Source organism: Mustela lutreola, chromosome 1, assembly GCF_030435805.1.
Source record: "Mustela lutreola isolate mMusLut2 chromosome 1, mMusLut2.pri, whole genome shotgun sequence".
Classification (NCBI taxonomy): domain Eukaryota; kingdom Metazoa; phylum Chordata; class Mammalia; order Carnivora; family Mustelidae; genus Mustela; species Mustela lutreola.
In genome coordinates, this window is record NC_081290.1 from 99,131,683 (window position 1) to 99,275,861 (window position 144,179).

At 37.7% G+C, this 144,179-nt stretch overlaps 1 protein-coding gene across 2 annotated transcripts; it reads right to left on the minus strand.

The window, feature by feature from the left end:
- Positions 1-20,574: 20,574 nt before the first annotated feature.
- Positions 20,575-107,988, minus strand: ENPEP (glutamyl aminopeptidase). 2 transcript variants are annotated; one of them, XM_059170939.1, is made up of 20 exons: positions 107,095-107,987; positions 95,154-95,295; positions 92,992-93,123; positions 79,910-80,030; positions 77,295-77,449; positions 76,704-76,817; positions 73,675-73,809; positions 71,820-71,885; positions 66,280-66,345; positions 66,000-66,151; positions 55,952-56,031; positions 48,077-48,204; positions 47,893-47,948; positions 40,424-40,574; positions 39,471-39,544; positions 39,261-39,365; positions 39,005-39,175; positions 37,033-37,173; positions 22,872-22,950; positions 20,575-21,862 (listed from the first exon to the last, which is right to left on the minus strand). In XM_059170939.1, exons 1-20 carry the CDS (start codon positions 107,721-107,723, stop codon positions 21,719-21,721), a joined length of 2,841 nt encoding a protein of 946 aa, XP_059026922.1. In that variant the 5' UTR covers positions 107,724-107,987; the 3' UTR covers positions 20,575-21,718. The 2 variants fall into 2 exon arrangements, with proteins under 2 accessions (XP_059026922.1, XP_059026932.1); XM_059170949.1 differs by having other exon boundaries at positions 21,733-21,856; positions 22,865-22,950; positions 107,095-107,988.
- Between the last annotated feature and the right edge of the window lie 36,191 nt (positions 107,989-144,179).

The window sequence follows — 144,179 nt, forward strand, 5'->3', positions numbered from 1 at the left end:
ACAGATGGTGCCTAACTTCTGCACTGTTCGTAGGCATAGGAGTGTGGAAGTGGTGGAAGTGCTGCCTTTCTGCCATGTGTTGGCATGAACTGCAAACCACTGCACAGTCTTATGGCTGCCTTCCTGGAATGCGTCCAGCAAAGGGCAGAAGCATAGTATGACCCTCCCTGGAAGGAACAGCATGGCTATGCTGCCAGAGTCCCTAAAATTTGAAGTTTCAAAACTTAGTCATTCACCTGTGATAAAAAAAGCTCAGACACAGGTAGGGTGACCACAGGTTTCTGATGGAACAATGGGGAGACAAAAAACAATGAGGAGTGATTGACCGCTCTTCTAGGAGGCCTTACTGAAAAGTGTGTGGGGGCATGGAATGGGAATTTTCAGTTCTGGGACTAGAGGGCTGGACACAGCCATGTTCATCCTGCCCATCAGTGCTGAATGCCTTCAGGAGGCAAAATAGCACCACATAATGGAGTCTGGAGCTGCTTATACCAAATCCCACCTCCCTACACCCTGGGGTCATACTTCCACTAGGGTAAGTCCAACAGTGCAACAGGCCCTCCCCCCCAAAAGACCAGCACATACAAACTCTTTTGTACAGTTTACTGATCATAGAAGGCTGCATAGTTTCAGCTCTAGGGCAAAATAGTATCCAGTTTCCCTTGTATTTTTATTAGTTTTTTAAAAATTTATTTTCTTATTTATTTCAATTCTCTTTTTACTAATTTTTAAATTTCTATACATAGAAATTTAAAAATCTATTATATACACACACTTGTATATATATAATATATATAGAAATATATAAATAAAATATATATATATACACACTTTATTTATTTTTGTTTATTTTCATTGTATTTTTTTCTTTATTTGGGATCTAGATTCTTTTAACAAACTAACCAAACACACCCAGGATCTTGTTTTCAGGGTCTTTTTTAAATTGTCGTTATTGTTAGAGGGTTGTTGTTGTTTTTTTTTGTTTTGGGGGTTTCTTCTTTTTCTTTCCTCTTTTTTTTAATGGGTAAAATAATGAGACAGAGAAATTCACCAAAAGAAAGAACAGGAGGTAGTACTCACAGCCCAGAGTTTAATTATAAGGAAGATGTCTGAAACAATATAAAACAATGATTATAAGGATACTAGCTGGGTTTGGAAAAAAGCATAGAAGACCTAGAGTCCCTCATTGCAGAGATAAAAGAACTAAAATCTAGTGAGATTGAAATTAAAAATGCTGTAAATGAGATGCAGTCCCAAGTGGAAACCATAAAAACAGAGAACATTACCAGAAATACCAATCTATAGGTAACATAACACAATGACACTAAATTCATATCTTTCAATAATCATTCTGAAATTAGGGGCTCCTGGATGGCTCAATTGGTTAAGCCACTGCCTTTGGCTCAGCTCATGAGCCCAGAGTCCTGGGATCAAGTCCCGCATCAGGCTCCCAGCTCCGTGGGGAGTCTGCTTCACCTCTGACCTTCTCCCCTCTTACACACTCTTTCTTTCAAATAAATACAGCCTATAAAAAAAAATAATTCTGAATGTAAATGGACTAAATGCTCCAATCAAAAGACATAAACCCTTAGCCAAATTTGAAAAGAAAAAGGACACAAATAGATAAGATCACAAATGAAAGTGTTCTGCCAACACCACAGAAATACAAACAATTATAAGAGAATACTATGAAAAATTATAAGCCAACAAATTGGGCAACCTGGGAGAAATGGCAAATTCCTAGAAACCTATAAACTATCAAAACTGAAACAGGAAGAACATAGAAAATTTGAACAGACCCATAACCAGCAAAAAAATTGAATCTGTAATAAAAAATATCCCAACCAACACAAGTCCAGGGCCGGTTGGCTTCCCAGAAGAATTCTACCAGACATTTAAGAAGAGTTCATATCTAGTGTCCTCTAACTGTTCCAAAAAAGTAGAAATGGAAGGAAAACTTCCAAACTCGTTTTAAGAGGTCAGCATTACCTTGATTCCAAAGCCAGACAAAGACCCCACTAAAAAGGGGAATTATAAACCAATATCCCTGATAAACATGGATGCAAAAGTTCTCAGTAAAATACTGGCAAATCAAATTCAACAGTACATTGAAAGAATTGTTCACCACAGTCAAATGGAGTTTATTCCTGAGCTTCAGGAGTGATTCAACATTCACAAATCAATCAACATGATATATCATTAATAAGAGAAAGGATAGGAACCATATGATCCTGTCAATAGATGCAGAAAAACCATCTGACAAAATACAGCATCCTTTCCTGATAAGAACCCTCAAACAAAGTAGGGATAGATGGAACATATTTCAAAATCATAAAGGCCATGTATGAAAGACCCATAGCGAATATCATCCTTAATGGCAAAAAACTGAGAGCCTTTCCCCTACAGTCAGGAATAAGACAAGGATGTTCACTTTCACCATTACTATTTAACTTGGTACTAGAAGTCTTAGCCTCAACAATCAGATGACAAAAAGAAGTAACAGCATCCAAATTGTTAAGGAAGAAGTCAAACTTTCACTATTTTGCACATGACATGATACTCTATGTAGAAAATCTCTGTGTAGGAAAAAAAAAAGTTGCTAGAACTCATCATGAATTCAGCAGAGTCGTAGGATATAAAATCACTGTGGAGAAATCTGTTGCATTTTTTTTTCTTAAGATTTTATTTATTTTAGAAAGTATGCATGTATATAAGTGGGGGAAGGGCAGAGGGAGAGAGAGAATCCTTAAGCAGACTCACCACGGAGTGCTGAGCCTGATGTAGAGCTCAATCCCAGGACCCTGAGATCAAGACCTGAGCCAAAACTAAGAGTCAGCCACTTAACTGACAATGCCACCCACGTACCTCAAATCTGTTGCATTTCTATACACCAGTGAAGCTGTAGAAAAAAGAAAAAAAAAAAAAAGATCAAAGAATTGGTCCCATTTGCAGTTAACAAAAACCAATAAGATACTTAGGAATAAACCTAACTAAAGAGATGAAAGATCTGTACTCTAAAAACTGTAGACACTTTTAAAATAAACTGAAAATGACACAAAGAAATGGAAAAGCATTTCATGCTTATGGATTGGAATAATAAACATTGTTAAAATTAAAATGTCTATCCTACTGAAAGCAATCTACACATTAAATTCAATCCCATCAATGTACCACCAACATTTTTCACAGAAATAGAACAAACAGTCCTAAAATTTGTATGGAACCACAAAAGACCCTGAGTACCCAAATAAATTCTGAAAAAGAAAAAACTGGAGGCATCACAATTCTGGATTTCAAGCTCTATTACAAAGCTGTCATCATCAAGACAGTATGGAACTGGCACAAAAACAGACACATAAATCAGTGGAACAGAATAGAGAGCCCACACGGGGACCCACAACTATATGGCCAATAAATCTTCATCAAAGCAGTAAAGAATACCCAGTGGAAAAAAGTCTCTTCAACAAATGATGTTGGGGAAACTGGACAGCCACACACAGAAGACTGAAGCTGGACCACTTTCTTACACCATACACAAAAATAAATTCAAAATGTATGAAAGGCCTAATAGTGAGACAGGAAACCCTCAAAATCCTAGAGGAGAACACAGGCAGAAACTTCTTCGACCTCAGCTATAGCAACTTCTTATTGGACACATTGCTGGAAATAAGGGAAACAAAAGCAAAAATGAACTATTGGGACTTCATCAAGATAAAAATCCTCTGCACAGCGAAAGAAACAATCCACAAAACTAAAAAGCCTATGGAGTGGGAGAAGATATTTGCAAATGATGTAGCTGATAAAGGGTATTCAGAATCTGTAAAGAACTTACAAACTCAACATCCAAAAAACAAGTAACCCAGTTAATAAATGGGCAGAAGACATGAATAGACATTTTTCCAAAGAAGACATCCAGATAGCTAACAGACATATGAAAAGGTACTCAACATCACTCATCATCAGGGAAATACAAATCAAAATCATGATGAGATACTACCTCATACCTGTCAGAATGGCTAAAATTAAGAACAAAAGAAACAACATGTTGACAAGGATGTAGAGAAAGGGGAACTCTCTCACATTGTTGGTGGGAATGAAAATTGGTGCAGCCACTCAGGAGAACCGTTTGGGAATTCCTCAAAATGTTAAAAATACCCTATGATCCAGCAATTGTATTACTAGATATTTACCCAAAGAGTACAAAAATATAGATTTGAAGGTATACATGCACCCCAACATTTATAGTAGCACTCTCAACAATAGCCAACTATGGAGAAAGCCCAAATGTCCATCAACTGATGAATGGATAAAAAAGATGTTGTATAGGGCACCTGGATGGTTAAGTGTCTGCCTTTGGCTCTGCTTCTTCCCCTGCCTTTCTCTCTCTCTCTGTCTCTCATGAATAAATAAAATCTTTTTAAAATTTTTTTTTTAATTATTTGTTTGTTAGAGTGAGAGAGCACAGGGAGGTAGAGTGGCAGGCAGAGGCAGAGGGAGAAGCAGCAAGGAGCCCAATGTGGGACTCGATCCCAGGACGCCAGGATCATGACCCAAGCTGAAGGCAGCCACCTAACAGACTAAGCCACTCAGGCATCCCAATAAAATATTTTTTTAAAAAGATACTGCATATACATACAATGGAATACTTCTCAGTTATCAAAAAGAATGAAATCTTGCCATTTGCAATGACATGAATGGAGCTAGAGTGTATATGCTAAGTGAAATAAGACAGTCAGAGAAAGACAAATGCCATATGATTTCATTCATATGTGGAATTTAAGAAAGAAAACAGACGAACATATGGGAAGGGGAAAAGGAAAAAAAGGAGAGAGGGAAGCAAGCCGTAAGTGACTCTTAAAGATAGAGAACCAACTAAAGGTTGATGGAGGGAGGTGGATGGCTAGATGGGTGGTGGGTATTACAGAAGGCACTTGTGATGAGCACTGGGTATTGTATGTAAGTGAAGAATTACTGAATTCTGTTCTAGAAGCCAATATTACACTGTATGTTAACTAAAAATTTTAAAAGGAAAGGAGGGAGGGAGGGAAATAAAGAACCTCATTCTTTTTTTGTAATATTACACTGTACAGATATACCATATTTATTTATTTATTTAGCTTATTTTTTTGAAGTTTTCATTCTAATTATAGTTGTTAAAACTAAAACTAAAAATTTTAAAAGGAAAGGAGGGAGGGAGGGAAAGAAGGGAGGGAAATAAAGAAATTCATTCCTTTTTTTGTAATATTACACTATACAGATATGCCATATTTATTTTCTTTAGCTTATTTTTTGAAGTTTTCATTCTAATTACAGTTGTTAACATACAGTGTTGTATTAGTTTCAGGTGTACAATATAGTGATTCAACACTTCCATACAACACCCTGTGCTCAACACAAGTGCATTCCTTAATTCACTTACTTAACCCATGGGTATACTATATTTTAGATCCATTCATCATTTGGGTTGTTTTCACTTTTTGGCTATTAAGAATAATACTGCTATCAACACTTGTGTACAAGTTTTTGTATGGGCATATGTTTCCATTTCTCTTGGATGTATACCTAGGAGTAAAATTGCTGGGTCGTATAATAACTCTATGTCTAATATTTTGAAGAACTGCCAAACAGCTTTCCAAAGCAGCTGCAACATTTTAACATTCCCACTAGCAATGTATGAAGGTTCCAATTTCTCTATATACTTGCCAACAGTTGTCATTGTCTGTCTTTTTTCTTATTGCCATCCTAGTGGGTGTGAAGTGGTATCTCATTATGGTTTAATTTGCATTCCACTAAAGGCTTAAGATGTTAAATATCTTTTCATATGCTTATTGGATATTTGTATATCTTTAGAGAAGTATCTGTTCAAATCTTTGCCCATTTTTCATTGGGTTATTTGTCTTTTTATTATTGAGTTATAAAAATTCTTTATATATTCTGTATGCCAGTCCCTAATCAGATGTATAATTCACAGATATTTTCTTCTATACTGTAGGTTGTCTTTCACTTTCTTGATAGTATAATTTGCAGCAGAAAATTTTTGAATTTTGATGCAGTCTAACTTATTTTTTCTTTTGTTGCTTGTGCTTTTAGTGTCATATCTAAGAAACCATTGTCTAATCTCAAATCACAAAGATTTACTCCTATGTATTCTTCTAGCAGTTTTGTAGTTTTAGTGCTTAGATGTCTGATGCTTTCTGAGTTAGTTCTTGTGTATGGTGGAAGAGGTCCAACTTCATTGTTTTTGCATGTGTATATCCAATTATCCCAATGTCATTTGCTGAGAAGACTGTTGTTTTCCTATTGAGGTGTCCTGGCACCCTTCTCAAAAATCAAATGACTATAAATGATTTATTTCTGATTGTCAATTTTATTTTATTGACATATTTCTATCCTTACGGAAGTACTGCATTATATTGATACTGTAGCTGTATAGTAAGTTTTAAAATAGAGAAATGTGAGTTCTACTTTGTCTTATTTTGAAGATTCCTTTGGCTATTTTGTGTCTTTCACATTTCCATATGAGATTTATGATCGTGTTGTTATTTCCTACAAAAAAGTAAGCTGTGATTTCATAGAAATCGTGTTGAATTTGTAGATCAATTTGGGGACTATTGCCATTTTAACAATTAAGTCTTCCAATTTATGAGCCTGAGATGTCTTTCCATTTATTTAGATCTTTAATCTTTTTCAACAGTGTTTTATAGTTTTAGGTGTATAAGTGTTAGACTTCTGTTATTAAATTTATTCCTAAGTATGTTTATCCTTTTAGATGGTCTTAGATGGAAATTTAATTTCATTTTCATATTTGTATTGCTAGTATATAAAAATACAGTTAATTTTTTTGTATTGATCTATTCTGCAATCTTGCTGAATTCATTTAATTGTGTGTGTGTGTGTGTGTGTGTGTGTGTGTGGTGTATGTATATCGTAATTTTCTATATAAAAGGTCATGTGATGTAATAATGGACATCATTTTACTTTTTCAATCTGGATGCTTTTCTTTTTCTTTCTTAATTGCTCTTTCTAGAACCTCTACTACAATGTTTAGTAAAGTGTCAAGAGAGAACATTTTGGTCCTGTTACTGATCTCAGGGGGAAAGCATTCAGTCTTTTACCTACAAGTGTGATATTAGTTGCTGGTGTTTCATAGATGTCCTTTATCAGGTGAGGAAGTTCCTTTTAATTACTAGCTTGTTGAACATTTTACATGAAGAGGTACTGGATTTTGTCAAATATTTCTTCTGCATAATATGGGAATGATTGTATTTTGTCTCTTCTGTCAACATGGTATATTATTGATTGATTTTAATAAGTCAGAGCAACCTTACTTTCCTGGATAAATTTCACTTGGCACTGGTCATGATCTTTAAATTTTTTTTTAATGTTGTTAGATTTGGTTCACTAGTAGTTTATTGAGGATCTTTGTGTCTGGATTCAAAAGAGATATTGGTCTGTAGTTTTGGGATCTTTTTTTTTTGTGAACTCTTTGCCTGGTTTTAGCATCAGAGTAATAATGACCTCATAGAATGACTTGAGAAGTGCTCCCTCCTTTTCTATTTTTTTGCAAGAGTTTGTGAAGGATTGGTGCTAATCTTTCTTTAATGTTTGGTAGAATTCACTAGGGAAGGCATCTTATCCTGGCCTCTTTTTTGTGTGTGAAAAGTAGTTTTCCCCCTTAAATGCAGATTCTCAGGCCACACTCTAGACCTACAGAATCAGAATCTGCATTTTTAAAATAATTATTTATTTTAGAGAGAGAGGGAGAAAGAAAGCATGATCAAGAGTCGGGGAAGGGACAGAGAGAGAGAGAGAGAATCTCAAAACAAGCTCCACACTGAGCACGGAGCCCTCATGGGTCTTGATCTCATGACACTGGGATCATGACACCAGCCAAAACCAAGAGTCCAAGGCTCAACTGACTGCCATGAAGGTGCAGCTTCTTTGTGAAGTGTTTTATTACTAATTCAATCTCTTTACTTGTTACAGGTCTATTCGGGTTATCTATTTCTTCTTGAATCAGTTTCGTACTTTGTGTTTTTCTGAGAATTTGTTCATTTCACCTAATTTACCTAATATGTTGACATACAGTTGTGTATAGTGTTCTCTTTAATCCTTTTTATCTCTCTCTAGTTGGTAGTAATGGCCCCTCTTTCGTTCCTGATTTTGGTAATATGAAGGGTCTCACTTTTTTTCTTGGTCAGTCTACAGATTTGTCGATTTTGTTGTTCTTTTCAAGGAACCAGCTCTTTGTTTCATTGATTTCTTCTGTTATTTTCTATTCTTCGTTTTGTCAAAAGTTCAGAAATAGCTGAAGTAAACCAGTGAATCACCAAAGCACCAATTAATTAAAATTTACTGTGCACCCACCAAAAGACAGTTTGCAAACTGGGAGCCCTCAAATCAAAACATGGAATGACTCCCAGGGGTATATTGTTGCAAAGCAGCTTATATAGTGAGAAAACAGTGTCTGTTTATTCTTCACAGTGATTGGTTATAATATTATCATTTCTTCAAATGATGGGGAGCTGGGCAGTCATTACCTCATATCAACTTCATATTGAACAGTTTAAATTTTGCTTATGATTTTCAGAGACATAGGTAAAGAACTGGCCCAGAACAAGTGAATCTTTTCAAATGAGTTGAAGTAATCTTTGTTTGTACAACTTAAATGGTTTTATTGGCTCAGGGAATATTCAAGGCTGTTCTCTGTTTTTGATTTTAACAATTCCCCCCTTTTTGGCCATTTTATCAGCAAGCTAAGGGTATGACCAAGCAGTATAATGTTATTCTCAGTTACTACTGCTGATGTGGTCAGATGAAAAACTACATCCAGTGTTTCTATTAGTTGTGTCATTAGGCTGGAAGACCATGAAGTGATCATTTATGTGGTTGTTGTTGATTTCACCCTTTTGTCTGATCCTAATGGATACCATTTGGCAAGTGAGTGGCCACTGACAGACTTTGAAAAACCTCTAGAGTATAGAACTTGAAATGAGTACACAGAGAACAATAACCAAAGATCGAAAAATTTCCTGAAGCACAGATTTCCAGGAGCCAAGATTTAACCAAATAAATACCCACTCAATTTTAAATAACCAAATAAATAACCAATTAAATCACCACAATTAAATACCCCCTCAAGTGGGTAATATATATATATATTTTTTATTGGCATTTCTATGGAGACAAAAGGAAAACAAAGTTAATAGTTTAAGCAAATTATAAATTCAGTTTCTAAGTTTAGAGAGTGGTCAGTTGAGAAGATTTCTAGGTATCAGTTTCTCTAAGCATCTTCAGATGGGATGGGGTGGCAATCTGACAGATCATCCTGGTTTGCAGTTTGAATTGGCCTGGTGACCTTTCTGATTGCTATTGGTAGCAGGCACGATTTGTCCACACAGGAGCTGTTGTGATAATTTCTCTGAAGGTTATATCAATTTGTCCAACATTAGCTTGCCTGACTTTGAGAAAAGGGCAGCTTTAGTTTTCTGGTGAATTCAAGTGGAAAGACTGGGAGAAAATTGGAAGTGTTAGTTTGGAGAGTGCCAGCCTAATATTGGAGAAAACTAGAAGAATTCAGGATCCAGCCCAGTTTTCCAGGTAGAAAACAAAACCTCAAAGATAATTAACAGCACTAGAATCTGTTATCGATAAAGGTGTATGACTAAAACATAATTTTTCTGTAGTCATTCCCATTTCTGTCAAAGATAACTGTAGTAAGACTGATTTGTTTGCAAAGTAAGTCTAGTTTCAATAAACTTGGACTTATTATTTACTTAAGTGCAACAAGAAGAAGAATAGACTATATAGCTCTTTTAAATCTGCATTGCTTGGTGTTCTTTTTTTTAAAGTATTTTATTTATTTATTTGACAGAGAGAGAGAGAGAGAGAGAGAGAGTGCACAAGCAGGGGGAAAAGCAGGCAGAAGGAGAAGGAGAAGCAGGCTCTGTCCTGAGCAGAGAGCCTGACTCTACTGAGGGGTGGATGCCAGGACACCAGGATCATGACCTGAGCCAAAGGCAAACACTTAACTGCCTAAGCCACCCAGTACCCCTACATTGCAGGAATTTTTATAAGGAATTTCAGATTCAATTTTCAAAAGCCTCCTGAGGCTAGGAAGTCAAGCCAAGGACATGTCCAATTGTGTCTTGTTGCAAGGAGAACAAATTCTTATTGAACTTATGCAAATACATGTGTTGTGGGATCAGGTAATGAGAAAAGGATAAATATTTCAGCCTCCAATGCAAAGGTCCACTTTACTAAATTGCTATAAGTTATACATAGCTTGAAAGAAAGGCGAAAAGGGAATCCTTTAAATCTGGAAAAGAAAACATTAAAGAATTAGTAATGTTTTAAATAAAGTCATAAAAATTATAATTATCTTTATTAGTTCATTCAGTGTTATTGTTTTGTTTGATCTTGGGTTAGCAGCTTTATGAATCAATTGGTTTTCCATTAAAGTTTTAGAAATTCTTACCCAGTGGTGCCTGGGTGGCTCAGTCAGTTAAGCATCTGCCTTCAGCTTAGGTCATGATCTCAGGATCCTGGGATCCAGCCCCACATCAGGCTCCCTGGTCAGCGGGGAGTCTGCCTCCCCCTCTGCCCCTCTCCCTCCCTCCACCTCCTGCTCATGCACTAGCTCATGGGCTCTCTCTCTCTCTCAAGTGAGCAAATAAAAATATCTTAAAAAAAAAAATTGTTGCCCAGGTTCAGGTTACAATCTTCAAGTTATCAGAATCCTGACTTTTAGTGTACCTGTCAGGGTCTTTTCCATGAATCTCTTTGAAGATAAAGCACTTTTGCAGGACCACTTTTGCATAAACATCAGTGTAAAACAATAACTGTAAACAACGAAAGACTTAAAAATGGCCAGTTAAAGATCTGATGAGTTCATATACACATATACACAAAAAGTGATGCAATTGATAAGTAAATTTATTTATTTTTGTGACATACAATACGCTTTAAGATAGTGATTAGAATTATGACTGATAACATTATACCAAGTGGGTAAGGAAGCTGCTAGAAATAATAAAGGTAAAAGAAAGTAACTGTATAAGGAAAGTGGGTAGGCATATGTGAACTGACAAATTTATAAATATATTTCATAATTTCTAAAAGTATATTCTTCCTCATAGTAAATTTTTCATTGTGATACAAAACATGTTTATTAATGGACCCAAATATCTTTTGTATCCCTGAAAAAATTTAAAAGCCAGAAGTAGATAAACTTATGTTTAGCATTTAGTGTTTATCTTATTTGAAATGATTTAGATATGCAGCGAGTATCCATTATTTAATTTAATATAAATTTTTATCTTAGAATAATTTAGAGTAATTTAAATATACTTGTTTTTTAAGGTTTTATTTATTTTTTTAATTTATTTTTTATTTATTTGTAGCATAACAGTATTCATTATTTTTGCACCACACCCAGTGCTCCATGAAATCCATGCCCTCTATAATACCCACCACCTGGTTCCCCAACCTCCCACCCAAATATACTTGTTTTTAACAATTATGCTTGGGTTAGACATTAAACAATTAACCATTAATTTATTTTCCTGTTGACAGATTTTGAAGGTATAGAAGTAGGATGAGCTTATTTGGTTCCTAAACACAGGAAGAAAAAGTTGTATGTTTGCATTACATTTTAATATTGACAACTCTGAACACATGCTTGTTTTTATTAAACCAACAAACTTAAACTACCATTTATTTATCAAAGACAATCCCAGATCATGTGAACTTATAAAACATTTGGGTTAGTTTCTGTGTTTCTGAAAGTATACATGATTTACATAAATGCTTAATTTTCTTTAAGCCAATTAGATAGAGGGCTTTACAAAGTAATTTTGACAATACTATTCAGAAGTAGAAAAATATCATATATCTGTAACATACATACATAGACATATACAAACATACAGATGGACACAGATATCTTACAACTTTTGTTTGAAAAATTTTAGCCATGTCTCATATACAAAACTCAACAGTTGAATCCAAATTATGTTTCTGGCAGATGGACTAAATTAATAAGGTTATGCTCTGATGACCAAAGAACTTTTACTAAAGATTTTTAATTTGAATGCTATAAGGCTCCTTTTAGAGCTGTTTTTTGAAACCACTTTGTCTTTGAGAAGTTTCTGCATACTAATCAAAAAATGCATTCCATTGTCTCTGAGAGGTTTGGAATCCTCTCTTTTAAGGGTGCCCCTTAAGATGGACCTCCCTAAGTTAAAGATTCCCCATAGTTACCTTTACAATTCCAAAAGTTCTCCCATTTTCCAAAAAGACACCAGATCCTGGTCCATAGACTAGGTGGAACCCAACTTTGCCTTTGGATTCCCTAAGACCTTTTAACTAAGAGTGGGTATGTTTTCTAACAGCAACTGTTCTAAAACACATAGAATCACATGTTTTGAACACCCTTTTGAACGAAGTAGGGACTACAAAGAAGCTTCAACAAACAACATATAGGTACGCACAATAAAGTTGGAGAGCTTAAAGCTGCAGAGAGAACAGAGCTCAGAACCAAGAGGGATCCTCAGATTCTGGGATTGGTGAGAAGTCAGTGAAAGCTCAGTGGGCTCTGTGGATACCAGCACCTGTTTGCTCACTGGCTTTGGAGTCATTCAGGATCTTCTCTGGATCCCGCTTCTGATGCCATGAAATGTCCAGAATTCATAAATAGCAGAGTAAAACCAATGAGTTACCAAAGTAGTAATTAGTAAAATGTGCACACATCAAGAAGACAGTTTGTAAACCAGAAGCATTCAAACCAAAACATGGAGTGAGACTCAGGAGCATAGTGGCTTTCATAGTGAGCATGTGGTGACTGTTCATTCTTCACCGTCACTGATTGTATTAGAATTTTCTTAAGTGATAGGGAATTGTTCAGGGGCTACGTCAAATCAACTTTGGGAAGCAACTGACATTTTGCTTTTCATGATTTTCAGAAGCATGTGTAAGAAATGACCCAAGCTCAAGTTAGTCTGGCAAAATAAACTAACGTAAACTGTGTACATCTTAAACTGGTTTTGTTTGCTCAGGAAATTTTTAAGACTGGTCTTCGTTTTCCTAAATTTTTTTTATTTTAACAGTTTCATTTATTACTAATGTAATTTTTACTATTTCCTTTCCTCTAGTGGCTTTAGTTTATTCTTCTTTTTCTAGTTTCTCAAAGTGGAAGTTTAGGTTATTGATTTGAAATCTTTCTTGTCTTTAATATACATGTTCACAGCTATGAATTTCTCTCTGAGAAGTTTTAGTGTGTTGTGTCCTTGCTTTCATTCATCTCAAGATATCTTTTAATTTGTTTTGTGAGTTCTCCTCTGATCCATTGGTTATTTAAGATTGTGCTGTTTAATTTCTGCATACTTATGAATTTCCCAAATTTCCTTTTGTTTTTGATTTTCTGTTGGAGAGCACACTTTGTGTGATTTCGATTCTCCTAAATTTATTGAAGCTTGTTTTCTGTCTTGACACATGGTCAGTCCTGGAGAATGTTGTGGGTGCACTTAGGAAGAATGTGTATTAAATAGTTGTTGGGTGGAATGTTCTATGCATGTCTGTCAAGGGCATTCTTTATTTTTTTTAATTTATTTTTAATTTATTTTCAACATAACAGTATTCATTATTTTTGCACCACACCCAGTGCTCCATGCAATCCATGCCCTCTATAATACCTACCACCTGGTACCCCGACCTCCCACCCCCCGCCCCTTCAAAACCCTCAGATTGTTTTTCAGAGTCCATAGTCTCTCATGGTTCACCCCCCCTTCCAATTCCCCTCAACTCTCTTCTCCTCTCTAACTCAAGGGCATTCTCTTTTAATAATTATCATTTTTGATGTAGGGAAGTAAGTTTTAGACTGAGAAAAATAAAGACAGCAACTCTTCGGTTGAGAATAACACTGACTACGTACATTACATGTATAGATAATTTTAAAAAATATTGTGAGTTATTTTCTAAAAATATGTTGCCCTCATTTCCACTTCTGGACTTTATTCCTTCTTAGATTATAAGGTCACATTCTTTTAATTAGATGAGTGTGTATCATTACACAAAAGGGCAAGATTCAAGAATACAGAGTAAGTCTTTGCAATTGACCACCCTTTTCCTTTTCATAGAAAAGTCACATACTTAAAATTTCAAAAAATAAATTGATAACCTGTCATAAAAATTAAAAATCTCCTTAGGCATTTTAAAACACATAATACAATATGACACATCCTTGAATTACCAAACATATATTTTATAAGCTATGTGCTTTATCCTGCTTCATTAAACAAATTTTTTTCCTTCTTCATGTGGTTTAGCTTCTTCCCTCAGTTATGTGTTCTCAGCTTTCATGCAGGGAGGGGAGGTGGTTCTTTTACTTGATCTCTCCATGGCCTTGGATGTTTAATGATTGATTGTTTTTGTTTTCGTGATAACGAATATAACATTGGTCTCAATTACTAGGGTTATTATTTCATTTTTTCATCTCAGTTTTCAAATGGAGAACAAAATTTCTATTGGAATTTTAGAAAACAAATTAGAAGAGTTCTTCCATTTATATGCTGATATATGATGATAATTATGAGAATATTCTTACTTTTCCTTCTTTTCCAACTAAAGTGTTCCCTTCCTCTCTCTGTCCCTTCCTTGATCCTTTCTTTTCTCTCCCTCCCTCCTTTCCTTCCTTCTTTCCTTTCTTCCTTCTATCCGTAACAGTTGTTGACCCTTTCTATTACTCTTAACAATGAATTTTCCATAACATTCTCAAGCTATATAATTTCTCTTGGGAGAATGTGACGGAACATAGGATTAGGGTTCTTTTCATTGAAAGTGACAGAAACTCAATTTAAACTAGTTTAAATGTAGAGAAAATTTATAGGTTCCTTTTTTTTTTCAAAGCTCTAAGGGATGCCTACATACAGACTGATCCAGGGGCTCAAATAATGTCAGGATTCTGTGTCTTTCCTCTCATTGCTCTGCTATTTCCCCTTGGCTTCTCTCCATGTGGTAGTAAGATGGCCAAGAATGGCCCAGGAATCCTCTATCTCAGTGACCCCAGCAGAAAAGGGACTTCTCCAATATCCATGTATCAGAACCCCAGAATATGTTAATTTGCCCTGCTCTGGTCAAGTGGTCACTCCTGAGCCTCATGGGGATGGGGCACCATGGTGGGAAGGGTGAGAGATGTGGGAAATGAGGACCTGTGATTTTTAGTTCTGTCAAAATCTCATGGAATCCTGATGATGAAAAATGCAATTTAAGAAACAACTTAATCTTACAGTAAAAATACAAGGATCATTTAGAATTAATGATGCAAATTCTTGAATCTGGAAGTAGAAACAATTTTAAGGAGACAAACTTCATAAGCACTTGGTGCTTATGCTGCTATATTTCCACTACCTATTGCAGAGAATATAAAGCCTTCTCATGAACCAGTACTACTGTGTGATTTAGTTTAGTGAGACTCCAAAAAGGGAAGACAACTTTTTTGTAATAGCTTTATTGAGACATAATTCATACACCATTAAATTCAACCTTTTAAAGTAGTATTACAATTCAGTTGTTGTCAGTATTTTTAAATTTGTGCAACCATAATCTTTATTTTATTTTTTAGTTTTAAGAAGGCTTTATACCCAACATGGGGCTTGAACTCACACCTTGAAAGTAAGAGTCGCATATGCTCTACTGAGTGAGCCAGCCAGGTGCCCCACTATAATCACATTTTAGAACATTCTCATCATCTCAAAAATAAAGCATTAGCAACCACTTCCCATATCCTCTTCCTGAGCCCCTGGCAACCACCTAATCTACCTTCTGTCTGTACAGCTTTGTCTATTTAGAACATTTCATAAAAACAGAATTATATAATGTGTGGCTTATTGTGACTAGCTTCTCTCACTTAGCGTAATGTTTTCAAGTTTCATCCATGTTAAAGTATATATCATATTAAAGTATGGTTGTACCGCCCCTTTTTTTTTTTATCCATTCATCAGTTGATGGACATTTAGATCATTTCCACCTTTGGTTATTATGAATGATTCTTTGATTATTCATGTATCTGTTTTTGTGTGGACTTATATTTTCAGTTGTCTTGGGTATATAATAAGTGGTGGCATCATTTGGTAACTCTGTGTTTAACACTTGAGGAATTGAAGAAATAAAGTTTGATGATTTATCAGTGATGATTCTAGTATGCTTATGTATCCCAACCTAAAAGGGAAACACACTGTTCCAGCTTCTTCTCCTTGATTACAAATATGACTCTGTCTCAAATGCTGCCTATCATAATTTCTCCTATATTCTAAAACTCATCAACACTATAACAGACTCTCTGAGAGTCATTCTAGTTCATCAGTCTGTGCCAAGCAAAGGACCCAGCTTGGAGCTTTTTACATGTTAAGGAAGATGGCAGGAAAGGAGCACTGGGTAAAATGGAAACATAAACTCAAACTCTGTAGTTACACTTTGTATCATTCAAAAGTCACTTGAGAAAATATTGTAGATACACCAAGCAGAAAAAGATGAAATACAAGGTATTAGGCCTTACACATCATTAAAAGGGCAGGAGGAATAGAAATCAGAGGGTTAGTGCCAGGTTTCTGGTTTCAAGGTTGCATATCACCGCCATTTTGATCCAGAGATCAGAAACTGCTAGTATCACACAGAAGTGAGGAAACTGTGAGTATCTCATCAGAGCTTCCCTGCACCACAGAGATGGCAAATACACAGGGATATGAGTTCAGAAGCTGTCAGCTCACATGTACACTAGAAACTGCTTTACCTTGAACTCTCCTAGAAAGGAAGAACAGCCTCTCTTCCATTTTCCTTTCAAGTCACATAGAAGTGCATATCATTGGCAGAATTTAAATCATGTGGAAGCCAGAGAAGTGCAATTTTTGGCATCACAGCTTGGCAATACAGGAGGATAGGGACAGAGAAGCTGGGAGAAATGGAGGTGCAGGGACAATAGACAATATCTAGCATGTTGTCAGATACCATTTAAATCAGATGATCTACATTGTCATCAGAAAATAAGCATTTTATTCATGTAAGTGACAAATAGTATTTAAAGGCTTTCCAGTGGAACATCCAGTCAAGGTGGTGTTGTTTGCCGAAGTTAGTCAATGACTTGCCACATTCTCCTCGCCCCATGTGTTTCATCCCACTCCATTAATTCCCTGACTCAATTTTTCTTCCAGTTGTCTTCTGTTTTTTTGTTTATTAAGAAGGCTCCATGCCCTGCATGGAACTCAACTTGGACTTGATCTCATAACCCTGAGATCCAGACCTGAGTTGAGATCAAGAGTTGGACACTTAACAGACTGAACCACCCAGGCACACTGGTTCCAGCTGTCTTCTAAATCTATTCCTGAATCTAGGCCAACCAGTACCTAAAACAAGAACAAGTCTTTCTATATAATAGATTTTTTTTTTTTTTTTTAAGAGTGAAAGAGAGGGAGAGGGTGGGCAGGGGCAGAAGTAGAGGGAGAGAGAATCTTAAGCAGGTTCCACACCCAGCACAGAGGGGCTTGATCTCACAACCCTCAGATCGTGACCTGAGCCGAAATCAAGAGTTGGGCACTTAACTAAGTCACCCAGGTGCCCCTATAATAGATAATTTTTAATATTAGTTATTTGAATGAATATAGGAATGAATGAGTACTTTATTCAGACTTCTCATTATCATTCCTTTCCCCAAACTTCATTTTCCTTTCAATGATCTTTTAATTGCTATGCTTTCCTCACTTATCATTTATTTTGGCTAAATGATGCCCATAGCGTCTATTCACAAGTTTAAGGTCTACGGCCATACCACCCTGAACGCGCCCGATCTCGTCTGATCTCGGAAGCTAAGCAGGGTCGGGCCTGGTTAGTACTTGGATGGGAGACAAGTTTAAGGTTAGGCAGTGATCCTCAACTGGGGAGATTTGGCCTCCTACAGGGCACTTGGCCATGTCTAGAGACATCTGGGAATGGGGGAGACACTACTGGCAAATAGAGAATAAAATCCAGGGATGCTGCTATACATTCTACCATGTATAGGATTATTGGATCTAATGGCAAACATGTGCTCATTTTGGATATTTTTGACTCAAATCAGCATATATCACTTTTACTCCTATTTCACCAACCACAGTAAGTCACATACCCATGCTAGACTTTGGTGGGACGAGATAATGGGATCCTGCCCAGGGAGGGACAGGAACTCTTTGTGAACAGTACCATAGTCAGACATATTGTCTCCCCCTAGTGCCTTCACTTGCTTACGTTCAGTGACTCTTGAACCCAGGTTTACTGTGTTATCCACACTAGTGTCACAAGTGGGGACTAGGAGCCCTAATAATGACAATAAAAGCATCTAATGTTTATTCAGTGATTATTATTTCCCATACATTTAGGCTTTATCTGCATTCTTGCATTTCATTCTCACAGCAACCCATTGAGGTAGTTACTATTTGTATCCCCACTTTATAGATGAAGACACTGAACAACGGAGAGATTAAAGGTACTTGACTACCAAGTAGCTGAAATTCAGATCCAGATCACTCCAATTCATTTTTTTGGTTTTTTATTTTAATTATTTAAATTCAATTAACAGATAGTGTATCATTAGTTTCAGAGGTAGAGCTCGGTGATTTATCAGTTGTATAAAACACCCAGTGCTCATTACATCACATGCCCTCCTTAATGCCTGCCACCCAGTTATCCCATCAATCCCTCCAGTTTTAAGGCACACATTTCTATTCTAATGCTGCCATTAAGAACATAGATTCTGGTAATAAACTGCCTAGGTTCGAAATCCTGGCTGGTGCCTGACACTACTTTATGGCTTGAGCAAGTTCTACAACTTCTCTGTCTCAGTTTCTCCATCTGTAAAATAAGATATTAACAGTATGTACATCATGGGGTTTTTGTAAATATATAGAAATTAAAGTATGTGGAGTCCTAGTGTTTAGGCAGTGTGTGGAGTACTAGTGTTGAGAATAGTGCTTGGCTTAAAAAACAAACCAAAAACCCCCACTTTGTTACTATTATTAGTTAATGTTTTAGAAAGCTCCACTGGTGATTCTATTCCCCTACCTTCAGTTCCCTCCTTAGTCTTGATTTCCTTTGAGAATCACTGTTCTAAATTTTTGTTCCCCCCTTACATTTACCTATTTTTAGACTAACACTTTACCAAGAGAGAGGGTATACAGGAATACCATTGCTTTCAACCTAGCTGTATAGGTCTGCTTCCCAAACCTTACCCACCTGTCACTTTTGCTCATGGTTTATTATTTGAACTCTTAGTTTATATTTATGTGGGTGCAAAGCAATGATCTAGAATACAGGAGGAGACTGCCTAGGTCCAAGGCAATAATACCAGCCCTGTTCCTTGCCACATGACCTTGCTGATCATTTCTTCCAGTTAATTTTTAAAAGTTGATGGCTTACTGCAGTTTACTTTCAGAAACAATATACTAATTTTTTCTCCCCTGTGAAAATCAGGACAAACCAAGCAAGCAGAGTAGTAAATTCTTCTTGGCATGGGTCTGTCCGTTGGTCACCAGCATTTTAAAAACCAGATGCTGTTTGAGAAGGGCATAATGGGCTAGTGAAGTTATTATGACAGAGTATGCACGGCTCTTTTTCACGTGGAGTAAAGAGAACTAAACAATTCATTTTCCATTTTACTGCTTAAAATGGAATGAAACAGAATGACTTAGAGGCAAGTTGGAATTGTCTTATTTACCATCCCCCTCAAACTTATATTTTTCTTTAAAAATGTGTTTATTATATAAAGTAGGAGGGTAATCCATCCCCCTCCTTTTATGTCGACTTGAAACAATGCATAGACTTCAAGTGCTGGCTTTGATTGGGATTAATTTGAAGTTAGGGTGTTAAACCTCATGAGGATAATAGGGCTTTCCTGATGATTTATGGTGTTAATGTGTGTTTTCTTCTGAAGTCATTTAAAATAACATTTTTAAAGTTCTGGACTGGAAATTTCTTTTTCTTTTTCTTTTTTTAGATCTTCCCCTACAACAACTCCCCCCCCCCCTCCCGCCCGCCTGTATTTGAATTTGTCAATATAGCTGTGTAGATTGAGAAGCAATAATTAAGAAATAGCACTAAAAAAGTTTACAGAGCCTGAGAGTATTTAATTAAGGCATAATATACTATAGATAAAGTCAAAGCTAAGATTTTGATTGTTTCCATGTGCTTCAATTAGCATCAAATCAATCTTAAATCATTTTATACTTCTGAAGTGTCCAAATAAATTTAGATTTTCTAGATACAGCTGACTGAAATGTAGTCATTTACCTTCTTTGCTGTCTATTCAGCTTACGTTGTGGATCTACTAGGCATCCAGTGCCATAGTAAACCTATTCTTGCCACCGGCTTCTACAAAATTGATGTCTTTTTTTTTTTTAATTTTTTATTTCTTTTCAGCGTAACAGTATTCATTGTTTTTGCACCACATCCAGTGCTCCATGCAATCCATGCCCTCTCCAATACCCACCACCTGGTTCCCCCAACCTCCCACCCCCGCCCCTTCAAAACCCTCAGATTGTTTTTCAGAGTCCATAGTCTCTAAAATTGATGTCTTTAATCAAATCACAAATATAAATTTGATCAGTGCTATTCTGTGTGGATTAGGATCTAAAGGCTTATACATAAAAGTTATCTATAAGAAGATATATCCTCAGATATGCAGAGTCATGCTGGAGACATACATGGGTTTCCTCATTTTCACACTTAGATTGCTAGGTTAGATCAAAGCTAAATTCTAATTCCATTTAGTTTTATGGAATAATCAGCCTTCTCTCTTTCCTGGCCAGTTTCCAATTATTTAGCCTTTTTTCTCTAAAATCCATGGAGCAAAGTTAAGCACTATCTTTCCTCTAATTTCATAGCATATTTGAAGGAGCTTTGTAGGGAATGGAGCAGGACGACAGAGTACCAAGCATGAAAAAGGCTAGATTCTTGAATTGCTTTTGCCTCATGGTAAGTTATTTGGGGAATGCAGCAGTCATTATTATTCAAGAGTAAAGTGACACTGGAAAACAACATATTTTCTTCAGGTTAACCATTCAGATTTATTTTAAAAAGGAGAAGAGAATGTTTTTGTTGATTTTAGAGTGAAGGCAATAGGCTTTCTTTGGCTAATTCATGCAATCCTTGAGTAAAATTTAAACCTGGGTTACTTTGGTAGGATTTAAAGGAGTAGGACACATGTGAATACAATGATATTAGATATGTGTAATTCTGAATAATAAAATAAAGATTAAGATGGTAATTTTGGTCCCTCAAGTACTGGTATTTAAACTTTAAAAATCAATCAAGAGAGAAGATTAAGTGGTGTTTCTTTGGTACTAAAAATGTAAAGCTAAGACCAAATTGTTCTATTTTCACAGATTTAAGATATAAAGAATGATATTTAAAGACATTAAAATGGCTATTAAATTCTCTTCAGTTTGCAAAGAATCTCCTATGAAGTACACTTAGAAGAAATCCCTGAGTACATTAACTACTGTATTAGTATCTTCCTTCATAAACAAAGAAGAACAATTTGAAAGCTTTGCAAGACAGAAACACACTACTTAGCAAGAGCAATATCTGTGTATAAGACTCCCTCCATAGTGCTTGTAAATTTGGCCAAAATATATGTAATAGGAGAAACAATAGAATCATAAAATTAAAATATGACATTTGGACACATTAACCATCCTTAAGGTAAATCCAAAAACCATTGTCTTATGGTGTTTCTGTTTTGCCTTAACCACTCGATATTGTTCTTCACTGTTTCCAGCACTTGTTCCCTAGGTTTTTCTCCTGCTCCAGCATCTGGATACTTTTTGAAAAAACTCTCCATCTAGAAATGAGAGAGAAATGATTAAGAAAGTCATTTTCAGCCCAATTAGTATTCAAGGCTTTTATTTACAAGCTGGATTTGTCGTCTTCTTCCCTGGAAATTCATTATCATTGCACAACACTGAGTTACATGTCTTGGTGCATCAATTAGACTGAGCCCTTCTCTCATATTGGCAATCATTACCCATGACTTTTGGACTATTGGCAGCATGTCAGGTCCAGAGAGGCTCTGCCATCTTGGGGAAGGAGAGCAGCACACTAATGGCTGCATGCCCCTCTGTGCTTCCGCTGCTTCTCTATTTTCTGTGCATGGTTCCTGGAAAACCCAATGTGTGGAATGTGGGCTTTGCTTAGCCTTTCACTTCAGGAACTGGGACATTTTAATATACTTTCAGCTCCCTTATTAAGGCCTCATAATACCACTGCTGTTAACCTTTGTTCTCTCTTTCATCTTCCTTCCAAAATCCTCCCCCAAACTCAATCATAGTATTATCTGTCACTTCCAAAAATAAGAAAAATTTTGTTCAGAAGAATGTTAACGTTCCAATGCATAATACACAGATAATGAAAATTCATACAACCTCAATTTTCCAACACTAATAAATGCTTTTCCCTCTGGGAACTGAGATATTTGAAACATAAACATCTTTAAATTCCAAAACTATGAATTTTGAAAGGAATCAAATCTTGACTATCTTATTCCAAGTTACATACAAGGAAAGAGGAGACATATGGTCCACACTTTGGTAAGCCAGAAGGTCTCATGAAACCTTCTAAGCCTCTCACGGCCTCAATTTTCTCAACTTTTACACTTTGTTACTTGAATTGTTTTCAGTTTAGAAAAAGTAGGTCTACATTTAATTAGATATAAAACTTATTTCTTTCTCCTTGTCTTCTGAGATCTGAATAGAGAAAATGCCATTTCCATTTGAAAAAAAAAAAAAAAAAAAGGAAAAGAAAAGTTTAACTCTGCTCTTCCTAGACAAGTTTAGAGGGATTTCACTTCATACCTGCCAGAGCTGAAGTTCAGTGTTGAAAGGTTCTGCTATTGTGACAATCCTGCCAAGGTTTCTGTCATTGAGTGTATATCTGAAGAGAAATTTAAGGAAGGAAGAGGGAATATAAGTGCCCAGAATTTTAAATCCTTTTCTGGATGTAGAAATTTCCTTTTGATTTGTGGGGTTTTAAAAATAGTAATTTTCAAAGTAAGTAAAACAGTAAGTAAACACATCTGATTTAAAATTTCTATTCAGGAAAAATTCTTAATACATCTTTCAACCTTTTTGTAGACAGAGCCACACCATCATCCCAGATGTGGTAGACTGCTGGTTGGATTCTCCCAATCTGTTCTTTTATCCTGCACGCATGAGAACCCAGACAAGAGATCACATTCCTCCACCTCCCTCAGGGCGAGGTGCAGATGGGCGGCTCAGTTCTTATCAGAAGAACAGGAACATAAATGCCACATTCAACCTCTGCTTCCTTGCTTGAGTGAAGGAAAATTGCTTGCCTTTTATTCCCTTCCTCCAAGTTCTAGCCACACCGACAGGATAAGGTCCTAGGCCTCGTGGGGCAGAACCCTTTAACAACTTGGGAGTTCTCGCTTCGGGAGACTAGCATGAGTGAGAAATAATTATGTATGTCCTTTAAGCTGCTGCACTTCTGTGCTTCCCATACAGCAAAGCAGCTCTAGTCAACTTTACTTGGTAAATCCTCCATGTATCTTCCCTCAGGTACAGAAATTTGAACATAAGCTATTTATTCTTCTTTCAAAAAGCTTTATGAGCTACTTGCATACTGTATTAGTCTGTATCACCCAATATGATCCATATTAGTCAGGCTACGCAAAGACACTTGAAGCTAAGTGCAAGGATAGGATTTTAGAGATGATACTCTATTCCTGTCCCTCTCATACTTTCTCTCTTATAGAACAAGAATCAGAAATTTCCTTGCAGACCAGAATACAAATAATTGCGATTATTGAAAATCTCATTGCAACCAATCACGGTATGAAAAAAACAACTACAAGAATTATGTATTAGCTTTGAACCACTGGAATGAATGCCAGGGAAGGATAAAAGAAAACACAACACTACATGGAGAGGTAAACAAACATTAGAAGAAATTTTACATTTAAAAATTACAACAAAAGCAGAAGTCATGGAGATAAAAGCTAATAAAGTTTGTGGTATGTATTTTTTAAATGTTTATACTAAAAAGCTTATAAAATTAAGTAAAAATTCATTCTTTTGTTGTGAAGAGAGCAAATATTTTCACTATACAAAGAACACTTACAAACTGGTAAAAAGGAGAAATATGCCAATGTGAAATTATTAAAGAAATGAATCAGCAGTTTGCAAAAGAAACATAAAGAGAAAATGAATCAGTGGGGGGGAAAAACAGGAAATGTTCTAATAAGTAACCATGATTTTCAGTGAACTAGGTCCAGTGCTCACTCTTATCACAGACACCACTGAACTGAAATCCACCATTTCTTTCATCTCTCATGTCTTAACAATCTAATGTAAGCAATTTCCCTTTACTTAATGTCATCAGTCATTATCCCAAATATAATGTGTATGCTGCTTGTCCTCACCCCTCACAGACTCTGAGATCTCTTCCAACTAGCCTTCTGGAATGAACTCTTTCCAGGGAGTATTTCTTCTCATTTGGGGAACATTTATTTTCCCACATCCTTCATAGAAGCAGGTCAGAAATGGAGTTGATGTGCTCATGCTCCCCACTGTGGATTACAGACCAGTATTTCTCTACTCTTTTAAAAAACCTCTGTTCCTTCTAATTATTCCCTCTCACGTAACTTATGATACACTTTAGCACCTGACTCCTAGTCTTCCTCTCTACTCCAAGCTGTGATTTCAAGGCCCGCATTGATGATAAATATAACATCTCAGCTTCTTAGTTTCTTGACATTCTCATTCCCAATGATATTCTCTTTGCTTTGACTGTCAATTCCCATGATCATGCCTTGTGATCATCAATAAGTACACTGTCTCTAAAATTGTTCATTCATGCACCCTTCGTGATAAAATTTACCTTTCAGTTTCCACTGTGACCATTCTCTGACTTCATACGGATTTCTGGCCCATCAACCATCCCTAGCCCTATTCTCCTGGCCACCAGCTCTTCCTTTTCTTGCACTTTTTTCCTTATATAGTTTAGATTCCAGGATCTACCTCTTCCAATAACATTTTTTCCTAAGCCCTAAACTCCCTTACAGTTTAATAACTTGTTTCTAGCAGCAAACACTCTAGCTTTGGATGAAATCAACTGCCCATCTCCTCTGTGTTTGCATCAAGTGGCTCATCAGTCAAAGGAGGTCACCCAACTTTTTCCAAAATGTTTTAGTATAAATTCATGAATATCAATCTTAGATGGACCCTCCCTGTTGACAGTCCTCCTACATTACCCTGGAGAGTTCATTCTCTTAATCCTTGAATTACTTTTTTCAAGTGTTTTCACTCTCTTAAACCTCCAGACATTCTCCTACTTCCCTCCTTCTCCGAAAAAGATGACCTTATCTTCTAATTCACAGAGGAAATACATAGGAACTCCTACATCTTTTAGTTTACAGACATACAAAGATACCTGTTTTTCTTCTGTCATCTGTGCATTGACTTCAACTTCTCCCCACTTCCTTTTTTTTTTTTTTTTTTTTTGTCATGTAACTCAATTTATTATTTCTTTTTTTTTTTTTTTAAATTTTTTATTTTTTATAAACATATATTTTTATCCCCAGGGGTACAGGTCTGTGAATCACCAGGTTTACACACTTCACAGCACTCACCAAATCACATACCCTCCCCAATGTCCATAATCCCACCCCCTTCTCCCAAACCCCCTCCCACCGGCAACCCTCAGTTTGTTTTGTGAGATTAAGAGTCACTTATGGTTTGTCTCCCTCCCAATCCCATCTTGTTTCATTTATTCTTCTTCTACCCACTTAAGCCTCCATGTTGCATCACCACTTCCTCATATCAGGGAGATCATATGATAGTTGTCTTTCTCTGCTTGACTTATTTCGCTAAGCATGATACGCTCTAGTTCCATCCATGTTGTTGCAAATGGCAAGATTTCATTTCTTTTGATGGCTGCATAGTATTCCATTGTGTATATATACCACATCTTCTTGATCCATTCATCTGTTGATGGACATCTAGGTTCTTTCCATAGTTTGGCTATTGTGGACATTGCTGCTATAAACATTCGGGTGCATGTGTCCCTTTGGATCACTACATTTGTATCTTTAGGGTAAATACCCAATAGTGCAATTGCTGGGTCATAGGGCAGTTCTATTTTCAACATTTTGAGGAACCTCCATGCTGTTTTCCAGAGTGGCTGCACCAGCTTGCATTCCCACCAACAGTGTAGGAGGGTTCCACTTTCTCCGCATCCTCGCCAGCATCTGTCATTTCCTGACTTGTTGATTTTAGCCATTCTGACTGGTGTGAGGTGATATCTCATTGTGGTTTTGATTTGTATTTCCCTGATGCCAAGTGATATGGAGCACTTTTTCATGTGTCTGTTGGCCATCGGGATGTCTTCTTTGCAGAAATGTCTGTTCATGTCTTCTGCCCATTTCTTGATTGGATTATTTGTTCTTTGGGTGTTGAGTTTGCTAAGTTCTTTATAGATTCTGGACACTAGTCCTTTATCTGATATGTCGTTTGCAAATATCTTCTCCCATTCTGTCAGTTGTCTTTTGATTTTGTTAACTGTTTTCTTTGCTGTGCAAAAGCTTTTGATCTTGATGAAATCCCAGTAGTTCATTTTTTCCCTTGCTTCCCTTGCCTTTTGCGTTGTTCCTAGGAAGATGTTGCTGCGGCAGAGGTCGAAGAGGTTGCTGCCCGTGTTCTCCTCAAGGATTTTGATGGATTCCTTTCGTACATTGAGATCCTTCATCCATTTTGAGTCTATTTTTGTGTGTGGTGTAAGGAAATGGTCCAATTTCATTTTTCTGCATGTGGCTGTCCAATTTTCCCAGCACCATTTATTGAAAAGGCTGTCTTTTTTCCATTGGACATTCTTTCCTGCTTTGTCGAAGATTAGTTGACCATAGATTTGAGGGTCTATTTCTGGGCTCTCTATTCTGTTCCATTGATCTATGTGTCTGTTTTTGTGCCAGTACCATGCTGTCTTGATGATGACAGCTTTGTAATAGAGCTTGAAGTCCGGAATTGTGATGCCACCAACGTTGGCTTTCTTTTTCAATATCCCTTTGGCTATTCGAGGTCTTTTCTGGTTCCATATAAATTTTAGAATTATTTGTTCCATTTCTTTGAAAAAGATGGATGGTACTTTGATAGGAATTGCATTAAATGTGTAGATTGCTTTAGGTAGCATAGACATTTTCACAATATTTATTCTTCCAATCCAGGAGCATGGAACATTTTTCCATTTCTTTGTGTCTTCCTCAATTTCTTTCATGAGTACTTTATAGTTTTCTGAGTATAGATTCTGTGTCTCTTTGGTTAGGTTTATTCCTAGGTATCTTATGGTTTTGGATGCAATTGTAAATGGGATTGACTCCTTAATATCTCTTTCTTCTGTCTTGCTGTTGGTGTAGAGAAATGCAACTGATTTCTGTGCATTGATTTTATATCCTGACACTTTACTGAATTCCTGTATAAGTTCTAGCAGTTTTGGAGTGGAGTCTTTTGGGTTTTCCACATATAGTATCATATCATCTGCGAAGAGTGATAATTTGACTTCTTCTTTGCCGATTTGGATGCCTTTAATTTCCTTTTGTTGTCTGATTGCTGAGGCTAGGACCTCTAGTACGATGTTGAATAGCAGTGGTGATAATGGACATCCCTGCCGTGTTCCTGACCTTAGCGGAAAAGCTTTCAGTTTTTCTCCATTGAGAATGATATTTGCGGTGGGTTTTTCATAGATGGCTTTGATGATATTGAGGTATGTGCCCTCTATCCTTACACTTTGAAGAGTTTTGATCAGGAAGGGATGTTGTACTTTGTCAAATGCTTTTTCAGCATCTATTGAGAGTATCATATGGTTCTTGTTCTTTCTTTTATTGATGTTTTGTATCACATTGACTGATTTGCGGATGTTGAACCAACCTTGCAGCCCTGGAATAAATCCCACTTGGTCGTGGTGAATAATCTTTTTAATGTACTGTTGAATCCTATTGGCTAGTATTTTGTTGAGTATTTTCGCATCTGTGTTCATCAAGGATATTGGTCTATAGCTCTCTTTTTTGGTGGGATCCTTGTCTGGTTTTGGGATCAAGGTGATGCTGGCCTCATAAAATGAGTTTGGAAGTTTTCCTTCCATTTCTATTTTTTGGAACAGTTTCAGGAGAATAGGAATTAGTTCTTCTTTAAATGTTTGGTAGAATTCCCCCGGGAAGCCGTCTGGCCCTGGGCTTTTGTTTGTTTGGAGATTTTTAATGACTGTTTCAATCTCCTTACTGGTTATGGGTCTGTTCACGCTTTCTACTTCTTCCTGGTTCAGTTGTGGTAGTTTATATGTTTCTAGGAATGCATCCATTTCTTCCAGATTGTCTAATTTATTGCCATAGAGTTGCTCATAGTATGTTCTTATAATAGTTTGTATTTCTTTGGTGTTAGTTGTGATCTCTCCTCTTTCATTCATGATTTTATTTATTTGGGTCCTTTCTCTTTTCTTTTTGATAAGTCGGGCCAGGGGTTTATCAATTTTATTAATTCTTTCAAAGAACCAGCTCCTAGTTTCGTTGATTTGTTCTATTGTTTTTTTGGTTTCTATTTCATTGATTTCTGCTCTGATCTTTATGATTTCTCTTCTCCTGCTGGGCTTAGGGTTTCTTTCTTGTTCTTTCTCCAGCTCCTTTAGGTGTAGGGTTAGGTTGTGTACCTGAGACCTTTCTTGTTTCTTGAGAAAGGCTTGTACCGCTATATATTTTCCTCTCAGGACTGCCTTTGTTGTGTCCCACAGATTTTGAACCGTTGTATTTTCATTATCATTTGTTTCCATGATTTTTTTCAATTCTTCTTTAATTTCCCGGTTGACCCATTCATTCTTTAGAAGGATACTGTTTAGTCTCCATGTATTTGGGTTCTTTCCAAACTTCCTTTTGTGGTTGAGTTCTAGCTTTAGAGCATTGTGGTCTGAAAATATGCAGGGAATGATCCCAATCTTTTGATACCGGTTGAGTCCTGATTTAGGACCGAGGATGTGATCTATTCTGGAGAATGTTCCATGTGCACTAGAGAAGAATGTGTATTCTGTTGCTTTGGGATGAAATATTCTGAATATATCTGTGATGTCCATCTGGTCCATTGTGTCATTTAAGGCCTTTATTTCCTTGCTGATCTTTTGCTTGGATGACCTGTCCATTTCAGTGAGGGGAGTGTTAAAGTCCCCTACTATTATTATATTGTTGTTGATGTGTTTCTTTGATTTTGTTATTAATTGGTTTATATAGTTGGCTGCTCCCACGTTGGGGGCATAGATATTTAAAATTGTTAAATCTTCTTGTTGGACAGACCCTTTGAGTATGATATAGTGTCCTTCCTCATCTCTTATTACAGTCTTTGGCTTAAAATCTAATTGATCTGATATAAGGATTGCCACTCCTGCTTTCTTCTGATGTCCATTAGCATGGTAAATTCTTTTCCACCCCCTCACTTTAAATCTGGAGGTGTCTTCGGGCTTAAAATGTGTTTCTTGGAGGCAACATATAGATGGGTTTTGTTTTTTTATCCATTCTGATACCCTGTGTCTTTTGACAGGGGCATTTAGCCCATTCACATTCAGGGTAACTATTGAGAGATATGAATTTAGGGCCATTGTATTGCCTGTAAGGTGACTGTTACTGTATATGGTCTCTGTTCCTTTCTGATCTACCACTTGTAGGCTCTCTCTTTGCTTAGAGGACCCCTTTCAATATTTCCTGTAGAGCTGGTTTGGTATTTGCAAATTCTTTCAGTTGTTGTTTGTCCTGGAAGCTTTTAATCTCTCCTTCTATTTTCAATGATAGCCTAGCTGGATATAGTATTCTTGGCTGCATGTTTTTCTCGTTTAGTGCTCTGAAAATATCATGCCAGCTCTTTCTGGCCTGCCAGGTCTCTGTGGATAAGTCAGCTGCCAATCTAATATTTTTACCATTGTATGTTACAGACTTCTTTTCCCGGGCTGCTTTCAGGATTTTCTCTTTGTCATTGCCCACTTCCTTTTTTTTAATTAATTAATTTATTTTCAGAAAAACAGTATTCATTATTTTTTCACCACACCCAGTGCTCCATGCAATCTGTGCCCTCTATAATATCCACCACCTGGTACCCCAACCTCCCACCTCCCTGCCACTTCAAACCCCTCAGATTGTTTTTCAGAGTCCATAGTCTCTCATGATTCACCTCCCCTTCCAATTTACCCCAACTCCCTTCTCCTCTCTAACACCCCTTGTCCTCCATGATATTTGTTATGCTCCACAAATAAGTGAAACCATATGATAATTGACTCTCTCTGCTTGACTTATTTCACTCAGCATAATCTCTTCCAGTCCCGTCCATGTTGCTACAAAAGTTGGGTATTCGTCCTTTCTGATGGAGGCATAATACTCCATAGTGTATATGGACCACATCTTCCTTATCCATTCGTCCGTTGAAGGGCATCTTGGTTCTTTCCATAGTTTGGCGACCGTGGCCATTGCTGCTATAAATATTGGGGTACAGATGGCCCTTCTTTTCACTACATCTGCATCTTTGTTCTCCCCACTTTCTTAAAAATTTTATTTTAAAAAAGAATCTTTTCTGTCTTACATATTAAATCTCTCATTCATCATTAGCTCTTTCATCAGCTTTAAAATAAAGTAAACATATTAAAACTATCTTCCATGGGGGCGCCTGGGTGGCTCAGTGGGTTAAAGCCTCTGCCTTTGGCTCAGGTCATGATCCCAGGGTTCTGGGATTGAGCCTTACATTGAGCTCTCTGCTCCGCTGGAAGCCTGCTTCCTCCTCTCATTCTCTGCCTGCCTCTTTGCCTACTTGTGATCTCTGTCAAATAAATAAATAAATAAAAATCTTTAAAAACAAAAACAAAAACAAAACTATCTTCCACAAAGAAAAAAAAAATTATTCTTTTCCTTGATCTGGCATCTCTTAATTTCCTTTATCTCACCTCTTCATTCAGGGTCAAAATTTACAAGACAGTTATCTACATTTCGTATCTTCATTTCCTCTCCACTGATTGGTTAATTAAATTGTTTCAATTTAGGTTCTGTCACCATAGTTCCACTGAAAAACTCTTTCTAGAGTTACTATGCCAGCAAATCTAATGGACGTTTTTCAGTCTTGGATTTACTTAAACCTTAAGTAGCATTTAAGACTATAATTTCCTTGAAACAATCTCCAATTCAGCATTTCAAAAGAAACTCAATGGCATCATAAATAGGAAACTGAATTCATTGTTCTCCTTCTCCTAATCATTTCTACAAATCTAGGCATTATTCTTGTCCCCTCACTTTTATTTCTAATTCACCAAGCTCTAAATGTTCTTACCTCTTCATCTTAATTCTTATATCCAGAGTCCAATCTACCACTATCTTTTTTCTGTGACTGTGCCAATAGCTCTCTAACAGCTTTTCTCAAATTCACTCTGGCCCCCATCTAGGTCTGTGCTTTACCACCAGAGCTTTCTTTTCAAAATAAAATTAGTCATTTCACTTTCTTACTTAAAACCTTTTAGTGACTTTGCACTGTTCTTATAACAACAGCCCAAATCTTAACCTGACCTTGCAAAGGTTGGCCCTTGTCTTTTCTCTTTTCTGATAGAAGGTATTCAGCCAGGAATGTTTCATCTCCTGTTTACCTAAATAACTCCTGCTTTTCCTTTAGAATTCAGCTCAACCATCACTTCCTTAGGGAAGCCCTTAATGTCCAAATGCTCTTGACTTGGCCAGTTTCCCTTTTACACTCTTCCAGTGTGACTAGAACGTCTTCTGTTTGCAGTTATTACAGTTTTAAGTGTACATGCATTTGTGTGATTCCTTAATTAGTATTGGTCTCCATTACCAGATCTTAAACTCCATGAGGACAGAGATCAGGTCTGTTTCTACTATTGTATCTCCAATCCCAAGCACAATGCCTGGTTCATGATAGATGTTATATAATATTTACTGGCTAAAAGGATTATAATTTAAAATGAGATATTAGTTTTTATATACTCAATTAGCAAGGGTATTTCTTTTTTTCTTTCATTTAAATTCTGTTAACAAACAATAACTGTAACTGTTTGTTAACAGAATTTAAATGAAAGAAAAAAAGAAATACCCTTGCTATTTGTTAACAGAATTTAAATGAAAGAAAAAAAGAAATACCCTTGCTAATTGAGGGTATAACTGTATAACTGTATAACTGTTTGTTAACTGTTTGTTAGTTAACAAACAGTTCAGTATTGTTTCAGGTGTAGAATTTCAGTGGTTCATCATTTTATACATAACACCCAGTGCTCATCATAAGAAGTGCCCTCCTTAATACCCATCACTCATCTATCCTATCCATCTCCTAGCTCCCTCTCTCAGCCCTTGGTTTGTTCTCCACAGTTAAGAATCTCTCATGATTTGTTTTCTCCTCTCTCTTTTTCCTTCCTGAATATTCATTGGTTTTGTTACTTAAATTCCACATATGAATGAAATCATATGGTATTTATCTTTCTCTGATTTATTTTGCTTAGCATATTATACTCTAGCTCCACCCAGGTCATTGCAAACAGCAAAATTTCATTCTTTTTGACAGCTAAGTAGTATTCCATTATATATATACACCACCTCTTCTTTATCCATTCAACAGCTGATTGGCTTTTGGGCTCTCTCTGTAGTCTGTTATTATTGATAATGCTGCTATAGACATCAGGGTGCATGTATTCCTTCAAATGTATATTTTTGTATCCTTTGAGTAAATACCTAGTAATGCAATTGCTGGATCATAGGGTAGTTCTATTTTTAGCTTTCTGAGGAACTGTTATACTGTTCTCCAGAGTGGTTGCGCCAGCTTACATTCTCACCAACAGCTCAAGAGAGTTCCCCTTTCTTTGCATCTTGCCAACACCTGTTTTTTCCTGTGTTGTTAGTTTCAGCCATTCTGACAGGTAAGGTGTTATCTCATCATGGTTTTGATTTGTATTTCCTTGATGATGAGTGATGTTGAACACCTTTTCATGTGTGTCTGTTGTCCATCTGTATGTCTTCTTAGAAAAAATGTCTATTCATATCTTCTGCCCATTTCTTAACTGGATTATCTGTTTCTAGAGTGTTGAGTTTGATAAGTTCTTTATAGATTTTGGATATTAGCCCTTCATCAAATGTTATTAAAAATATCCTCTCCCATTCAGTAGACTGCCTTTTAGTTTTGTTGATTGTTTCCTTCACTATGCAGAAGATTTTTATCTTGCTAAGTCCCAATAGTTCATTTTTGCTTTTGTTTCCCTTGTCCCTGGTGACGTGTCTAGTAAGAAACTGCTGTAGCCAAGGCCAAAGAGCTTGTTGCTTGTATTCTTCTCTAGAGTTTTGATGGTTTCCTATCTCACATATGGGTGTTTCATTAGCAAGGATATTTCTAAAGACAGCCCTGAGTATGAGCAAGGGTTGGAAAAATGGTCAAAGTTAACAGTAAATTTTTTTTTTTTTTCTGGGCGGCCATTCTGCAACATTCATCAGACAGTTTGGAACAGTTTTATTATCCAATACACAGAGATTGCTTAAATAAACTAAGATGTATCTACACATTGAAATATGATTGAGCATCAAAAATAACATTGAGGAAGCACCAAAAATAACATTAAAGACATGAAAAGACATCCACAATAAAGGATGATGTGGGGGGAGAAGCAGGTTATAAAACCACATGTATCGTATGATTCCATTTCTATAAATAAAGAGCCATAGAAAAATGTCTCAAGGTAAATAGTAGTGTGAAAAGGGTTATTTCTAGGTAGTGGAATCACAGGTATTTTTTGTATTCCTATTTTTGCTTATCTGTATTTTGTGCAAAAAAAAAAAAAATACCTACCCAGTTTATAATAAGAAAATGGGAGATTTAGAAAAAGAATCACACCAAGTTGCTATAATGATATTCTGTAGATTCAAAGAAAGTCTGTTAATTAGAGGTAAGAAAACAATTTTTCTCAGTGACCGTCTATAATTCTATAATGTTCCTTTTCTGTTTTTCTCATCATGACTACAAATTAAAGGATATTTGAGGGAACTAGCAATGAGTAGATTGGATAAAGACTGAAACTACCTATGTGAATACTAAAAATGTAAGAACAAAAGAGTTTAATCCCAATAAACCAATATCATATAAACTGTAGCATTTAAAGGAAAGTATGTTGTATATTTATATTAATTACTTTTAGAATTAAAATAAGGATTTATCTTAAACATTAAAAAAACATTATATAATAATCATCTTCTTGGACTTAATATTTATGTAAGTATTATTATATTATCCAAAAAAATTATTTCAATGCTCATAAAACTTGTAATTAGATTCTTACTAAACTTTTGTCTATGAGACAGTCTTTAAGTGGTTTCAGTCATGTCCCATTTACTTAATTTTCAACCATAGTCGTAAATTAAAATCAAACCTTAGCACACTACACTGCTGACTTATTGAGCTCATTCACCTTCACAGTTTCATTTGAGACCTTACTGGAATAAACAAAAGCAAAGACTAACTGCAAATGTATCTTTGGAGGGGCGCCTGGGTGGCTTGGTTGGTTGGGCGACCCTTTGGCTCAGGTCATGATCCCGGAGTTCTGGGATGGAGTCCCGCATCAGGCTCCCAACTCCATGGGGAGTCTGCTTCTCTCTCTGACCTTCTCTCCTCTCATGCTCTCTCATCTCTCTCTCTCAAATATAAATAAATAAACATTTTTTTTAAAAAGAAGTATCTTTGGAACTTTTTGATTAAGTCTCGAACTAGAAAGGGCTTTAGTGGTGTGGCCATCAGTTGTCATAAAACAATCACATGACAAAACCATCTACAAAAAAGCAGCTTGTTTATTTTAGGATGACAACAAATTATTTAGGAACCTAGACAGGAAAATCACTCATTCTGAATTCTGGAAAATATTCAGGAATTTGGAAATATTTGTATAAAGCTTGCTCATTTTTGTTTAATTCATCCTATCCAATTTTAGCAGGGAAATTCTATTTATTCAAACTAACCATAATTAATATCAGGTGTTATTTTTGTGTCCAACATGTGGTTGTAGTATAATTTTATGTTTGAGGCTATGTGAAATAATACCTCATGAGAATTAGATCATTAGACTATGAAGAAATATTAAAAGCCTTGGGTGAGGGTTTTGGAACTAGCATTGGAAATAAATATCAATTTATTATTTTTTAAATTCAGGATTACTTCTAATACATTTATTTTAGGGCCAGATGTTTATGACTTCCATGACAAAATAACACCTGTTTTTTCTAGTTATTAATTATTAAGAAGTACAGTAATGAACTAATTTTTTAAATGAAAAATGCCTTATTTGAAATAAATCACACCAGAGCTATTCAAATAAGCCTTGAAAAGTACTTTATACTTAATAAGCAGTAAGGGAATGGCCATTTTATAATGCAAATGGAACATTATTTACTTATCTTTTTACAATAATTCAAAAGTAAGCATTCTTCTTCATCTGCATAGACTTCTTGCATCATGTGCTCAAAAAATGGAAGACTTATGGTCTTTTTGATTAAAACAAAATACTCAGTACTTGTCACTAGGCATATATTAAGCAAATGAAAGGTACTAGCTTGCATGACATGAAGCTTTATCTTCAAGATTTTATTTATTTATTTGTCAGAGAGAGAGGAGCGAGAGTGAGCGCAGGCAGACAGAGTAGCAGGCAGAGGCAGAGGGAGAAGCAGGCTCCCTGCCAAGCAAGGAGCCCGATGTGGGACTCGATCCCAGGACGCCGGGATCATGACCTGGGCCGAAGGCAGCTGCTTAACCAACTGAGCCACCCAGGCGTCCCAAAGCTTTATCTTCAGATAAGAACATGTTCTCAATAGAAAGATTCAGTAATTCTAAGTCATGCATTTCATTGAAACAGTTATAAACAGATGGACAAAGCAACACACACACACACACACACACACACACACGCCAGTCAATTTTTGTAGAGATGGATGAGCAGTTACATGCAATCAATGCAAAAACAGAAAAACCAAGAAAAACCAAAACTTCCTCACAGATAGGCAAAAGCAATGTAGGGTATCTTAGTTGAAATTATAGATACAATCTGGATCTCAGAAGGATGAGAAATGTGCATGAACCTAATGACAGCCTGGTGAATTGTGAAGTAGAAAAGAGAACAGAAAGAAAAGTTATCTTCAGAGTTAGTGTTTCTGATAAGGCAGTCATTATCAATGAGGGAGTGCTGATAGGAAAACAGGAGAGATTAGGAGAGGATAACAGGGCCTGTTCCTCAGTGTGGGAATTACAGACAGTAAAGGTCTTTTTGTCAATGTCTACATGGGATATATAATCTATATTCTATTTTATATTCTGTAAAGAAAGTTTTTAGTGGGAATAACCACTAAATTTAGAGGATTAGGACCAAGAATAGCAACATTTCTTCTAAATGGGGCTGAAGGAATGAGAAATTTGGGAAAGCATCTCTTTAGTTTGATTTGTTCCTCTCTTGTCCTTTCTGTTTCCCATTTTAAAATTGCTATTGCCTAGAGAATGTAGGTCCCTTTAATACCTAAAGTATAATTATCTGGTCAAGGGAGATAAAAGTTTTCATCCATATAAGCTCAGTAAGATAGAAGGCTCCAGTTTGAACCCAAGACCAGAAACTCGCTTAGTTTTCATTAAATCTTGAGAATTAAATACATGCCTGGCGTTATACTAGGTGCTAACACAACAGTTATATTAACCTGTTTTAACCAAACTAAAAATAATGCAATTTAGGCATCTCTCCAGATTTCAGAACTCTGTAGATCAGTTAGAAGAAATAATTTCCAGAAAAGGAATTGGGCCTAAAATTAACTAGTTTATTACTTCCCTGGGAAGGAAAATGCCATGATCCTTTACTTCTAGTAATACGCCATTCTAGATATTATATAGAAAGTACAACAAAGAGAAAAAGAAAGAACTTGTCGATGGTATCAAACAGAGAGAACAAGCCATTATCTGATTATCCCACCTGTCAACTAGATATTCCCAGTTGAGCTGAATCCAATTCCAGGCCATATTCTTCCCATAGCTGTTGTATGAGATATATCGGATAACTGTAAACACGTCCTGAGTTTTAATAAGGTTTGGGTCCTTGAGCAAATCTAAATATCTAAGAAAATACAAACAGAAAAACAATTCAAAATGTTAACTATTGGGCGCTTGGGTGGCTCAGTGGGTTACGCCGCTGCCTTCGGCTCGGGTCATGATCTCAGGGTCCTGGGATCGAGTCCCGCATCGGGCTCTCTGCTTGGCAGGGAGCCTGCTTCCCTTCCTCTCTCTCTGCCTGCCTCTCTGCTTACTTGTGATCTCTCTCTGTCAAATAATTACATAAAATCTTTAAAAAAGAAAAAAAGTTAACTATTAACTTTTTAAAAATTAACTGAATTTATTGTATACAAGCACTTCACCCACTTACCTATTATCCCCTTGAACTTCAAAATTTTAAAAAACCAATAAATTAAGGGAAAGTATTTATACTTTTATTTTCTAAAGAATAACAGTTACATCTTATTTGTTTTTCCCTAAATTGTAAGAAACAACCTTCTAAAGCAATTTATATGGTTAGATTAATTAGCTCTAATTATAGTTTAATGCAAAGAAGTCCAAGATAAATTAAGTGACCAAATTGACAGATTTTTATCAACTGCATGCCATGGCTGTACCTAGAAGGAATATCTTGACATACTCTAGACCATTCAACTTCCAGAAACTGCACTTTAGTGATAGTCCTGAATTTTTGTGTAACTTATCACTCATCCTCTAATTCACAAGAGTCTTGGTAAGACATGTAAGCACTTGCTAATTTTCTCACCAGATAATCAGCACAGTGGCATCAAAATAATGGATCAATATGATATTTTATGGAATGGCAAAATGATCAAGTTCTTGATAGATTATTTTAGAGCCAAGAGCAGAAGAATGGACATCTACCCTAATGCAAGATGGTGAAGGAGTATTGCTGGCTTTGTTTCTGGTAATCCTTACAAATTGGCTATTGCATCATAATTTCCTATTTATATTCTGCCTTGTTCATGACCTATATGTTTCTCAAGGATAGATATCATGCCTTATTCATTTTTCTTCCCACAATTTATATACCTACACATAGAAAGGACATCCTATATGTTGGTTAAGTCAATGCAGTAAATAACTCAGAAACCATAACTAGGCAACAAATGAATTAGGGCAGATGCTAGTTGATTTGGGGCATGTGTGTAGGCAGAAGATTCATAGATGTGCTTCAAGCAGTCTTTCTGAGTGGGAATATAAATATATTTTTTGTGTATGTGTGCATATTGTGGCACATACTCCTTCTCTGATGACAGAAACCAGTTTGTTCTGGGTTTTGGATCAAGGTCTCCTTGATCCTAGGGAAGTAGGTAGGCTCCTACCCCAGCCTCAGAGTATGATGATGGCCCAAATCAGTCAAAGGAATTCAAGTTCATCCTCTCTGGCAAATGACCAAGAGGTAGACCTAGAGTATAACCCAGAATGATCAGGTGTGATTCAGTTCTGGTTATGAGGGGAAGCGAAAATAACTCACCTTAAGCATAAAAGACAAAGCCTTATGAGAAGGAACTCCTTTGTCCTTGCTCTTCTTTCACTAAACATATTTGTGTGAAGACAAACTGTTTGGAGCTCTAGAGGTTATGAGACATCCAACATGTTGAGGATGACAGAAAGAAAAACGCCCCAGGTCCTGAATCACAATGTTGAACCACTGCTCACAACTAGAAACTGCGGACTCCCAGAGTGTTTTCATGTGAGATTACATTTCTTTATTCCACTCTTACATGGATATTTTGTTTCTTGCTGGGAAAATAAGTTTTAATAGATGTTCTTGAAAACGTATCCTACTTTAATTCACATCTTAAAGTGACCATGACACATAAACCATCAAATGCCACTCATATGAATGAAAAAAAAAAAAAAAAACTTACCTTGACAAAAGAGTAACATTCTTCACTGATGCTAATCCGTACAACAGTTTTTCTTTTTCCTGAGCTAATGAAGTTTTCTGGTATTGATCAAGAGTGTAGTTCCATGAAGTCTCATTGCCAGAGTTCTGCATTCCATACCGATATACCAGAAGCCTGAGATTTACAGGAAGCCTAGAAGAAGAAACAACGTTTCAGAGATTTTTATTCTTCATTTCTAAATTTGAGGTCCTCTAGAAATGAGCACATAAACAGTCACCTTACAGTCCCACTTAGCCACTGCTGAAATAATTGGGTAGCATTGTCCAGGGCTTCTTGATCTCCCATTTTGCACGCAAACCCTAACACGGAGGCACGGAGCAACCTTAAAAACAAACACAAAGCGGGGGCTGTGAGCACTTTTTAACATGTTTTAACACATACAAACAAATATTAAATGAAAATTAGTTTTAAAAATGTAAGAAATAACTTTTTAATGTGGCCTCCGTCGTCCTTCCATCCCAGAAGATCTGCAATGGGCTTCACTTGACTTTGAAAGTATTTCTGAAATTAAAGCACCATGTACAATGAGTAATAATTTACTATTTATCAACAGTTCCTCATTTATTATAATCTATAGCCCCCTGTTGTAATCTTCTTCCCTACTAGTTCAGAGAACTTTGGGCCTCTCCTTAGGAAAGAGATGTTTTCAGTTCTTACAACATGGAAAATTTGCTTCAGTTCTGAAGATAAGAACATCCTGGATCATTCTCTAATGTTTTAAAAAATTTGGGGTAAGCTCCTTTTAACCTCTACTTTTTAGTTAACATTTGTAAGAAATGGAGTAATGCCTGACATACTTATTGTGCTAAGAAGATTAATCAAGTATTGATGAAATAAAAATACTGATAACTAATATATATATGCCACCTTTGGGTTTACAAAGGGTGTTTATTTTATATGACCTATACTATCTCTATTGCCGTAGGCAAGGATGGACCGACATTCCTATTGTATGAAGGAAATGAAGACCACAAATATTAAATCGTTTGTCCAGTTATTGTCCAGGAATAAGGAAACAAAATGTTATATATTAGTAAGAATAAATTCATTTTAACATAGATAAATCCATTGAAAATAGGATCTAATTAGTATTTTATCTATTGTAACAAGAGAATATATTGTACTATATTCTTTCTAACACTAAAATATATCGTAAAGTGGTATACTGAACCAGAAATACTGGCACATTTCAAGTTGGAAAAAAAAAGAAATAGTATCTTTTTGGTTGGACTAGTTGTGTCATTGTACTTTCTTTTAATTTCACTTGGCACATGGATATGCTCTTGCTCTTGTATCTCTCAGAAGTTCCTTGACTCAGAAATCTCCTTATTCTGCTCACTGCTATAAATTTACTGTCATAAGATATAGCATTAATATTACCTCAATCACAGGATATAGCTCTTTATCATCTTCAAACATGCTAATAATATAGGTTACAGCTGAAATTGCTCTCTGCCATGGTAAAAAGTCTTCTTCCATTCTGAGATACTTGGTCAGGTTTAGAGCCATCTTATAATCTAGAAGTTGAGCTCTAAGGAAGAGAAAAAAAAACATTAATTAAAAACTATAGACTAAAAACAAAACAAATCAACCATACACTAGTACTCATTTGACTAAAAGTACTAATATGGAAATCATAGAATTCAATGTTAATGAGAATCCTTCTATTAAGCAGTTAAGAAAATGCATTTATTTGGGGGGACACAATCAAAGAAGTTTGTTCACAATAATATCTTAGTGCTTTCATATATTCAATAGTAAAGAGGAAGACAGAACATTAAAAAGTACATTTGAAAAATTGCTGAGGAGAAATTCTGGATAAAACTAAAGCCATTTAGCTATAGTTAATATTGATGGATAGACACAAGCCGATTATAATGTACAAATGTGGGGCACCTGGATGGCTCAGTGGGTTAGGTGTCTGACTCTTGATTTTGGCTCAGGTCATGATCTCAGTGTTGTAGGATCAAGCCCCACATTGGGCTCCAGGCTGAGCAAGGAGTCTACTTGAGATTCTCTCTAAATATATAAATAAATAAATCTTTAAAAAATACTTTATAAGAGGGCCACCTGGGTGGCTCAGTGGGTTAAGCCTCTGCCTTCAGCTCAGGTCATGATCTCAGGGTCCTGGGATTGAGCCTTGCATCAGGCGGGGAGCCTGCTTCCTCCTCTCTCTGCCTGCCTCTCTGCCTACCTGTGATCTCTCTCTTTGTCAAATAAATAAATAAAATCTTTTAAAAAATACTTTATAAGAAAATAATATATATAAATTTCCCATGATAAATATATCTTATTAAAATGACTTACCTTTGATATGAAAAGGAGACATAACAATACTCATGAATTATGAATGCATAAAACATTCCAGTTGAACTAGTTTTTCCCCTTAAAACATTTCCTTTTTCATACTTTCTCCCAATATTGACAAAAAAAATGGATTTTGTTCCTTCACAAAATTTGAAGTTTCTATTGACACTTCAAAGTTTAAAGAATCCAATTTCTTCCTCCTTAAAAGGGATTCCAGAACCTTTTGAAATACTGTTCTCAGAAACCTGTTATGTCTCAAATTTTAGCCTAGGTTTAAAAAAAAACCTGAGATGGGAATTCTGCCTTTTCAAACCCACATTTTGAAAGTTTAAATTAAAGAATAAATTTTGAATTTTTGAATTGGTTATACTGATGCATTGAATGCTACTATGTTTGAAAGTATTTTGTGAATGAAGAATGAATTATATCTTGATTTCTCCCCAAGAGTTTGATTAGAGGTTGAACTAGTAGTATTGGACAGATAGATAAGAATGAGAATTTTGACATCGTTTGATTTTTACTAATGAGATATGATACAGTGCTTGTTTTCAGTGAAGAAAGCTGACTTCTTCTATTTTCTCAGGTCCTGATCTTATTTAGAAAGAATTATATTTAGTAGCATGCAGCCTCCCTTAATAAAAGCTCTATTAAATAATATTAAGAAGTGGAATGTTTTCTTGAGAATGTTTGTTAAGGAAGAAAAATTATAAAATTTTGTGTTGATATTTGAGACTTGAGAATTTTCTAATTTTAGTGATTCCCTGGTGGATAGAACGTTAACTATGTCCAGCTGATGATTTTAAGGTGTTTATGACGAATAATTGTTGTTCTCAGGATCAATTTAGCAAAGAGAATAATGAAAGTTTAGGAAGAATGAGCATTTGGTCAGAAACCAGGTGGTCTGTACATTTCAGGTAGGTGAAAAGATTAAAGGGAATGGGTCTTGGTTACCAGGGCCAGAAGAACTAGCTAATTAGGTAGCAGAAGTAGTAGTAAGAAGGGAATCCAGTTATCCAAAAATCAGAGATTCTGAGGAAATACTGTGTATTCAAATATTGAAAATCAATATCCTATCCTATTGTCTTATTTTTCCAGCAGGCTTGATAACTATACAACAGTTCCATTTTGGTATCTCTTGTTTTCTTTAAGTCTGAGTCATATGGTCAGAACATCAGACTGGGAGTGATTTTTTGCTGGTTATTACAAGGATAAAATTTGAGAGTTTAGCTGAGATATTTTTCATTTCCCACAAATAATGTTACTCTGTAGCTCCTACTGGTCGTATTTGATTCTCCAGAAGAAGAGCAGTATCATTTAGAACTATGATTCTCAAAGTGGAGCATCTATCAACAACACCTGGAAAGTTCATTAAATCACATATTCTGGCCCCTCCCCATCCCCCCACCCAGAGTTTCTGATTTAGCAGTTTTGGAATAGGGCCAAAGAATTTGCATTTCTCATAAGCTCCCTGGGCAGTGTTGATACTGGTGGGACCCCATGTGAAGACCTGGTTTTGAGAACAAAGACATCTATAGTGCCCTTCTCAGATCCGCTTACAGTGCTTGGTTGGCTCACAGCTGCCACCCTCTTCAGAGAAGAGCACTTGGCCAAATATATCCATCTTGCCTAAGAGGGAATGCAATACCTCACCCCAGGCCATTAATTCTCTGATTCAGGAAGGCAACAAGCCAGCCTGCTTCCTTCAAGTTAGACCCACTTTATAGCATAATTCATAGTTTTCTAGTGGAATCTGGCAAAGCTAGACTCCATTTGAGACCATATCATGGCTCAGCTTTTTATCCCCACCCCACCCTCTTTTTCATACTCCCTATCTCATGAGAGCACTCTCTCAATAACCTACATGTACATGAACCTTTTCATATACTGCTTCTAGGGAGCTCAATCTAAGACAGCATTCTTAAGCAACTTTGAGTCTCAAACTCCATTTGTTAAATCCACAGGCATACAGCAGTTCTGAAAGCCAGATATGATAAGAATTTTATTTTATTTTATTTTACTTTAAAGATTTTTGAGGGGTGCCTGGGTGGCTAAGTTGTTTAAGCATCTGATTTTAGCTCAAGTCACGATCCCAGGGTTCTGGGATCGAGTCCCATGTCAGGCTCCCTGCTCAGTGGGAAGTCTGCTTTTCCCCTTCTTTCTGCCCCTCTCCCTTGCTTGTGCTCTTTCTTTCCCTCTCTCTCTCTCTCTCTCTCAAATGAATGAATAAAATCTTTAAAAAAAATTTTTTTTATTTGAGAGAGTGAGTGAGAGAGAGAGAGAGCTGGAGTGGGAAGAGGGAGAGAGAGAAGCAGAATCCCCATTGAGCAGGGAGCCTGATGCGGGGCTCAATCCCAGGACTCTGATCATGACCTGAGCCAAAGACAGATGCTTAACCAACTAAGTCATCCAGGCATCTCAATAATTTTCATTATTTAAAAATCTTCTATCAATCTAGTAAAAGCCCAGCCTGAGGGACTCAAATAATAGAACTGTCCTATCATCTGGAGAAGTTAGAGGCTCTAAGTTAAAGACAGCTCCCACCAGACTTGATGGATAAAAGGACAAATGGGTCTAATGAGAGAATTCTTGCCCTCCTATCTTGGGCTGAGACACCCAGGAAGTTTGGGAGAATCGTATAACTATCGTATAAACCAGGCTTCCCTGGGTGTGACCTGGAAGTACATTCCAGTCCTCAGAGAAGCTGACTTAAGCATAGTGTCTTATCAAACATCGCTCTTCACTGGGACATTAGAAATGGTTTGGAGAAGTGTCTAGGTTGATGCAGCTGACCCCATGTGCTCGTTTCCCAGCAGAGTCTTTGGTGGTGTGGAGAATTTCAAAAAATCCCCATTGTGTCTGATTTCTCAGTGTTCACTTGCCAATTAAATTCATATTTCTGGCTCATAATAGTCTTTTTGCAAAGAACTGGGTCCTTTTGGAGTCTTTCTGATTACCCTACTTTTCCTTTCTCTAAAAGGCAGCATAAGGATGGGGATGGGGGTGCAGGTAGGAGGGTGAAGTTGCTTATCCAGTTCTGTGTTGTGCTCTGGTTACCTCTACAAACACCTGTAAAAACCAGTAAGACCAGTGACCCTAGAGGTCTGTAATCTTGGTGTGGCTGATATTCACTTGGTGGCCTTTATTTGCTAACTTGGTTCTCACCTCAGATATCATTGGAGCCTCTGCTGTGTGAGGCGGGGCTAAAATTCTGCTTGGATCATTAGCTTAGGTGGCCTTTTAAGCTATCCTTTCCTCATCTAGAGACTCCTGCTCCCACCCACGGACCTGTTAGCTAGTGCTCTCTGCTTTGCCTTATGTTATTCCTCGCGCCTCTCCTGGCTTTACCACACAGTGGGCTACAAGAGCACAATCCAAGCTATTGAAAAGGAAAACCCTACTGTAACTGGTGGACAAAAAAGGATTCTTTCTGTCTCTGTTTTGGCAAGGCCCTTTGCTAACCCCCAAACGAGGCTTGTTGGTCTGAGCCCCAAAGATGCAGACCCACCAAAATAGAACTAACATGGTCAGGAGAGATTTTTGTGACCCTTAGTTGATAACCCATCACCAGCCTATTAAAGACGTTGGAGAAGCTAGGGGCAGAAGGAGACATTTTAACAGAGGGCTTCAGGGGATCACGGTCAGGGTGCTGGGAATGCTCTTCTCCCACGGGGGAGAGGAGGATACAGGAGGCTTTTCACCTCACTTCAAGCCTAAGAAAAGGGGTTGTAGTGAAAACACTGGAAGAGTTTTACCTGTGTATCATGGAGTTTGGAGACACAGTGGCCTGGTGTCTGATACCCTGAGAAATCTAAAGGATAAGAAACTACGGGTGACTATGGCTCTAACTTCAGAGTAAAGAGATAAGACTGTGTGGGCTGGCCCAGACATTGTTGGGGGAAAAGATATATGAACACTTCTTTTGGACCAGATGTGGTTCAGAGGTTTTCACTCACCCACCTCAAGGAACTGCAAGAGAAAGTTCTTAGCAATCAAAATGAGTATGGATGGCAAGTACTCCAAGAAAACATCACATAGAAAAGTCAATATTAAACATCTTCAAAGTCCAGAGAGGACCAAATGTAGACAGCATGTCAGGATCTTTCCTTCCCTTCACCTGCTCTCCTTCCCTGCTCTCCTGGCCTTAGCCCTGGAGGAGTCAGAGGCAGCCTGGCAAGTGAGGAGCAGAAGTTCCGTGCAACAAGATGGTGAAGACGTCAAGCACTTTGTTCCCACTGCAGGTGGCTGGCCTGACACCAGTCTGAGCTGGGGACAGGGAGGAACTTTAAATGCAGTTGGTAACTCCGATGGTTTTACGGGACTGGGCTCACACTCAAACTGAGCCTGTCTGGAGGACTCGAAGTGGCTGGGAGAATTTTTATTCCTTGTCTTGAGCAAATGTGCCTATCTGGATATTCATCTGGGGCAGTAAGAGTACTAGCTCCTCAAATCTGGGGACAAGGGAATCAAGAAAATGTTTATATTTAGATGTGCTCTTTTACTCTGCTTAAGAAACATGATAGTTAACATTTCTTTTTGAACACCCAAGTGGTACTGTATAAATTCTTATCCTACCACAGGCGCTTACCTGTTCAACTACATGTTTCTCCTTTTTTCTCCCTAAAGCTTCTGAGTGAACTGCACTTAGCTGTAGCCAACACCGGTGGACTTGACTTCTCTGAGTCCTGTTTCCCTCATGTGTTACAGAAGGAAATTGGGTGATAACTAAATAGCTCTGCTGATAGCTCAGGTATTTTCCAGATCGGTTGCTGTGTGATTCTACATATTTTTTGGTTTTCAAGGGAGTCTCACATTCTTCACTTCCATATCCAAAATTTTATGGGGGCTATGGCCAAGGAGCTGAGCAAATGCAAGAAAATCTTTCAATTGTGCGAATTATTTGCTTTATACGCAGTACCCAAGAGAGACCTGTTCAAAAGGCTTTCATTTCTTAAACCAAGAAGAACTGTCTGCATTGTGTTGTGATGGGAATTAAATTATAAAGATTTTGTAGTTCTGTGTAATTTCTAAGAGCCAAGATGCCAAGCTTTGGAAAAGGTCATGATGCGTTTCTAGGAGAGTTTGCCCTCTAAAGAATTCTTAATTGTTCTATTGTATTTTAAAATGTTGATTATCTTCTTTTACCACTTAAGTTCCCAGGCCTCTGCAGTGTCTGGTACAGTCAAGTGGTATACTTTATAAAGCACTTGCTATGGGCCAGACATTATTTGGGGTGCTTTATGTGCATTATTTCATTTGTTTCTTACAAAAGAAATTTTATAAGGTCTTATAATTTTATAAGTCTTATAAAGTCATCTCCATTTTACTCATAAGGAAATCGAGTCAGAGATTGGTTAAGAAATTTACTCAGGTTATACAGAACCAAGATCTGAATTGTTTCAGAGCCTGTTTTGTAACCCTATCCATTCCTTCCTTAAAAAATGTCAAGAAGGTTTTCTGACTTCCAGTATCTCATCTAGGAAGTCTGTAGTAAATAGTTCTCCCATGCCTTTAGTGCTGGTATACTATCTTTTGGACATGTGTTCGGCTCATATTTAATGAGCTTCTGTCATGGGCCAGTCACAGTTAGGAACTGGGAATAAAATGCACAGGAACACGATCTGGGTGCCTACCCTCACATAACTGACGGTTTGGTAGGTAAGATAGACAGTTAATAAGAAATGACAGCATAACATTATGGCTAAACACAAGGGCCCGCAAAAGGGACACCCAATCCAAAGAAAGGGGCGTGAAGGCTTTTTGAAGAAGTAGCAGCTCATTCTCAGTACACTGCATGTATCTAGGAGGAGGCTACTACAAAGCCAGAAAAACCTACTGTTTGTGTCCCTAGCTCCTATAGAAGTACCAGAAATTCAACAAAAATCTGTTGAATTAGTGGTGTCAGACTACTTAAAAACAAACAAAAAAAAACAACCCCCAAAATCTCAAAGATAGTATGGTTACTACTCCTTCATTCCCCTAATCAATGTTGATTTTTTTTTTTTCTAAGTGTAGGTCACCTTCAGGCCATGAAAACAAAACAAAAAAAAAATCCAGTTTCTTAGGCGGTACCTTAATTCTGATCAATCCTAGAGTACCATGTCTCATTCTTCTTACCCTGATGGCCTGAACAAGAATTGACAACTCTAGCCATAAACTCATACAGTGGGCTTAGGCTCATAGAAGTAAGTTAGTGAAACACATTGTTGTTTCATTAAATCGAATTATGAAGGTGCACTTCTGAACATTTGCAAATGTCACTCCTAATTAGCTCAAGGACTTTGATACAGATGAACCCTGCTCAAAGTCAGTATGGTAGGTGAGCTTTTGTGTGTCTGCTAACAGCAAATTGCAGTAGTTTGGCTATGATGTTTATGCGAGTTTTATAAAAAAGAGAGTTAAGGAAGACAATAATGTTATAAATAGTGACTTTGGCTATTTTAAACTATAATTAATACTTAAACTTTATGGCAATTCATCAAGAAAATAGATTTATGAAAAAATCCACAGTATTTTAAATAGCCCAATCTCATTCCAAAACTCACCTTGCCAAGGCAAAAGCATCGTCAATAAGACTTGCACGGTCAGCAGAAGAAAAGTCCTGAAAAGAAGAAGAAAAAGAGGTAAGTAGCACAATTCCTAAACCAAAGCATGTTGAGAAAGTTAATATCATGAAGATTCTGTTCTTAGAGCAAAAATAAAACAATTCATGACTACTGCTAGTCTTACCGTGTGGTTGCTGGAGAGATGGGTAGCTATCCCTTCCCAAGTTGGTACTTCATAATTTACACGATAAAACCCAATATGATCTGGGTTTATTTTGAGAAAAGCATTTCCAGCAGGATTCAAAGTGATTCCTGTGGTAGTAAATAAACACTAATGAGAAACATGTTTGCATATACTGTAAACACAGAGAAATTAGGCCCAGAGGGTCAGAAGAAAAGAAAAGAAAATAAATATCAACTGAAGGAGTCAAGTTTGATTTGGATCCAAAGCCCCAAAGCCTAATTCTTATTTAGTTGCCTAATTTTAGAATGTCACTGTAGCACATGAGCTGAAGAAGAATAACCAATGTAAATAAGTGTCCTGTGATTTGTGACTTATACTCCTTACTGGTAGAAGCTTGCCAAATGAGTGAAATAATTCTGTGCTTTTCAATCCTCCAACAGAAGAAAACAATGCCAAAAGACAAAGAGGTCCTTGCTTTTGGGGGTAGTCCATACAATGCTAACCATGATGGATTAATTACACAAAGAGTACTCATTGGGCAGCCTGGGGAGGGGATAAAAATGTAAACATCTAAAAGAATACTTTATTAAAATCAACATTCAAATTGATGGCATTGCCTATTGCCTAGCAAAATAATGATTTGAGATCAGTAATGCTTTTAAAATGTCAAGAAGGCCTGCAGTGGAACTGAAATCCAAATACAGCATTCTCGATTTTGTAATCCGTGTCATACTGGCTCTTCTCATTTTATTTATCTTTGTGAAGTCTTCTCTTTCCTTATTTCAATTGATTACATCAATGCTTTTCATCAAAGGATTTGCCAAATTAACTCTCTTTCTAAAGTAGCACCCAGTATTTACACAGGGCTCTAGCATATAGATTTGTAGAGGCTCAACATTGAAGGAACAGAGACTTATGTTGTTTTTTTTTTTAAAGATTTTATTTATTTATTTCACAGAGAGTGATCACAAGTAGATCACAAGTAGACAGAGAGGCAGAGAGGCAGGCAGAGAGAGAGAGAGAGAAGCAGGCTCCCTGCTGAGCAGAGAACCTGATGTGGGACTCGATCCCAGGACCCCGAGATCATGACCCGAGCCGAAGGCAGCGGCTTAACCCACTGAGCCACCCAGGCACTTATGTTTGAGGTTAAAAAAAAATTCACGTAAAATAGTAACTGTGCTCTGACATGACCAGTTTTCATTAGTTAGCATTGTTTCTGTACTTTTTAATTCATACACTCTTTTGTTTGCAAGGACAATATACACTTTAAATAATTGTGCAGGAATACTGCATCTATTGAGAAATTTCAAATAGTTTAATGTAGTGGTGCTGTAAAGATGAGATCCTGGAAAATGGAAGATGAGGCTCGAAATAGAGTCTAGAGCTCTGGAGTACAAGAACCACGTGCCATGAGAAGGAATCCGTCTCCTGAAAGATGGTCAGATAGAAAAGATCTTTAAGCAGGGAAATAACATGCTCAGTGTGCTTTCTAGAGAGATAATTTTGATGGTGGTACGAGAGATATATTGGAAGGAGATTTTAAAGTCTCCCATAATCATCCAAGGCAAGAGGGAAGAAGGGCTTACTCCAATGTGGGGGTAATGAAAAAAAGAAAAAAGGTGATGTTTTCAAGACACATCACGGGTAAAATCGACAGTTGGCTTTCTTACTTGAGTGGACGGTCAGAGGAGGGGGAAATGGCTCGGATGATCGGATAAGTAATGATGCTGCCATTACAGAATAGAGGCAGATGAGTTAGTTTGGGAGGGAAGAAGATTTAAACTTTGGAAGTGTTCACAAGGTTTGGAAGACATCCAGAACACAGTAGTTTTTCATAATATATGAGTAAGCTCTCCAACAAGACAATACCTTTTTTTTTTTTTTTTTTTTTTAGGAATGTTCAGAGTAGGTGCTTGACAAATTATAAACCTTTACCTCATTCACGCAGTACTTATCTTTCTTTGTCATTCTCCCATGGACAAGTTGTTGAAAGGAAGCTAATCTTTTGGCAACTATGCGCTTTGAATGTTTGTATCTGGAGGAGAGCCTCTTGCTAAGCACAGACCCATACGTTAATAAGAAAAAGAGCATGAACTTTTGAGTCTGACAGATCTAGGACAAAACCCTCGCTCTGTGACTAACTAGCTGTGTGATCTTGGCCAAATCACTTGACCTCTCTCTGTCCCTGTTCACCATAAGGGAAATAGGGATAAAAATCCCTCACAGGGCTGTTGTGAAGATTAAATAAGATAACATCGGTAAAGTGTTGGTCACACAGTTATTTGTCCAACAGATGGTAGCTATCCTCATTATTATGAAAGGGGATATGCCGCAGTTCTATAAATAGTGAGGCGAATATAAATAACATTGAGAAGTTCCTGGCAATCCATCTAAATACTGCAGTATTTCAGTGTGCTTTATATATACCTAGTTAAGCCTGTCTAGAGTTACTGTGATTTTTCTCACTTTATAGATGAGGAAGCTGAGATCCAGGAAGTCAGTAATTATGGACTTTCCAAGTTCATGCTACTTTCCCAACAGTTGTTAACAGCAACATACTGTTGGGTTGTTTAGCTACACAGTGAGGGACATAGGACAAGAACACTGGTGCCCACTCCTGGCAGCACATGGGAGTCCGCGCGTATTAGGTTTCCTTTCATTGCTCCACTTACTATTGTTTCTCTAATCATAATGGTCCTATGTGTTCTTTACAGTTCCAAATATGTATTTGGAAAATACAAAAAAGTATAATGAAGAATAAAAAAATTATGATTATGACACACTGAAAGCTCAGGTGATGGTTAGCTTTTTTTAGCAATAAAGTATTTTTGGGGTGAGGTACGTCTATTGTTTATTAGACATCATCGCACACTTAACAGACTATAGTATAGAGTAAACATAATTTTTACACTATGCACTGGGGAGCCAAAAAATTCTTTGACTTACTTTATTGCCATATTCACTCTGTTGTGGTAGCCTAGAAGCAAACCCACAGTATCTCTTTGGTATGCCTGTATTCTGTTTTATATAAATAATCATTAAAAAACTTTAGACAACTAGACAGCTCTTGTGATAGCTTGATAATTCTAGAGAAAGAAGTATTTTTCTTTAGTGATGTAGATGCTTTGTTGCGTTGATCCTTTAAGCAAGTTATTTTTCAGTTTAAAATTAGTTTATATCTTATTAAGTTTTATGAATCATTTGCTAACAAAACAGTTGAAAAATACAAGAGTAGTATTTTTTTTTTTTTTTACCAATGACACACTCTTTGTACTTGGGGAGCTAAAAATTTCTAGTAGGTTGCACTATCAGAATTTAGGATCAAGGAAGAAAATTTTAATCTCTAAAAATAAGTCTGACATGATCTATTGTAAAATGAATTGATTATACATTTGTGATAATGTTTTCAACAAATTATTTAAGGAACTATTTAAGAAATAGTAATCATTATGTTAGTAACAATTACAGAGTCCCTCCTAAGTATCAGCAAGTTGCCTAGAGAATTTCCCTAAAAAGAAAGGTATTGATAAACAGGAATCTGGAAAAATGCAACCTGGCTACCTGGTGATGGTTTTGGTGATTGGGAAGAAATAATTGCAAAGAAGAGTTTAGATAGTGAAGGTCTGTTAGAGTGTCTCAGTCTGCAGAGGGAAGGGGATGCACAGTTGAGCTCGTACATGTATTCCAGATTTTTTAACAGATTTCCTCCTGTAGAGAACAATGTATGTGTTAGTTATTTACTGCACTATTCTCTCTTCCTCCCTGGGTATATAGCTAGACTATATTTATTAGCCTCCCTTGCAGTTAGGTAGCAACATGGGATTGACAACTGGACACAAAGTGTGGGCAGAAGTAATAGATGCACTTCTCGACCTGCACCCTTCTTTATCTTCCCCTGTCTTCTGGTCAGATGCAAAGATCCAGCAGAGGAATTTGAGGTCTAGGAAGCACTGGAGCCATAAGAAGGAGGAAGACAGGATTTCTAAGTTACTATTTGGCAGTGAACTACCTGGGAAAGATGGCAGGTCAGGAATACCTCCATTGGACTTTTGCATGAATGAAAAACTTTCATTACATCAAAATAGCCTCTAAATGCAATAATTAGACTCCCCTGGTTATTGCAGTATATGAAGCTATCACAGCTTGATGAAATCTCTGAAATAATGGATCTACCTTAACTGTCTCTTTACTCTTATTAAGTAAACTTTCTTCCTGGAAGGAGATACCTAATTAGCTGACATGAGTATTCTGGTTCACCTTGGCCAGTATATTTTTATTTATATAAATTAACAAATTAGCATTCTTATATGTTTGCTTTGTGTGAATAAATCTTCCAAGCCTTGGTTGACCAGGGCTGAATTGATGAAACTGAGCTTCTGAATCTGCAAAACTGAATTCATAATGATCCAATCAAAATTCAAACATCCCATGAGGCTCAGCTTGAAAGAATGAAGAAAGTCTCTCTTTCTCTTTGTTATTAAATTAAAAAACATATGCCCATAATTATTTTGACATGAAACATTTAAATATAACTACCATGAGATTCTAGTAATATTCTATTTATGTGTAGTCAGAATTTGGTTATCTAAATCATCCAGAATGTATCCTTAGATCTGCAAGAGTCATCGAAAGTCTATACAATTTCCTATGGCCTAGGCCTTCTCCTAGACCCTATACATTTAAGAATATCTATTTTAAAATACTGTGTTTTAGTAAGATTAGTTATCTGACATCACGTGATAACCTTCAAGTCTTCTAAATGTTAGAAAGCCACAGATTAAAAAGCAAAAAAGGCTATATACTACTAAATGTAAATACACTGATAAAGAACAGCTGGTACTAAAGATAGAGGCACAATTAAAGTATCTAAGACATTCTCCAACAGCACCTCAGTCTGTGGGCAAACAAGCCTCCATTAAGCAAGGACTTACTAAACTCTTAGTAAGTCTTAAGATGTGCACAGAACCTGACCTGCCATCAAGGAGTATGATGTAAAGGTCATATCTCCAAGGAGTTTGTCATTTACTTAAAAAAGAAAAGAGAGAGCAAATGAAGATTAAATAACTATGTGATACTCAAAATATAAAGTAGTAATACTAGGAATAAAGTAGGATTGATTAAGCCAATAGCACAAAATATACTGTAAACAGTGAGAAGAGAGATGACACAGGGCAGGCTGGAATAGCCGGAGAAGGAAGGGTCTGTGATAGAGATCCTCTTCTTTTGTTCTAAATGACATGTTTAATTTTTTTAATGTTTAAAACATCATGTGCAACACAAATGTAAAGAAACGGCCTTGGGGGAAGTCCCAACATTGCCTGGGAAATTTCTGACTGATGAATCATCAAAGAAACCAAGAAGAGGGAGGTAGGGCTGGTAACCTGAGCTGACTGCCCATTCAGTGCACTTGGGATGTGTTTGTCATCTGTGCTCTGAGCTGAGAGCTGAAGATGTCCCCAGACAGGAAACAGGAACTTATTGCATAGCCTAAAAATGGAGCAGGCACTTTGAAGTAGGAAGAGATGTCTAGTTTGCTTCTGGCTCAGTGAGCCGTCATGATTCTGAAGTTTCAGATAAAGACAGGTCTGTCATCAAAACTCTGTGAACATTGCAGCCTCTTCATTCTTTCACTCATTCATTCAATAAACAATTACTGGGTAACAGCTGACGACATAGAACCACCACAACCAAAATAAATAAGCTCCATTTCCTTAAGAAATATTCTATGTGGGAGGGGAAAGACAACTAAGCCCATAGTTAGAGCCAAAAAAATGTGTTCAATATAAAGACAAAGGGATGCAGTTGCTGGCAGAGCCTTCTGCCCTCACTTTCCTACTAGTATTCTCTGTCCAGAACAGAGTTCTTAACCACACCTGGTCAAGCCGATCATCCATTTAAATACTACCTTTTCCCTCTAGCCCTCAGCCTAGACATGCTTTTCTTTATTAACCTTTCCTGAACCCCTGAATCTGGGCTGGTCTTTCTTCAGCGAGCCCTCTTGGCTCTTAGCATACCAGGCACTCATGACTCTCATTTGCCTACTGACTTGTCCGTCTGTGCCCTCACTAGACAGTAAGTACCAAGAGGGTAAGGGATTTTTTTCTCCCTCAGCATTATCTCCATGTCTACCCCTGTGTCTGGCTCTTGGGAAGAAGTTAGCTCTTGGTAAATACTTCCCTGAAAGAACTAATTAACTGATTGATTGACTGATTGATTAATAAGGATTAAATTTATTATTCAAATATTCCCTCTTATAAGTACCTAACAGCAAAAGTGAACCAAAAAACCTACTGAATTCACAGAAAAATCTGTACAGAAATGTTTATAGCACCATTAACAGCCAAAAAGTAGAAATAATCCAAATGCTCATCAACTGATAAATAGATGAATGGGAGGTGGAAATCGATATGATATAAGTATAATTTATCAGTAAAAAGGAAAGAAGTACCGATACATGCCACCACATGGACGAACCTTGAAAACATTACCCTAAGTGAAAGAAAACACTCATAAAGTACCACACATATCATTCTAATTATATGAAATGTCCCAAATAGGCAAATGTATGCAGACAGAAAGTAGCAGCTGCTTAAGGCTGGGGGTGTGGGAGATAGAGGGAGTGATAGCTAAAGCATGGGGTTTCTTTTTGAGGTGATTAAAATGCTTTAAATTTGACTATGGTGATGGTAACACATATCTGCAAATGTAATAAAAACCACTGGATTCTACACTTTAAATGGGTGAATTGCATAATGCGTGACTTTTATCTCAATAAAAAAATCAACCCTCTAGGTATAGGATAAAAATTTACTTGCTAGGGAAAATCATACCTAATTAATATTTTAGAATATTTTACAGGAGCAAATAGGCATATGTAAATAAAGGATAAATGATTTACCTTATTTTTATCCCTAAGAAGCCACAGGTGAAAAGCACATGCCAACCGCTTTTCTGAAACCAACGCTGCGTGGGATGGGGTGAGAAGAGTATCATTTGTCTTAGAAAAAAGTGATTTGGAAACCTAAAACAAGTACAGTGGTAAAAGTGTAAAAAGGAGGAATCTTCTGGGACGGATGCTAAAACCTGCCCTATTATTTCTGTCAGTAATCTGGAGGAAAGAACATGTGATAAGGCCTCCTTGTTTTAATATTAACAAAATTTTTTCAAGAAAGGAAAAGACAAACCAAGGGAGATAGAATACAGAAATATATTAACAGTTGATTTAAGTGAGCAGAGCAGTCACAGCTGAGTTTTAACACAGGCACAAGCCAAGTAATTCATTTAGGGAGATGGATGGATGGATGGATGGATGGATGGATGGAAATATGTATAGATAGTGCCTTGAGCTACTGGGGACAATTTACAACTTAGAAAAGATAATTTGGAATCATTCAAGATTCTAATGTCAAACTGAATTGGAAAAATGATAGGTCTAATTTAATGTCAGCATTTTAAGAAACCAGGCTTGTCACGTAACATTTTAAGAAATTCCATGATTTACTTCTGTGATACAAAGAAAAAAAAAAAGTAGAAGAAAGAAAAAAAGGAAAGGAGGGAAGAAATGAAGAAGGGGAAAAGAAAAAGAGAAAACTTACACATCTATCATCCAATGGTTGGGTGTGTGACCCTTCTTTGGATATGGTATTTGTTAATTGTGTCAGTCATGGTAAATCATTAAAAAGAGTATCTCAAGGTAGAAAATTTCCCCTTGTAGATAAGGGCTTGAATTCATTTGAAGATTACTTAAGAGGTCTCTTTTAGCTTTAATGTATATCATAAGTTCCAGCTTCAGTGTTGTTTCTTTACACTTTACATTAGTTTAATGTGGTACATTAATTCAAAAGAAGAAATAATAAATCAATTGATGACATTTACCTCCTGTTTCTGACCTGTTGTAGAATGTAATACTTGATACATTATCTTCAGTCCATTTAACTGGAATATTCCATGTGTAACTAAAATTTTTTAAGAGAAAAATTTAACTTTTATTAGTAAAAAACAAAAAAAAATTTCCAAAGTAAAAATACTTAAAAAGCAATAGACAAGCATGTTTTCCTCATAAATGATCATCCAGTATATAGGATACAGTTAATAGTTAATATAATACCCTTTAGTGATAAAAATAGGCCATATAACTACTTTCAATTTCTATAATTCTCAAAAATTTGGAACTTTGTATCAACAAACCAGCTAGGCATGAAAATTATTTCAATGAAATGCCTTGGGACTTTCAAAAAAGATGCCTCATAAATGTAAGACGTTACATGATAACATTGAGCTTTCACACACATACTTGCACATATTCTAATATGCTTAGTTTCTGTCAAGGAACACAAACCATTTTTCAAATTCAGAAGACAATCTTAAAATACCGTGCAGGGGATAACCCATTTTAGGAATTATGTCAAGACTTAAATTACACCACCACCATCCATCCCTTAAAGATTCTCATGTTCTTTCCCTATCCCCTGTTTTGCAGCATGTGAGTCAGGTGTGCTGCAAAGGAAAAAATCATCAGATAAGCATGTTTCGCATTTGTTTGTAATTGTTTTGTTTTTTGTTTTTTGTTTTTTGTTTTTTTTTAGTGTTCTCATTAGCTACTTAGTATTTTCTTGTGGAGCAGGGAGAGGTGGTTAGCTTTGTACTTTGGTACAATATATACTTAATATTTTAGTCTTGAAACCTCATGAAAGAGGTCTTAAATTGTTTTGACTGTTCTCATATCATGTACTATCAATCAGAAAATACAAGAGACCTAGAAAGAAGATGAATCCGTGTTTAGATTCAGGTTTCAATTCAAAGTTTGCCTTGTTTTTTTGTCATCTGTGATCATTCAAGCCCCCAACAGAGAATGGGGGATGATATTTCTCCTTTTCAAGATATAATAAAAATTTATGTAATTCAGGGAGAATACATTTTTTTAAAAGATTTATTTATTTATTTCAGAAAGAGAGAGTGCACGCTTGAGTGGAGAGAGGGGCAGAGGGAGAGGGAGACAAGCAGACTCCCGGCTGAACAAGGAGCCTGCTGCTGGCTCAATCCCGGGACCCTGAGATCAGGACCTGAGCCAAAATCAAGAGTCAGAAGCTCAACCGACTGAGCCCCATGGGGAGAACACATTTTGCCATCTACACAAAAGACGTAATCCTTTGTTTTTTAACTGGATTGAAATGTTTTATAAGATTGAGTTAGTAGATTTCTTTGAGGATTGTATTGCTGATGGAATGATTTTGGCTCTAAATTCTATAAAACCAATATATACATTGTTTCTTGGGTCATGTTGCAAGCATTGTCAGTGATCCAGTCTTATCCCCTTGAATCTCTTTGTCATTTTTCTAAACTCCAAACTCCAGTGTGCTCTCCTTGAGGACAGCTAATCTGGGTCTCTCAGTCAGAGGACTGCCCTCTAGCTGCCCAAGCAAGGAAAGCCAGAAGTTCCTTAGCTTTTACATTCTTGGATGCACCCCTTAAAGGCCAATGATGGAAGGGCAGGAGAATCTTCCTTGCCCCATTTGTCAGGAGCACTCTACAGTACTGTCTCCAGAGCCTCCCCCTGGACAGGTACCCTCCACAGCCCCAGCTCGCTCGACTGGACTCAATATTGCACTCTGCTGCCTGATACCCCACATCCCAGTCCCCTTAAAAACACTTCCTGGTGAGTAGCTTTCACCTGAATCATCACTTCAGAATCCGCTTTTAGGGAAGCTGACCTAAGAGTGATCCTTTGCAGCTTCTCAACGGACAAACAAGCACTTTTAAAGGTCCTATCCTACCTATATATTTCACTCTTTCACTGTTCTTTTGCTTTGGTAATGGCACATAAACTAACATTTCTTCCCTTCTCTACATTCCTCCAATGCTGACCTGACTGAAAGGACAGAGCACGCAAATGTCTGGATGTCCTCTGTGCACAGCCAGGATTTCATATTTTGACCATTCCCCCGTAAAACACGGTCTCTGGGACTACACTCTGCCTAAAAGTGGACATAAGATATACTACTAAGTTATGTTTAAAAAAAAATATTCTCTGAAGTCTGAAGGGATCGTAAGACTAAAAGGATCAAGGGTTGCAGCTATATAATTTCCTAAGTTTAGAATGCCTTATAGGATCTAATCTAATGTGAGTAAAATAATAGATTTGAGTACAAAATATCAATAAATGGAAATTACATAAATGGAGCGAGAGAGTCTTGTATATGTTACCTAAAATTTAGGAGGACCAGATTTCATTTTTAAAGGCAGAATCCAGTTTTTTGTATCTAACACTCCAATGAACTCTGGTGGTATTAAATATGGTTAACATAATTTTCACTAAAGAAATTGACTTTGATTGTCCCCAAAATAACTCGCCTACTCTCCTTTTCCCCTGTCTACATTGAGTGGATTCCTGAAGACATGTCCCTGATAGGGAATTCCCCCCAATGGAGACAAGAAAATTTTTTTTAAGTATTTATTTATTTGAGAGAGAGAGTGAGAGAAAATATGAGAGGGAGAAGGTCAGAGGGAGTAGTAGACTCCCTACAGAGCTGGGAGCCCAATGACTCAATCCCAGGACTCCAGAATCATGACCTGAGCCAAAGGCAGTCGCTTAATCAACTGAGCTAACCAGGCACCCAAAATTTGTTTATTTCTACCAGATGGTTGAGACCACACTGTTGAAACAATAACTTACAACACGTGTGGGCCATTTGCATTGTACAAAGTTTGTGGTCTGTAAGAATTCCCTAATCTTGGAATATTTAAGCAGTGAGAAGAAGGAGGAGGCCATTGAGTTCATAGTACAACTTAATCAACCACATTTCCCACCAGACAGAAATATACCTAGAGAGAGAGTGGGTTAACATTAGGGTTGGAGAAAGGGCTAATTCCTTTCTGGGGTCATTAGGGCATGTGTTATGATCTAGGTTTTCAATCAAGTAAAAAATCATGAAGGATCACTTTTGATATAATGTTTTCTCTCTTATTTGTTCAGGAGCTGCTCTAGATTTTTAACAGATGTTCTCAACAGGATAGCACATGTTTTCTGGGCTTATTTTTCTATGCATATATAACTTTTTTTTAATAAAAATGGAGCAAATAGATTGACTTTATGGTAAGTGATCATTAAAAATCATGTATTGAGGGGCGCCTGGGTGGCTCAGTGGGTTAAGCCTCTGCCTTCGGCTCAGGTCATGATCCCAGCATCATGGGATGGAGCCCCGTATCAGACTCCCTGCTTGGCAGAAAGCCTGCTTCTCCCTCTCTCACTCCCCGTGCCTGTATTCCCTCTCTCACTATGTCTCTCTCTGTCAAATAAATAAAAATTTTTAAAAAATCATGTATTGAATCTAAATAAAATAAAAATGGTATCTGAAGATAAAAACTAAAGAAAATGCTAGAGGAAAAGTATAAATGTTATATAGTTCCATGTTCTAAATCTTGATGAGTACAATTTAAAGATTTGTTATAACTTAAAAAGTGAAGACCTGATAATTTTCATTTGCTTGGTAATAAATTTTTTTATTTGTGTGAAGGGGAATGCATAACCAAGAAGTAGTTTAAAAAATGCAATCCCACCAGTTTAAAAATAGTGTTTGGTATGTCTTTGGTTTAACAAATCAGTGGATACATATGACAGAAGGGAAAAATTACTATGAAGATTTAAGTTTGTTTCTCAGAGAAATATTTTTAATTTTAATATCTAGAGGCTACTAAATAGCAGTATTAAATATGGCCAATCTAATCTGCTAGAACATAAAACAGTAACTATAAAATAAACAGTTTATAGTTAATAGAATGATCACACAAATTATTATATGGATTTTTTTAATTCTCACCCAAGATCGAGGGTTTCAGTTCATTCATATATTATGAAGAGGAAAGAATGAAAACAAAGCTCTTCTATCATAATCTTTCCTTTCCAAAATAAAGAGAAGATAAGTATTAGAGGCACTCCCTGACTGATCTCATTTGGTGTAGGAACTCAAATTTCCTTTGTTTTGGCATGAACTATTAATTTTCAATATTTGCATACAGCAAGATACCCAGTTCATATGAAGGTCATTTGCTGTGGGGGAGCTGAGTGTCTGATGTTTCCAGAAGAGGTTGTAACAAGGGGAGCACCCTGGCTTTTTTGACGTTCTTCCTGCTCAGGTACCAACCAGTATCTTGAAAGTAGCTAATTTAATAATTCTGAGTGCTCTCCATTCTCTGATGTCTTGGACAGGAAGTTTGAATTCTGGTAGTTTGAATCATTGGAAACACCCGAGTGTGCTATTAGTGTGACTTAATTTTCAAAGCCCCGAATCGGAAGCTTGAATCATTGGAAACACCCGAGTGTGCTATTAGTGTGACTTAATTTTCAAAGCCCCGAATCGGAAGCCGGGAAACAGGTTGTGTTACTCACCATATAGAGTACATATGACAACGTTCTCTAAAGAACTTTCTCTAATAATTTGGCTATGGCCACTATAGAACAAGATGAGAACGATTTTCTAAAGTGAGATATTTATCTGCAAATTCATTCAGTGCAGTTCCCTGCATATCGTTTGTTTTTTAGCGAGAAATTTGAGCTCAACCTCATCTTTGGAACACCTGCCACACCCCTTCAGCTCAGGGCCACTCTCCTCCTCTCCTTAGGCAGACCCCATCCTCTGTCTCACCTCTTGCGTGAGTCATTCACTACAGTTACCATAGTAACTGGCCTCCCTGCTCCCACTCTTGCCCCTCCTCTCACCTCCTCTCTCTAATGCAGCCAGAGGAGAACTTGGAAAAATGTAAAGGTGAGCCTGCCAAGTCTCTCTTTGAAGTCCTCGAATTTGCACACTATTGTGCAAAATCGTGAACACGGTGTGCACGCCCAGCCCCTGCTTCCTCTCTCACTGCTGGGCCCGTGCGTCTCTGCTGTTCAGCTTCTCACAGCCAGAATGCCTGTGTTCAAACCAAAGTGCCATCACCTACAGTCTGTGTAACCTTGAATCAATTATTTCATCATTTCCAGTTACTTCTCCATTTCCACACCTGTTATAATAAAATGCTCCAAAGTGCTTACAGTTTGCCAGCTACTTAGTAAATCCTCAGTAAGTTGCATATTTTATGGGTACTGCTATTTTTTAAACTCTGGAGCCTTCATACATGTAGTTTCTGTTTTGAACACCACCGCCGCCGCCATGGTGGTCCCTTCGTATCAATCTACTCAGCTTACATCTCACTTCTTTAAGAAAGAACGCCTTCCTTGGCCTACCCTCCTCAAGCTCACCCCCAACACGCCCATTAACCAGGCTCAGTGTATCAATGGGCACATACGGGGGGAGAGCGTAATCATTGTGAAACTCCCCAAGGAAAGCTTGTTTCACAAGAGAGAAATATTTTTGAGTTTTAATATCTGAAGTCTCCAGCAGTATTAAATTTGGCCAATCTTAATTTGCCAAACAAAACAGTAACTCTAAAAGAACCAGCTTATAGATATTCTGGGAAACCTTTGTCATACCCTATAATTGTCCTTCCTTTTCTTATCTTAATTGCTACCAAATAATTGGTCTTGTGATGATACACACACATACACACACACACACACACACACACAATATAATAAGATCACTGAAACTATTAGTAAGGAGATAAAGAGGGCAAAGGGCCTTTTCACTGGAAATTGGGCGGTAGAGATTAGATATCACTGGAAGTGGCCATGGGTGCCAAAGTCTCTCTACCAAACCAAGTATTCAGAAGTTGAAAGAAAAGACCATTAAAACTGGCATGGGTGATGGGTATTAGTTGAACCTATTGTGGGAATCATTTCACAATATACCTAAATCAAATCATCATGTTGTATGCCTTAAACTTATACATGATGCTTGTCAATTATTTCTCAATAAAACTGGAAAAAAAAATTGGCAAGGGTGAAACTGAAACATTACCCGGGGGACTAGTGCCACACATCCTATGTTGTTCCCATTTAGCCAGGATCCTGTGTAGATGGAGGCTCATCTGTGTAATGGGGGGCTGAGATGATACCTCCAAAGTGGTTTACCCAGGTTTTTGTGGCCAGCCCCATACCAGAGGTCCTGAGATCCTGATTTCCTTCTCTTCTGTTGGCAGTGATTGGCACCCCAGAAATGCATACAAAATTAACTAGTCATACAGAAATGGATATAATATTGAGACTTTCTGTACAAACTATATTCACACTAAGTGTGATCAGTTGAAATCGTGGACTGTGTTGCACGTGTTTCATCAGCTTTTACAATATTCGAAACATTTTTACAAATCTGGCAAATTATGCAACTAATGAATCATTCAACACTATTGCAAACAGCAATGATGTACTATGTGTTGGCTAATTGAACTTAAATTTTTTAAAAAAGGAAAAAATTCTGGCAAATTAGAGGGAAATGACATTGTATTTATAATTTTAACTGAAATTCTTAAGATTCCTTAACTCAGTAGTCATATTTAAATGTCTAGAGAAGTCTGAGTTTGTAAAATTAAAGGTTTGATTCTCAATATGCTAAAAATGCCCAAGAAGTTGATATAATCCATAAATTTTAATTTGTTAGATTCATAAAAACATTTTTATTAATTAAAAAAACTTTTTAATCAATTTTTTAAAAACATTAAAAAATATTTTAAAATTCAGTTTATAAATCTGTATCTTTAGCTGTTTGTATTTTGAAATTCTAAATGGGATTTAATAAAATTTTAAGTGGTGATGTTTAGAAGTTTCTTATAAATGATATTAGCAAGACAATTTGAGTGATTGAGCTTATAATTGCTGTTTAAATAATCAGAATTTCATTTGTGCAATTTATAAATAGAAACATCTCATCAAAAACTAGGAAGACTGGGGTACCTGGGTGGCTCAGGTGGTTAGGCATCTGTCTTTGGCTCAGGTCACAATCTCCAGGTCCTGGGATTGAGGCCCATGTCTGGGTTCCCAGCTCAGCAGGGAATCTGCTTCTCTCTCTCCCTCTGCGTCTTCCCCTGCTTGCACTCCCTCTCTCTCTCTCTCAAATAAATAAATAAAATCTTAAAAAAAAAAAAAAAAAAAAACTGGAAAGACTGCTATTGAAAAGCCAGTCTCCTTTTGCACCCTTCCTACAGGCCAGCTCCTCTCTTAGAAGCATCATATTTTAAAAAAATACTTGTGGATTCAATTCCCCTGATGGCTAATTCTGTAACTCTAAATGTTTTTATTTTATTTTATTTTTTTGCCCCAGATAGGATCTGTTAACTCATCCATGAGATGGGGTGATTTAGTTTTCTTATACTAATTTCTTTTCCATTCTCCCATTAACAGTCAAAATTTAAGAAAGCAAAATTATTATTACTTTTCTATAGGTTATAATTATTCCTTTCAATTATGTACTCAAGCTATCATTTCCTGTCTCATAAATTTTAGTATTGCTCTTCTCTCCTAACTGTAAAACAGGAGATTTTATCCCTATTTTACAGGGAGGAGAAACTGTAGGCTATCCTGTGGAGTGCTGGTAAATACTTAACAGTGGGCTCTGGGCGGGGGGCGGGTGGAACCGAACACAGTATTTGCTGGTTTCCATGAACTCACCATATGATCGATTTCAAACTGCCAGCATGAGGCTGGGAGGTGGGATGAGGGTCAGCCCAGCACACCACTGAGTTAGTACCAGCCCGACCTTCCACCTCCCCTCCCTCTTCCACCTCCTTTCTTCCGCCAGCTTTTTTTCTTCTTACAGTGTTAAGACTGCTTCTATTTGCAATCGTCTCTGCCTCTGTAACAGAATTTTACCTTATTCATCCCTGATTATACAAGTTAAAAGCCAGTAAGCAACGCTTATGAAATCATACTCTTGTATACATATTGCTGGCCAGGAAGTGTGCTGGAGTTCCATTTCCTTTTCTACCGGCTGATTCCATGGGCCCCTGAGTCATTTCAATAAAAATGTACCCTAACTCCCTAACATAGGGGTCAAATGGACTCCTTTTTCTTGTATTTAGCAATGGCATAAAATTATTCTACCTGGTTTATATTTTTGGATCACGATTTTTACATACAGCCTTAATTTGTTTTCTCTGATTTTCTCCTTTATAGTTGACTTAACTGATGGGCCTTCACTAGCTCCTCAGGTTTTTTCATTCTCTCAACCCTACTTGCTTTTTGCTGACCATCACCTACCTGAGCCCACTCATCGGGCTCATACGCATGGCACTGGGAGCCCCCTGGCTCACTAAAGGCCAATATTTTCTCTCATGGTTTTCCTTGGTTGGATGCATTGTTTCCTGGGTCCATGTCTTCCTCTTTTTTTTTTTTTTTTTTTTTTTATTTACCCATATTTTTCCTCTTTCTTCTCCCGTAGTCACTTCTAAGAAGTGCTGTGTGGAAAGCATTTTCTGGGGCTCTGTGACTGAAAACATCTTTGCTGTGCTTTTACATTTGGTTTAGTTTGAGTAGGGAAGTGGAGGCTGAAAATATTTTTTCTTCAACTATTTTGGATGACTGTAACATTTCTGAAGGTGTAGCTAAGTGTATATATATATATATATATATATATATATGTATGTATTTTCCTTTTTTGTACTGTGTAGTCTATGGGGCCTTTTATTCAGAATCCCTGTGTCCTTTATCATTTCTTTGATATGATCTGCCTCTCAGGTTTCTCTGCTTTCTCTTTTGAGAGACATCTCTTAGTTGAGTACTGGACATTGCCTATTTATCTTCTTTCACATTTGTCAGTTCTATGTGTTTGCCCTCTAATTTGAGACAGTTCCCCAAATTTATTTCTACTTGGTCAAATAATTATTTGATAACCAAAAATTTAAACTTCCAGAGCAATTCTGTATTTTAAGTTTGTTTTTTCCAAAGAAATTCTGCTCATTGTAAATGGGTGTTAATAGCTTCTTTGATCTCCAAAATTATTTCATAAATTTATTTTCTATTTCTCCAATTGGTTTTTTTGTTTATTCAAGTAGGATTTTACCTTTTACATTTTTAGGATTTTACCCTTTATATTTTTTAATATGTCATGTGATCTTAATGGTCCACCCATATTTCAGAAAGAAGGACTAAATTAATTACTTTTGGTATCTTGTAGTTAACCCCTCTGCTGTTGAGAGGTGAGGTGTATTTTTGAAACAGACTCTTCCTCTGAATAGGAAGTCTGACTGGGAGCTCTGTGTATGTATAAGGGGAGCTGGCAGCTCTAGCCCATCCATCCCACAAATGCCATGAGGAGGAAAGCTTTACTCTGGGCATCCTAACCAAGTGAAAATCCTTAGCTCTCCTCCACTGTTTTAGTCAATTTATTTAGGGGGAGGGAAAGAGCCTTTGGATTTTGCCTTGGGTCATTGCCAGACTTCTGGCAGACCTCTGAGAGCTCTCAACAGGGAAGGATAGCAGTAGATGAAGGGGAAATGGAATGGGGGTGTGTCTAACTGGCACAATTGTCCTGAGTCTAGACTTCAAATTAATTGCCCTGTTTTCAGCCTCACTTCTCACTCCCACGCTCCACTCTTCATGCTGACAGTGAGCCCAGAGCCTGCCCAGGGAGAGGGAAGCTACTTCTACTTCTACCGCAAGTCCCTTTTTATCTGGCTGCATCTACCTTTATTTGTTTTCTACCAATATTTCTCCTTCTGGCCTATCTTCTAGAATTCTATGATGTATCTTGCCCCTCCTCTTTTCTTTCCTTTATGAGTTTATTTCTTTTAGCACTTCTGGTTTTTTTTTTTTTTTTTTTTTTTTTTTTTTTTCAGTGATTTCTGGGAAGGACAGGACCTGGATGCATGTGCTCAGTCCACCATTTTGAAGTTGAAGACCATGGAGATATCTTTGAATGCTTTTGCTTCCTAAAGACACTGTGCTTTTATATTATCACACATAAATCATATACTGAAGAGCATGATCCAACCAAACAGCCAGCATTCCCATCAAATTTCTGCTTTTTTCTTGAAATGCTTTATAGATCCTTACCCAAGATCTGAATGTGGCTCAGAAGGATTAGCTTTTGAGTCCAACAGAAAGCGTTTCTGTGTGATGTTCCTCATATCTTTGACATTAAGTACAGGATAGCCCATCTGTTTGGTCCACGTATCCATTACTTCTTTCACTGGTAGATTACTTGCCTGATATTTAAGGAACATAAGGAATAATTAGTAAATTAGAGGAATAAAATGTAGAATAGTCAGATAAAGAAATGACTGATAAATCATTTGTTAATCAGACAAAGAAACAATTGGAATACATTCCTTACCTCTTCAAGTGCTCCCCAAAAATCTTCAGTTTTTGCATTGCTGAACTTGTATTTTGACAAGTAAATCTGTACGTGAAAGAGAACAAGTATTTTAGAAGTCAGCGTAGGGGGCACCTGGGTGACTCAGTGAAGCATATGCCTTCTGCTCAGGTCATCATCTCAGCGTCTGGGGATCAAGCCCCTTGTTGGGCTCTCTGCTCAGTGGAGAGTCTGCTTCTCCCTCTCACTCACACACTCTCTCATTCTCAAATAAATAAATTTTTAAAAAATTTTAAAAAGAAGTCAATGTATGCTTTCCTCATACTTCTACCACATGAGCTGAATCCTTAGATATATCTCATTCTAATGTACAAGATGGCAAGTGTACCTAAAATAAAATGATACATTTTATGAAAATATTTTGTAACCTATGAAAACATTATACAAATAATGTATTTGTAAAGCACAAACATTTTTTCCTTATTAATGATATAGCTTGTTCTTTTTAAAATCTAATGGAATTGTGGAAAGGAGAAGAAAGGTTTAATTTTTTTCAGAAGAAATAGAAGATACTTAAGGTCAGTCAAGTGTTCAGCAAACAGTCAACAATCCACACATTTGTCATCCAATATGAAGAGAGATCTGTAATTCTACGATCTTCACTTAGTGTTGTTAACCACTGTAGCCCTACTGACTACATACTCCACCTTCTTCTGCAGTGGTGTTTTCTCATCTCAGACCCTACATGACCCCCATCACACATGAGCAAGGCAATTTGCAAAGATAAAACAGGCAAGCTTGGCTCTAAGGCAGGGCTCAGCAAACTTTTTCTGTAGAAAGCTGCATTGTAAAGATATAAGTTTGGGGGGCTTTATAGTGTCTGTCGTATCTACTCAACTCTGCCTCTGTAACACAAAATTAACCATAGATGATATGTAAATGAATGACCATAGCTGTCTTCCAATAAAACATTTATGCACTCTGGTATCTGAATTTCATATAACTTTCAGGTGTCATGAAATATTCTTCTTTTGAATTTCCAATCTTTCAAAATTGTAAAAGCAATTTTATTTGCAGACCTTACAAAAAATGGGTGTTGGGCCAGATTTGGCCTGCAGGTAGCAGTCAATATCTCTGTATATCAATATCACAATCTCTCTTTCTCTCCCTCTCTCTCTCTCTCTGTGTATATATATATATATATATATATATATATATATATATATACACAATATCTCAGATATAATGTGGTGTGTCCCTAAAGAAAATTCCCAGTTTTCCCCTACTCTCATAACTGTGGTTCTCCAGGAAACCGTCCAAAGTTCCTGCCATATTACGCCTTTGTTGTTCTCAAGAATTGTTCCTTTAAAATATGGACATCTTTGATAGAAATGAACCTTCTTAAGTGTTCCTTGAGCTTCAAAGAAAATAACCAGTGGTTGACTTTGCACCAGACATCTTCACTCTAAGTTGCTATAATTTTCAGGAGTCACTGTGCCTTAGTCACATTAGCTTCTAAATTCTTTTCTTTTCAGGCACAGAGAGATAAAACAGTATTAACAGTACTGCTCCAAGAAGCCTGGATGAGGGTTGAGACCAGTTTGCAAAGCAGCCTTCGTATTTGTTCTTTCAATGAGTTCACTGCTCAGCACTACCACTGGAGGGCAGGCAGAGGAAAGGAGACGACATGAAAGGCACATACTCAATATTCAATTTTAGGTATTTGTTCCAGAGCTTGCACAAATCATTTATTCTAAATAAAATAATGGAATACTTAATAACAGTAATAATTACTTATAACCATAACTACCCGTTAATGATTCTTTCTAGTAAGTAGTGGCATCTTAATATTAATGTAGAGAAGTTTACTTGTATACTCACAATGTCTTGAGCTTACAAAGTGCAATCTGGGAACGAGAAGGAATTTTAAATATTATCTAAGCAACTATCACATTTTTAGGGGTGTAGGAAACTGGCGCCTAGAGGGGTGAAGAGAGTTTCCTGTGGTAACCTTGAACGAATTCCGACTCCTGGACCAGTCTCTGCGGGTTTCAGTGGCGATGTTATTATTATTGCTTTTTAAACTGTAGTTTCTTGCTTCTCCTGAAGTACAGGCTACATGGACATTTATATAAACAATATATTAAAAGACATCAATTTTATTTTGTCTAGATTAGTGCACTTCGGAATAGTCTCTATTAAGAAATTTCTTTCTTTACTTCGAATGATCACAATCATTTGAATGATTGCTCAAAATTTTATGGTGACCTAGGTCCCCCCAATAATAGTCCCTCATTAATTGGTATTGGGATGGTAAGCACAAAAGGAAAGGAGCCTTGTTTCTGTTACTAGTGTCCCAGGAAGGGAAAGGCCCATATTCCAGCTAAGCTATTCCTGTCCTATCAGGGATACTGCTGATACTAGGAGAAGAAGAAAGGATGGATATGTTTCTCAGCTTGATTTTATGACCGTGTACTATTATGAATGCCCCATTTTCTAGTATGATTTTTTAAAGATTTTATTTATGTATTTGAGAGAGAGATCACAAGTAGGCAGAGAGGCAAGCGGTGGGGGTGGGAGTGGAGCAGGCTCCCTGCTGAGCTGAGAACGGGATATGAGGTTTGATCCCAGGACCCTGAGACCATGACCTGAGTTGAAGGCAGAGGCTTAATCCACTGAGCCACCCAGGCACCCTCTAGAATGATTTTTTTTATGCACAAGCACAGCCCTAAAGATTTTCCAGGTGATGGTTTTGCCCTGTCTTTCTGCACTCTGCACCTGCTTTGTTGTCTGAGATGGAGTTTGGGGGAAGGGGATGAGCATGAAAGAGAACAGAGCTGGCCATCTCCAGATTTTCTGCCACACCAAGTTCACTCATGAAGAGTCACTTTGGACAGAAAGTTAGTATTTGCAAGGGAAATTTTTTGAATGGTGTCACAGATTGTGGGACTTAGAGGCAGCAATCATAACATGATGATAACTCAAGGAGAGATACTATTCGGATACTTGAATGAAGGAAAGGAATGTTCCAGTTGGTTTGAGAGCAATTAAGTGTGGCCTATACTATTTTCAGATATGAGCTAGTGATTGAAGATTGTAGGGGGAAAGAGAGGGTTTTAGTGGGTGTTTTTTTTGTTGTTGTTGTTGTTTTGGTAAATTTATTTACTATATTTTCATGCCACTATGATGGCATGAAAAACATTAATACCTGTTCATTCTAGTTCAGTTTCTAGCTTCATCTGTAGTCATAGGATGGAGGAAGACAGTTTTCACTTGAGAAATATTAGTTTTAGACCATTAGTGGCTTTTTAATTAATTATACCATAGATATTGAGCTAACAGAAATACGGGAGTATTTCTGAGTTATTAGCATAGCTATTCACTTTTAAGGACTCTGTTGGTACATCTCTAGAAGTTACCACAAAAATCATTTAATCTGAAGTCAGTTTTGAAGATTCTAAGAATGTGTTACTGATCAGTTTCATTTATAATGAACACTATGCAAATGGAATTTTCAAAAAAGAATTGTTTTTGGTTTTTTCTATATTTTATAACATTTATTATAGATCATTCATTCAATCCAGAAACACTTTTTGGATTGCCTAACATGCATATTGCATTCTACTAGATACTGGAATATAATGCAAAGATATAGAAGACCGAGTTCCTCACTGAAGGTGCTCACTGTAAGAGAAGATATGATGAAATATGTGTTTCAGTTTGAGGGGAAAGTTACAAGATGTTCTAATGTGCACAAAGAACAAGCACATAGCTTTTCCCTTTCTGCCAGTGTCCACACAGAATTTTTGATTAATGGACAAAAGGATTAAAATGTATGGATGTACTTGAATATTTCCCAAGTCCTGGTCTTATTTCTTACTTTCATAGTCACCTAGAAATTTCAGCATTGGGTAGGAAGGGACTGTTTCCATTTGGGGGGAGCCCAAAGAGTGCTGGATGACACATAAGAAGACTTGAAGGAATGGGGAGTAGGCATTGTCCTGGGGAATCACACTGAAAAGAAGTACTAGCATTCTTTGGGAAAGTTGGCGAGGTGCTGTTCTGACCTGTTTTCTGCTTTCTGGACCGGCTGCCATCACCACTGCTCTGCCAGACTACCTGGGGCATCACAGCAGAGAGGATGGAGATGGAAGGGAAGAAGTAGGAAGACTATTCCATCTCTAGGCTGCAATGGCGCCAACCTGCAGACAGGACCTCTGCTGGGACAGATTGTAGCAACACTGACAATAATAAACAAGGAATTTTGGAACACACACAAAAATTAAATTTTTAAAAAAGAAAAATGTCAAAAGGACTTGAATGCACCTTTTCCAGTGTACTAAAAAAAAATCTTGAGGCTTCTAGTGTTCCCATTTACATTTGAAAAATAAATTAGAATTTTAATATGCAAAAAAAATTTAAAAATAAAAAAAAATACTCCTTTAGTGTAAAAAAAAAAAAAAAAAAAACCGAGTGACTTGGCTTAGGTTTTGCTAGAAAAATGAAATTGAAACTGAAATATCCCCTGGAGTAATCAGCTTAAGTGGGATGTGTGAAATGCTTTTGAAAATTTATTATCATTTCTGTTTCTAAAAGGAAGCAGGCCCTCTTTATTCACTGTTGACTCCATCATAATAGGAATGTGTATATTTGCCATTTTTTAAAATCCAACAAGGAAGAAGTCCTTTTACAAACTGGAAGGGAAGACTTTTATACATATGTTTAAGTTCTTATATCATGTCGCCATGGACTGAATTGTGTTCCCTGAAATTCAGACATTGAAGTTCTAATCTCCAATATGATGGTGTTTGCAGCGTCTGGTTTAGATGAAGTCATGAGGGTAGGATCCTCATGGGGATTGATGTCTCTCTGATCAGAGACACCAGATAGCTCTGTCTCTTGCTCACTCCAGGACAGAGCAAAGAGGCAGCCATCTGCAAGGCAGGGAGACAGCCCTCTCCAACACGCGAATCTATGGGGATGTGGTCATAGACTTCTCAGCCCCCAGAACCATGAGTAAATACATTTCCTTTGTTTAAATGACCAGGCTGATGGTATTTATTATGGCAGACTTAGCTAATATGTGTGTAAAGAGTATCTAAAATAATCCATTCAACTTCTCCATGAAATTTCTGCTAAATGGTAATTAAAGAGACGTTGTAGGCACTTAGCTGGGTGTGAAGTCACCTTCTCATGTTTTGCTATTCAATCTCTCCTAAGGAGAGAAAAAGTAAAAAGGGGGTTGTCCTTAATTAACCACATCTTGTCATCCATCAGCCACTAATCAGTGTAGCTTACATTTAATACTATTAAAAGTAGTGGGATGCCTGGGTGGCTCAGTTGGTTAAGCAGCTGCCTTTGGCTCAGGTCATGATCCTGGCGTCCTGGGATCGAGTCCCACATCGGGCTCCTTGCTCCACGGGGAGCCTGCTTCTCCCTCTGACTCTGCCTTCCACTCTGTCTGCCTGTGCTCGCTCTCACTCTCTCTCTCTCTTATAAATAAATAAAATCTTTTAAAAAAATTGTGATAAAAAAATACTATTAAAAGTAATAAATCACACCTGACATCCTTTTTGAAATTTCTCTGGTGTCATCCAGTCTTCAAGCATTCTCAGAATGGACGCTCCCTGTGGTAGAAAAGAATGGCAGGTTGAACTAGTAAAGGATAGGCAGGAAACAAACACCAGGGATTGCAATTGTGACCAGTATTGCAATATCTTATTTGTGAGATTATGTCTTCAAGATGACCCTACTTAATCACTTGGCCATAACTCCATAGTTTTAGGATAAAAAATGTGACTTGGCACATCCCCTATATCTCCAACTCTAAAATAACTAAAAGGTAAAGAGAAATTGATACAGTGGACATCATTTCAGTGACTTAAGGTTTAAATAATTACTGCACTTCACCAGATGAACCAGCAGATGGGGCTTTTCTAATGAAAGAGAAACGTTAGAACACTTAGAAAACTCCTCTATTTTTCAGGGACTAAGGAAAGTAATTCCATGATAAAATTCTGCTTACTTCTTAAAGTACATTTCAATACTTCGAAAAGATTACATTTAGTGGAAATAGTTAGTTGAGGAATTATCTGGTCAAATAGTTTAATATAGTTAAATATATCATTAATGTTAAAATCCTCTTCAAAAGTAGTTTATCTCATTTGGTTTTATTTTATCTGAGGAATCTGAGGAAATCCTCTGCTTTCAACTTTCTCTGCATATGTTATAAGATTAATACTAAAATTCACTATCTATACACTTTTAAATCAATTTTCAAGTAACTCACCAGAAAAACATGTGCTTCCCTAGTAAGGGAGCAATTTTTACTGTCATTTAAGTACACATTATTTTTGTACCTACTAGAAGGCTAAAGACTTAGAACATTTATTTATTTATGGCCTAATATCTTAAAACCATGGAATATCTCTGACTCAAAGAAACTGATTTAATAAAATATAAATGTGCCCCTGTGAGTTATTATAACATACCATAAGTGGATTAGAAATGTCCATTTTAACAGAGGAAAGAATTATTGGTAATGTGAGACAAAAATGAATTAAGGAAGCCTAAAAAGATGCCATGGGAATAATGACACAGAAAGCCAAAAATATGATGTTATAACTTTGAAATGGTAAGACATAGAAAGCTTTTTTCAATCAAGCCATTTTATCTAGTATTCACTTTAATAATTATATTTTTTTAAATAAAAAACTTTAGGTATTACCCAGAATAACAAAATAGATTCATTTTCATCGGCCTTTGAGTCACCCAGCATAGTGGGTAAGCCATGAGCAGCAAAAGGGAAATGACTAAATTATACTGCATGCAAGCATGAAGTTGTTTAGAGGAGGAGCTGTAGGAAAAGCTGTGGGAGAAAGTGGGTCATTGTAGATCTACAGTAGCTTTGCAGAACATGTTCATGGATAAAAATGCCCCATCTACAACATGCTCATAAAGTCATCTTTATATCATATAAAAATGATTAAAAGTCGTTTCTTCAAACTGAGTTGGGTTTAACTTCTTACTGCCTTCCCTAAAGGATTCTATTAGAAAAGGTATCCACGTATATGGCACCAAAGACCACACAGCAGAAGATTAGCTGTCCTTTAAAAAGTCAAATAAAATAATTTTAAACTTGAAGCTTGAAATGTAAATGTTCAGTTAGAATCAAAGAGGTTATAAACAAAAGTGAAAGGAGAAGTTTTTAAAAATCTGATTCAAAATCCTGTGACAATGACCAGCATTGATCAGTTTGACTGAAAAGTACAAACTGTTGAATATTCAGCAACCAGAATAAGCTCTACACTGTTTCCTAGAGCCCATTAGCACAGTCTCACCATTCTTTCCATTTTGAGCATTTACTGAAAGTCACTAAACAGGAAGATGTTCACAACAATGTCCTATTTTCCCTACCTTGCTATAGGATATTCCATCAAAAACAGATGTTATTTCAGCAGGAGTTGTCACGGTGACAACAATTGGGTGTGAAGACATCAAAGAATCATCCTCTTGCACAGGTAATACATCTTCAAGTAACATCTGGTCTCTCTGAAAGGACAGAATGAACCAAAAAAAAGACAGCACTTCCTTTATACTAGCTCACATTTCAAAATATCATTTATATATCACTTGGGGGAAAATAAATATAAATGACTCAAATTACTTAAGACAAGGATTAGGTGTTTAAATTAATCATATTTTACCCTTATTGATCTATACTGATTCCATTCTCTCTTTCTACTGTAATTCCTTTGACTTCAGCCCTATATGATGGGACAAGAAGACAGAGGTATCTGTGAATTCTGTTTCTGCTACTTCTGCCTAACTTTAACACACATGCCACATTTCTGTAACCGCGCAATGGGAATGGTATCACCTCACAGATTTGCTCTCAGAATTAAGACAGGATACATGTTGACCAAAAATTGGTGTTCAGGATTTTTTTTGTCAACCAATTATTAGAATTTGGGTGAGTCATACTTAATCAAAGAAAATATTAATTCTTACTTTAGTTCTAATAATCGTCTTCTCATCCCAATGCTATGTTTTCTCAGCAAAATAAATGGTTGAGAGGTCTAGCCCTATAGTCAGACTTTCATGGTTTATAGCTCAATTTTTTCATTTTCTAGGTATGTAAGTTTAAGGTCTCTAACCCATCAAAGAGGGACGATAGTGGCTTATGCTTTTTAGAATTGTTAGAGAATTCAATGATAATGCATGCTATGCATTTGGCATAGTAACTGGCAGAGTGAAACCTAACACATTAGCTGCTATTATTATTTTGATTTTTAATCAATTAGATTCTGAAATCTCATTCTGTTAAATCACTATTTAAAAAAATCAAGATTTATGGTCTTACTTAATTAAAAACATTCCCCAAAGAAGAGTGAGCTATATTTACATTTTCCAATTTTGCAATTTCCATTTATAATAGGCAAGGCACTATTTTCAAGTGATGATCACCAGTCAAGGTAATTTTCACTTGGATTTTAAATTTTGTTAAACCTAAGAGGCTTAAGTTAAGTAGAAAGAATTCAGTTCTCAGTGTCAGGAAATCTGACAATGGTTTTGGTTGTGTTACCAATTGTCTATTTGAGACTGGAAAGTTTTATTCCCTTTCTGGGCATCAGCTTTTTCACCATGAAATGAGACTCCACTGTTGTGGTACTTATCAGGCTTTCCCACAATCTGTCTGTATTTATCTCTTCCCCTCCACCCACCAGAACCTTAACTGGGAACTCCTTGAAGGCAAGAAATATGTTTTCTTCTGTTTGGGATCCTCTGTAGTGTTCACTGAACACAGAAGACTTAATAAATGTATGAAGAAATGGTTGGATGGACGAATGGATGGAAGAATGATTGGGAAGGACGATGTGATTAAATTTAATTTAAGAACTGCATACTTGGGGTGCCTGGGTGGCTCAGTCAGTTAAGCATCTGACTCTTGATTTCAGCTATGGTCATGGTCTCAGGGTCGTGGAATCAAGCCCTTTGTTGGGCTCTGTGCTCAAGAAGATATTCTCTCTCTCTCCTTCTCCCTTGCCCCTCCCCACTGCTCGCTCTCTTTCTCTCTCTCTCTCAAATAAATACATAAATCTTTAAAAAAAGAACTTCATACTAAATTCTTCTGAAATTTAATTGGTGTTTTGAAATACTGAATTAGAATATTAAAATGGTAAATATCTTATATATAATACAACAATATTAAAATGTTATAATTTCTTATAATATCTTGCAATAAGAAGGGCCTCAAGTTACTTTATAGAAAATAAGGAACAATATAATATTTCATTTATACAGTTTAATTTCAACAAGTTACAAAATCAACAATTTTCAACATATATGAGTGATTCTCAGCGAGGGAAAAGTTTTCCCCCAAGAGTCAGCTGGAAATACCTGGACACATTTTTGGTTTTACAACTGGGGAGGGAGAGTTGCTTGCATCTAGCATATATGGGCCAAGAATAAACCTTAATTTCCTAAAATGCACAGGACAACCCCCACAATTGTAAACCACTCTCAAATTATCTGGCACAAAATGTCAAAATTTCCATGGTTGACAAATCCTGATGTAGATTAAAGTTTTAAGCAGGAATCATTGTAAATTAAGTTTCTTACTTTTTAAAGTAGGTTATAGGAAGGGGCCAAGGGGGTTTTAGGCATATAAGGGTGTGTTTTTGTTTTTTCCAGTGGAGGGCAGTAGTCTCTACATTACGAGTCCTGTAATTCCTACTTTTACACAGCAACACACTTCTACTTCCACATATACAAACAGATAAGAGCACTTACACCATCTAAATATCGAAAAAACAGATTAAGCTTTTCAGCAAAAAAAAAAAAAAAAAAAATCTTTAGGGTTCATAGATGTCTTTGTTCCAGTCCCCTCGGGGACACAAGGTAGGATGATACAGTAATTACACGTATTTTTTGGAGCTTTTAAGCTTACAGGATAGAGAACAATGTTCTTCTTTCATAGAGGAGAGAACTGACTCAGGATATGTCACTTGCTCAAGGTCACGTCCCCTATAACACTCAGTTTATGCTCTTCTCTCTTTATCACACTATTCCAACAACCTTTGTAAGGTAAGTACTTTGCAAAATTAGACTTCGATTTTTCAAAGGATTAACACTGCAGAACTTAAATACAGAGCTGTGTTGTCTGAGCTCACTATTTTGTTTTCCTGCTTTGACACATGTTATTGAGAGACTCTGTCCAGGACATCCTCAGATTGGGGTGGTCAGTTGCCTTCCAAGGCCTGAGCATTGGCCCTCAGCAAGGTATAGTTCAGTGGAACGAACTGACTCCACTCTGTACTCACAAGGAAATTCCCAGTTCACCACTGCACCAGGCCCCTGACCCAGGAACACTGTTATGGTGTAAAGGTTTCAGTCGCTTTGCATTAGGCCATTAGACATTGAGAGCTTATGTGTTTCGAGCTCACCATTTGCCATTCTTTTTCTACTTGGTTTACTCCGAGGAACTCAAAGAAGGAAGCAAATCCTTCATTTAGCCACAAGTCTTCCCACCATTCCATGGTCACAGTATTTCCAAACCACTGAAATTATAAGCAATAAAGAGACAGTTAAATTATTATGCTTGTGGTAGAGAGGCCTAGAAAATTGCAATACGTTTATTTTTCCATGTAAATGTCACTGGATAGAGAAGTGGCAGGCATTATACTTAATTACCATTTGTTCCCTGCTTGCCTTTTTTTTTTCTATTTCTCCCCATTTTTAAATGATCTTAAATTCTCCTTAGTTTATTGCCTTTATTTAGGTATTATTACTGGGCCTATTTAAAGTCAAACTGAAGTCCAGTGTGTATTTACTAAAGGCAAAACAATGTGTCTTAAAAGGTTTCAATGTGTCTTAAAAGGTTTTCATGGTAAGATATTTGCTAGCACTAAGAAGACAGGCAAGATTTTCTGATTGGCTATTTTTTATTTGCTAAGTTATTATTAATCTCAATCATTCCTACGGTCGTAAGCCACTTTTAAAATTAAACAAGCTAATTTGATACGAAGATTCTATACCTGATGCACAAGTTCATGGGCAACCACACTGGCCACCCTCTGCTGGTTTGATGAGGCTGATTCCTGGGGGTCATAAAGCAGGTTTGTTTCTCTGTAAGTGATGAGACCCCAGTTCTCCATGGCCCCAGTGCCAAAATCTGGAATAGCGATTTTATCTATGGAGAAAGAAACAATTCTGTGAGAAATACTTCTTTGAATTTGTTTATAACATTTCTTACTAAATTAAGTTCTGTGCACAAATGCTTTTTTAAAAGGCTAAAAATAATTTCTTAGAGTAAAAAACAATCATCTATTTGTATGAACTTTTCAGCCTTCATGCACTCAGACTTTCCATGGAACTTTTCTTGTTAGCCCCAGATATCAATGTGTCTTTTAGTTTTCAAAGGATACTAATGGCAATACTCTTTTCAGTTCTCTATAATTTTACGTCTTTTGTTTCTCTCTGTACTTCTTTTTTATTGGCTGTTTTTTTTTTTTTTAAGAGTTTTACTTAGGTAACAGAAAGCATCTGTTTTTGAGGATAAGCTGTGAGGAATAAGGAAGTGACGTTTTCAAATGAAGACTTAGAGGCACACAGTTTCCCAGTGCACAGAAATATATTTCTATCCAAGGATGCAGAATATTAAAGAATATAAAATTCACTTTTCCTCTATTTCTGTACAATTTGAGATCAACCCAATTCTCTACTGGTTACCACCCATTTGCATGCATTAAATAAGTTGGATCAACATGAAATAGAGTATGTTCTTTCTAAACTCTCTTCCAGACCTAAAATATTGAATACTACCAGGAATTTCTATTCTTTATTTTTGCTTGGGCCTATAATCTTTGATAAAACATCGGACAGGAAGAGGCAGTGCCTGTCAGTTCTGTGTTAAGTCCCAAACATAAAATGTTGAGTTTGATTAGTGGACAAAATACAGATTCTTCAGCTAATGAACTATGATAAAAATGTAATTTCTTTATTATTATACATAATTTTTTGAAAGTAGGCTTTACGCCCAGTGTGGAGCTCAGTGCAGGGCTGGAACTCACAAGCCTGATACCAAGGCCCAAGCTGAGATCATGAATCAGATGCATAACCAACTGAGCCCCTTAGGCACCCCATATTATTACTTATAGTTTAAATGAGGCATGTAAATAAAAATAAATTAAATTTTTATCTAATAGACAAGCAAAGGTCCTTTCTGGTTACCATAAAGATTCTTAAAGCTTTTTATAAAAGAACAAAAAAGTGGATAGATCTTAAACAAAAGTCAAGATTACAGCAGTGGTTTCCTTTCTGAGTTATTTTCATTCTTAGTTTCGGTTATTTTGTCACAAGAATCCCACTTAAAAGGCGGAGAAGTATTCCCTGCAAGGGCCATTATTTTCTATAATATTATGGAGTGTAATTTTTACCTAATCCTTGAAAGCATGGACTTCTTTGTGACCTCATTTCTCTAGTGAGTATTGACATTATAATTAACTCCATTGTATTTACTAAGTGGGGAGTGTAATAAATGCAGAAGTCAACTGTACAGAAAGTCTAAGACAGAGTCAACTCAGTAAGGATTGAAAATGCATTTAAAAGTATAAAGAAGAAGGTGTATGGGGGAAATAGAAAAGGGGAACAGAGAAATAAATTTGTGAGAGTTCCACTGCCTACTTTATCCTGGGTGGTTCAAGTAAGATAAAGAGAAAAGAGACTTTTAAATTAATGTGCTTTACATTTTATTAAATATTATTCTGACGATGAACAGTTGCTTCTCTTCCCATCTCTTTCTCTAATATTTGGGAGCTGATGCCATTGAAGAGAAAAATGGAGCATCTGCAAAGTGGCCCAGAGCCATAGCTACCTCCACATAGAGAATCTGGCATTCCCAGTCACTTCGCATTGATAGTTGATTAAAGTAGAGGCATAAACAGAAATAAAGAAATCAATTTTGGGTTGATTTCTTCCTTGCCATCTTCATTTTATCCCTACAAATATCTATATTGGTGGTTCATTTAAAGTTTTTGTTAATACCACTCAAAATTACTAATAAAGCACTTCTACTTTGGGTAGCAGTATCATATCTACACCATTTTGATTATAGCCCAAATTTTATTTTAAAAGGAAAACATGCTCCCCCCACTTAGGAAAAAAATATTTGTGGAAGGAGTATCAGTGTTTCATTTTAACTGCTGGAGAATCTAGAATTAATCTTGTACAGTGGAAAGACTAGAAGCACATGGGGCTCCTATAGCATCATTTATCCTTACCAGTTATCAACTCATTGATGGTAGGGAGGCAATGCAAGCTATACAAAGGGTCATGATTTTGAAATCAAGGAATCTAGGTTGCTATTTCGGGCTCCATTATTATCGACACCTGCAGTTTTGCACATTACTTTAGTCTTTATTTGCAAGTAAAATTCTATGCATTTATCAGGTACGACTAAAGTAAATATGGACATTATTCTTGGAGGAATCCAAAGTGCATCTTTCAGCATCTAGTAAATAGACACATATTTTGGCATATAATAAAGAGACTAAGGGGTGACTATTAACTAAGAATGAGAAAACTTGAAATGATTTGACTTAAGTAAAAACAAAGGCATATTAAATATAAGAAAATAAAAAATGAGTCTCACCTAATTTAGGAAGAGCATAATGCATAGCAAAGTATTCTTCAAAATAATCAAACACAATTTTAGTTACATGTGCAGCATACTCAGCTGTGTGCTTTTGCTGTGGCTGGACGTATATAGTGAGCTATTAAACAAAACACAAAAATTTAGTGAAAACTTTTATTTGATAAAACACAGAAACTATGATATAATGGAAAGAAGGTAAGCTTTGGAGTCAGGTAAGGACTTATTTGAATCCGAGTTTTGGACAAATGATTTCACATCTCTGAGACTCATGTGGAAAGCAATACTGTATAACTCTTTGAGCGATTTCAATAACTAGAAATAATGTAAGATACAATGGTTGTTTCCAATTTATTTTTAAAATGTTATTACTTTTTTCCATTTAGAACATATATTCTTCATATCTATGTGTCTACCCATCTTTCTATCAATATCTATCTATCTATGTATCTGTGTTATTTATCTTTGAAGAAATGAATCATATGATTTTTCTCATCTAAAGAGTTCTTTGGTATATTTTTCCCACTGTACTCATCTATCCATTACTACCAAATTACCCTTTTGATATTTTAACTATTTTACTTTCAGAGTCTAAAATACAGTAATTTAAAATTATCTGAGAGGGAGCCATCAATCCTCTAAGTCTCTAAGATATTATTTTGTGTCCCTATGACATGATTTATAAAGTATAGACTTTTTGTCCCCTGGTTTCAGCATATATGACCCAGCATAGCCAACATGATATTGAAGGAAAAAAACAAAGTTGGAGGACTGATACTACCTGACTTAAAGACTTACTATAAAGCTACACTAATCAAGACAATGCAATGTTAGCAAAAGAATAGACAAGTAAATCAATACAACACAATGGTTGAAAAAGAAGTCTTTAAAAAACAAAAAATTTGTGAGAGGGCACCTGGGTGACTCAGTCAGTTAGGCATCTTCTTTGGGCTCAGGTCATGATCCCAGGATCCTGGGATAGAGCCTGCTTCTCCCTTTCCCCCCATTCATGCTCTCGATCACTCTCTCTGTCTCTCAAAGTAATAAAATCCTAAAAAAAAAGTTTATGAGGAATTCAAAGGAAGCATACTTGTTGAACTTAAGACCTGATTCAAAACCCTCAAGTAAAGCAAAATATTCTTATTTGGTAAACACAAGCCCATCTACCTGAGACACATAACTCATCATTTAAAAAAGGAAAAGAGGAAAGAAATTATGCCTACTTTCTTCCTGTATTATTTCAAAAGCATTGCTAGTTTTGGTGTTCTCTAAGGCACACATCTTGAACCATCTTTTCTTAGATGTGAAAAACAGCAGAAAGATCCAAGAATTTAAAGGCCAACTACTGAAAGAGCATCCCTGAAATTACCAGAGCTAGTTCACTGTTCCCACATCCACTGGGTAGCTGACATTCTTTCTTTAATTGCAAAAGTAAAGATGTGTTCATCTTCATCTCCAAAAGCAACACAACTCACTCAACTACCATCCCAACAGTCTTTGAGCTTTGTCTTGGGTTTGGGTTTGGTTTTGGTTTTTTCAGTTACCGGGATAGGTGATACATTCTCTCACTATTCTCATTCTCCTTATGAACAGTGACTTGAATTTTCCAAGAAGCTGAGTGAAACTAAGGATCCAGTTTGTGGCCACTGTATGGAGCAAAGGTAATTGCCCCCTATGAAATCAAGACCATTGTGTTCAACCAGGACAGCCGCAACACACACTGAGATTCTCAGAAACTTTTATCTGTGAATTAGAATGTAAAAATCCCCTTGGAATTTCTATCACATCTGTTCTCTACCATTGAGAAACTTGAGGCAGGTCAGTTCCTTTTGACCTACTCCACTGTTATCCACTTACTTACTTTTGTGCCACACATAATGTTTGGAGAATCAAAGGGTTGAGAAAGAAGGAGAAAGAGGAAGAAGTAATAACAATGAGTCCCTAGATTCACTGCTGTGAGTGAAGAGAAGGAAGAGGTAAGAGTAGGAACCCCAGATGAACATCTGGAAGGAGAAAGGCTCTGTTCTTTGTGCCGAATCTTCTTTCCCATGCTAGTGGATTGGCTCCCTTCACACAGAATGCTTCTGAGACAACATAATCTGGTTTTTCTCACTCTCCATATTTCTGTGGTTGGATTGATGTTAATGTAAATTCAATCAGAATGAAAGTAGCCCCTTCCTCTTTTGTTTCTGAGAAACGCCAGCATGAAAGTATGTTCTGTCTTTACAGTCTGGCCAGTCTGAAGATCACCTGTGATCTGTGACCTTTATTTTGAAGGGTCATCAATCATATTTTCTGACTATTGCTCTGATTCACTGAGCTATGCACTCAAGAATATATAAATTCAGTCATTAATCTTGTAACATAATCAGAAGAAGTTTATCTAGTGTGTGTCCTATCTGCCATATGTAACAAACATTCTTACTCTAAAGACTCTACCAACATGCTTAATACCGTGCACTCTCTGAAGCTTCAAAATCCTTTACGTGGCATCCATTTAATAGCAGATCAACTTTGATGTTCAGATTTGGTGATTTAAGCATCCTCTGCAGCTGCCAGCACTCCTCCTCTGCTACGTGTTTCCTACTCTCTGACCTCATCTTCAGCGGATGGTCCATCCGCATCTTCCTCTCCTTTCTATGGGCTTTAGTAAAGTTAGCTAGATTTCATCATCGGCTAAGCCACAGTGCCTTTGTCCATGACAAAGCTTAGGAAACTACCCCTGAATTGTCATCACTTTGTAATAATTGTCATTTTTCGAGTTTACAAGCTTGTTGCACTAAGATGACATTTTTTTTTTTTAATTTGCAGGTATGTGTTTATTTTTTTTTATTTTGGGTTTTATTTTTTTTTAATTTTTTATTTTTTATAAACATATAAGATGACTTTTTAAAGCCTATGACTGGCAATATTGAAACAGCATGGAGTGAGGAGAGAGATATGCACATACACTCTTTCTTCTTCCTGCCTTCTAAAAGAGACATACATCCTTTATTATTCAAGGGTTCTGTTAAAGGTCAAATACGAAGTTTACATTTAAGCTTTATAATCCTATATAGAAGTATCAAGTTTGTAAGCCTTCAAAAACCTATATTTGGTTTTTAGAGATAATATGTTTCCTAAGTAAATCAAATTACCTAGATATACCACTGTTGGATACTACTAGTCATATCTTATAATACAGAATCTATGGAGCTGGTGTCAGATCTCAGGTCTACACTTTCCAATGTATATACTCAGCTGATTATTCCTTTGGGAGGTGTGATATATCTATATACTTTATCATCATCATTATTGTTGTTACTTTTCTATTATCATATGGGAACTGCCTGTAAAGAAGACTTCCACAGTTCTTCATATTGTCCCTTTCACTCAAGCAATTTCAGGAATTTGAGAGATGGAATTTCTGTCCACGAAAAGTAGGAACCTGACTGGTTGTGGTCACTTCCTTTATGTGTCATCATTATGATTAATCATTAGTCCTACTGAGCATTTAAAATTTTCAGGTAATGTGATAAACGCATTCTGTGCAAAGTCTTACTCTACACATCAATTCTACAAATCTGGCATATTCACAGTAATACGATATAATTTTTTGCCTCACTGTTAAGTTCCACTATTCTAGTTTCCACAATTAGAAAGTCCAAAGAGTTCTGAAAATAAAAAGCTTTTTATATGTTCAGAGCACACTAATTTGGCAGTCTTGTTTGACCTGAACAAATAGTAGTTTTTTAATCATCTTTTTATCATCATCTCACTACAAGAATATGCCTATTTTTGTAAATAATGACTCTCTGATTGTAAGGTGTTGCCCCAGATGCTGCTGTGGGTACTCAAGAATATGCAATAGTTGGGATGCCTGGATGGCTCAGTGGGTTAAGCCTCTGCCTTGAGCTCAGGTCATGATCTCAGGGTCCTGGGATTGAGCCCTGCATCAGGCTCTCTGCTCAGCAGGGAGCCTGCTTCTACCTGTTACTCTGCCTGCCTCTCTGCCTACTGTCCAACTGAGCCACAAGGTGCCCCTAGCCATCCAGTTTTAGGTAAGAACTGTATACCTCTATTTCATATTTTAGAGCTTGAAGCGTTTTAAAAATAAACTTCCTCATTGTGTACATGAGAAACATGAAGACTAAGGCAAAACTGATAGTAGTCTTCAGTCCAAAGTTGGGTTTTTACTGTATCATCCTGTCTCCTCTCCCTCCTCTAAGAGTGAAAACTGCCTTTCCCTGGCTGCAAATTCGAATTCACCTCAGCCCCTGGCTCACGGAGTGACAAAGAGCATTAAATAAGCTAGTGCATAAAGTAGGGCTTGACATGTTAAGAGTTTTATGCATCCCATTGAGAACACTGGTATCACTGCTGATAAGATATTGAATGATTAATTTCTGTAATTTTCTTTGTCTGCCCTTCCTTATAGGTGAGTGATAACCCCATTACCAGTAGGGACATTAGGACGATACCAGGGGGAAAAAAGTAAAAGTGTTTGACTGCCAAAATAGGCTTTTCCTGCCCACACAATAAATTTGAAAGCCAAAACCTTTAGATTTGCCAAAGACTGGTTAGAAGTGCTTTGGGATTTAAAAGCAGAGGGCCAAGAAAAAAAGCAACCTGCAGAATTTATGCTGTAACAATAGACTGGAAAGAGAACAGAGGGAGGCCCATCTCTCCCTCAAAAAACTATGCTAGAATTACCTGCACCAGGAGAAAGGTAGTGAGGCTAAGGAGTCAAGACTGTGGAAGGACGCATCAGGGTCAGAGGTGAAGGCCCTGAACACAGAAAGTCCCTATGAACAGAGAGGCATCGGCCTGAACAGACTGCCAGCCACCACTATCACCACCGCCCTGGTCAGAAGCCAAGCCAATGCCTGCAGGGTTCCCACAGCCGCCTGAGAGCGCGATAGGTCAGCTGTGCCCCCGCTCCACGTCCTACTGTCCTTGTGGACTGCTCCATCCAGGTTTGCCCAGGAATGGACAAGGAATATGTCTATTGCTTATCTGTGTACATCTCTTGTCCCAGCATAATTCATAGCACCATCTCTATTATTTATATTTTACCTATTAAATATACTTGACCAATTGGCAACGGCCTGCCTTTCCGCCGTCGATCATTTCGCAGGTTTAACACCTGTTCACCTCTTGAGGTTTTATAGTCTTACCTGAACTGCTCCAGGTAGGGACACCACTATATAAGGCCCAGGATCTCCACAGGGCCTCTAAACACAGGGAGAGATCTTTGGCATTGTAAGAGATGATATGACCAGCAAAGACCCGAAAACCCACTTGGGTGACACTGGACAGCAGTGACCACCTGTTGCACATGGCAACTGAACCACAGGTATCTTAGCATCTTCGGTTCCCATCCGGCCTTAACCTCCTCCCCGTGCACACGGCCAGGGTTCAAAAAGGCTACCAAAATAATCTGACTGGTTGTTTCGTTACCACTGCCTGCGTAGCCAGGCTGAGCAATAGAAAATAATTCCACTTCGTTTATAAGACCAGAAACGCGCCCTACAGGTACAGGGCTGGTGGTACTTAGATATGCCACCCGTGTGTTGAATCGCGAAGCCTGTATTCCTCCGCATGTTCTTCCGGCGGCGGGCAGCGTTGTGGCGGAGGGATACTTGACAGAAAGCAGGAGTGGTACACCGAGGGTTTTTCAAGTTTTGTTTGAGGCTGCCTGATCCCAGCAATGTGGTCTATTCTTCCTAAGTTTGAGCTTGCCCATTCCCCACAGAAAAATCATCATAAATATGCAAAACCGTGGCTCCAGGGGTGGGGGACTGAGGACTATTTTTCTGCCTTGGCTTTGCAGGTTCAAAAGTGGCCAGAACTCTGGCTTTGGAACTCAGCTGCTGGGAGGTGCTGTTTGAGAAACAACCTAGCACCTTCACCTGGGTTCCCCTAAGGGTTTGTGAGAAGCTTACTTTTCATTTGAGTCAAAACTGAAGTTGTTTGAGGCTTTATGATAATCATTAGTGCAGTATAATTTTTTTTTAGGACAAAAACCAAATTTTAAAACGTCTAACTTACCTCATAGACTTTTATAGTACTTTTAATTCATATTATATTTACACTTTTGCAAATTTAAATCAAGAATACGAATCATTATCGATCCTCTATGGCTTCCTGAAATGAATACATTCTTTTGGGGAAGATTAAGAGCCATGAAATTAGAATAGCCCTTCCAATAGAGAAATGAATTCTTTTTAAAAAGCTCATAAAAACATATTAAGATTAAAGTCATTCTGAAAGCTTCACAAAACCATAGCAAAAATGTCCTTTTAAATAATAAGGTAAACCTACATCAAAAATAGCTCTGGGGCAGTAGAAAATTGTCATTAGAATGTAACAAGAATGGAGGTGGGCAAGATCCACTGATGAATAAGAAAATTAGTGGTCAAAGTTTAAGGAGAAATACGATAGGTATATAACCTTTAGTTATCTCGCCCTGTAAATATTTATTCATTACTAAGGCTAAAATATATCTCCATAAATTTTCTGATAGTCGTTCCTTCAGGAAGTGGGGCTTAATCCCTTTCCTCTTGGGAATGGGCTGTACTTAGTGATCACTTATAAGAGATAGAATACAGAAAAAAAAAATAGTAATGTATACTACAGAAGCCTAGCAGACATCACCTTAACCAAGTGATCAAAATTAGCCTTGCCAGTACTAAGTTGTGTTCATAGCACCTACCCCCTGACGTGATCTAATGAAAAGGGTACCTTAGCTCTGTGTTATTTTTCCTTCAAATCCGAAATCCCACGCAAATCATGAGAAAACATCAGATAAACTCAACTTGAGGGACATTGTACAAAATATCTGACCTTCAAAAGTATTCAGATCATTAAAAATGTGGAAGGACTGAGAAAATGCCATAGACTGGACAAAATTAAGGAGACATCATGACTAAGCACAATGTGGTATCATCTATTAGACCCTGGAACAAAAAAAGCAATTAGTGGGAAAACTGGTGAAATTCAAAGAAAGTCTATAGTCTAGTTCATAGTTTTGCACAAACCTAATTTCTTAGTTTTGATGAATGGATGATAAATGGTTTTGTGAGATGTTAGCTGTGGCATAAACTGAGTGAAAGTGGCATAGGGACTCTGTTGTATCTTTGCAATCCCTAATTCTAAAACTACCTCAAAATAAGAAATTTAAAAACATATCTGAGTATAAAACAATGAAACTTATTTCTAATGACTATTTCCATGTGAGGGAATGCATAAATGAAAATCCCTGGCAAAAAAACTCCTAAAACTTCTCTAAAATATAAAGCTTATTAAAACAAACACCATACACCTGTTTCCTGCCCTTAACCAATCTTTCCAATCCAGACAAATAATGGACTTAGCCAGAAGGAAGTAAGAAGGTACAGACAAGTAGGAAGGATTCACTCAAATGTGTAATTCCAGTGCAACTATTCAGGAATGATCCTGTAACTTTCTGGAAGCAGGCACACTATAATCTCTCTTACTGAGTTAATCAAATCAATATGGTTATAGTATAAACCTAAATAATGGGTAAAACTAGCACTCCCTTAGTGAGCAGTCCCCCTCAACTTCTTCCCTCATTCATGAAAGAAGAGACTAGAGTTGAAATAATCTCCAAAAAGGTAACTTTTTGCATATGCTTCTTTACAAAAGACAGAGGTCAAATGCCCAAAGAAACCCAAGACCTAATTAGAACTTACTGTTTCTCAGGAACAGGATCGCCCTTACCATGTAACTTGTTTTTAATTTGATTCCTGGTAGATTAGCGCAAAACTAAAAATTCTGGCTAAGTTACTAAAGTCATAGGTCAAATGTACTTCTTAAAGCTAATAACTTAAAATGATTTTATACACGGTAACATGGGTGATTTTCCTTGTTTTCTATCCACTGTTTTTTTTAAAGATTTTATTTGTTCATTTGACAGACAGAGATCACAAGTAGACAGAGAGGCAGGCAGAGAGAGAGAGAGAGGGAAGCAGGCTCCCTGCTGAGCAGAGAGCCCGATGCGGGACTCGATTACAGGACCCTGAGATCATGACCTGAGCCGAAGACAGCGGCTTAACCCAATGAGCCACCCAGGCATCCTTCTATCCACTTTTTTGGTCCAAATTTTCAATAATGTATGTGTATTTAACCCATAATTTTTAAAATTTAAAAATACATTCATACATTCATAATCCATGTTGTTCTGGATTTGAAAATGGAATGCAATATAGCCCAGTGGAAAACTCTGAACTAACCTGTCAGGTTAATGACATTTTTATCAAGGACATTGTTTCCCATAATTTGACTCCTATAAAAATAATACAGCGCATTTTGTTGATAATTCAGGAGTTAATTCACTTAAGTGAAAAAGTCATATAATCTCCACATTTTGTACTGAACATGTTTTTTTTTAAGTTTTGTTTTTCTAAATAGAATTCAGTGATTTCATTTATTTTATTTTTTCATTCCCATAACTTATTTATTTTATAAATGGGAGTTTGTACCTTCTGACCCCCTTCACCCATTATACCCACCTTCCACCCCCCTGCCTCTGGCAACCACCAACATGTTCTCTGTATCTATGAGCTTATTTTTTCAGTTTATTTTTATTTTTGTTTTGTTTGTTTTTTAGCTTCCACATGTAAGTGAAATCACACTGTATTTGTCTTTCTCTTTCTGACTTACTTCACTTAGCACTGAAGATGCACTTATGTTGTCACAAATGGCAAGATTTCATTCATTAATCACAGAATAATATTCCTCTGTGTGTGTGTATGTGTGTGTGTAATTATCCATTTGTCCATTAATGGACACTTAAGTTGTTTCCATATCTTGGCTGCTGTCAATAATACTGGAATGAACATAGGACCATATATATCTTTTTGAGTTTGTGTTTTCATTTTCTTTGGATAAATACCTAAAGACTTTATTTACTTTAAAACCCTTAAACAATCAACTAAACCTGAAAAAGGCCTCAGAAGTTTTCTTACCAACAGAGTTTAAAATCTCTTTCCATCAAGGGCTGGCCTCAGTTGTCGCTAAATTACTTTGAGTAACCCTTCAAGTTATTCTGGGTTTTTTTGGACTGAATCAAAATGTAATGCAAATAATATTTAAAAAAAAAAGAAATATACAGAGTTAAAAGTCTTTGGAGCTACCTTCCAAACTCAGTTACCTTTCTTCTTCTTCTTTTTTTTAAGTTACCTTTCTTCTTAACAATATTTTGGGATCAGTTCTCTGATCTGATTTTTTCTCATGAGGAACAAGGATATTTTAAGAATACGGAATGGTTCAACTACTAATAAAAACAATGCAGTCTCCAGTAAACAAGAAGAACGTAGGTCTGGATTCTTGTTTGCTGATATAAAGGAATTACTGCTAGAATGGCGAACACCTCCAAGAGAATTTAATCAGGGTACTACTGATTCTTGATCACACTGTATAATCTGATTATGAATAGCAAATGATTGCTGTACCAGAATAATACTGTCAGAAGTAAAGTGGATAAGAATGGTCTTTGGGGGTACCTCAGTGGCGCATTTGGGTAAGTGTCTGATTCTGGCTCAGGCCTTGATCTCAGGGTCCTGGGATCAAGCCCCACATAGACACCCCACTGGGTGATGAGTCTGCTTGTTCCTCTCCCTCTCTTGTCCTTTCCCCCACTGTGCAAGCTCTCGCTCTCTCTCTCTTTCAAATAAATAAGTAAAATCTCTAAAAAAAAAAAAAAAAAAAAAAAAAGAATGGCCTTTGGGCTTATTAAATTTCTACTAAAAGCATTGTATTACCCAAAAACTACCTAGTTTGTTTGTTTGTTTGTTTTAACTGAAATAGAAACACAGGGACTTTGGGTCAAGATGCTACAGTAACCTGAAGATCTGATGTACCCCCATATACAGGAATGACAGGTGCAATGTAAAAATGAAAAACCCACAAGACACATTAGGACTTTAAACAAAATCTCCACGGACTTGATAAAAATATAAAGCAATGGGCAGAACTCAAGGTACAGGTCAACTGATAATTGGTAACATGTTCCTGAGGGTCAGGGCCAGGTAGGTTATGCCTTGGAAATCATGTATCTAAACTCTGGCTACTGATTTCTCATTGTTTTCTCACAGCTTTCTGTTCTATTTTATGGTGATCATACCTTCCTGAATCTCCAAGAGCAATAATTGAAGACTGTATGTGTGAGAAAGTTTCATTTTTTACAGGTTTTTTTGGGGGGGAGGGATTCTCTTTACTTTCCCCAGTTATTACTATTTGCCCCCACTGTGTTTTTCTGTTTATTTGTCTTGGGTTTTCTCTTTTATGTTTCCTCATACACCTGTTGATCTGAAGTTGTCTGTTCAGCTCTAAGAACGCAGCAGAGTTGGTTTGCGTTCCCGCCGCTGTCACATTTAGGTAGACTTACGTAGTTTGGTTTCCCGGTAATTCTTTCTGGAGTGGGAAACTGCACTGGGGCATTTGTGCTTGCGTGCTGTTAGATTTCAATTTAGAGGGAGTGGGTAGGAAAAGCCAGGCGGGGACCTTCTCAAATGCCAATGAGGTGAAATTTACCACAAGCTGACATTCACACTAGATGTCTTAAGATTTCTTACAAGGTTCTGTTCACCTTTTGTAGAAAACAGCCTACCAGGTTTTGCAGGAGGGCAAAATCTGGTTGCATGTCTTCTGTAGACAGGGTGGGAGGAAAAGCACCCACTTTGCTAAGCTCCATGCTCACTTTCACTGCTTTCTTCTGACCCAGAGTCTCTTGGAAGTGTCCAAGGAGATTATGGCTTTCTGTTCCTCTCTTACCAAATAGGTGACCAGAAAGCAATGTATTATGACAATATTCATTTCCCACCCAGATGGTGAAAACGTCACCAAATTTACGACCAAATGTTATATGCTCAGCTCTGATATTTAAGAAATATTTACCACTTCAAGGCCATCGGGATCTTCTGCCAAATTATATTTTCCATTATATCATCCAAATCCTCTATATAAAATCCATCACTAGATGGTCCAGGCTCTAATGACTCAACCAGTCAGTGTTACCACCTTACAGATAAGTGTCCTTGGTCAGAGGACCAGGTGATAGAGTCACACTGGAAATGCAAACATACTGTCACTGTGGGAAATAATACCAAGAAGCCTGACATTTTGCTGATTGCTTGGTTGCATGGTCTTCATTTAGGAAATTACGTCATCATTAATGAATTGTTTAAGCTTTTTGCTTTGCCTTGACATTTCTACCCAAAATTTAAAAACTTGCCCCAAACATAATCATCATGTTTAAAAATTGGTGTGAAAACATTGCACACAATGAAAGACATTCGTGCAACTCAACTGCAGGGGATGAAGAAAGCACCTCCAGTCAAAAATTCTATGACTGCTGTGAGACAGAAGAGAAAAGAAGCTGGACTAATGCTTTCCCCTCTACGGGAAGAGCACCAGCGGTGACGTGCACAGCACAGAAAAACCATTTCGTTTTTCCAGTGGCATTTCTGTTTTACACCTAATATTATCTATTAGCCTCCAACAGCGCTCTTTACCATGACTGAAGGTCACATCAAAGCAACGCATGTGGTAAGGGATGACTGATACACAGTGCCTTTGAGAAGGTCTCAGGACATTCCCCCATTTGCTACAATCTGGACACACTATAGACAGCATGCTGGCAATCACAATTGACTTCTACTGCTTAACCTTAAGGTAAATTCCCGCGGGAGGTAGTTTCATCCCTTCCTTGCAGTGATTGGTAAAGAGGTAAACATATTTTTAGAATATCATATTTCAGAAGGTATAGCAGGGCACGATATTTGGAAAGATTTGGAGTCTCCACCACTTGCCACGTGGGTGATTTTGAGCAAATTACTTAAACATATTAAATTTCACTTCTCTCATCTGTAAAATAGGAATGATGATGGTTTTTTCCTTAAAAAGTTATATTGCTAAGAGTATGAGGTTTTATATATGTAGTATGTTGCACAGAGGTGAACTAACCAAAAGACAGATTGAGCAAGTGTTTAGGGCAGAAGCAAAATGGGAGACTCCAAAATGAGAAGACTAATTAGGTAAAAGTATTTGCATTTTCAAAAGAAAATTATTGAATTGGTCATCTTAATTTATTTTATTTTATTGTATTTTCAAGATTTCATTTATTTATTTATTTATAAAATTTTTTAAAGATTTTTTATTTATTTGACAGAGAGAGAGAGAGAGAGAGGTCACAAGTAGGCAGAGAGGCAGGCAGAGAGAGAGAAGGAAGCAGGATCCCTGCTGAGCAGAGAGCCCGATGCGGGACTTGATCCCAGGACCCTGGGATCATGACCCGAGCTGAAGGCAGAGGCTTTAACCCACTGAGCCACTAACCCACTAAGCCACTCAGGTGCTCCAAGATTTTATTTATTTTTTGAGAGAGAGAGAGAGAGAGCACATGTGCACATGCCAGAGAGCACAAGTGGGGTGGAGGAGCAAGTGGAAGAGAAGGGGCAGAGGGAGAAGCAGACTCCCTGCTATGTGGGGCTCAATTCCAGGACCCTGAGATCAGGACCCGAGTTGAAGGCAGACACTTAACCAACTGAGCCACCCAGGCATCCTGGTCATCTTGATTTTAAAAAGCTTTTTTATCTCTCACACTTTAAAAAATATTTTTTGACAATTTGTTGTTGTCTTATTTTGAATTACATGTAGGAATGGCATTACAGACTCTGAAGGGTACTCATCTTCCTACAGTCTCCTCTTGCCTCGCTGGTCTCCAACCATGACCCACCCAAACACACATACTCAACCACTTCACTAAATTGGGCACACTCAAATAATTTAATATATTTGTGCTGATGTACTTGGGAGCTTTCTTTGTTTTTAATAGTGAATTTTCTTTTCAAAATAATCTCAAACTAGTCATTCCTATGCTGGTCATGTTTGTTTACTTTTCACACATGTCCTTTTGGCTTACAGTGTTCTGGATTATTCAGCGTATCTATCATCAGGCTCACGGATCCCGAGAACTAATGGGCTTTCCCCGTCTGTTATGTGAGGAGAAAAACTGTTCAAAAACCAGACAATTAACCACAAATGCATAGGTAGGAAATCTTAAAAAGTATAATGGGACTCACAGGTATTCCCCGCTTTGACAGTCTCTCAACACGGTCAAACTGATGTACAGCAAAGCACACCAGGTAAGTGCTCATAGGGACGGACTTCCTGAAAGTTGTTCTAGTCCATCTATTGTCCATCGACTCTTCTTTCTATTGAAAACAAAAGATCACCTTTTGTTGATCAAAAGATCAATCACGTACTCAACAAACAAATTATTTCTCCAAATCTGGCTTTTCAGTCTGTCTGTCAGAGCTTAGGGATAACATTTCTTCTTACTCCTGAATGGTGATAAAAGAAAAAGACCGAAGGAAAAGGCATTTATTTTTAGTCCTGTGAAAGAGTGATTCGGCTGTGTGCTATATGAGGTTTCCCAAGGAAGTACAGAACTTTGACTGTGATGCAGGAGTTTGTCTTTCTGCATTAATACATGATCCTGACCATAATCCTGACCAAAATTTGAGGGGAGACCAGCTCCATCAATGAAGAAAAGGCTCATGCTCCCAGGGAGCAAGGGAGGGCAGTCACTGTGCCAGCCATAGCAGGATGGTGGGTTCTCTTTTCCATCGCTGGGATCTCCATCAAAGACCCAAGGTATCATCATCACTAAAGTCACCGCCTTGGTTACCACGGACAGAGAAAAGGATTTCATTCCTTGATGTCACTACTGATTCCACCTGTCCAGTTTGCTGTCCATGCCAGCACTGCCTTCCTTGCCGCCAATCACCAGTCCAACTCTATCCATGGATACTTGCCCAACTCCTGCTACTATTGTTTCAATACTTCCGTGGGCCCTGCAGCCACATAATAAGTCCCCACTGGGGGAAGCTGGGAAGCCTTCTTTGGGAATTACGTGAGGAAGGCTGGACTAGAATCAGTGCTCTTTGACAAGTAAGCCTGTGAGGGCAAGTGCTGGGAGAGAAGCGTGCAAGCGTCAGCAAAGTTACTCTACAGTAAGAACTGGCAGTGTCAATTTTGATCTCCTAATGACCTAGAATATTCTCCTTCTACCAGGACTACTGTCTGGAATGAGTGATGGGGGAGGAAATACACTCTGCGAAACGCAAAGGTCATCTGGGAGGTCTAAAGCAGAGGCTGGGAAGGTTTGCATCCTCTCTCCTCCCCTCCGCCCTCCTCCTTCCAGATGGAACATTCAAAGGGCCTTTTACCCTGACCCAGTCTTCTAGATTAGTGGGTCAGACTTGAAGTTTATCCTCTCCTCTTTCTTCTCCAGTCAAAACTCAATGGGTTGGGTGACCAACACCAGAAGAAAACAAACTGATAAACGAATTCACATTGGGAGGTGCAGATAGCTGCCAATGATTTACTTTTTAACCCTCTCAAAGCTTTGGTTTGCTTTATTTGGTTCTTGCTTTTTGGAGGAATATTTACCATTAAAAGGGATTAATGTCAATGATGACATTTCAGACAGCAGATCAGAAAGACGGGAGATACAACTTAGGCAAAGTGTTTTTCTGGTATTAGGTAGATGACATTGTATCTAAAGATGAGCCCAACCTTTTTACATGTCAATATATGTGCATTTATTATAGATATAAGGTACAATAACCCTCATCTTTAGGTAAAGACACTTCAGTTGGCTGCATTACTCATTCTGTGATTGAGGGTAATAGGAGAAAAAGCCTTATGACAGCAATTATATAGACAGAAATTGCTGGACCCTATTTTTTGTTAACGTTTCATGAGCAGTACTCGTTTACTAGAAAATCTATGGGCATGGGTTGTCCTGGACTTGGATTCTGTCCTCCAATAGGTTTTTGCAGTAGCTCTATCTTAAACACTGGGCTTATATTCAAATGAAAAGCAGGAAGAATGACCAGGTCCAGGAATATTTTAAAGCCTCTCATTCATTGAGTTGGTTATTAGTCTGTCAGAACTAGGGGATTCATTCAGTTAAGCACAGCCCATCTGAGGAGTGTCTACTATATTTATTCTTGTTTGGAGCCCAACCATGGCTTTTTGACCTATGATATGCGAGGTTAAAGATTTTTAGAAATCAAAGAAGGGAGATTGCCAAAGTGCGTTTTCAGGCCTCTACATTAACTGTGAGAGCACATTTAATTTTAGAATTCAGTGGGTTCTTTCATAGCAAAAGAAGATAACTTACCTGATACTATAAATAGACAATCTGCATGAACAAAAAAATATATAAAGGGCTTACCTCCACTGGCATATTTGAAACTGCCTGATATTCTTTGGGGTGGATAATGGATATTGTGTAAGTTGCCTTTTTGTTGGGCTCATCAAAACAAGGGAAGGATTTTCTGGCATCTGTTGGTTCGTGATCAGTGGCCGCTATGCTCCTTAGAAACAAACACACAAACAAAATACATGTCACCTCTTCTGACAGCCCCTGTGTTTCTATTCCTATACAAAAAGTCAACTGTGTGATTACAACTGCATATAATTATAACCACTATGTGATTATACTGCATTTCTTAAAATGACCTTCCATCCAGAAAACAATCAAATAGTTGTCACGGTCTTTTTGGAATTTTCAGGTTAACAAAGAAATGAATGTCTGGAAACTGCTTGCAATCTTTTGTATGACTCATTTACTATTTTGGTGCCATAATTAAAAATCTGTGAAACGTAGATAAACAAAAATAAGTCCAATTAGGAGCTATCACTCTTTCCACCCGAAAGCCATTGAGCAACAAGTAGATAAGCGCAAAGCCAAACTCAAGGACTTGTTTCTAATTGTCCTTGTGAAAGGGAACAGCTGTGTCCTGTCACAGAGCAGAGGAGTGTCTTCCAGAATCCCCAGCTCTTGTCCCTCATGACACATTCTTTCTTATTTATGTTGCACCAGCGACAAACTCCAATTTCATTTCCATGCAAACGAAAAGCTCTGAGTAATCTCCCAGGTGTAACAACCTTTGGCCAGACTAAAAACCTGCTTTTGAAAAGAGACAGCATTTTTTTTTTAATGGCTCTAACTAGACAAACGCCCATGTAAATTAACATGTTGATGTTTAATGTTTCCAACATTTCAAAGTGGAAATATTCTTTTCTGAGTAACTGCTCAGAAAAATAAAAGAACATATATTTTTACACTTGATTATATCACTGTAAGCTGTTGTCTATCTGCTCATTAGAAGAGTAAGCAAAGTAAAAATTAGGGAAGAAAGAAGGTGTTTGCAACAGCAAACAAAGAAAGCAATGTTGACATGTTCATTAACAATCTGAATGAGGAAAATATTTTGTCCTTCGGGTATATGAGAAAGAATACCGAGCTAAATCATTAGATCTTTCCTTAGTCCAATTCTTACTGAAACCTTTCCTCCCATACCCCTCCCCCGCCCTAACACCACACACACAAACACATTTGCCAGGCATTATCCTACGGGCTGAAGAAATAACAAAGACTAAATAAACACTTCAGGAGAGTGATGAGAGATATATGGAAAATAAAACAGGGGAAGCGACAGAGAAGAACCTAGGAAAAATTGTGAGCACCATTAGGTAAAAGATTCAGGCACAATCTCTAGGAGTAGGTAATGCTTTGCTGAGATTTGAATGATAAGAAAAAAAACATACAGGGTAAGCATAAGAAAAATGTATTCTAACAGAGAACAGCAAAGGCCCAGTTGCTAGAATGGAAAAGAAAATATGGTTGAAGACCTGAAAGGTGTCCAGCGTGGCTGAAGTCCAGTGAACCAGAGGGACTGGGGCCACAGGAGAGTTTAGCTGGTCAGCAGGGGCCATGGTAAGCGTCTGTATTTCATTTTGGTTCAAGAATGTATTATATACATTAATTTATCTGGGAAATAATATGCCATAGGTCAACATCCATCTATAAGAACTTAAAATATTTTTTAATTTCTTAAAAAACAAAACTCCCTAGATATAAAAATTACTTGCTAAAAGCTCAGCCAAGAAACCTAATCTGTAAAAATTAAAACCAGAAAAGTGGTTGACTTTTGGGAGACAATTGACTGAGGGAAGGAACTTGCTGGGATGACTGAAAAAACATCTATATCTTATAAGGGTTGTGGGTAACTAAGATGTATGCATTTGTCAAAATTCATTGAATTGTGTCCATTAGATTTGTGTGTTTAACATATATAAATTCTACCAAAAAAACATTGTAAATGAACATTAAGTTGTAGCAAGTAAGTGGTACTTTGCAGTGGTATAGTTAGCAATTCAGAAACAACCTTTTCTGTATTCTAGGCTTGAGCAAATGAAAAAAAAAAATGAAGATAATGGGGAAAGAGTTACAACCCTGTAAAAGGGAAAGACTAGAATGTACCCTTGGTATTGAATTATAATTGTGGGTTTGGTGTAAATGCAACGATTTTTCATGTAGATATAGGTAGATGGCTATAAAAATCCAAACTGAGACATATATTTCCTAGTTCTGTCTGCTGAGCAGAACTAGCAGCACTGACAAGCTTGTAGCAAATGAGCACATCGAATTCCCAGATGATGATTTCTAAATACCACTCTCTACTAAAAGGAACCAGACTCCTTAGAGGAATGGCCAATTCCAGTGATGAGTCAGGAAAAGTCCAAAGATGATCCTGGAACATCTTGCTTTACCCCAAAGGAAGGAAGTTATCAAAGAATCATAGGAACAAGTCAAAGGACACAGAAGCCTGCTCGAGTGGACTAGGTCAAATCTGGGGAAATTAGAATGTCAAAATAAATAATAAAATTATAACCCACTGACTAAAATAAGAAGCCATGAATCCTTGTTCTGTTATGTATATTGGGGGGTGGGGGGAGGAAAGGAAAGCTGGTGGGTATTTTTTCCTTTTTTTTTTTTTTTTAAACAGTAGATTGCCTATTAGTGATTTTAGGAGGAATGGTGGCTTTAGAAAAATCATTAGTGGATACCAAAACAAGAGGGTGACAGTTTGATGAAGAAAGGAGTATCTGAGTGGTTTCAAAGAATGTCTCTAAAAATTACTTAAAACGAGAAAAACTGTAACTTTGCAGTGGAGAAAATGTCAGGCACCATCTGAAGCAAATGATCAATGACAGCATCACTAATCACAGAACAAACCAACGTCATCTGCCTCCTGATAGGATTTCCTGAGAGGGACCCGGCACCACTTCTGTGACATTTCGGACAAAAACTGCTTAACTTGCATTTTTAAATCATGAGGAAAGTCAGATAAACTAAAATTGAGGAGCATTCTCAAAATAACTGGCCTGTACTTTTCAAAAATATCAGGGCTGTGAAAGGCAAAGATAGGCTAAGGGACTGTTGCAGTTTGCAGGAATCTAAAAAAGGCATAACCTGAAGTGCAATGCTTGAATCCAGGCTGGATCCTGGACTGAGAAAAAACAGCTCAGAAGGGCATTTTCGGGTTAATTGATGATATTTGATTATAACTGTGGATTAGATAATTATATGATTATCAATGTTAAATTTTGTGATTCTGATAACTGCACCGGGCTTACGTTGGAGAATGTCCCTGTACTTAAGAAATACATACAGAATGTTCAGATGTAAAGGGAAATCATGTGTCCAATACTCTAAAGGGAGAAAGAGACAAAGAGACAGAGGCCTGGGGTGCGAGGGGAAGTGGGACAAAATGTTAACAATTGGTGAATCTGAGTAAAATGTTTCTAGGAGTTCTTTGTACTATTCTTGTAATTTTTCTGTAAGTTTGAAATTCTTTCAAGATAACTGATCCAGAAGAGCCTCGAGAATTTATTCTTCCGTAGAGTCATTACTGATTAGTTTTTGTGATGATAACAGCTTAGTCGGTTAAGTTTCTAACACCGTGCAGATTGTAGAGAATCTCAAACACATAGGATACAAAGAAACCTGCATGCTTTCCCAGGGTACTAAGGTTTTACAACAAGCTCCAGCAAGCTCCAGCCTGATGTTTAGTCAGCTGCCTTTTCTTCTGAATTCTTCTGGCTTCTGGTTTCTTCCAGAGGCAGAAGAAAAGGAAAAATCACTCTCTGCAAGACTGTTTCAGTTTAGTCACACTTCGGAAATAAGCCAGCTAACTAATTTGGGAATAGGAGTGTGTGTGTGTGTGTGTGTGTGTGTGTGTGTGTGTGTGTGTTTGCACGCGCACGCATACATACAAGTCAGAGAGGTTGAGAGAGAGGGTGGAGGGTCAGGGTGAGGAGGGAGTGGAGTCCACTTTCCAAAGCAAGAGCCACTGGTAGGTTTCCAGATGCTCTGTTTCAGTCTCTGCTCTGTGCTAAAGTTCATACCCCCAAGTACCCAACAGAGAGAACTTTCAATGGTTCCTCACCTTAGCTCTTTAAAAAGAGGTTGTGCTTGATTGTACACAAAAATTGCCTCCCTAAATTAAAGTATCTTGGAAACTGTCTTTATGCAACAGAACGGTGTTGGTGTTGTGTCTGTGTCATGGGTTTGGTCCATCTTGGTGGTCCTGTCAGTGAACGTTAATCACACCAAGTCCTGCTCAATTACAGTGATTGATGTAGGTAAAGTTCCATTCAACATATGTTATCAGAAGGGTTATCACATATGTACTGTTGTTTTTGTTTGTTTGTTTTTAAGAGTGCAGAGCCAATATGATTTGAGGGGGAAAGAGGGGAAAACCCTCTTCTTTTTTCATTTTTAAAGATTTTATTCATTTATCTGAGAGAGATACTACACCAGGGGGAGGGGGTTGGCAAAGAGGCAGAGGGAGAAGCAGACTCTCCACTGAGCAGGAAGTCCAATGTGGGGTTCCGCCCTGGAATCCCCCCCAGAGATCATGATCTGAGCTAAAATCAAGAGTCAGATGCTTAAACAACTGAGCCACCCAGATGCCCTAGGGAAAACCCTCTTTTTAGAGTAAAAATCCCTAGATTCCAAACCTACTTCAGCTCTTTAAAATGTGATCTTGTGCCAGTCACAAAACATACTGATTCTTAGTGTCCTGATCTATCAAACCTGGTTACCAGAGTACATCTGGCCTCTTCCCAGGGCTATGTGGGGGTGAGAAGGGGTAGACCGCACCTAGGAATATATTTGAAATTCCCTTCACATTTACATGCTAGGATTAGGATACATCTCATCAGTTTTCTTTGACTTCAGAAGGCTAACTATGCTTTCTGTGAATGCATGTTCCACCATGAACAGACTCCAAAATTCATCCATTAAACAGGAGTAGCTGTACTGTAACAAAAGCACTCAGTGTGTAAATACCATTGGCAATATAATAACATCTTTCAATGGTAACTTGTGATTTTTTTCTCACAAACTCCTGTATAACTCAAAAGCCCCTATTTCTATATCCTAAATTCCACCCAAAGTTACTGAAGTTTTCCAAACATTTACAAATTTTCAAACAAAGTATATGAGATGCAAAACAACTTTAGAACATAACTTCTTTGGGGAGGTTTTATTTGGCAATTAAAACGTCTTTCTTTTTAGAATTGGATGCGTTGTGCTGCAAAGTAATGGGAAAAGCCTGGCTGAGAGCACAGCATGTTCAGGAACGACTCCTGAGCATGTCCTGAATAATTATAATCCCAGGCAAATGTGCTGAGCTCAACCATTTTTCCATAGGGGCCTCCCTATGTCATGTTAATAAGTCACTTACTAAACCCAGTACATTGAAAATACAATTCTGTGTAGCTTATTAATTTACAAAAAGAAATCCCTCTGACTTCTCTGAGCACATCAATTCAAGGTGACTTTAGAGAAAGCTGGAGAAAGAGGAGGTGAGGATGCGAGTCACAGACCAAGTTCACTCTGAGTCAACTTTAAAAAGAATTACTTGATTACCTCATAAATCATCTGGTGCACTGTTTCCAGTGAAGACTCTCGGGCTATGTTCAGCAATTTAGTAACTTAAGCCAGCAAAAGAAAGGGCAAGGTCTGGGTGAAAACCTTAAACAAAGGCCATCTGATGGAGGGGAGGCACCCACAATTGCTAAGAATCTGTGCAGATAAGTAAAGGGTTCCAGAATTAAGCAGGGGAGCTGACTGATGCAAGAAAACCCATCTAGATTATTCAGACTCCAATTTATTTTTTTAAGGATATATTTACTTGACAGAGACAGAGAGAGAAAGAAAACATGTGTGTGTGAACAAGGGGGAGGGGGAGGGAAAGGGAGAAGCAGACTCCCCACTGAGCGGGGAGCCCAGTGCCGAGCTGAAACCAAGAGTCAGATGCTTAACTGACTGAGCCACCCAGGTGCCCCCAGACTCTAGCATATTTCTGTGGTGGTTTGGATGAACCATTTAATTATTGAAATTTATTTTCCAGTTGATTTTTTTTTCAATATAAAAGGCGTTCAAGGTCAAGTTAAATTTCCTTTTTTTCCTTGCTTCCAAAATAAAAGAAATTACCAAGCTTCCAGCAACAAGTTGTAACAAGACAAAAAAAAAAAAATCTATTCTTAAACTGATAACTCAACATATCAATCTGAGAATATAATGAATAAACTGACATACAACTCAAACGTCAAGCTCAAATCCACCAATGAGTATACAGATCCCTACATGTGAACATTAACCAAGATCATCTCACTGGTTTCCCTCCTGCCGTGCTACCACTTGACTCCTAATCTTTCTCATAAGCCCTAATCTTGTGCTTCAGACTTATTTATCCAAATGCCTACCGGACGTGTCTTCCTGGATGCCTGACAGGCATCTGACAACAAACTCATGATCTTCCCTCCTAAACTTGGTTCTTCTCTTCTATTTCCAGGATCAGGTAACTGTGTGAGCTATCAGATCCGATATCTGGGCCATTCTATGTCCATAACTAACACACCCCTTTCCCACAGTCAGTTAATCTGCAAATCCTGACCATGTTGCTTCCTATTTTCTCCATTGCGTCCTCTTCTGACTGCTCTGAAATCACCGTCCTACCTGATCCCATCTTCTCTCTCCGGGATCACTGCAGAATCTCCCATATACCCACACGTGGATTTAGCTCTTTCCTTCACCATCCACCTAACTAGTCACCAGTTAATTTCTCCTACAAGCCTGCCATTGGCTATCCTTTCTTTCTTTTCCCTGACAGGTTTTCCAGAGTTATATTTAGTTAGCCTCTTCATATAAACCTCTTCTACAAATGAATTTCTTATCCTCACTCTATTTTTTGGATTTAGTGCCTTTCCTTTTTACCTGCTTTTATGTTCTTACTTGCCTTTGCCTTTTGCAACTCCCCTATTGTATCAGAATTTGGCTTCAATCCTAGCAATGCTGTAAACGCCCAGAAAACCCAAACTAGAAAACATCTGTCCTTCTTATAAATTCCTATAATTCCTCTTGATTCCAGTGATTCTCAGTTCTTAAAATATGAAGGCTGCTTCCCAAAGTTAAAAAAAAAAAAAAAGATTTTATCAATTCCTCTTCCATTAAAGGAGATGGGGAGAAAAGGAACCAAGGAAAAAATGTCCATCCTGACTGAGTGGGAAGATAGAGAGGTTATTGGTGGAAATTGGGCTCCTCAATGGGAAAAGGGCTGGGACTCTGTAGCATACCCCAGCATGTACCAGAGGACATTAATCATGGGAGAGCCTGTATGTGAAAATGTTTCTCTACATTCATTCAGCAATATTTAAGTACTCACTGTTCTAGCTAGTGAGCAAGAGAGGGACAGCCCAACTCCCAACCATGGAAGATTCCACAGTCTTGTATGGTTGGGAAACTGCATACCCCAGAGATTCATGGTAGCCTCTAGAGGTTCAGAATGGATATTACATAAAAGTCTCTCAGAAGTCCCATCATTAAAAAAAAATAAAATAGAAAGAAAGAAAAAGAAAAAAAGAAAGGAAGAAAGAAACATTTTTTATTTAATATTTTTGCCCAAATGAATTTGGCCACAGAATCCCTCCCCTGCTTTTTTTTTTTTTTTTTTTTTTCCTGGCAATAGCTATTAATATCCTATAACTGGAACTCTGTGGAATAGTAAGTTGGAAAATGCTGTGTAAGGGTAGTCCAAACACTGAGAAGGAAATGCTGGCCCTTGAAGAGAAGAAAATCGTATTCACTTTGGAGATGTGAGGAGAGGGGAACTCTGCTTGGGAAGAGAGCAACTGGAAATACTACAGAACACAGTGAGAGTGTGGAGTATATTGGTGGGCAGAAAAACACTCCAAAACTTCCAGTCCTTTTAAAAGTGGCTTCTTCTGATCATAAGGAAAAGACCAGAGTAGGGAAAGTAACTTCTAAGCTTCTCAGACTTTCTAATCCTAAGCCTCAGTACAACTCTGTTCCCAACAAGACAATATGGCTGTCATTGCCAGGGAGCTCTAACCTGGCCCTACCTTCTTCTCCAACTCCCCTCTTGCCTCTAAGTTTTGAGGACAAGAAGCCCAGAGAGTTGACTCCTCCTTTGAAGTTCAAGGTCAAGTCCTGGTTGTATTTGCAGAAATCAAATACTTTTGGTTACTACTGAGCACACTCATGTTTAGTTTGTGTTGTGTTTGCAACGGTAACATCCCGATGCTAATAGGCAACTATGAATGTTCGGCCCTGGAGTTGAATTTTACAATAAGACAGAAGTGTCAGAAAATATACTTTGACTGCACGCTTAAAAATGTATTGCTATGATGACATTTTAAATTGTATCAGCATCAAATAGTATGCAGCTCACCATGTAATAGGAAAGAAAAGTGCTGCTCCCAGTGAATTCACTCTTGCATCCTTACGTGGGCACTGGGGATGAGAACCCCCACAGCCCTGCACTGTCAAAAATGTTACTTATGGGCTTGCAAAAAAAAAAGAAAGAAGAAGAACAATGGACTCTCCTTATACGCTTAAAATATTTCATAACAAGAAAAACAAAAAGCGTTCCATTTAGCCTAAATGAGGTTACCGAGTATGTGCAGAACTGTTTCAAAACCACATGTACAGGGCAGCACTAACCATGTGCTGGGTAACCTGAGAGCCTCAACTGCTACCAAGGACAGCTGCTGAGCTCAGGGTGACCAGTCCTCCAGGAGAACCCACCTGAGCCCGCCTCCCTCAGGAGTCTTGCTGTAACTCGGTATTTGTTGGCCAGCCATTAGCACTGCCACGTTTCAGATCACCTCTCAAGTATATGTATTTTATGGTAAAATTTATTGGTACAGTAAAATAATTCAGAGTCAAGTGAATACTATATATTTAAGTGTATAATGCTTTCTTAAACGTGTAAAGTCCATAAGAGAAATTTACTAATGAAATCTTCTTCCATATTTTTCAGTCTTCCTGTAGTGTATAGAATTTTTATACTTTGGTGGCTTTACTCAGATGAAGTGTCTACTGTCTCAACCTAAGGAACAATTTTAAAGACTTTGCAACAATCACTTGAAAGTTTTGACTTGTCTTCAGTTCAACTAATGAATTTTTAGAATCTCTTGAAGGTGGATATTTTTCCTCATATTATGCCTTTCCCTCCCAAATTGGGAATGCTTAAAAAACTCATTAAATCCTTAGTGAAGCTCAGAGAAATGGGCACTTTTATTCATTATTTGTGGAAATGTAATTTGGGATATATTTTTGAAAGTCAGTTTGGAGACACACATAGGTGCATGCACATATTATACATATGTGTATACCTGTATACATAAACACAATTGCATGCATCCACATGTATGCAGTTTGGGCCAATGCCCTAGGAATTTTCCTATAGAATTATTGGAAAATGTTATACATATTTTTATAAGAATGTTGTTATATTTTCCTAAGTGTTTATAAAAAAAGTAAAAAAGTAGGAGACACTTAAATGTCCAAATTTAATAGAAAAGTGGAATAAAGTACATTATATTCATATGATAGACTATCATGTATCCATTAAATCATCTACCCAACCATGTTAAAGTGTTGATATATCGTAAAAACATGTTATACGATACAATGTCCAACACAATGCCATCTTCATCTGTATTCAGAAAAAATACTGGAAGAATATTTACCTAAATATTAATAATGATTATACTTCAGGGATACAATTTTCCCTGTTTTCCAAGTTTTCTGGAGTGAATGTGTGCTATTTATGAAGTAAACAAAATAAATGTTATAAGTTTCTTGATATATTTGTACTCTTTGACCCAGCAATTCTATTTTATTGAATATAACCTAACATGAGGAAGTAAACAGATGTATACTTAAAGGTTTATTCCAACTATGTTCTTTTCTGATGCCTTTATTCTAATAAATCCTGAAAGCAATTTAAATATCGAGTATTAGGAAATAGGTCTTTAAAAATTAACAGTGCATCCACACAGAGCCTTTTAAAATCAGATTCTTGAAAATGTGGCAGAATGAGAGGAAATCCTTATATGAAGTCAAAAAGGTATATAGACAAATACGTAGACATTGTATAATTATAATTTGATTGCCTAAAAAAGTACTTAATAACATGTAACCGAAGTTACCATTGGATGTGAAGTTTCTCTTTATAGTTTCTTTTGATTTTCCTTCTTTATAACTTTCCATGCTTTTATTATTTTTAATTTTTATAAACACAAAAAAGTATGTCAACAATAAAGAAGATTGTTTTATTGCTAGTGATATTAAGATAGAGATACAGTATATGAGCCTGTTCCCTTCAAATATTTTTTTAGACTATCATGTCTATTCAGTTTGTTAGTGTATCCTACAGTAATATAGGGGTACTTAAACATTTCATTTTAGTCCCTGGGTCTCTCTGGCAAACAATGGGAAGAATTTTGACCAAAAGCTTTACTTTGCTCTGTAAGATGCTTAAAACAACATAGGGAAGGGATATTCAGTGAGCTGGCCCCAGACTCATATTGCTAAACTGTGATACTAAGATTTCTTCTGTCTCTCTCTCTCAGTCTCTCTCTCTCTCTCTCTCTTTTTTTTTTTTTTAACAGATTGTATTTATTTGACAGAGAGACGGTAAGAGAGAGAACACAGGCAGGGAGAAAGGGAGAAGGAGAAGTAGGCTTCCGGCTGAACAGGGAGCCTGATACAGAGCTGGATTCTAGGATCCTGGGATCATGACCTGAGCCAACAGCAGATGCTTCATGACTGAGCCACCCAGGCGCCCAAACACTAAGATTCTTAATGATTTGCCTGTCAAGAATCCACAAGCAAAGGTCAAAGCACTTTCAAGTTCACTGATAGCTCAGTGTAGCCTTCCTTCCGGATGCAAGACCCACACCCACAGAGTGAAGTTTTTTTTTTTTTTTTTAATTCATTGAGAGAATTTATGCCTTAACATAGTTCTACTAATAGCAACTGATAGATTGTCAAGGCAAGTAACCATCTTTGCTAGACACAGAAATGCAAAAAGACATATATTTACTTGATATATTGTTTATGTTGCAAAAGGCTTAGCATTACCGTTGCATATTGTGTGATGGACAGTAAGCCCAAAGAGTTATCCATACGCTGCCACTAACGTGTGAACTCAATGAGTGTTTATTAAAAGCTTATGTGTGGGTCATTGTTCTGGCTGTACAAGATAAAGGCAGACTTCTGCCTTCCTTCCTAGATAAAGACACAAAGACAATTCTATGGATTTTGCATACCCTTTCAACATCCCTTCTCCACTAAAAGACTCAAAATTACAATGGACATTTACTGACTTTCTCTTAAATTTAGTGTAAATTTTTTTTAAAGATTTTATTTATTCATTTGACAGACAGGGATCACAAGTAGGCAGAAAGAGAGAGAGAGAGAGAGAGAGAATGAGAGAAGCAGGCTCCCTGCTGAGCAGAGAGGCCAATGTGGGGCTTGATCCCAGGACCCTGAGAACAGGACCTGAGCTAAAGGCAGAGGCTTTAACCTACTGAGCCACCCAGATGCCCTAGTGTAATGTATTTTTTTAAAGTTCACTTTTAAATCATTGTCATATAATGGCGGACCATGGCAGCGAAATTTACTAAACACATGTATTTTAAAAACCGGAGGTAGTTTCTGTTAAGTAGTGTCAGCGTTCTGACAGGATGTAGTACATTATGATTTTTCCTGATGAAATTAAAGACTTACGCTGATTCTTTGGACTCCATGAAGCTCACTCTGTACATTCAGGTTTTCTGATAGGCTTTGAAAATACCACAGGGCAAAGAGTTTTTGTCCCCCAGGCAGACAGGCAGAATTGAAACCAGGTTTAGATAACAGACCCCAAAACAATTAAAAGGTGGAAAGGGAAAGAAATGGAAAGCAAATATGTGAGCTGAGGGTAAATAAAACAGAAATGAATATTTACTTGATCTGTCCGTTCTCCTCATACGTCGTTCTGTAAAATCCCACGAGCGAGCCGTTCAGCCAGCCAGCGAACTTCAAGGTCAGGAGGTAGGCATCCTCGCCACTGCCCGGCGCAAGCTCTTCTTCTGCCTCCATCACCACATACTCCTGCTTTTTGTACTCGAAGCACCGCCTGACTGGCACCTGCTCCCCGGAGGACCTCTTCAGCTCCGGGAGCTGGGTGATCCTGGTCTCCCGCAGGTGCAGCCACAGGTACCGGGTGGGGCTGGTCACGTTGATGGAGATGGTCACGCTGCCTGTGTACGTGTCCTCCTCAAGCAGGGGCTTCACCTCCAAGTCGTAGTGCACTGGGTTGATGTAGTCCGGCAGCCTGAAGTTTTTCCAGTCTCCACTTTCGTCTTCTCTGGCAGGGCAGACCCCTTGGTCCTCCGGCGGGCTCTCCGGGGAAGGCGCTTCAGAGGGAACCGGAGCTGGGCCCTGCCCGGCATCCCCCGTGGAGCTGCTGCACCTGGTCAAGCCCACGGAAAGTCCTACTATTAATCCCACCGCCACCACCACCACACAGATTATGGCCACATGTTTCGTTTTAATGCAGTACCTCTTAGCGTCTTCTTCCTCCGCAAAGTTCATTTTTGTCTCCAAAGTCAAATATTACGCATAAAAGGATGTTAAAGTTACCTAACTAATGAAAGTCAGCTGACTTCCTTTTCAAATTGCGAGGAATTCCCTGGCTTGGCAGCCTGTTTTTGTTTTTTTCCCACACCCCACTCTGGCTCCCTGCCTCTTTCCTCTCCGTTCCCGTTCCCCACCCGCCACTCAAGGAGGGACGCGGAAACAAGGGGGTGGGATAAGGGCTCCAGAGGGGAGGCTGAGCTGGAGGAAGAGGACTGACCAGGAGACTGTCGCAGCTCCTTATAAACCACGCATCCCCACCCCTCCCCTCCTCCTCAGGAGTGAGTTAAACATAAAATAGGGCTTAGCTTATCAGGGAGCGGGAGGGTGAGACTTTGCCAAAGCCCTGTCAGCAGCTTTCAGGGAGAGAGCATTCCGGGGAAGAAGTGTGCTTGCCATAGAAAAACTCAACCTTTGCCACTGGGTCTGAGGCTCCTTCCTGTTGTGCGCACAGTCTCTCTCTCTTAATTAACCACAGGGCTTCTTAGATTTCAGCCTTTTCATCAGGTAGCTAGCCAAGGAAGCCAAGTATTTTCTTTTCGGTTTTTCTCCCCTCCCATTACATAAACATTCAGACTCTGTCTTTACCAAAGTCATACCCTGGGCTTGGACACGCAAAGGGATACATAAAAATTCAAGGACCACTGAGGTAGTCCGTGAATATTTGTTGAGTTGCTGGATTAGCAAAGCAATGCCAAGTGACTCTGAATCCGTTCAGTCTGGATGGAAGAGGGAGGGAACGTGAAATTAGCCAAAGTGGTCCTGGAGCTGAAGAGCATTAAAAAAAAAAAAAAAAAAAAAAAAGTAGGCAGAAAGGGAAAGGATTGAAAGGACAGAACACAAGGAAGATAAATAACTACACTGGGGTAGATAAACTCATCTCTGCAGTTGGCCTCCGAGTGAGATTGGCTTCCTTAGACTTTGATGTGTAGATCATGTTTGCAGCAGATGCCAGATGTGGAAAGCTGGCCTGTTGGGAGATCTATTCTCTGTGTAAATCTGGTTGCCTCTGAATGACAAGGGCAAGACAGAAATCACAGCAGTGACTTGAATGTTCATGAGTAGCTAAGGTGTAAACCCCAGGCCATCTCTAACAGTAATGATTCAATAATAATTATCAAAAAATTTGAGAGCTTTCTATGTGCCAGGCACTGTGCTAAGTACATTATAGAAGTTTTTAGTTCAGTCTTCCCAACCACTCTGTAAGGTTGGTACTGTTTTGATGCCCATCTTAGACATGGGAAGACTGACATTTACAGAGGCTAAGGCACTTGAACAAGGTCACGCAGTCAGCAAATAGCAGAATCGGAGTTTGTGCCCAAGTCATCTGAGTCCAATGTCCATATAACTACTGACAATGCCTCCATTCTCTGCAGAGGAGAAATATTGAAGGGTTAAGTAGTTATAAAAATCTTTGTCAGTATTTCCTAAAGTACATTTCATGGGTATTGATAGATATACTTGCTGACCAGGCAATGCTGGGTTAGGTAAAATTAAGAATGTTCTTTTATTACCATCCATTCCTTCAGAGCCTCCAGATGGTAATGTATATTGTGAATCTCCAGACAGGATAGACTATTGAATAATTTTTACATTGAGTTGATGAGAGACCATTTTTGATGAGGTAACTTTTGTGAGACTTGTGTTCTATGGAACACTCAGAAATGCTACCTTAAAGTATTCTGAATTACCAGTTAAACAAACAGGGAGGGAGGGCAGGGACTAAAGAGTTAAAAGCAAAAGAGTCCATTTTGCTCTGTACATTTCCATTGTTCTCGCTGAAAAGAGTAGTAAGAAAAATAGAATTGAAGGGAAGTGGGATATACTTCTCTCGATTACAATAGGTTCACTTATACTTGCTAATTTCACATTCTGAAGCAAGAAATCCTAGACTTTTTAAAATCATAGCATGTTTAGTTTTGGCGAATCAAATTCCTGAGCTTGAGTCCTTTAGAAAGCCGCTCTTTATTGGAACGATCACCTGGCGTTTCACTAAATGAAAGGGAAAATGTGGATCATAGTTATCTCAACATAATGACTAAAATGAAAAGTATTTGGAAAAATGTACATAAAGCTGTGTTAAACTGAAAGAATTTCTAAAATAATCTCAGTTAGGACAAACACACCTGAAACTCTTAAATTCAACCTCAACTAGAAAAGACAGCAATGTTACCACCAGCCCTATGCTTGTGGCTAGACTGAAAATGTCATTTTAAAATGTGGAATTTTATTTGTTAATATTAATGTGATAATAAAAAGAATTCAAACCAAACAGCCAATGTTAATAAATAAAATTTGGAAAATTATAATTCTTTCCTCTGAAAGAAATAACATTCCCGAAGAAGAAGAATGGATCTCTTGGAATTTTTGTGGGAGATAAACTCTAAAATCATCATTGCTAGTATAATTCATTCAGACCCTTTATAAAATAAAAGACTAGACCTTTGGGATAGAGTGCACTTAAAGGGGATTAAGAATGGTCAACTGCTACAAAATATCTCCCTTCTTCTGCCAAAAATTCCACTATAAAATAATCCATTATTTAAATGTGACCATTTTGATAGAAATAAAATACCTTAAATTCATGTAGTGAATGTAGTATGTAATATGTGTAGTATGTAGTATGTGAGTATACACACATGCACACATCTATGTAAATTTTGAATCTAAGTCCCAGCTCTAAGCACAGCGTCTTAGTCCCAACCCATAGGGCTACACCCAGTGAAGGGCACTACATCTTATCAGTATCAGTATGATGGGGCTCAGCTGACCTTGTAGAGGTAAATCGGCCAGCCAGATAAGTGGGTGTAGCAGAGCCCACGTGTGCATTAAAAACATCTAGGATCAACATACTAGTGTTTACTAAATATTAAGCCCCTAGCTTTCATAATTTGATGACACTGCATTCCATGACAGCAGTACTTGCTGTCCTTCCTCTCATTGACACTGAAATATTGAGTCTGTGGCAGGAGGCACTTGATCTTGAAAGCCAAATCTAATCCACAGCAAAGGTCAAGGCAGTCACTGATGGAGGACAGAGAAAGAAAGAGAGAGAGAGAGAGAGAGAGAATCTATTTCTACAAGGAGACCAATGAACTATTGTAGGCACTCACCCAGATTCAACAGTTTACATTGGCTAATCCTGTGTTGAAAAGTCTACATTAGATATAACTAAGTTGAAAAGGCTACCTCTGGTCAGTTTGCACTTAGTAGGTTCAAGACTGTGGAATGAACGCAAAGCCGTACTTTATAGATCCTAGACCACACTCTGACTGTCCAGAGCTTTTGACAATGTGTGTTGTTATTTTGTACCCAAGGAGCAAAGTCTAATATCTATTCTGCCTATGACATAAATGTTCATTGACTACTTATTGAATAAACAAATGAATGGATAAATAGAAAGGAGGGAAAAGAACACCAAAAATCCAGACTAGGAGGGGTTCATGGGCATAATATACCAAAAATGCTGAGATAAACTCAGTTCAAATTTCAAGAGTGACTGGAAAAGATTCCCTGGAGATGAGGACCTGGAAATCATACCTGATCCTGAGGAGGTAAGAGACTTCTTGGTTAATTCCTTCCCAAAGCAGGTAGATTGATGTAAGAGACATACCGTAATACTGAATACACAATGTGGACGTCTCTTTTTCACTTGGAGTTTTAATTTAAAGCTTTTCTGTTAGGTCCCAAGAATGACATTTATCCCAGAGGCTACTGAGCCTTCCATGGACATGGGGTGCTGCCAGTTCACCTGGAGAACTAGGAATATCTCCAAAAATGTCAGTAATTAATGCAATAGTGTGACTATTTGACTCTTTACTCCTATCAGTTGATCAGAGCTGAATTCCATGGTTCAACAAAATAACGAACAATAATGGCAAGCTCTAGTCATCACAGAAGAAGCAGAATCTGCAAATCAGGCTGTTTACTATGGGGAACAAGGAGGATGGGAACCCGTTTGTCTTCAGTTTGCTACAGGGTTGCCATTATCAATCACATCAGTTTGATAAACCCGATGGTCAATCCAGGTATTTCCGAACTGTAAAGGTTTAGCTGGAATTGGAAAAGATGAGCACCATAGCATTTGGCTCGGCAGACCAGTGAGATTAAATACATACTGGCAACATTGGGTGTGATCTTGGTCAATTATATCTTATTTCCTATTTTTCATCCTTTATTTGGGCTCGGCAAATGTTTTAAATGGTTCAGCTGGTTTCAAGATTAAGTGATCTCAACAAACTTTTTCCAAGAGCTGAAAAAAACTGCAGATATCAGGACAGAAAATCTTTAGCACACCACATCTAAGTTTTGTTAGTTGTTCATAATGAATTTGTCCAAAGACTAACACAATGTGAAGAGCTACACAGCAGGGAAGATGAGGAAGAAAAGAGTGAGAAAGAGGTCAAGAAGCAAAGAAGAAGGGTTTTCAAAGAAGGTGATGAAAAGAAACCTCCAAAACATATCTAAATATAATTCAACAAAAAATAAAAGTCAATGAAACAATCAGTTTATGCCTTCTCTATTCTTTATTGTTTCCAGACTGACTTGAGAGTCCTTCTGCAGGGCTTTCTGGGGTACAAAGATTGTCTTCATGATTTCCCTCACCCACATCACCCATGTGCACAAGGGTTTCGTTAGTCACAGGCAACAATCATGTTTCTTTTTTTAAAAACAGATTTATTTGTTTATTATTTGAGAGATGGGGGAAGGGGCAGGGGGAAAGGGAGAGAATCCTCAAGCAGACTCCCTGCTGAGCACGGAGCCAGAATGGGGACTCAATCTCAGGATCTTGAGATCATGACCTGAGCTGAAATCCAGAGTCAGAAACTCAAGCAACTGAGCCACCCAGACACTCCAACAATCATATTTCTGTTATCCATTTGGATTACCCTGGAAAAAAAGTCAGTTCACTTTACCTACCTCTCAAAAAGTGTCTGGGCCACTATTCAGCCGTTCATTTTTAAAGTCATTCAACAAATTAATATTGACTCAATAAACACTTAAGTCTTAACAAAAATTTACTGGACAAGGAATTCTAAGATAAACTTTAAAATGTGGACATTCATTAAAAATGGTAGTAAATACTCTTAAATACATGTATGTAAACACTTTGTTCTTAGAATGTAGAGGTTTCAAAAATATTCAGAAAAGCAAAGAAAACAAAACAAAAGGATTTATTGTTTCTATAATTTTAAACTGCTTTCATATTATATTCATATAATATCACTAATACATTGGGAGACTGTCGGAGGATAGAGAAACAGCAGGAGAAAAATAATAGTGATAACATAGTCCAGATTTCTGTTGCTCTCAGAATTTCAAAATTGTTTTTATAAATTTTCTCAGTGCACTAAACAGTAGCTCTAGATTCTGAGTTTTTAAACTTCCTAATGTGCTGAATTCACTCAACATTTTTTTCTTCAGTCTTTGTTGTGTCAAAATTCTTGGCAATGTTTTCTCTCTTTTGTTTCTCCTATCTGCAAAAGTGTCCAAAAATAACATTGGGATAGGGAAAATAACTCACCTGACATTCTTTTATTTCTTTTATTTTATAAAAGGTCTGAATGAATTATACTAGCAATGATGATTTCAGAGTTTATCTCCCACAAAAATTATATGAGATCTATTTTTTTTCTTTGGGAATAGTATTTCTTTCAGAGAAAAAAACTATAATTTTCCAATTTTTATTTATTAATACTGGCTTTTAGTTTGAAAGTTTTTTTTTATTACCACATTAATCTTAACAAATGAAATGTATCCTTAACTGTTGTTTTCTTTGGAGGGTTATAAAGGCTTTAACTGTATTGAAAGGATCAAAGTCATCCATCTGAGTTACAGGAATGTTGTTTCTACTGTTGGTGTTCTCTTTTCTTGACATCTCTTCTGGGTTTTGTTTATCACATTTTTAGTATGCTTTTTTGTTTTACACTTTGCTTTCACTCACACCATTGCCCAGAACTCGTCCCATGACTCCTCTTGAAAGCAAAGAGACAGGCAGACAGCAACAGCTCTACCGTTCAGGAGCAGGGGACCTGTCTTTGGTGGTCAGCTAGCCATGCCTGCCCCACCCTGGCCTCCCTTCATTATAGGATTTATTTTGCTGGGCCAGTGCAGTAGCTCAGAAAAAAGTCCATACATAGAAGAAAAATGCTGTGCCACCTGCTGTTGCCATTTTTATAAAAACCTAAGATCATGTCCAAGGCAAAGTGCCTTCTAGCTTCACATACTTGTAAAGATTATTCAGCCACATGCTGATAGTTTATGCTCATTTCTTATCACTGCTTGCTCTGAGTATGTATTTTAACTTGATTTTTGTTCTGAACAGGCCTGTACCATGAGGAGGATATATTTTTATTTTATTTTCCAAGGATCATTTGGTTGCACTTCAGAATACTCTAGAAACAAATGTAAGGAAAAGTAATTGCATTCAGGTGGAAAGAAAGAAGAAGAAAATGGAATGACACAGAACCAACCTCCATGGTACATACTTGCTGCCAGATGTCTTTTATTTGCTGTCTTTTTAATGCATCCGGCAATTCTATGAGTTAGTTATTATGAGCCCCAGCTGCTACTTACCACATCATGCTGCCTCCAAATCCAACAAAAAGAATTTAGTACTATTTATGGGTTCATCCAGACTCCTCCTTGAATAACTTTGTATCTTGCTTACATTATAGACTGTGTAGATCCTGCAACTAGCCTAGGCAACAAACCACAATATTGTTTCAAAGAAAAATGTGCTACAAGGTCCAACATGGAAGACATGCCTATTTATCGTCAAGCCTATCAGGTGGTTGGGAGAACCCCCTGCTCAACGTGCCCTGAACTGAGGTGGATGTGGATCTTGCACGACTTTGTGCCCTCTGCTGCCCTGAGGGTGCTCCTCTGGCCCGGCAGTGCTGAGAAATCAGATTTGAGATCTAGGTAGTACATGTACTGCCTTGCTTATTAGTTAAATGACCACAATTATCAGAATAGTGAAAGAATAAAAAAGAAGCTTGAGAAGTGTCCTGCCCAAATGCTGTTTAATGCAAACTAATTGTTACTCTATTTTTCAAGTGAGTCATAGATTTCAGGAGCTCAGTGAGTTATCACCACAGATGATTTTATTAAAGGCTATTTTGTTCTGTTGATGATGGATGGGTTCACGAGTCTCAGCTACAGCGTTATAGACGTGGAGTAAGTATACTCACCCCCATATCAAGAATCGGCCATGCTGCTTTCCTGGCATAACTCTGGCTGTATGTTCAAGTTCCCATCCGATCTGTGATTGTAGTCATAACACCTAACATTCTATCCTGCATCTCTCTGAAGGTCAGCGGTGTTCATTTGCCCAAATGCTTATAAAATTGTTTGCGTATTAAGTGTGTGTCATTTGGCAGAGAAGCCCGTACTTGTTTTGTTGCCTTCCTTTAGCAACCGAAACTCAAAACTCCCAACTCCAGTGCAGTGGTGTCCGCAGGGGCTCCTGGGTGGCTCAGTTGGTTAAGCTTTAGTTCAGGTCACGATCTGGGTCCTGGAGCAGAGCCCCTCACTCCCTGCTGGGTGGGGAGCTTCCTCCTCCCTGTGCCCCTCCCCCCTGCTCATACTTTCACTCTCAAATAAACAAATAAAATCATTAAAAAAAAAAAAACAAAACAGTGTCAGCACATGGCAATAAGACATACGGAGACTTAACTAACAGTTTTATCAATTCGACTCATGTAGACACTCAAATCTGATAATTAAGGACAAAATGACATTTGAGGTCCAAGCTAATTGTGGCTTATTGGCAGTGACTGGCTAGTTGTTCGTGAAGCATATATCCCTTTCCTTCTGGGTTCACAGTGCGGCAACACTTCTCAGTCTTCTTTACTGTGGAAATGTAATTCTATTTTAGCTAATAGACTTCTCTTCAGACCTGGTGCATAAATACCACCTGTGTGGTTCCACACTCTCTTCCTTGGCCTGCCAGCTACATGTTGACATCCATGGAAATCTGGAAAATCATATACTGGAAATGAAGAGTCACAAGAGGCAAGATGTCTCAGCCTCCCAACAACCACATACCACTTCCCATCTCCACACTACGAATGGAGTCTTACCTGAATAAGAAATTAAATTCAATTCCTTTAGCTATCAAAAGTTGAAGGAATTACCCTCCACCATGATTTTAGCTAGTTTCCATTATCCAACAGATTAGTTTTATTTAATTGTGGATTTTCTACTTCAGGCTGGTAGTTGTCAACCATGGACAATTTTGCCCTCCCCTCTGGGCTTATCTGGAAATATCTGGCAACATCTCTGAATGTCAAGCCTCAGGGAGGGAAAGTGAGAGGATTGACATTAGGCTCTAGTGGGAAGGGGCCCTGGATCAGGCTAAAGAGCCTACAAAGCATAGGACAGCCTCCTCGTGCATTATCTAATGCAACAATCTTGGGTGCTGAGGCTGAGCACCTGCTTTGTGCTATGGCTGTTTTCCAGAGGTCATTTTATTTGCACTTCAGAATACTCCAGAAACAAATGTAAGGAAAAGTATATTTATGGCAAACATAAATACTCTAGAAACAAATGTAAGGAAAAGCGTATTTATGGCAAACATAAATATAATTAAATATTAGATTAACTTCCTTATATGCTTTATATATGCTGTCTTTGATTAGTTTATGCTCTTTTTGGTGCTACAATACACTGATGGCTGTGGTGACTGAGTGTCATTTGTGAAAGCTTTATAATCTCTACATTTGCTTTTCCGCCGCCACAGCCTCCTCCCCCGACACCACACTCTTTTTTGACCACCAGTGTTTCTTGCTGTGTCTCCAGCAAGGCTCACAATACCTGACCTAGAGCGGGTGTTTATTAAGTATGTGGTGAATGAAGACTGAATGAATATAAACAAAAGGGCAGAGCAAAAAAGAACGAACCTTTCCTTGCCTTCAACTGTCCTCTTCCCTCAGCTCCAATGACATTCCGTTGCCTTGGTTCTTCTCTCCGCATTCTGTCTTCTTAATGTCTTCTCCTCTTTTCCTCTAAATGTAGTTCCTCCGCATGTCAGACAGTTTCCCTTCTCTCTCTCCCCGCCTTGAATAACTTAACGATGACATCTACCCAGAAAACCCCCAAATTTCATCACCCATCCAAATTTTCTCCTGAGATTCAAGGTCAAAATGATGCCAGTCTGTGTCCACCAGCATATCCCACCATCACCTGCAATTCAGGTTTGTCTGAAGCAGAGTATCATCCGTCTCCCACAAGAACATGGTATCTCCTCACCCCTTTCCATGTTTTATTTTTAAATTTGAGAATTACAGTTCTTTATGGCATCAGCCAAGACTCGTCCCTCCCCTTCACACATTGCTGGGTGGATGGTAAGTGCTTGACCATCTCAGCCTCTCTTACCTGTTTGCCATTTTCCTGTTTCAGATTTTTAAAATCCAGAGCAGCACTGATTAATAGAAGTAAAATGTGAGCCATATATGTAACTTCCAATTTTCTAGTAGCTACATTAAAAAATGAAAAAGAAACAGGTGAAACTAATTTTAGTCATATACTTTATTTAAATATAAACAAAACATTGTCATTTTATAAAACAAAACATTGTCATTATAAAAATGTACTCAATAGAAAAATTAATAAAATATTTTACATTTTGTCCATACTATCAAAATTTAGTGTATTTTATGCTTACAACGCATCTCAATTTGGACTGACCACATTCCAGGTGCTCTACACTTAGCAAGGGGTTACTCTAGTGGACGGCATAGCTCTAGATCTTCAGGATTTTATCTCTCGCTTGTTTGTGGTCACAGTATTTGGTGTAATGTCTGCACACAAATGTGTTTGACTAAAGAAACTAACTTTACTTTCATGGAATTAGCTTATCTGTATTCCAAAGTGCTGCAGAATGTGTGTTGCACACTGTCTTCCACTTACTCATTTGCTGTTTTGAGTTGTTTTTACTGACTTGACATATTTATGCCTTTTCCCCCATATAATATATTGAGGTTAGGGTCATTCGCTATGTTTTTCAGTCTCTTTGTATTCTCCAAACTATACCTCATGGTGCCAAATTCATAGAAGATGTACACATAGAACGAGTAGATAAAATGATAATCACAAAAAAAATTAAAGTTAAGGAAAAACAAATTTCCTTTTTAAATTATAAATTTAAGGGCATGTGGGTGGCTCAGTCAATTACACGTGTGACTCCTGATTTTGGCTCAGGTTATGATCTCAGGGTTGTGGGGTGGAGTCTGCATAAGATTCTCTCTCTTCCTCTCTCTCTCCCTCTAATCCCGCCCCCGCCCCCAAAATTATAAATTTAAAAATTGGACTAAGTCTATATAACAACATTTTACCACTTTTTCACTCTAAAATACTAACCAATTTTTATTGTAATGTTGTATTTGAGTGTTTTAATAACAAATACAGACATCGTAAGAAAAAAGAAAATGGACAAAATGTAATCTCTGTTTATATATGTTAAGTGATAAAGGCGGACAAAAGAATGACATGTATAACATGAAATACCTGCTGTAAAAATATACACATAAATAAAAGCCCAGGACACATAAATCAAAGTGTTAAAAAAAAAAAATCATTTTCTTTGATTTTCCCATATAAGATTCTGGGAAAATTCTTTTGCAGTTTTTTGTGTTGTTTTTCTTATTTTGTTTTGTGCATTTTCCTGAAACTATGTTATTTAGTATTTAGTGAAAGATAAACACACCCATATTAGCATACTGGCTCTAGTCCTTCATGAAAAAACCTAGATGTTTATTAGCATCTCTTACTTCCCTGGGCTCCTCTAAATCTTGATCCGATAAGTTAAGCAAACTCAGAAAAGACATTATACTGTCTCTAGAAAATACAAATCCATTTCCTGTTATTATTCCATATTACTGTTTTAACAAGATAAGATTAATTATTTATCTGGGTTCCTTCTTTCTGCATCTTGCCATAAATCATATTTTTGATTACCAATCTTTAATTTGTTCTGAGATATCTTTTCTTGTGCTATCCATTCCCTCCCATTCTTCTCTCCCACGTGACCCCCTTCCCAGTCAACCCTACCATGCCCTGCCCCGCCCTGCCATGCCCCTCCCCACCCATCTATCCTGGGCCGTCCTTTGGGCATTACTTACTGTCACTCCTTCCCTTGGAGCTTGTTTTTACAACATGGGTTACAGAACAGTCAAATAAGAAACATACCCAATTCAGCTTTTATTAAAGATGCGTGATATGCAGACACATATGCCAATAGAGCAAATGTTTTAAATCAGATTTTATTTTATTTATTTTTTAGTAAAGAAACTTTTCTTTATAAAGTTTACTTTTCCCAATACACATACACAGCAACCATAGTCATCTTCTAAAAATGTAAATCGTGTTACTTCTTGCTTAAAACTCTCAATGGCCTCCCAATCCAATTGAAACAATTTGAAAGTCTTTTCTACAGCCTGCAAGTACCTCAAGTTGTCTTTTCTTCTTATCCCCTGGGTTCCATTCACTTGAACTTTCTTTCTGTTCCTTGAACATTCCAGAGTCCCCTCTCTGGGCTATTCCCTTAAAACACATTTTCCCAACTCTTGCAAGACTGTCTTCTTCTCTCCGCTCACGCCCCATCTCAAATATCACTTTCTCAGGGGCCCTTAGTTTTTTTTTATTACTGCTTTCCTCCCTTCTCCCTTGCACTTTATATACCATTACACGATTGCATAGTTTTCGTAACCTTCTCTGCACCTGAAGTCATGTCTCTTAGTTACTCTATAAGACTGTAGGCTCCACCAAGTGGAACTTCTTGTGGTATCCCCTTTGCTAGAAGTGTGTCAAGTACATACGAGGCACAAAATAAATATCTCTTGCTTGGGAATCTGAACAAAAACTGGCTTTGAATAATACACAATGCCTATGCCTTCTTTTCTCCCCAAACTGGCTACAAGATCTGCTACTCAGGACATAGGAGCACACTTTCCATCTTTAATTAGAGAAAGTCCTTTCTACAGGTTTCTTCAGCTTCTCAAACTGTTAGCGTCTTTTCAAGGTAGCAAACAAAAGCACAATTGTCCTGGTTACACTTTCTGCCTTTTACCAGTTCCTGGAGAGACTTTCTACTAGTGTCTATAATGGAAAATCAATAGGAATCAATGAATCTTAGTGTTGTCCTTTGGTCTTCAAAGATGAAAGTATGGTGCTATCTCATAGGGCTTGGGCTCCCAGTTGAATTGCCACTTATCTATCACACCCATGCCCTAACCTTGAATTTCTGCAAAGCTGGTCAGTAGGACCTGGTATGAGATTGTTCTAGAACTTAGATCAAAATGAAAGTTATGAGCATGGTTTCATTAGCATCAAAGCCTAACCAAAATTTCTAACTTGTCCTATGATTTTATTCAACCATAACTTATTTAAAAATCAATGCAAAATTGTTATTCATAAAAACATGGCAATTTAGAGCTGCAAAGCAATTTTAGATATAATCTAGTTTACAGATAAGGAACTATGACTTAGGGTGAGATTAAGTAACCTTCCAAAGGTCTCTAAGCCAGATGAGGGAAGAGCCACATTTAGACACCCAGCCCAAGGCTCTTCCCACTGTTTATTAGTTATAAGATTAACTACTTTGTAATATTTAATAATTCCTTTTCTGTCATAGCGCCTGGCACATAAGAAGGCAATCAACAAATTTGGTAATACATGAATGCACAGTTAACATGATGGTTTGTTTTATTTTGTTTTTAAATTTTTTTAATTTTTTTATAAACATGTATTATTAACCTCAGGGATACAGGTCTGTGAATCGCCAGGTTTACACACTTCACAGCACCAGAACATGACGTTTTTAAAAACATTTTTGGGGTCTCCTGGGTGGCTGAGTGGGTTAAAGCCTCTGCCTTCAGCTCGGGTCATGATCGCAGGGTTCTGGGATGGAGCCCCGCATTGGGCTCTCTGCTCAGCGGGGAGCCTGCTTCCTCCTCTCTCTCTGCCTGCCTCTCTGCCTACTTGTGATCTCTGTCAAATAGATAAATAAAATCTTTAAAACAAAACAAAACAAAACAAAAAACAACCATTTTTGAGTTTAGGAATTGACTTCAATTTGGAATAGTGGTTATAATGTCTTGGTGCTTTTCATTTATCTCTGTCTTCTGAGGATATAAACCATAAGCTGATTGTTATATACAATATATTTTTTAATTTATTCATTTATTTTAATTTAAATTTTAGGTAGTTAATATACGGTGCAATATTGGTTTCTGGAGTAGAATTCAGTGATTCATTACTTGGGAACGATACCCAGTGCTCATCACAATTGCATTCCTTAATACCCATCACCCAACTAGCCCATCCCGACCCACCTTCCATCAACCCTAAGTTTGTTCTCTATCATTAAGAGTGCCTTATGGCTTGTTCCCCTCTCCCCTTTTTTTCCTTTTCCACTTTCCCATATGTCCATGTGTTTTCTTTCTTTCTTTTTTAAAAAATATTTTATTTATTTATTTATTTGAAAGAGAGATCACAAGTAGGCAGAGAGGCAGGCAAAGAGAGAGGGAGAAACAGGCTCCCCACCAAACAAAGAGTCTGATGTGAGGCTTGATCCCAGGACCCTGAGATTTTGACCTGAGCTGAAGGCAGAGGATTAACCCATTGAGCCAGCCAGGTGCCCCATGTGTTTTCTTTCTTAAATTCCACACATGAGTGAGATCGTATAGTATTTGTCTTTCTCTGACTCACTTATTTCACTTAGCATAATACATTCTAGCTCCATCCACGTCATTGCAAATGGCAAGATTTCATTCATTTTAATGGCTGAGTCATATATAAAGATATAGATATATATCTATATATATATAGATAGATAGATAGATAGATATCTTCTATATCCATTCATCAGTTGATGGACATTTGGGCTCTCTCCATAGTATGGCTATTGTTGATAATGCTGCTATAGATATCAGGGTGTATATATCCATTCAAATCTGTATTTTTGTATTCTTTGGGCAAATACCTAGTAGTGTGATTGCTGGGTCCTAGGGTAGCTCTATTTTTATCTTTTTAGGAACCTCCACACTATTCTCCAGAGTGGCTGTACCAGCCTGCATTCCCACCAGCAGTGCAAGAGAATTCCCTTTTTTCTGCATCCTCACCAATACCTGTTTTTTCTTGTGCTGTTAATTTTAGCCATTCTGGCAGGTATGAGGTGATATCTCATTGTGGTTTTGATTTATATTTCCCTGATGCTGAGTGATATTGAGGATCTTTTCATGTGTCAGCCATATGGATGTCTTCTTTGGAAAAGTATCTCTTCATGTCTTCTGCCCATTTCTTAAATGGGTTATTTGTTTTTTGGGTGTTGAGTTTGATAAGTTCTTTGTAGATCTTGGATACCAACCCTTTATCAAATATGTCCTTTGCAAATATCTTCTCTCATTCTATAGACTGCCTTTTAGTTTTGCTGATTGTTCCTTTGTTGTGCAGAAGCTTTTTATCTTGATGAAGTCCCAGTACTTCCTTTTTGCTTTTGTTTCCCTTGCTACAGCTGAGGTCAGAAGTTTCCGCCCGTGTTCTCTTCTAGGATTTTGATGGTTTCCTGTCTCACATTAAGATCCTTCATCCATTTTGAATTTATTTTTGTGTGTGGTGTAAGAAAGTGGTACAGTTTCATTCTTCTGCATGTGGTTGTCCAGTTTTCCCAACACCATTTGTATATACAATAATTTAAGCAATATTAATTTATATGATTATCTGGATCTCACATCCTTACCTCTGCCTGATGAACATACTCTAGAACGTGTATCCACCTTGGTATTCATAACGCAATTTATATGATTCCACTTCTGATATGAATAATGTTCTGATATACAGTAATTTTATTTCATTTACTTACTGCTAGTTATTTCTAAAAGGAAAATAAAGTACGATGGTATTGCTGGATTCAATTATCAATACCTTTTACATAGAAATGGTTTTAAACTATTCGGCACTAGAATAATAAAAACAAAGTTTTGACATTATATCTTTGAATGTTCTCTTCATGCACTCACACTATTTGAAAAGTTACATGTCAGATTCTTAGCATGATGAGAAAAAAGTTCAATTTGACATTAAACGTCATATGTTGTAAGAAGTGGGAAATGAAGTAAAAAGACTTCCTGAAGTTTTAATCTGAAGAGTAATTATAATGCTGATGATAATTTTATGGAATATAATGCCAACCTTTGTCCAAGATGTTTTGAAATTATGTTTTATATCTTTAGTGACACAATCGAACCAAGTCCAGAAACGGTCTCATAATCCAATCACTTAGAAGCTAGTGAGGGGATGACTCTATTCTGCTCCATTTAGAATGCACCCCTGACCTCCTCACTCCTCACCAGCTGTATGCACCCTTCTCCAACTTGCCCCAATTCACCTTTGCACAAAGCATTGTCTTTTCCTCCTTCAACAGTTTAATTATATTTTTCCAGTTTCATGAGTCTTCACTTCCCTAGCTCTATTTAGCATTCCTCTTGGTATACGCAGATCACATTTGCTCTTCCATATCCAGTGGGGAGAGAGGAATAAGCAGCATACTTTCTCCGCTTCATTGGCAAGGGTTCTGCCTTCAGCAGTTTTCTGAGCCTCCAGTCTATGAAATAGTCTTACAGACGGCAGAAAAATGATGCTACCAGTCTTGCATGAACATACACAGCGGTACTGGAACAGCTTTGTCTCTTGTTCATCAGTCATGTTCACTGACTCGGGTAATGATCAAAATGATGGGTGATTCCTCGCACTATTTCATATTCAATGAAAAGGCATCCACCTTATGAAAGAAGTCTCTCTCTCCCAGCCTTGGTGAGGTCAGAGTCCGGAAGCAGTTTTGTGGGACTGCCACATTAGGATTCAGCTGTCTCTAGGATGTAATGAATTAGAGTTTCAACAGTGAGAAATGCAGAATTTCATAATTGCTGCCATTTTCCCTTTCTTGAAACTTTCCTTTACCCGAGAAGGTGACCCTGTAAAATGCAAGTTCTATGAAAATAAGTAAGAATGAATCTTGCAGGGGAAAAAAGAAGATTCAAAACATATTCAGAATTTGTTCACTGAAACCCTCACAAACTCAGCCTTTAAGTCCCACTTTTTCCATAAAGCCTATTGAAGCCATTCCATCTAGTGACTGCTCACCATTCTGAACTGAAAAAGACTATTATTTTCTCTATCACTTATCTGTAATCTTTTGACATTTCTTCTGTTGACACTTGATATTGTTATTGACCTCTCCTTACCTTGTGCTACTTTTTTTAAAAAAATATTTTATTTATTTATTTGAGAAAGAGAAAGAGAATGAGAGTGAGCGAGCATGAGAAGGGGAAGGTCAGAGGGAGAAGCAGACCGCCCCCCCCCCCACCACCCGGCCCCAGGGATCCATGACCTGAGCCAAACTCAGTCGCTCAACCAACTGAACCACCCAGGCGCCCCCTTGTGCTACTTCTAATAAATACATGACTTACTCCCTTTTAGATCACAGGTACTTCCATGTCACACACTTCTGTATTTCATGCAGCATCTAAAGCAGCCATTTTTGTGAAGTTCTTTCAAAATTTAAAGATGATTTTAACTGCATGTGGGTAAGCATAGGTTCTGGCAAAAAATGACGTCTGCTTTAGAGGTGCCAGAAACCACAGTCTCCATAAGAACTCAGGTGGAGGGCAGGCATTACTTAGATCAGTACTTCCTCGTACATTGGAGGGAGAATAACCTCTCTTTCTCTGATGGTCTTACAACTCTCCTCTGGAGAGTCACCCAGGCTTCATGAAAGCACTGCTGGGCTGCTTTATATCCACATGAAATATGGATCGTAGGATAAATCTGGCAAACATGACCCCATAATTTCAGCAGGGGCCTGCTTGTTTGCTTCATCCCACTCCCGTGGTACCTCACACTATATTCCCTTTTGTATTGCACCCCAGATCCACAACTAAGAAGCCAGACTATGCTAAATTCCAGAGCAGACAGCTCTGCTATGTTTTAAATATTCTACCAAGCGTTCACCTTTCCATGGGTTAAGTTCTTGAAAGGAGGTGGTAACAATTTTAATCTTTCGTGGGCAAAAACTTTGCAAAGATGATGTTGGGATCTTCAGTTCAGAGTTAGGACAGACTTGTATAAGAATCCCAAGCACTAATGGACATCAGAAGAAAGCAGGAGTGGCAATCCTTATATCAGATCAATTAGATTTTAAGCCAAAGACTGTAATAAGAGATGAGGAAGGACACTATATCATACTCAAAGGGTCTGTCCAACAAGAAGATTTAACAATTTTAAATATCTATGCCCCCAACGTGGGAGCAGCCAACTATATAAACCAATTAATAACAAAATCAAAGAAACACATAAACAACAATACAATAATAGTAGGGGACTTTAATATTCCCCTCACTGAAATGGACAGGTCATCCAAGCAAAAGATCAGCAAGGAAATAAAGGCCTTAAATGACACACTGGACCAGATGGACATCACAGATATATTCAGAATATTTCATCCCAAAGCATCAGAATACACATTCTTCTCTAGTGCACATGGAACATTCTCCAGAATAGATCACATCCTCGGTCCTAAATCAGGACTCAACCGGTATCAAAAGATTGGGATCATTCCCTGCATATTTTCAGACCACAATGCTCTAAAGCTAGAACTCAACCACAAAAGGAAGTTTGGAAAGAACCCAAATACATGGAGACTAAACAGTATCCTTCTAAAGAATGAATGGGTCAACCGGGAAATTAAAGAAGAATTGAAAAAAATCATGGAAACAAATGATAATGAAAATACAACGGTTCAAAATCTGTGGGACACAACAAAGGCAGTCCTGAGAGGAAAATATATAGCGGTACAAGCCTTTCTCAAGAAACAAGAAAGGTCTCAGGTACACAACCTAACCCTACACCTAAAGGAGCTGGAGAAAGAACAAGAAAGAAACCCTAAGCCCAGCAGGAGAAGAGAAATCATAAAGATCAGAGCAGAAATCAATGAAATAGAAACCAAAAAAACAATAGAACAAATCAACGAAACTAGGAGCTGGTTCTTTGAAAGAATTAATAAAATTGATAAACCCCTGGCCCGACTTATCAAAAAGAAAAGAGAAAGGACCCAAATAAATAAAATCATGAATGAAAGAGGAGAGATCACAACTAACACCAAGGAAATACAAACTATTATAAGAACATACTATGAGCAACTCTACGGCAATAAATTTGACAATCTGGAAGAAATGGATGCATTCCTAGAAACATATAAACTACCACAACTGAACCATGAAGAAATAGAAAGCCTGAACAGACCCATAACCAGTAAGGAGATTGAAACAGTCATTAAAAATCTCCAAACAAACAAAAGCCCAGGGCCAGACGGCTTCCCGGGGGAATTCTACCAAACATTTAAAGAAGAACTAATTCCTATTCTCCTGAAACTGTTCCAAAAAATAGAAATGGAAGGAAAACTTCCAAACTCATTTTATGAGGCCAGCATCACCTTGATCCCAAAACCAGACAAGGATCCCACCAAAAAAGAGAGCTATAGACCGATATCCTTGATGAACACAGATGCGAAAATACTCAACAAAATACTAGCCAATCGGATTCAACAGTACATTAAAAAGATTATTCACCACGACCAAGTGGGATTTATTCCAGGGCTGCAAGGTTGGTTCAACATCCGCAAATCAGTCAATGTGATACAACACATCAATAAAAGTAAGAACAAGAACCATATGATACTCTCAATAGATGCTGAAAAAGCATTTGACAAAGTACAACATCCCTTCCTGATCAAAACTCTTCAAAGTGTAGGGATAGAGGGCACATACCTCAATATCATCAAAGCCATCTATGAAAAACCCACCGCAAATATCATTCTCAATGGAGAAAAACTGAAAGCTTTTCCGCTAAGGTCAGGAACACGGCAGGGATGTCCATTATCACCACTGCTATTCAACATCGTACTAGAGGTCCTAGCCTCAGCAATCAGACAACAAAAGGAAATTAAAGGCATCCAAATCAGCAAAGAAGAAGTCAAATTATCACTCTTCGCAGATGATATGATACTATATGTGGAAAACCCAAAAGACTCCACTCCAAAACTGCTAGAACTTATACAGGAATTCAGTAAAGTGTCAGGATATAAAATCAATGCACAGAAATCAGTTGCATTTCTCTACACCAACAGCAAGACAGAAGAAAGAGATATTAAGGAGTCAATCCCATTTACAATTGCATCCAAAACCATAAGATACCTAGGAATAAACCTAACCAAAGAGACACAGAATCTATACTCAGAAAACTATAAAGTACTCATGAAAGAAATTGAGGAAGACACAAAGAAATGGAAAAATGTTCCATGCTCCTGGATTGGAAGAATAAATATTGTGAAAATGTCTATGCTACCTAAAGCAATCTACACATTTAATGCAATTCCTATCAAAGTACCATCCATCTTTTTCAAAGAAATGGAACAAATAATTCTAAAATTTATATGGAACCAGAAAAGACCTCGAATAGCCAAAGGGATATTGAAAAAGAAAGCCAACGTTGGTGGCATCACAATTCCGGACTTCAAGCTCTATTACAAAGCTGTCATCATCAAGACAGCATGGTACTGGCACAAAAACAGACACATAGATCAATGGAACAGAATAGAGAGCCCAGAAATAGACCCTCAACTCTATGGTCAACTAATCTTCGACAAAGCAGGAAAGAATGTCCAATGGAAAAAAGACAGCCTTTTCAATAAATGGTGCTGGGAAAATTGGACAGCCACATGCAGAAAAATGAAATTGGACCATTTCCTTACACCACACACAAAAATAGACTCAAAATGGATGAAGGACCTCAATGTACGAAAGGAATCCATCAAAATCCTTGAGGAGAACACGGGCAGCAACCTCTTCGACCTCTGCCGCAGCAACATCTTCCTAGGAACAACGCAAAAGGCAAGGGAAGCAAGGGAAAAAATGAACTACTGGGATTTCATCAAGATCAAAAGCTTTTGCACAGCAAAGGAAACAGTTAACAAAATCAAAAGACAACTGACAGAATGGGAGAAGATATTTGCAAACGACATATCAGATAAAGGACTAGTGTCCAGAATCTATAAAGAACTTAGCAAACTCAACACCCAAAGAACAAATAATCCAATCAAGAAATGGGCAGAAGACATGAACAGACATTTCTGCAAAGAAGACATCCAGATGGCCAACAGACACATGAAAAAGTGCTCCATATCACTCGGCATCAGGGAAATACAAATCAAAACCACAATGAGATATCACCTCACACCAGTCAGAATGGCTAAAATCAACAAGTCAGGAAATGACAGATGCTGGCGAGGATGCGGAGAAAGGGGAACCCTCCTACACTGTTGGTGGGAATGCAAGCTGGTGCAGCCACTCTGGAAAACAGCATGGAGGTTCCTCAAAATGTTGAAAATAGAACTGCCCTATGACCCAGCAATTGCACTATTGGGTATTTACCCTAAAGATACAAATGTAGTGATCCAAAGGGACACATGCACCCGAATGTTTATAGCAGCAATGTCCACAATAGCCAAACTATGGAAAGAACCTAGATGTCCATCAACAGATGAATGGATCAAGAAGATGTGGTATATATACACAATGGAATACTATGCAGCCATCAAAAGAAATGAAATCTTGCCATTTGCAACAACATGGATGGAACTAGAGCGTATCATGCTTAGCGAAATAAGTCAAGCAGAGAAAGACAACTATCATATGATCTCCCTGATATGAGGAAGTGGTGATGCAACATGGAGGCTTAAGTGGGTAGAAGAATAAATGAAACAAGATGGGATTGGGAGGGAGACAAACCATAAGTGACTCTTAATCTCACAAAACAAACTGAGGGTTGCCGGGGGGAGGGGGTTGGGGAGAAGGGCGTGGGATTATGGACATTGGGGAGGGTATGTGATTTGGTGAGTGCTGTGAAGTGTGTAAACCTGGTGATTCACAGACCTGGGGATAAAAATATATGTATATAAAAAATATATGTTTATAAAAAATAAAAAATTAAAAAAAAAAAAAAAAAAAAATAAATTTAAAGAAATAATAAAATGGAATATTATTCAGCCATAAAAAAGAATGAAATCTCACCATTTGCAACTACATGGATGGAGCTAGAGAGTATAATGCTGAGTGAAATAAGTCAGTCAGAGAAAGAGAGATACCATATGATTTCACTTGTATGTGGAATTTAAGAAACAAACAAAAAAAATGAGCAAAGGAAAAAAAGAGAGAACCAAACCAAGAAACGGACTCTTAACTCTAGAGAGCAAATTGATGGTTACCAGAGGGGAGGCAAGTAGGGGGATGGGCAGAATAAATGATGGGGTTTAAGAAAGGCACTTGCTGTGATGAGAACCAGGTGTTGTATGGAAGTGCTGAATCACTATATTGTACACATGAAACTAATATAACACTGTATGTTAGTTATATTAGAATTTAAAATAAATAAAATTAAATAAAATAAGAACTTCTCTGAAAATAGATACTGCTGCAATCCTACACGCTCTGGTCGAAAACACCAAAATCTCTCACTGGAATATTGCAAAAACTCCCAAGTGGTCTCTCTGCCCTCACTGCAGCTCCCCCTCCAATCTGTGTCCATCCCTCTCACTGGTCAGGTCGGGTCACTGTCTATGACTCGGGGTGGATCCTCCATCTCATTCTAAATAAAAGCCGAAGTCCTTATTAATACAGTCCTATCAGATCTGTTCCCTTATTACCTCTGAGATGGTATTTGTTAGGCAAAACAGTATAGTTTAGCGGTCAAGAATGGACTTCAGAAACCAGACTCCATGGATTCCAATCTACTGCTAGTATATGCTAGTTATGTAAATTTGGGCAAGTTATATAACCTCCCTGGGCTCCAGTTTTATCGTCATTAATATGGAATTGGTGCAGTTCCATACCAGGGCATGGAACTGTGGGGAAGATTCAATGAGATAATACATGTGAAGTATTCGGAACAATGACTGGCACATAGTAAGCCATCAATAAAAGATAAATATTGTAACTGACATATCTAGTATATGGTAGGTGCTTAGTTTAAGGGTAGTTGTAATTATCATCAAATTTAAGATGTAACCATCTGAGAGCCTCAGAGAATGAGTGGGTTTAAGAGGTGGAGAATGCAGTTGTCTCAGAAATCAGAATCACCAAAAAACCAAGTTTGCATTCCATCAGGGGAATGTGTAGCTAGGCTGACCATCTCTGATTCAAGTACATGTGTGCAGCTTAGCTAATAATATCAGACTCCAAACAGCTGATTAAGCATAATATGATTGAAGGATAAATGACAGCAACAGGATAATGGGTCCAAGCTGTGGTCACAAGGTTGGTCTAAGTTAGAAGGCTTATTTCATCTGTCAGGGGGTGCAGATCATAATTACCCAGAGAGGAGCACAGAGGCCTTCGGATTGAGTCTCCTGAGCAGTCTTGTCACAGCTGAGTGAGGGGGCAGGCACAGGATATTATTAACTGTCCCACAAGTGAATGCCCATAAAAGCAAAGTTGTCCTGCTCAGCAAATTCCATTGCAGACATAACCAGCAACAGAAGAGTAGTTTTTGGAAGCAAAGGAGCTATTAAACACATGATTCCTAAACAATGAGACAAAGTCAGTACCTCCCCTTCATTCAACTACTTCCCCTCTGATGCTGAGATTGTGGATTTGGGGGGGTTGGTATAAATAATAAGTATTCTTTTTTTTTTTTTTTTAACTTATTTGAGAGAGAGAGAGAGTGTGTGTGTGAGTGCGGGGAGAGGCTGGGGGAGAGAGAGAATCCTGAAACCGACTACCCGCTAAGCATGGAGACTGAGGTCCATGAGACTCTGAGACCTTGTGACCTGAGACCTTGACCTGAGCCAAAATCAAAAGCAGGATGTTTAACTGAATGAGCCACCTAGGCACCCCTATAGTTACACCTACTATATCTAAGTCATTAGATAATCTAAAGGAATTATAGGCCTTTTATTATTCTATAATTGTACTTATAAAATAATAGCTAAATAATGGACAAAGCTAAGGATTTTTTACAGTTGTTATTACATTAATATGATGTAGTTTTTGCTAATCTTTATCTTCTATTTTTCCAGATTATTTAATCGTGAAGATATTTTCAGTCTGAGAGTATTTCTATTACTATTATTGATTATGGATATTTAATATTTAATATTGCCAATTTTTGATAGTTTTGGATTTTATGATCATTATATTTTGTCTTATCTCTACTATGTTGTCTTATTTTTTCTCTTTTTATTCCTTTGTTAGATTAAGTTGCTTTTTACTTTACTCATAAACATAGTTTAATAACATAAAGATTTTACATATTTAACAACATAATATATATAATATATTAACATATTTTTATATATTAAATCCTATATATATTTTAATAATATATAAATTTTAAATAAATATAGATAAACATAAAATATTCACTATATGCTTTTGGTGGTTAACCTTGCTTACATAACATTCTAATTTGATTGTTGTCAAAGTAATACTTTCACATAAGTTAAAAAAAAAAAAGTAATGATGCTCAGAATCTCATCTAGAAAATCACAAGTTCTCTATAATTTTTCTCCACAGGTTTTACCACAGCATGTCTCCTGAGATGAGAGGTGTGGAGAGTGAGTTTCCAGCCAGACTGTCTCAGGAACTAGGCTTCTGGGCTCCTGGTTTCTCCTGGTGTGGCTGCCTCCAGGAGAAAGTTCTCCTTAGCCTCTAGTGCATTCCATACCTGGTTCCTTCCTGGAGCAGGAAACAGGGTTTGTCTTACTCACCTATTCCTGCCTGAACTGGTTATTGTGATGTGATGAACACACAACCTACCCAGATTTATGAGGAAGAAACACACAGAGCCATGAGGGAGAAAAGAATAAGCCCTTGGCCACATATCACACGAATCTCTATATAAAATGCTATCCAGGTAAATGTCCAGCCTCACTGCCCCAGGGCTCCCCTCTCCTTTCTGAGGAGGGAATTTGGGGGAATCAATCTTGCCCCCAGGGCAAGATGTAAACTCTAGTTCAAGTAAACTCCGGCATCAGTGAATCTTAGAGATAGACCATCTCGGCAACCTCTTTTTGACTACACGGTCTACTTTGTTCTCTCACATCCCATAACTTACTGTGTGTCTGCTTTCTTGGAGACAAGAGCCCCGACTTGGATGACACCTCCCACTTGTTCTTCGTTAAGATGGCAGGCCTGCCACTAATCGCCAAAGAGGGCTGTCTCGTCTCTTTGTGGCAATGTCTGAATGTAGCCATTCCTAGATACCATGAGGCTGTATTCCAGCCATCAATGTGACACTGCATTTCTTTCTGCTGGGTTTTTCTGATGTTGACATTTTGCATAGACATCCACCATTAGACCCTTGATCTCTCTTCCCAGGTGGACTTCTTTCTACAACCCTCAGCCCTTCCCTCCAGCTCTGCTCCCAGGGGTAGATAGGGCTCTGGGTCTGGCACCTGCCATTGGGCTGATCAAGTAGCAGGCATTTTCATGTGCTTTCTCACATTTTCTACACACAACCCTGGGACATGGGGGTCCAAATTCGTGTAACTGTCCTCATTGTAGATTTCAGAAAACTGAGACTTAGAGAGGCTAAGTTTCTTGCCTGCCTGAAGCCAAGAATTAATGGAAGTCTGTTCTCAAAACCAGATCCATACAGTAGAATATTCTTCATCTATAAAAAGGTATGAAATGCTGAGACATCCTACACTGCGGCTGCAAGTGGAAAATGGTACACTAAGTGAAAAAAGCCATGCACAAAAGGTCCCATATTATAATGTTCCATTCATATGAAGTATCCATTATAAGTAAGTCCACAGAGACAGAAAAGATGGTCAGCTGCCAGGAACTCATCATTCCTTTTGGGTGATGAAAATGCTTTGGAATTATATACAAGTGGTGGTTGTACACCATGCTGACTGCACTAAATACAATGGACCTGCTCACTCTAAAATGCTTAATGTTATGTTACATGAATTTCACCTCAGTGAAGAAAGAAAAAGCAGGGAAGAGGAGTCAAGATGGCGGAGAAGTAGCAGGCTGAGACTACTTCAGCTAGCAGGAGATCAGCTAGATAGCTTATCTAAAGATTGCAAACACCTACAAATCCAACGGGAGATTGAAGAGAAGAAGAACAGAAATTCTACAAACAGAAAATCAACCACTTTCTGAAAGATAGGACTGGTGGAGAAGTGAATCCAAAGCGATGGGAAGATAGACCCCGGGGGAGGGGCCGGCTCCCGGCAAGCGGCGGAGCAACGGAGCACAAAAATCGGGACTTTTAAAAGTCTGTTCTGCTGAGGGACATCGCTCCAGAGGCTAAACCGGGGTGAAGCTCACGCGGGGTCAATGTGGCCTCAGGTCCCGCAGGGTCACAGAAGGATCGGGGGTGTCTGAGTGTCGCAGAGCTTGCAGGTATTAGAATGGGGAAGCCGGCTACAGAGACAGAGCCAAGGAGTGAGCTCCCAGCTCGGGGTTTACCTTGAACCAGTCACAGGCTCGGTGAGCTCGGAGCGCGGCTGGAGGCCAGGCAGACAGGAGTAACTGGGCGCTGTTCTCTGAGGGCGCACTGAGGAGTGGGGCCCCAGGATCTTGTCTCCTTTGGGCCGCAGACTTGGAGGCCGCCATTTTCATTCCCGTCCTCCAGAACTCTATGGAAGGCACGCAGGGGACGAAAGCTCCCAAAAGCCAACCCGAGCGGATTACTTACCCGGGCCCCTGGTAAGGGCAGTACAATTCCGCCTGGGGCAAAGACGCTTGTGAATCACTACACCAGGCCCCTCCCCCAGAAGATCAACAAGAAATCCTGCCAGGACCAAGTTCACCTACCAAGGAGTGCGGTTTTGATACCACAGAGAGCAGCAGAATTCCAGAGGAGGAGAAAGCAAAGCATGGAACTCATGGCTTTCTCCCCATGATTCTTTAGTCTTGCAGTTAATTTAATTTCTTCTTCTTTTTCAATTTTTTTTCTCTTGTTCTGCTAATTTTTTTTAACTTTTACCCTTTTCTTTTTTAACGTTTTTTTAACTAGTTTATCTAACATATATATTTTTTCTTTTTTATATTTTTATTTATTTTTTTCTTTTTTTAATTGTTTCTTTTCTTTTCTTTCTTTCTGAACCGCTTTTTACCCCCTTTCTCCCCCCTCACAATTTGGGATCTCTTCTGATTTGGTTAAAGCATATTTTCCTGGAGTTGTTGCCACCTTTTTAGTATTTTACTTGCTCCTTCATATACTCTTATCTGGACAAAATGACAAGGCAGAAAAATTCACCACAAAATAAAAAAGAACAAGAGGCAGTACCGAAGGCTAGGGACCTAATCAATACAGACATTGGTGATATGTCAGATCTAGAGTTCAGAATGATGATTCTCAAGGTTCTAGCCAGGCTCGAAAAAGGCAAGGAAGATATTAGAGAAACCCTCTCAGGAGATAGAAAGCCCTTTCTGGAGAAATAAAAGAACTAAAATCTAACCAAGTTGAAATCAAAAAAGCTATTAATGAGGTGCAATCAAAAATGGAGGCTCTCACTGCTAGGATAAATGAGGCAGAAGAAAGAATTAGCAATATAGAAGATCAAATGACAGAGAATAAAGAAGCTGAGCAAAAGAGGGACAAACAGCTACTGGACCACGAGGGGAGAATTCAAGAGATAAGTGATACCATAAGATGAAACAACATTAGAATAATTGGGATTCCAGACAAAGAAGAAAGAGAGAGGGGAGCTGAAGGTATATTGGAGAGGATTATTGGAGATAATTTCCCCAATATGGTAAAGGGAACAAGCATCAAAATCCAGTAGGTGCAGAGAACGCCCCTCAAAATCAATAAGAATAGGTCCACACCCCGTCACCTAATAGTAAAATTTACAAGTCTTAGTGACAAATAGAAAATCCTGAAAGCAGCCTGGGAAAAGAAGTCTGTAACATACAATGGTAAAAATATAAGATTGGCAGCAGACTTATCCACAGAGACCTGGCAGGCCAGAAAGAGCTGGCATGATATATTCAGAGCACTAAATGAGAAAAACATGCAGCCAAGAATACTATATCCAGCTAGGCTATCACTGAAAATAGAAGTAGAGATCAAAAGCTTCCAGGACAAACAAAAACTGAAAGAATTTGCAAACACCAAACCAGCTCTACAGGAAATATTGGAAGGGGTCCTCTAAGCAAAGAGAGAGTCTAAAAGTAGTAGATCAGAAAGGAACAGAGACAATACACAGTAACAGTCACCTTAACAGGCAATACAATGGCACTAAATTCATATCTCTCAGTAGTTACCCTGAATGTTAATGGGCTAAATGCCCCAATCAAAAGACATAGGGTATCAGAATGCATAAAAAAACAAAACCCATCTATATGTTGCCTCCAAGAAACTCATTTTAAACCCAAAGACACCTCCAGATTTAAAGTTAGGGGGTGGAAAAGAATTTACCATGCTAATGGACATCAGAAGAAAGCAGGAGTGGCAATCCTTATATCAGATCAATTAGATTTTAAGCCAAAGACTATAATAAGAGATGAGAAAGGACACTATATCATACTCAAAGGGTCTGTCCAACAAGAAGATCTAACAATTTTAAACCAATTAATAACAAAATCAAAGAAACACATCAACAATAATACAATAATAGTAGGGGACTTTAACACTCCCCTCACTGAAATGGACAGATCATCCAAGCAAAAGATAAACAAGGAAATAAAGGCCTTAAATGACACACTGGACCAGATGGACATCACAGATATATTCAGAATATTTCATCCCAAAGCAACAGAATACACAGTCTTCTCTAGTGCACATGGAACATTCTCCAGAATAGATCACATCCTCGGTCCTAAATCAAGTCTCAACCGGTATCAAAAGATTGGGATCATTCCCTGCATATTTTCAGACCACAATGCTCTGAAGCTAGAACTCAATCACAAGAGGAAATTTGGAAAGAACCCAAATACATGAAGACTAAACAGCATCCTTCTAAAGAATGAATGGGTCAACCAGGAAATTAAAGAAGAATTGAAAAAATTCATGGAAACAAATGATAATGAAAACACAACAGTTCAAAATCTGTGGGACACAACAAAGGCAGTTCTGAGAGGGAAATATATAGCGGTTCAAGCCTTTCTCAAGAAACAAGAAAGGTCTCGGGTACACAACCTAACCCTACACCTAAAGGAGCTGGAGAAAGAACAACAAAGAAACCCTAAACCCAGCAGGAGAAGAGAAATCATAAAGATCAGAGCAGAAGTCAATGAAATACAAACCAAAAAAACAATAGAACAAATCAACGAAACTAGGAGCTGGTTCTTTGAAAGAATTAATAAGATTGATAAACCCTTGGCCAGACTTATCAAAAAGAAAAGAGAAAGAACCCAAATAAATAAAATCATGAATGAAAGAGGAGAGATCACAACTAACACCAAAGAAATATGGACAATTATAAGAACATACTAAGAGCAACTCTATGCCAACAAATTTAATGATCTGGAAGAAATGGATGCGTTCCTAGAGAAATATAAACTACCACAACTAAACCAGGGAGAAATAAAAAGCCTGAACAGACCCATAAACAGTAAGGAGATTGAAACAGTCATCAAAAATCTCCAAACAAACTAAAACCCAGGGCCAGACGGCTTCCTGGGGGAATTCTACCAAACATTTAAAGAAGAACTAATTCCTATTCTCCTGAAACCATTCCAAAAAATAGAAATGGAAGGACAACTTCCAAACTCATTTTATGAGGCCAGTATCACCTGGAACCCAAAACCAGACAAGGATCCCATCAAAAAAGAGAACTACAGACCAATATCCTTGATGAACACAGATGCGAAAATTCTCACCAAAATACTAGCCAATAGGATTCAACAGTACATTAAAAGGATCATTCACCACAACCAAGGGGGATTTATTCCAGGAAAATTCTCACCAAAATACTAGCCAATAGGATTCAACAGTACATTAAAAGGATCATTCACCACAACCAAGGGGGATTTATTCAAGGTTGGTTCAACATCCGCAAATCACTCAATGTGATATAACACATTAATAAAAGAAAGAACAAGAACCATATGATACTCTCAATAGATGCTGAAAAAGCATTTGACAAAGTACAGCATCCCTTCCTGATCAAAACTCTTCAAAGTGCAGGGATAGAGGGCACATACCTCAATATCATCAAAGCCATCTATAAAAAACCCACCACAAACATCATTCTCAATGGAGAAAAACTGAAAGCTTTTCCACTAAGGTCAGGAACACAGCAGGGATGTCCATTATCACCACTGCTATTCAACATAGTACTAAAAGTCCTAGCCTCAGCAATCAGACAACAAAAGAAAATTAAAGGCATCCAAATCGGCAAAGAAGAAGTCAAACTATCACTCTTCGCAGATGATATGATACTATATGTGGAAAACCCAAAAGACTCCACTCCAAAACTGCTAGAACTTGTACAGGAATTCAGTAAAGTGTCAGGATATAAATTCAATGCACAGAAATCAGTTTCTCTACACCAACAAGACAGAAGAAAGAGAAAGTAAGGAGTCAATCCCATTTACAATTGCATCCAAAACCATAAGATATCTAGGAATAAACCTAACCAAAGAGGCACAAAATCTATACTCAGAGAACTATAAAGTACTCATGAAAGAAATTGAGGAAGACACAAAGAAATGGAAAAAGGTTCCATGCTCCTAGATTGGAAGAATAAATATTGTGAAAATGTCTATGCCACCTAAAGCAATCTACACATTTAATGCAATTCCTATCAAAGTACCATCCATCTTTTTCAAAGAAATGGAACAAATAATCCTAAAATTTATATGGAACCAGAAAAGACCTCGAATACCCAAAGAAATATTGAAAAAGAAAACCAAAATTGGTGGCATCACAATTCTAGACTTTAAGCTCTATTACGAAGCTGTCATCATAAAGACAGTATGGTAATGGCACAAAAACAGACACATGGATCAATGGAACAGAACAGAGAGGCCAGAAATAAACCCTCAACTCTGTGGTCAAGTAATCTTTGACAAAGCAGGAAAGAATGTCCAATGGAAAAATGACAGCCTCTTCAACAAATGGTGTTGGGAAAATTGGACAGCTACAAGCAGAAAAATGAAACTGGACCATTTCCTTACACCACACGGATAATAGACTCAAAATGGATGAAGGACCTCAATGTGAGAAAGGAATCCATCAAAATTCTTGAGGAGAACACAGGCAGCAACCTCTTCGACCTTAGCCGCAGCAACATCCTCCTAGGAACATCACCAAAGGCAAGGGAAGCAAGGGCAAAAATGAACTATTGGGATTTTATCAAGATCAAAAGCTTTTGCACAGCAAAGGAAACAGTTAACAAAACCAAAAGACAACTGACAGAATGGGAGAAGATATTTGCAAACAACATATCAGATAAAGGGCTAGTGTCCAAAATCTATAAAGAACTTAGCAAACTCAACACCCAAAGAACAAATAATCCAATCAAGAAATGGGCAGAGGACATGAACAGACATTTCTGCAAAGAAGACATCCAGATGGCCAACGGACACATGAAAAAGTGCTCCATATCACTCGGCATCAGGGAAATACAAATCAAAACCACAATGAGATATCACCTCACACCAGTCAGAATGGCTAAAATCAACAAGTCAGGAAATGACAGATGCTGGCGAGGATGCGGAGAAAGAGGAACCCTCCTACACTGTTGGTGGGAATGCAAGCTGGTACAACCTCTCTGGAAAACAACATGGAGGTTCCTCAAAATGTTGAAAATAGAACTACCCTATGACCCAGCAATTGCACTACTGGATATTACCCTAAAGATACAAACGTAGTGATTCGAAGGGGCACTGCACCCGAATGTTTATAGCAGCAATGTCTACAATAGCCAAACTATGGAAAGAACCTAGATGTCCATCAACAGATGAATGGATAAAGAAGATGTGGTATATATACACAATGGAAAACTATGCAGCCATCAAAAGAAATGAAATCTTGCCATTTGTGATAAAGTGGATGGAACTAGAGCATATCATGCTTAGCGAAATAAGTCAAGCGGAGAAACACAACTATCATATGATCTCCCTGATATGAGGAAGTGGTGTGCAACATGGGGGCTTAAGGGGGTAGGAGAAGAATAAATGAAACAAGATGGGATTGGGAGGGAGACAAACCATAAGTGACGCTTAATCTCACAAAACAAACTGAGGGTTGCTGGGGGGAGGGGGATTGGGAGAAGGGGGGTGGTATTATGGACATGGGGGAGGGTATGTGCTTTGGTGAGTGCTGTGAAGTGTGTAAACCTGGCGATTCACAGACCTGTACCCCTGGGGATAAAAATATATTATATGTTTATAATAAAAAAAAAAAGACTACATACATAGTGCATGATTCAACTATATGATGTTCTGAAAGAGACAAAACTACGAAGACTAAAAATATCCATGGTTGGCAAGAGAGGGGTTGAGGGTGAGGGAAAGCGGAATTGTTGAAGTCAAGAAGATTCTTAGGGTAATGAAAATACTCTGTATGATATCGTAATTATGTGTATATGTCATTACGCATTTGCCCAAACCCAAAAATATACAACAAGAGCAAACCCTAAAGCAAACCATGAGTTTTAAGTGACTATGATGTGTCAGTGTAGGTTCATCCTTGGTTAAAAAAAAAGAAGTACCATTCTGGTAAGGGATGTTAATAATGGGGGAAGCTATACATGTGTGGGGCAGGAAGTTTATGTGAAATCCCTGTTTCTTCCTCTTAATTTTACTGTTGACTTAAAACTTCTTTTAAAAAATGAAGCCTTTATAAAAAAATAAAAGTGAAAGCCATTTAAGCCAATTAGATTGTCAAGGACGAATAAGACTGATAATATCTAGCATTGGTAAAGGAATGGGAAGATAGCAAGCACTGTCATATACATGCCTTACACAAAGGTAAGCAAACTTCTTGAAGAACAATTTGGAACTACTTCACAAAACTTAAAAATACTATGCATCTGACTCCACAGTTTCATTTCTAAGAATTTTCTGCAATGGTTCAAACAAATGCCCAAAAATAATTATAGAAATTTTAATTGCAACATCACTTATAATCACAGGCACGGTGTATGCTCACACACTTACCAGCCTCAATATCCAATAGAGAAATAGTTAAGTAAATCATGGTACGATGGAATAATGTAAATCCATGAAGAAGAATGAGGTAGATTTTCACATACTAATAAAGAAAGATCTCCAGGAGACATTGTTCAGTAAAACAAAACAAAATAAAACAAAGCAAAAATGGATATACAGTATGATTTTATTTGCTTTAAATATATATGTATGTTTATAAATAGAAATTTTCTGGAAGGATAATATTATGAGCACTACCATAGTATCATTCCATTTATACTAGATATAGAAAATTTCGAGAAGGATCAAAAAGAAATTGTTAATAGTGGTTTCTTCCAGAGGAGCAAGACTGAGTCAAGGAAGAATGAAGTAATCTTTTTTTATTTTTTTAAAGATTTTATTTATTTATTTGACAGACAGAGATCACAAGTAGGCAGAGAGTCAGGCAGAGAAAGAGGAAGGGAAGTAGGCTCCCTGCCTAGAAGAAAGCAAGATGCTGGGCTCGATCCCAGAACCCTGGGGTGATGACCTGAGCTGAAGGCAAAGGCTTTAACCCACTGAACCACCCAGGTGCCCCAGAATGAAGTAATCTTAATTTTAATTTTATATTATTCTGTATTGTTGAAAGTTTTTGTTTGTTTGTTTTAGCATATACAGGCATTGCTTTTATGATTAAAAATATTTTTAAATGTTTTTGTGTTCATTAATTATTTTTATTTCTCTGGTCCATTTTCTTCTGGATTGTTTGAGTTTCATTATTATTTTGCATTTATGTTAATCATAAACTCATGAAATATATGAGTTTGCTTTTGCCTTTCTCTGTTTGCCTTTGACTTTTTGTTGATATATATACACACACATATGAATATAAAGTAAGTGTACCCCTCAATGAGATGAGTATTCACCATTTAACCAGTCCAAGACCAAGAAACAAACCACGAGCAGCCCCTCCAAAGCCCCTGTATCCCTTCCAGTCTCCATTTCCATGGCCGCCTTTTAATTTTATTTACAACTTTGGGGAAGGAAAATTTTCCAAACTTTGGTTCTCAACCTTGTGCTCTACTCTTTTGAGAATTCTTTCATTACTTCTGCACATATAAAATTTTCCTTGATCTGGAAATCAAATGAATAGTCACCCATATTTTTATATAGTATTAGTAATGGTTTATTTCTTTACGTTGCTCTTTACCATAATTTACATTTGTGTAAGAACTTCAATTAAGTTGTTTTGCCAAAAAGCCAATCTTACAAGATCTTTTGTTCCTGGGTGGGCACCACGGGAGGAAGTTAATCAGCTCCATCGATCTCCAGACCCCACAGCTCAGGAATCACAATTTCAGCTTAAGGAGAAGAGAGAGACCTCCCTGAAGCATTAATGATGACCGCCCAGTACTGAAAAAATAGGGAAAAACATATTTAACAGTGTAAAAGAGTACACATTCTCATCATACAATTTTAAAGTGAATCAAAAGTTTTACCTACATATTTAGACATAGCTATACAGATGTTCTGAGAGGGGGCAGAGAGGGGTTTGGCTCACCCCATAATACAAAGTGGATGAGAAAACTAAAACAAAGGCCACCAGCACAATCACGGTACCTCACAGTGTCAGCTTTGGACTTTTTCTGGAATAAAGGCCACAAAATTATTGATGAGCAAGTGAGCAGATGGTTAAAAGGGAGACTCAGGGAGGCGGTTCAAGCACCAAGCAGAAGAAAAAGGCTCAAGTGAGAAGTCAAAATCTGGATTTTTTCTGGGCTCCTTACCAGCCACAAGCCCTTTGGCAATCTACTTTATCAAACGAGTTTCCTTGTGCCTAAAAGGAGCATGAAAATACTTATACCGCCTATTTCAGAGGATTACCAAGAGGAATAAATAAGAGGAGGATTTCCACATGCTGCATCAAGGGTTAAGATCACACCACCAGTGTGGGTGTCTCCTCTTTGCACCTGTCTCCTCCTGTGCAGGAGGCCATACTGGGAGGCAGCTGGGAGAGAGCAGGTCAGGGGATGGATACATATGCCTTGGGGCTGTGAAGTAGGAATTTCAGGAAATGAGTCATTCAAGAGTTTTCTTTCTGCGCTTCTCTTCGCCATGGGAAAGGATCATTCTGAAGCTGTTGTGGAAAGAACATGAACTTTGGAGTCACACTGGGATTCAGATCCCAGCTCTACTTTTTTTTCAATCTATGTGACCTGAACCGTGTTTATTAACTTCTCTCTGAACTTCACTTCCATTCTGTAAAATGGAGAAGAAAGCAATACTTTTTTCATGGAGTTGTAAGGACATGATGCCTAGCCCAGCGTTGTCACTTAATAATTAACCTTTACAACTTCTGTAAATTGCTCATGTTTTCCTCTACTTATTCATAAATGTGAGGTTTGCTGTTTTTCATGTCAATACAATTAAATTCAATAAATATAGAAAAAAGAGGTCTCTATGGCGCTCACTAGGACCACCAAGATATCAATATGCCTCATACCATAGAGCAGGGTTTCTCAATAGCAGCACTGTTGCTGTCTTAGAAGGGATCATGGGGGGCGGGGTAGGCTGTCCTTTACACTGCAGGATGTTTAATAGCATCTTTACATTCTACCAGTAGATTCAGTATCATCCTCCCAATCATAACAAACAAAAATGTCTACAGATATTACAAAATATCCCCTGGTGGAAAAATTGCACCCAGCTAAGGACTTCTGTTCTAGGTGGCGTTTTTGGAAGCTAAAGGGAAGCTCAGAAGGAGTTCCATCAAGGACAGGACAATGGGCAGAGGACAAATGGAGATTTGGGGTTAGCTACAAGTAAGGTTTCAACAATACAGAATTGTTTTTCATTTGAACTAAATATTTACCTGGTAGTAAACTGATCTGAGAGAAGATGAGATGGTTGTTCCCTTCAATGCAGAGCTTAAAAGTTTAGACATGATTGCTCTTCTTAGGAGATTTACTTAAGGGTCACCTATTAGCAAAACTACCTTAAACATTAGAAGATAATCTATGCTCCGGAGACGAGATTTTAGTAGTTCACCTTATCTGTGTCGAAACCAGGAAGTAATTAGATACAGATAGGTCCTCTAATGGTACAAAGGACATTTTCTAAATGCTTGGGAGCTTGGGTGGGCAATGATGGCCTTGTGGTTCACCTGATAGAGAGCACAATGTGAGGGTCTGCCTCAGCCCCATTCCTAGTAATTCTCCTCCTCATCATTGAAAGGTAGACTCCTCTAGGGTGAAAACTGGCACCTGTTTAACCATCATCAGTGTGTTATGCTGAGGTTTAGAATAGAAAACAAGGAACAGTATTTTCCAATGAGGACCACAGGGTCACTTAACAAGCTGATATGCAGGAGCTGTCAGGCATTGCTCAAAGCAAGGGATCTGCCCTGAGCAGTGTGATCTAAAAGAACCACAGCTAACCACGGAATGCCATTTCTTCTTTCTGAAACAACCACATCAAAGTCTTCATTTAAAATGTTTTGGAGGGGGTGCCTGGCTGGTTAAGTTGGTAGAGCATGCAACTCATCCTGGGGTTGTAGAGGTTACTTAAAGTGCAAAAAAAAAAAAAAAAAAACACCTAAATCTTTTTAAAAATAAAATATTTTGGAAAGATCTGTGCTAGAAACCAAGAACTATGTGAGGGTAGTTTTGAACCTCTGGTTCTTTATCATTTATTTCTTCTACAAATATTTGTTTAGCGCTTGTTCATAAGGTGCTGTCTAGGTATTAGAAACAGCAATAATCAAGATAGTTCAATACCTCCCCATGTTGTCTGGGAAAATGTAGGACCAGCCCCAGACAAAAATAAGGAAGTAAGATTTCTGTGTCTTTCTGGTCTTCCCCACTCTTGCCCTCTAAGTGCACTTCAGTAGCAAGGCCTGAGGGAAATTATGAGATCTGGGTTCAAATTCTGATTATACTATTTGCTAGCTATGCAACTCTGTGAAAGTACCTAACTTTTCATTGTCCAGTTTCCTCATTGGTAAAGTGGGATAAAAGAGTAATATCTGTTGGCCCACAGACACATGAAAAAGTGCCCCACATCACTCTACATCAGGGAAATACAAATCAAAACCACCTCACACCAGTCAGAATGGCTGAAATTAACAAGTCAGGAAATGACAGATCCTGGCAAGGATGCGGAGAGAGGGGAAGCCTCCTACACTGTGGGTGGGAATGCAAGCTGTTGCAACCACTCTGGAAAACAGTATGGAGGTTCCTCAAAATGTTGAAAATAGAGCTACCCTATGCCC

Coding starts and splice junctions, on each gene's coding strand:
- ENPEP (XM_059170939.1), bottom strand. CDS start 107,723: ATGAACTTTGCGGAGGAAGAAGACGCTAAGAGGTACTGCATTAAAACG. Junction 56,032..65,999: donor GAGCCACATTCAGATCTTGG/GTAAGGATCTAT, acceptor AAAAAATTTTAG/TTACACATGGAATATTCCAG. Junction 39,545..40,423: donor AGCTATATCCTGTGATTGAG/GTAATATTAATG, acceptor CTTTAATTTCAG/AAATACTTTCAAAGTCAAGT.